Consider the following 103,212-nt stretch of genomic DNA (forward strand, 5'->3'; position numbering starts at 1 on the left):
CCTCATATCCAGTTTAATGTTTCTTATTGAAGCCTCTAATAAGTTTTACCCTGCATTTAGCTCCATCCCATAGTTTCACTTCTGTGTCCCTAGTGCTGACAAATAGCATAGACATAATAATTATTGTGATCAATTATGTTACTTTACGTCTATGACAAATGGTGCTTTCTGACGTTCGTCGTCCTACAAACAACGTGGCCGACACATATACTTTCCCTGTGAATATGTTTTTTTCTTTTAACTATTCAATTTAAAATATATAACACAGTCAATATAATTTGTGTTTTAAAACAACCATTATTTTTAAGAAAATGACTTGTATTTTTGTACTTTTCTAAATATTAGAGAGGTTTTATTTTCCCATGGTTTGTGATTTCGTGCGCAGGAGCGGAAGTGGACGGCATCCATTTTTTTTTTTTTTTTCCAGTTTTGTTTACTGTAGCTTCGGCGATAGCAGGGTGGGAGAGCTATGTTTAGGTTATCCAAAGACACAGTTAAATTGTCTTAATGTGTCTAAAGAAGTAATTTGAGGCACTCTCTTGACTTAAAAACCTTAAAAGTCTTACTGCAAGGTCGCTTCACGTCGAGGTATGTAAATACGACTTGCTGTATAACCAACAAAGTCCAGCAAAAAATTGAGACCGAAGAAGTGAACTTCTTCATACTGACTGGAGAGTCACAGGCTCGTAAACAGTGTTGTAGTTTATGTTCAGCCGTCTCTAGTTTTTCTTTTTAAGCGTTTGGAGATGTGTTGAGGTAGCGTTGGTTTTGTCTAACGGCCCAGATGATCGAGGTGGTGGCCTCCATGGCCCGGGGCCCCGTGTTCCTGGCCGGGGAGCTCCTGGAGTGCCTCATAACCTTCACTAACCCGATGTCTCACCTCTCCACCTCGGCCAGCAGGTACGATTTTTCTCCTGTGGGATTATACATACAGTACAGACCAAAAGTTTGGACACACCTTTCTAATTCAATGGGTTTTCTTAATTTTCATGACTATTTATAAGGCAAGAAATCCCACTTATTAACCTGACAGGGCACACCTATGAAGTGAAAACCATTTCAGGTGACTACCTCTTGAAGCTCATCAAGAAAATGCAGAGCGTGTGCAAAGCAGTAATCACAGCAAAAGGTTGCTACTTTGAAGAAACTAGAATATAAGGGCTATTTTCAGTTGTTTTACACTTTTTTGTTTAGTGCATATTTCCACATGTGTTATTCATAGTTTTGATGCCTTCAGTGTGAATCTACAAGGTCAATAGTCATGAAAATAAAGGAAACTCATTGAATTAAAAGGTGTGTCCAAACTTTTGGTCTGTACTGTATATATATATATATTTCAAATTATATGGCTTTATCACATGAATGTGTTGTTTATCTTGTATGATAGTGTATAGAAAATTGTCATCAGATGACCCGAGAGCAATCAGCTAAATAAAGCCAACAGAATTTATTTATAGAGCAATTTACGTGCAGTTGAATCTAAAAGTGCTTTGCAAAGTTTGGAAACAATGAAGCGTTCACGCACAAAGAAAAACACATGAACTAAGTGTATGTCATAAAAAAATATTTGATGTGTCTTTTTTTAATTGAAAGATTGCATAGAAATGTAAACGGAGAAAAGTAATTGCAGTTTTATTTGTAATGAGGTGAAAAACCAAAGACGGATTTTGAAGAAGGTAAAGATAAAGTTGACTATAAAACGTACATTATCCATAAGATAAATAAATAGAACTAATACCTGAAACGGCACTAATTCTAGGATTAAATCAAATACCGTAAAAAAAGGAAAGGGTGTGAAAAAGACACACAATAATTAAAGCTTCAAGATCTAAGAACTAAACAAAACCCTAATAAATGCAAGTCCACGTTTTTATTTTGCTTTTTACAATATCAACACTATATTTGTCCTCAGTTCTTCAGGACGCCTGTACCAAAGATGGGAGACTGTAATAACTAAAAGATTCCTCATAGTGAATTTTATTTTTAACTTCAGGTGCAAACAATCTACTTTGTAAAAGCAAATCACACAATAGTAGAAGTAGCACAGCAATAACATGTTTATCTTGGGACACAGTGGGGACAATGTGGAGGGAGGAAATCCCCGAAGCTCACTGTTGCAGAACTGCAGCACATTTTTTTCAAACTGCCAGTATGCTTCTCTAATGAAACATTAATTGATAATTGTCACATATTTATACAGAGGGGTGCTAATAATTGTGCTAAAGAATGCTAATGTTGATCTCAGTCAGTCAGCCTGCCCCGGCGTAACCATTGTCTCCTGTGTGGCAGCGAGATGTTGGCCTGGGCCAGCGCCCAGATCCACTGCCAGTTTCATGCCAGTGAGAACAGAGTGGCCCTGCCGGCGCAGGGCAACAAGCAGGACGTCCAGGCCGACAGCGACACCGTGCTGATTCCAAGCAGAGGTGAGCCCCACGACATCGGAGAGGGGCCGAAGGTCCAGATACATGTGTCCGATATCAGATCTGCAGCATATCTGGGCTGCTACCAGCGATTATTTTTAGGACTGATTATTCTATCAGTTTTTTTCCCCTGATGATTAACCAGATAAAAAAAGAGGCACGTTTTGCAGATTTTTCATTTACGTATTTTTTATGCAATGTTAGAAATTAAATTATTGTAGATAAGCAAATTTAATTCCCTTTTTATATAAGACAAAACTGTCGTTGCCTAAAATGCAATAAAAACGTTACTTAGTGTACTCTTGATCATTTGTTGTAAATAATGCAATTTCAGAAAAAAACTAAATATATTGTTTTTCTGCTTACAATGTAGGACTGACCTGGTGATTATTTTGGGGGATTTTCTTCCTTTTTTCAGAATTTGAACTTAGAGAAGCGAAAGCTATGCCATCTGAGTAGAACACAGCCACAAAGCTTTTTTAACTTAAATGTAAATATCTATAATTTTTGTACAGTTTTGACTAAATTAATGCTGGGTGAGTCTGTATACAATGAATCGATTACTAAGTTAGTCGACGGTTATTTTGGTAATTGATTCATCACGATTAGCCTGATTAATCGTTTCAGCCCTACAGCGTATTTATTTTTTTAAGTACGGATACCTCTGAAAGGGAATTTGGCAAAAACCTATTAGTAATAAATACATAAATTTAAATATTGGGTCCAAAGATAAGGATTTAGAATGTGCCACTAAGTCTTCATCTTTATTTTTTGCAGGAGAACGAGGGCAGTGTGTGCTGGACACACCTCCCAAAATACTGTTCTGTGACCTGCGCCTTGACCCCGGAGAAAGTAAAACGTGTACGTATTTTTACATGATTTCTGTGGGGGGGCTTTTATCCTTTCATCTTTTACATATCCACGTATACCTGTGATCACCTATACAGTAGCAATTTTCTTTTGTATGACTTAATCAGTCTCTGATAGCACCAGAATGCTTTCTGTTGTTGCTTTGAGGTTTATTGGTTGTTTTTGTACAGCTTTATGAATTTCCTTGCTAATTTAAATGTTGGGTGTAGAGAGGTTTCACATTTGAGCTTAGAATATTTTGGCGTTGACTGTTACTGGCTGGTCTAAAATGTAAAAATCTGGTCAGTGAACACATCATGCACAAGCACTGCAAGCTAGCAGTGCTGACAACAAATCGTAAGATTCTTGTTAGGTTCAAATGTCAACTCTAATTATTTTGTTCCTTTTCCAGAATATTAGTAAAACTCACTTGCGTCCTGTGACTCTGCCTGTGTTATTGTTCCTAAATAGTGATTGAATTTGGCTAAAATTTGTATTTGCCGCTAAGATGGGCTGGATATCCTTATCTCTGCATCTGTATCACATTCACAACAGTTTTATTTTGTTGGTTTTTATCTCTGCTTTCCACCACGCTACCTTCTCAGACTCCTACAGCGAACTGGTTCCCGTAGATGGACCTCCTAGTTTTCGCGGTCAGGCAGTGAAGTACGTCTACAAGCTGACCATCGGCTGTCAGCGAGTCAACTCTCCCATCAAGTTGCTCCGAGTTCCTTTCAGAGTCCTGGTTCTGCAGGGTGAGAGAGCTTTGGATCGCTTCCGGCTGCGTTTGCTTTCATTTTGTCCGACCCTCTGTTCTTGGATTTGTGAGGAAATTCAGTGGAGAATAAAAACGGATGAAGTTAGACTTTTTCTTATCTAACCCACAGGAATGCCAGAGCCTCCGTTTCCTCACGATGAAGAAGTTTCTCCCTCCAACCCGTTTCTGGAGGAAGAGGAAGCAAGCCGGCGAGATGCGACAGCTTTGGAGAGAGCGCTGGACATGCTGATGGTCACCACCTCCAGACGATGCCCTCGTGAGTTGTTTATCAGTTTATCTTTCTTCGTTTGTGTGTTTCTTTTTTTTTCTTTCTTCTCTTCTTTCTTTCTGTATTTATTTTTATTTTTCTTTGTTCTTTTATTTTTTTTCTCTCTTACTTTCTTCTCTTCTTTTTGTTTGTTTGTTTCCTCCTTTGTCTCTTTCTTTTTTCTTTGTTTTCTTTTTCTGTTTCTTTTCTTTTTTATTTCTTTTATAACTTCTTTATTTTCCTTTTATTTATTTATTTATCTTTCTTTGTTTTTTTCTGTTCTTTCATTATTTAAATTTTTATTTCTTTAATTTTTTTGTTTTTTGTATTTTATTTATTTTTCTCTATTTAATTTTTTTGTCCTTTGTGTTATTTATTTATTATTTCTTTCTCTTTTGTCTTTCTTTTTTTGTCCTTTTATTTAAGGGTACTGAGAAACAGAACCGTGCAGTGTCACTCTACAGATGCATACATATATATATTTACATAAACATTAATAGTGGATCAGATCAAAACAAAACTATCTTTTTTTGTACCTTTCCATTATTTGTACTTTACACACATTTCCTCTGCTCTTCGTCACACCCAGACATGTTTAATATCACCAACACGCGAGGGAAAGTGGCAAAGTTCTGCATCTTTAAGACCGTTTACAGACTGGGAGAGGACATCGTCGGCACCTTCAACTTCTCCGAGGGAGACATTCCCTGCCTGCAGGTGAGTTCACTGTGTAGTTGTAGCATTGCTTTCCAATATTTATTTTCTAAAACGCTTCGAATGTGTTTCCTAGTATTCGGTGAGCCTGCAAAGCGAGGAGGAGATTCAGCAGCAGTACCAGCGGCGACCCGGACAGGCCGTCAGCGTGACCGGACACGGCCGGCACCTGGAGTCCTGCCTCCACACCGCCTCCAGCCACTTCTCTCTGCCCATACCGCTCAACGTCACGCCGGGCTTCAGCACAGACATCGGTCAGTCGGAGGGTCACGTTCCAACGTCAAGTTGTTTAAAATGCTTTCGAAAATCCCTCTGAAAGTTTCAGACCATCAGAAATGTTCAAATTGATTTCAGTCGTAGTCATATTTTTATAAGCCTCCATTTAAAGAAAAGCTATACTCATAATGAGGAATTTATTTAACATAAATTAAAGGTTTTTAAAGTCGTTTTTCTGTCATAGAGGAAAGACTGTACCTTAAGTGATACGTAAAAATAATAATTGGGTGCACAAGTTTTAATTTGTTTTAGTTTTTTCTAGGAACAGGTTCTAATTCACACATACATGCTTGATGTTATACATATAACTTCAGATAATATTTAATTATTTGTACTTTATAAAGGTTGCAAACACTCTACAGATTTCTTGTAGTATTTGTTGCAAATGTAGCAGTTATATTAGTAGGGCATTTCTTTACCTCTTTTGTTGTGAGAAATTAATTTATCAAACATTTTACTGTAAAAGTTTTTAGACACCATCTTCATCGACTCTCCTTGCTCTCGCCCTTCAGTGACTCTGAGGTGGCGCCTGCACTTTGAATTCGTCACGGCCCGTGAGCCGATGGAACCGCCCACCGTTCTTCAGAACCAATCAGAGGTGACCGTCTGGGCGGGGGCGGAGCACGTCGACGTGGACACCTTCAGCTGGAACCTGCCCGTTAAAGTGCTGCCCACAAACCCAGCGCTGGCGTCCTACGTGTCCCAGTTCACTGGCACCAACAGCATCAACATCTGACCTCCAGAGCTGCACAGTTTTTAAGACTCGTGTGAGTGTGTGTGTGTGTGTTTTGTTTTTACAGGTAACTAATATTTGCACAGAGTTGCATATTTCCAGAAGAAATAAGCATCCCGAGTTGGTGGATTCAAATTGTATTGAAACAAACTGTATATGTCGCCTTTGTTTTTGGGCTTTTTAAAATTTTTAGAAAAATGCAACTTTTTCTTTTTGGTGTTTATTTATTTCTGAGTCTGCTTTATGCATGAACAGCTTTTATTTTTATTATTTGAAGCCAGCATTACTCATACAAGATGCTTTTCTCTGTACAAGTTCTTTTCTTTGAGCTCCTGTAAGAAGCACAAGGATATATTAAAAGTTTAACCTCAAATTTTCTTTCTTTATTTTAGACAAGAGTGTCATCTCCAGGTTAAATGAGTTACAGCAGAAAACAGGTGAACAGAAATACATAGAAAGTATGCATTCTTGCTTATATTTACATTACTACATTGTTTTGACAAAAGGTTTGTTTAGCAAAGAACATTAAATCAGTTAAACATGCAAACGTTTTACTGAATTTTTAAAGCACGGTTGATTATGGAAATAAAATAGATTCAAAAGAATGTAGAATATTTACTTTAATACTTGCAAGAAGATTACTGAGTAAGAAATGTCATACATAAACACAAAAGGCTGCTTTTCTGAATTTTTGTTTTGCAAAGACAGATTCTTAATACGGAAACAGGCCAAGACTCACAGACGGTGTTTAATATAGGTTCATTAAAACAAAAAAGGCATTTTCTGATATTCAGGTGCAGGTTAAGCTGCTGTTGGTCTCTGTGCGGATCCCCCCGTCGAGCTGCAGCTGCAGCGATCCGTGGCTGGGGTCCCTGTCCGTTTCGCCCGGGGTGCACGGCAGGCGGGGGTCAGCTGTCTGGACCAGAAACGCTTTGCAGGTCACTGGCTCCACCCTCACCTCACACCAGGCAGGGAAGTCCACCGGTCGATGCACCCTGCACAGTATTAGACACGGCCTTTGTGTACAGCTCAGGATTCCTTACGCTGCATGTTTTTAATGTGTGTGTTGTTCAAAAGTGCAGAAAAAATTGCTATAAACCACTACTGTACGCTCTAAATACAGTAGATATCCACCTGCTTGATAAAGCCTGTATTTGTTTGAAAAAAAATCTAGAACTTTTCATATGAGGATCGATTACTTCATGTATTCTAAACATCTAAAGCTGAATTCTAGGTCAGCAGTGTTTTGTTTCTAAATGAAAGATACGGCTCCCCACCCAGGGCACCATTACTAAGGAGTGGCAGCACAAGCACACAAAAAAGTATCATTTAAATGTTAGTTACTCTTGTGATGTCTAATTCTGCTTCTTTTTCATTTTCCACTAATGGGGAGTGTTAGACAACGTAAGAAAATACTGTGGCTTTGCACTGCAGACGGTTAAATGACATAGATGAAGCAGTGTGACTCACAGTTTATTATTTATAGTAAAAAGAAATATATAAATCAATTAATTAAAAAGTAAAAATGTAGACTGATCAAAGTTGCAATTAATTATTGTTCCCTTATCAACGATTTCTAAATTCATTAATTCTTTATTGTATTTGTAAAACACTAAACTACAAATACCTTTTCAGCATGAGGACAAAACAATGCTCTACATTTATACAGTATATATACTATACATATATATCATGATTTTTGTAAATTCAAATTACATATTAAACAACTATCTAATACAAATCATTGAGACAATGTGAAAGAACAATTTTTGATAATTTTGGTTACTTTTAGTTAAAAAAAAAAATATATATATATATATATATATATATATATATATATATATATATATATATATATATATATATACGTATATTTACACTCTTCAAACTAATTGTCATCCCTACTGATCATAAGTTTGCTCTTTGGATCATTTATCTTATGGTGATGACATGAGAAGGCCTCTTTACCATCACCCTAATCTTCAGGTTCATAGGTTCTCTGTCAGAGTTGAGTCTCTGCGCCGCTCCGTAGCATTAACAATAAACAGAAACGTGTTTTTGTAAGGAAAACATTACTGTAACGTACGTCTACCAGGGACCTGAGTACCTCCGCTGTTAAATATAGGCTGTGTGCATCTGGACACCGAGCGATTCTGGGTGTTTGTGTTACTCACGTCTCACAGCAACCGACTCCAACAGGGTGCAAACAGGTGCACTGCATGCAGGCGTTATCCATCCAGGTCTCCCCCAGGGCGTACCGCCTCCCCTCGAACTCGCACAGAGCTGGGACGACACATGGAAAACAGATTCAGATCGTTTTTAAAAAATAAAAAAGCATTCTTTTAGATGAAATAATGAGAGGATTTCTCACCTCTGGAGTTGAAGTGGCACTCAAGAGGCGCTGCGGAGCCACAGCCGGCCCAGAGCAGAAGAAACCCTGCGGCAGCGACCGTCCAGTTAACCACGGCGAGCTCCATCTTCATCTTCTCCCGATTCCTCGTCTCCTTATGTTCCCTCGCTTATACATCCGGAGGCTTTAAGTCCGTGCCGTGGAGGTGTGGTCGCCATGTGGCCCGTGGCCCTGGCTGTGGAAAGTGGCGCCATCCATCAGGAATGAGGAGGTCCTGTTGTTTGGAGTGGAGTGGGGGGGCCAGAGGGTGGACAGAAGTGAATCCTGTATCTTTTCATGGGTTTGGCACCGCAGAGATGCTCTCGCTGTGCTTCAGCAGGCATGAAAGTCAGAAAGTGATAGAAACAATGACACATCCATGTGGTGACTAAGCAATGGAGGGGCAGAGGAGAGGTGAGCTGGAGGACAATGAGAGAGAGGCCCAAGGAGGAGGAGATGCAGAGGGATTGGATGTATTTACTGTTATTCATCACTGGCAAAATCCTTTCCTAGTTTAGAACTGATCAGAAAGCCGAAGCTATTTCAAACAGTCTAAATGTTAGGCTATAGTCAGAAAACACATGCGAGGCAAAACAACGTCATGGCCACTCAATGCTAAAGGTCTTTAAACTGAGACTCCAGTAGATCTCTGGATGTGATCTACTGGAGATCAGACATTTTTTAAACATGTTCCTGAAACCTTAAAGTCTTCTTACAATCTAGAATAATAAAAATGGAAGATCTGGTGGAATGTAAAATGGCTCAAATTTTGTTGAAGACATCAAATAAACTGCTACCTGAGCACGTACAGAGCATGTTTTTGAAAGAGAAGGGAAGATCTAACTTACTCAGACTTAAGGATTTGTAGTGTACGCACAACAGGAAGGAGCTTTTGTAGTTCAATTCATGATGTAAAAAATTATGGAGCAAGTTAAATGAGGAGTTAAAATAAAGTCAAAATTTAATTCAATTTAAAACAAAATATAAGGAGGACATTTTTACAAGATATATGGGTGTGAGAGAGGGCTGCACAGTGAAACAGTAGGTAGCACTGTTGCCTTGTCCTGGGTTCGATTCCCGGCCTGGGGTCTTTCTGCACGGAGTTTGCATGTTCTCCCTGTGCATGGTGGGTTCTCTCCGGGTACTCCGGCTTCCTCCCACAGCCCAAAAACATGACTGTCAGGTTAATTGGTCTCTCTAAATTCTCCGTAGGTGTGAGTGTGTGTGTGCATAGTTGTGTGTCCCGTCTGTTTCTGTGTTGCCCTGCGACAGACTGGCAACATGTCCAGGGTGACCCCTGCCTCTCGCCCGGAACGTAGCTGGAGCAGCTAAAATGGACGGGTGGATGGATGGGTGAGAGAGAGCACTAATGTGTGTGTATATTGAGGCTAACACATACATGTATGAGTGTGTGGGTATGGATTGGACATAGGTAAACATATGTAATCCTAAACCTAGAAAAAATGGAAAATTAATTATCCTATGTCCTTTTTTTTATTTATTAATGACGGTCCATCTGAAAATATGGTATGAGTTTATGGGGTGGAAGTTCATAAGTTTCTTACTTCTTCCTACTCCATTGATACAAAAATATATGTCTTTTGCATTCCTTGTTTATGTGTGCTATTTTATACTGCTAGCATGTTCAAAATAAGTAAATAAATAAACCATTTTGAACCATTTATCTGCATGGTTTCCCAATAGAACATTGTCTGAACCATAACACCTAGACTACGAGCTTGTCTTCTTCCTACTGGGTATTTTTGACTCTTTCCCTTATTATCAACAAGGATCTCCACACTTACAGCTTCAAATAGAAGTTTGCAAACATTCCTCACAACCATGAATTTAATCTTCTATTGTGTTTTTAATGATTTAACCAATGGAAACTGAAATAAAGAAAGTCTATTTCTTTATTTCTTTATACGGTGCATCCATGCATGGATTTCTGCTCACTTGAATGTTGAATGGCTTACATTGGCGACATTGTTATGAAGACCTGTGTATCATCTGCGTTGCTATAGTAACCTACTGTATCTTGTTATTTAACAGCAACTATATAAAACGAAGTGCAACATCAAAATATTTGAAACTCATGATTAGGACGTTTCAGAAGTTTTTCTCAGTTTTCGGCATCAATTGATGCACTGTAAAAATTTAAATCAAAACCTGTTGTACTTTTATTGTTTACCACAAATATAAATATGTGCATTTCCAGCAGGGATTAAGCTATTAATCTCTTGTCTCAGTATCAAAACATAAGGGCTGCAAAACGTTTGTTAACAGATCTACTTAAACTTGGTACCAACTTTGTTTTTCACAGAAAACAAGTCAAGATGTCAGCAGTCGGCATGTTGTCATCTGACCTGATTTTACAGTGATCTGAAAAATGATTAGTTCCTCCACTCAAACTTGTTTACCATCTGTGGACAGAGTTCAAGATCAGAGGAAAAATCCACCCAGATCTTCCACAAGCGGCCCCGGGGCCTCGTAACCTTCCGTCTTCTCTGACACCTCCAACATTGCTGGACGGTGTTGACGAGTCCCTCCGATTATAGCCACGGGAATTTTTTCATCCGCTTGATCTCTTTGACTCAAAGTTCCCTCTTCCATTATGTACAAGTCTTATGGACCAGCCAGAGCTCTTTTTTTATTTCATCCAATAAAGCTGAAGAAGAATTTACACTCCTCATGTTCAAACGTGGGTGGTACTGGGCTCTTTGGAGATTGCGGGTCACTTCAAATGTGTCGACTCAGAGCTCACGCCCTGAATCGTCCAGTGTGCTGCAGTCTGCGATGAGAAGGGCGGATGTTTCGAAACTGAAGATGAGGATTTTCCTGTCCTGTCTTCACACTTCATGGACATGCACTTCATTGGAGACAATGGCATTTTAACTGGGGGGAAACTTTGAAAGTGCCCGTGTCTTTCATCATGACATAGTCTTTGGAATGAAAACTAGTTGCACTGATTGAACTTCATCCTGAAAAACTAGAAAAAAAACATTTTGCTCATCGTCTTTATTTAATGTTTACATATCTTCTATGCGGTAGAAAATGTTCTGCCATAAATATATTGCATCAGATGCATAGATTTGTATGCTTTTCTTGATTTTTTGCATTTTCTCCCCCCATTTTTGCCCAATAAAAGATAAATCAATACATCAAAGTCCAGGAAGTATCTATCCATTATATTTTATTTCAAGCTGTTGATTGTGTATTTTAAGATCTGGTCTTTGCAGATATTGTTTTGGGACATCGACCACCAGACAAAGACAGCCATATTTGCAGAATATGAGATAATCTGAGAAGTAACTGATAATGCAGCACGCGTAAGCCATTCACTTCACTTCCTTCTAATTTTCTGTGTGTTTTGATGATAATATTTACCTCGGATCATAAACATTTCCAACCTTTGCTGCAGTTTTTTCACTCTGTCCTTTTCATTTGGGTGGATTTCAGTTATATCTGTTGGATGTGACAATTTTGAATCATTGTTCTTTACAGGCAGCAATCTTTTAGCTCCTTTTGGCACCTTTTGTTTTAAAATAAAAAGACTTCTCTTTGTGATATCGTTTGATAAAATATGCTTAATTAACGTCCACAACAATGTTGACGTGTTTGTTTACATAAGTGCTAGGGCGGCATACGGGTCAGTCCTAGAAACCAAAACTGCTAATCCTGGACAATATTAAGCTTAGAAATGTATTGAGGACCATCTGACAAATGCATTACAATGATTACAATTTATATCTTGAATATTTATTAATGAGGAAATGTAATGACTGGACTTCCTGCCCTGGAAGAATTACATCGGGGTATCATGCTCTATGCCTAAGGTTCTGGATTTTGTACAGTTTTTGACACAGAAGTCTGAATTCAGTTATTTGTATGGGTGGGTGGGTGGGTGGGTGCTTTTTGCAGTACAATGTAAATGCTACATTGCCCCTGCAGGCTTGTATATCTTTGGAAAATGACATTAGGGGAGAAATGATTCAGATTATCCCATTGCATTATGATGTTTCCTCTCCACAGTATAATGGAAGTGAGTGGGGTGGTGACCCTGATAGGTTACTCAAACAGAGGGAATCCCTTTGGATCTCTACCCTTCAAACCTTTGCTCCAAAGGGACTGAAGCATGAGTTATTTCTGAATGTGATTATTCTTGTTGAATAAACCTTTTGACACCTAAAGAGAGATTAGCTTTAACATGAGTGCTAATGTCATGTTGCTTAGAAACATTTATAAGTTAAAATCCTCCTCTTTAAATGTGTCGCGTGGAAATACCTCCACTGGCCTAATATAATGTGGAAGTAACTCAAACCGCATCATGTCAGACCTTTTGAACTTAGGTGTTTACTGTCTTTTAGGGCTTTGGACAATAAAAGCTGAGACTGAAATGATAACGACCAACAAGGATATTTGCTGGGAAGATTTGAATGCCCTAAAATTAAAACTGACTGCCACTACTTTATCCATCACTCATTTAATAAATAGAAAATGTTTAGTTGTTGGTAAAAAAAAAAAAAAAAAAGATGTGAAAATTAACAGTATATGTTTTCAGATGAAACCATTTTTGTGCATGTTTATTTAAAAATTCCCTGTTATGTGAAATAGTATATTTCCATAGTGGATTCTGTAACATCAGATATTCTGGAACAGGATAAGTAAAAAGGGATTTCACAGTTGTTTTGAAAATTATAGTGTTACACTTTCAAAGTGTTACACTTTCAAAGGAATACATTGACACCTTTAACATGACCATACAGTTTCCAAGACTAATTTGAATGCACTTTTTCTTATCTTGTTCCAAATTACTTGAGCACGCAATACACTCGACTTTAAGAGTATATATATATATATATGATTAAGATATACCCATCACTTTTCATACACACACACACATATATATATATACAGTATATACAGTACAGACCAAAAGTTTGGACACACCTTCTAATTCAATGGGTTTTCTTTATTTTCATGACTATTTATAAGGCAATAAATCCCACTTATTAACCTGACAGGGCACACCTATGAAGTGAAAACCATTTCAGGTGACTACCTCTTGAAGCTCATCAAGAAAATGCAGAGTGTGTGCAAAGCAGTAATCACAGCAAAAGGTTGCCACTTTGAAGAAACTAGAATATAAGGGGTATTTTCAGTTGTTTTACAGTTTTTTGTTTAGTGCATATTTCCACATGTTATTCGTAGTTTTGATGCCTTCAGTGTGAATCTACAATGTCAATAGTCATGAAAATAAAGGAAACTCATTGAATTAAAAGGTGTGTCCAAACTTTTGGTCTGTACTGTATATATATATATATATATATATATATATATATATATATATATATATATATATATATATATATATATATATATATATATATATATATGAAAAGGTTTTATGTTTTTATGTCTGTGTGTTAAAGTATTGTAGATCCTTGATATATTTTTGTACACTGTACCTTTAACTATGAATGCTTGAAGCCCTGCTTCAGACCAAATAATCAACACAAGACTCAACGATGGCTTTCATGGACTTCCTCGTCTTGCCGTATCGACATTCTATTACTCTGGCCTGACTGGAAATTTCGGTTTCTGCTGTGTAGCTACTAAAAACCTAAAATCATGCCCGGTCAGACTGTAGCTATACTAGCGTCTTAGCAGTGACTAAAAACATTGATTTATATTTTTTAAACAGTTTACAGTCTGATAAAGCCTCCAGCTCCGTTGTCCGGCTTTTATCCGGTCTCTGCGGAGTGTTTCTGCGCCGAGCCGAGGCCTTGTTGTCGCAATAGTCTTCCACAAAAAAACAAAAAAAAAACGTCCGGGGATTTTAATGTTGAAGTCGTCCGGTTTGGGAGTAAAATTTAGTGTTTTTCCCCTCGGAAGATGGACACAGACAAGTTTAACTATGTCTACAGCTGTGACCTGGACATTAATGTTCAACTGAAGATGTAAGTTGGGCTGCTGAAGCCGTGTGTTTTGATGAATCTATGGAACTACTTTGTTCTTCGATCTGTGTGTTTGCGGTGTGGGTCGGTGCAGCGTATGACATTTTCCACAGTAGTGGGATTTTATAAGTCCCTTCGAGTGCTAATTTATTATTTAATAGGTGACAAGAAGAGATAAACTGTTTTAATTTGTGTTTTGGTCTTTCCATATCCTGTCAGGTCGTTGGTTTCTATTCATAGTGAACTGCAGTGTTTTGATTCGCTACATTTTTCTTTGTCGTGTCGGTCCTGTTTATGACGAGAATTAATAAAGTCTTACATAAAGTAACTAGCAAGCGAAAAGTATTGAAATTAATCCACTGGTACTGCCGTGACTCGGGGAGCATGTGCCTTCTCGTTCTCCTCAGAGGTAATTTGGTATCTTCATTGATACATTATGCTTATTTAACAGTAACACTCTGGTCATTTGTCCAGTTTTTCCTTTTCAGCTGGTCAAATGGTGAACAATTAGTTTTTTCTCTGCACATACCATGCATAAAAACGGAGAACTCCCACTTTCTTTCAGTCTATAAACGCACCAACAAACGAAATGTTTCTTGAGTTTGTGTGTGTGTGTGTTTTTTTTTTAAAGTTCAGTGAACTATTCTTCGCATTTACGGGAAAAATCTTAAATAGTCTCTTGCGGAATGCTTCATCTGGTTTTAATTTTTTGAAATAAAAGCAAATGCATGCACTCATATTCTGTTGCAAAGTAGCTCAAACTCTTGTTACAAGTTTTTAGATCTATGACTAAGTCCACTCTAACATATGAATATGCAACAGAGCTCAATCAGACGGCTGATTTATCTCCTCAGAAGTCAATTTCTAGAGGTGTTTGCATACCTGCATATTCTGCTATCGATTAGATAGTAATTCAATACAGATTCAGTACTGCCGATAATGATACTAATACGTATAACTCAAGTATGGTATTATCAAATTTCTGACCTTCAAGTGTTTTTTCTTTCGAATTATTTTGGTAAAATTTAAGACAGAATTTAGATAAAGTGCACTGGTGTCCACAAAATGCGTTAATAGCATCTTTACATCATGAACAGAAACAATATAAAAACTAATCAAATTTGGGTGCATTGTTTTCTCGATAAACAAAGTGCAAAAAATGATTGTTTGAGAGCAAATCAAAGCTAGATCTTTTTTATGGTAGAGCTGAGTAACTACTATACAAATTCAAGAGGGCATCTGAAACTAAAGTATTGATCTTATCGCTTGAGTATCAACCTCATACTGGCACCGTCTTGGTCTCGGAATCGACCACCTCTATCAGATTCTACAGAGTCCCGCTAACTCACCTAATATTTGAAATTAAATCATTCAGAAAATGTATTCGCACCAGTAGTCAACTTTATGCATTTTTGTTTTAGTCTGTGTTTCATCAGAAAACTAACAAAAGAAAAGGAAATAATCAGAGGCTTTTTAGCTGGGAAGAGGAATCATTAATCCTATTACTAGATTAACAATGAGTTTGCCTTTCTTCTTCTACTCTTCTCCAACAGCGGTAGTTTGGAAGGAAAGCGAGAGCAGAAGAGCTACAAGGCGCTGCTGGAGGACCCGATGCTGCGGTTTTCCGGTCTGTACCAGGAGAACTGCTCGGACCTCTACGTCACCTGCCAGGTGTTTGCAGAGGGGAAACCTCTCGCTCTGCCCGTCCGCACCTCGTACAAAGCCTTCAGCACACGGTGGAAGTAAGAACACAATCGGGGTTTTTTTCTTCTAGATCTTGATAGTAGTTTTCCTGTGATAACTACATTTTATCGACTTGTTTTTCTTTCCGATCCAGCTGGAATGAGTGGCTGCGGCTGCCGGTGAAGTACCCGGACCTTCCGCAGAGCGCCCAGGTCGCGCTCACTGTGTGGGACATATATGGGCCCGGCAGAGCCGTTCCTGTTGGGGGAACCACAGTCACCTTGTTTGGCAAATATGGGTGAGTCTTCTGAGCCACAGCTATGCTTTGGTTGGCTTCTGCTGAGATAAATTAATAAAAATGAAACAAAAAGAGCTACCAGTTACTTTTTGTTTTATGTGTGCATCAAAATTTGCACTTATAATTCTCTCCCTGTAACACCTCGTAACTTCTGCCGCTGCTGTTTGCTCTAGCATGTTCCGGCAGGGGATGCATGACCTTAAAGTTTGGCCAGGTGTGGAGGGGGACGGAGGGGAGCCCACCACCACACCAGGACGCACCAGCAGCAGCCTGTCAGAGGACCAGATGGGCAGATTAGCCAAGGTATGGACAGTAAACAAGGAGTAGGGATGATGGTGTGTATTATTTACAATGTGGCATGGCAGAGTCTGGAAGGCAAATGGGAAAGCGTGGGATGGGAAGTTGTTTCTAAAGCGTCATCTGTTCCAGGGTCCCGATCTGGAGGTACTCAGTGATGTGAGTACGAATGGAAGAGCTGCCAATGCACTGTGTGGTGTGTGTGTGTGTAAAGTGTGTGTATGAAAGCCTCGGTCAAAATATGTTTGTATACAAATCTCACCACATCTAGACTATAGAAAGGACCGTAAATGCAGCTGGTCTCTGTTTAGTTTGAAGTGTTCTGTGTGGGAAACTAAACACATTTTGTCCCAGGTTTTCGGTGTGAACACGTCTGTGTTCCTGAAAGCATCACACACACACGTTTGTTTCTAAGTTTTCTGCTGTTACTATACACTTATGTGTTGTAGGGGGTGTGTGCATGCATTTGATTTGTATGAAATCACTAAGGTTTACGTAATTACCTAGACTGGATCTAACCTTGGATTTCTAGTTTCCAAAAACTCACAAATTCCTGTTTATGGTAGGAATATAGTCGGGTAGGAACTGGATTCCTACCCGATCAACAAGTTGATCGGCCATAATTAGTGACCGACTGTTTGGAAATTCAAATATACAATCTTTTTTCAGACCATCGGATGCACCACATCGGTTCTTGTTCGGGTTAAAACCAAAACGCTCTTCGCTGTAGACGCTGTTATTGAATGACATAAAATATTTCAGTAGGTATGGGCAAATGCATTGTTTATTGTCACCAAGAAAGACTGATCAAAAACTGCTTGGGATTGTTGCTTTCTCTGTGTTACTGGTTTTAACAATGCCGCTTGTGCGAAAGCATCAAAAATTATAAATTTATCAGAAAATTATCGTGAGCAATACAATTACACTAGTTAATGCAACCGATGCACTCTAGTCGCCTAGTTGATAAATGTAAGTCTTATTTTTGAGGCCACATTTGTGTTTGTGGGGTTCTGACTGTGTGCAGATCGGCACCAGTAGGTCGTCGGAAATCGTTCACCACATTGTGATTTGGGTGTTTTTTGTTTTAATGTTTCGAGAGCAGCGAACTTAGTCTTATCTAAAGTATTTTGGCAGCTACCTTGGTTTAAGGTGCAAGCTTTAATTCCAGCTGCTGAACATGTCTGTGCAGAAATGTTGTTCTGGCTGCTGGCCTCGAGTTTGTGCATGATTGTTGGAGCTCACCAGCTGCTATCCTGCAAGCGGTTCCACTACAACAACAGCAAACAATCAATGTCTTTTAGCGTTTTAACGTCCTTTTCCCTCTTTCTCTGTGTCTTTGCTTCGCATCCCCATCCAGCTGACCAAGGCTCACCGGCAGGGCCACGTGGTGAAGGTGGACTGGCTGGACCGGCTGACCTTCAGAGAGATCGAGATGATCAATGAGGTGAGATGGTCTGGCCCAATTCTGTCTCCAAACTGAGGTTGTTTTTTTTTAGATATTCATGTAGGTAAAATTTGTACATTTTTATCCTTTGTGAGCAACACTGTAGAAAAAGAAAAGTTTTAAACCACTGCTAGTTTTGTCAACTTTTCTTCCGAGTAGTGTTCATCTGTATTTGTTGAGGAAAATTTATGAAAAATGTAAAAAATTTTCTGTGAACTTTTGCTGCTTTTCCGCTCAGTTTTTGGCCAGTCGTTTTACCGCTACTTAAAAATTAGGAAAGAAGTTGAAATTAATGGCTTTAAGAAAAAGGGGGCATATGTAGACAAAAGGCATACAGGTGAATTATCCTTCCTTTGATTGTCTGTATAGCAAGTGTAGTTTTATCTGTCACATTGAGCTCCTGCAGTCTGGAAAAGTATGTTTATATTATTGAATTAGATTCAGTTTCCAGGTCTGAGTAAGTATGAAAAATAAAAATAAGACCAGAGAAAAATAATTGTATTTCCAGATTTTTAAGACCATTGGATTGGAAAATTTTAACCACAAAAATTGGTATAATCGGGAGGAATATGTAGGAATATGTTGTATATTTGTTTTTTTTTTATATACAGATTTAGTAAAATAAGTGGGCAGAGTTTCTAAAGATCAGACTTAAAACAGTTTCTTTGCTAGGTTGTCTGTTATGTGCGAACACAATACTGGATCATCTCTTTAGCAAAGTATTCTTATTCAAGGTTTCCCCCAGAAAACTTACCAAGCCTGGTGGTTGGGTGTTAGAGCAGTCAGTCATCTAGCAGCCCGTTGTGTTTTTGAGTTAAAAAATGTTTAAAGTAGACAGGAAATTAGAAAATACCACTTGATAATTATGTATTTTTGGTAGATTAATATCTGAACACCAACTATAAGGTCTTAAAAAATGCAAACATTTTAGAAAGACTTAAATAAGCAATGCTAAGCCTGGTAGGGGCACAAGTAAAGCCTGGTGGCCCTCCAGGCTCATAATACATTGGGGGAAGCCCTGTTGTTGTTTTTTTGTGTCAGACTGATTTATAGTTATATGGCTTAACACAGACAGAAAAAAAAACATTTCTCTGAAAATGACTCTAACTGATCGGAAAATGAAAGAAAAATGTAAAGGACAATGTTTACGGACATTCAGAAAGCCTTGAGAAAACGTTGACTGTGATTAGTTTGAAAGATTACAGGAAGTTCTCATTTCTTGGGAACTAAAGGTGAAGAAAAGAGGGATGGCTCCTGCCTTGCACAGGTCTTTGAATTTATAGAAATAAATTTGTGTTTCTGCAGAGCGAGAAGCGCAGCTCGAACTTCATGTACCTCATGGTGGAGTTTCCTCGTGTCAAGACAAACGACAAGGAGTACAGCATCGTGTACTACGAGAAGGTTAGCTTCACCTTCTTAACATCCATCCAGGTGTAAACCGTACCTCACGCAGCATTGAGCTGTGCTTTGTTGTGCTGCTGAATCAGCTGATGGTCGCTTCTTCTCTGTACAGGATGGAGACGAAGCGTCGCCCGCTCTGACCAGCAGCGACATCGTCAAAGTCCCCGACCCGCACTTGGGGATGGTGAGATTAGATTTATGGAATCTCTGCAGATATCAATAAACTCTAAAAGATTTTAACAATAAATCTTGACTTTGCTGGGTCCTCCTCCTCTCAGGAGAACCTGGTGGAGAGCAAGCACCACAAACTGGCTCGCAGCCTTCGCAGCGGACCCTCGGACCACGACCTGAAGCCCAACGCCGCCACGCGGGATCAGCTCAACGTAAGAAAACAGCAGTTTTAATTTTTACGATTTTAGAAGGATGAAGCCCAACAGTAAGCGAATGTTTGGACGTCACCAACAGATCATCGTGAGCTACCCTCCAACCAAGCAGCTGAGCTCTGAAGAGCAGGACCTGGTATGGAAGTTCAGATACTACCTCACCACTCAGGAGAAGGTGGGGGCGTTTCTACTTCTTTCTAGTCATTCTGTCTTATAAACCTGTCACAATATGCAATAAATCAATTAATTGCTTGATAAATGATTTAATATGTTAAATATATATTAAAGAGATGCTTCTCTTTAATGTAATTGAAAATTTGTCATTTTGGGGGCGTGCCGTGGTGGCTTGGGGGTTAGCGCGACCCATATTTGGAGGCTTGAGTCCTCGAAGCGGCCGTTGCGGGTTCAACTCCCGGACCCGACGATATTTGCCGCATGTCTTCCCCCTCTCCTTCCCCATTTCCTGTCAGCCTACTGTCATATAAGGGACACTAGAGCCCACAAAAGACCCTCTGGAGGGGTTAAAAAAAAAAAAGAAAAGAACATTTGGCATTTTGAGAAACGCTGCAAACATTTGACACCCTGTACAAAGTAGTTGGTTTGCACTATCTGCCACTTTTGCCTGTTTTTCCTGTCAAAGCTGAATTATTAATATGTTTTTGATTATAGAGACTTTATAATCCATTTTAATTATTGTTGTTTGGTTTATATATTTTGAATATTAAAATGTTTTCCAGTTCCAGTGTTAAATGTTCTTTAGAAATTAAAGTTTTGTTTTTTTACTATGCCATTATTATTATTATTATAATAGTTGAAAATGGCCTCAAAATGACAATATCATCATTAATAGCAATCATTTCCGTGGCAATTTATCATCCAGCAGGCTTTGTTATCGTGACAGGCCTTTCTCCTTCTGGCAGCTGTTGTCTATAATTTACCACCTGCTCTCTTCCTCTTCCTCTGGCTTCAGGCTCTGGCAAAGTTCCTGAAATGTGTGAACTGGGATCTGCCCCAGGAGGCCAAGCAGGCCTTGGAGCTGCTGGGCAAGTGGAGGCCCATGGACGTGGAGGACTCCCTGGAGCTGCTGTCTTCCCATTTCACCAACCCCACAGTGAGGCGCTACGCTGTGGCACGCCTTCAACAGGCTGATGACGAGGTACCGCCAGATATCGGCGCCCACGGCACAAAACCCTGAATATAACTTACTGTAGGAGCATAATCTCCCACTGAAACATTATGGTACTCCAACCTTTATTTCAAGTAAATTGTCTCTGTTATTGGCACCTCTTCACCATCTCTAAAGTACAGAATATCTACTTACTACCTTTTTAAAGTCAGTCAGAGCATCTGGGGATTTGTAATTAGTAAAGCCTGACTTCCTGTTTCCCTCGGTAAATAAATCGCATGACACAGATCCCCATTTCTCTTAGTCACTCTTTGAAACCGAGACTATTTAAGTAGGCCAGATGTGTGTTAAAAATGGCCAGAAGAAAACAGCTTTTCACCTGAACTTGCTTGTATCCAAAAAGCTCTAAGTAGCTGAAGCTGTGACGAACAAGGCCTCACTTTGGCTTTATTTGCCTTATTTTGCCTTCGTTCACAGTGAGAAGGGGGATTTGGATTTGGGAGGTAAAAAAAGAAAGACAAATCTCCAAAGCTCACAAAGTGTCATCTTGATTTCACCTGGTCTTCATATAAACCAGCTATATCTCAGCTGTTTGTTTAGGAGTAATGCCAGACAAAAGCCCTTTACTTCCTAGATCAGAACCAGTCAGTTGAATGCAGTACAAAAACATTCTGATCATAATATAGTACAATCAAGCTAATGCTAATTGGGAAAAAGCTATTCTTTGAAAGTCCAGCAGATTGCACTCGGTAAATGATTTTGCATCCATTCCTCCTCCTGTCTGCGGACCTGCCCACTGAGGAGAGGAACCGCTCGATGTTAAAACGATAACGACCCGAAACATTTAGCCAAATCAGCCTGGAAATGGTTCCTGAGATACACAGTCAGGCATGCCTGCCCTTTGACCTTAACTCTATTGAAAACTTGAGCTGAAGAAGAAAGAAATCTTTTTAAGCATCTTTCTCAGGAAGGTCGGGGAGTCAGGTCATCCTTAAAGAGTCTTATAAGGTCTTAACTTTATCTAAAATGAAGGCCTTAAAATGTTTTCAATTCAATAAGAAAATGCAAGTTGGCCTTAAATACATTAATTGCAGGACTATTTGATGTGGGTTTTTTTTTTACTTGAGAGACATTTTTGTCAGATAATAGGGGTTGGATCTCTTTCTGTGACTTGAGATTGTTGAAGCTACCAGCAGCTAGCTGCTAATATACCCTCAGTAACTAGCTAGCTAGCTTTCTTACCTCTATACTGGTCTTAATTATAATGCAGTAAGTTCCCCCAGTCCTCACCTATATTTATAGTATTTTCAGCCTTAAATTTCATTCAAAGTGGCGTTAAAAATGTCTGTAAATAGTCTTAAATGTTACTTGCTACAGCCTGCAGTTACTCTGACGGTGCTGATCCTTGTCTGGCCCTCTCGTCCCTTCAGGACCTGTTGATGTACCTCCTCCAGCTGGTGCAGGCGCTCAAATACGAGAGCTTCAACGACATCCAGGGAGGCTTGGAGCCAGGCAGCAAGAGAGACAGCCAGGGACTTTCAGATGACTCCACGCTGGACAGGTCAGAGCAACATCAGCAGAGCCGCCCCCTGGCTGCATATCACATGCAAGCCGCAGCGACAGGCATGAGCTGAAGGGGGCTATTCTCTGGAATCGGGGGGTAGAAATGTCAGCAGGTGATCTAAATTTACCCCCAGATACGCCGATTTTCAACGTTTGATTATTTCTGTTTCAGGAGGCGTTGAAAATGCTTTGGCTGTTAGGCTTTCACTGGCAGCCACGCAGCTGAGGCTGCAGGCTCAAGCTGCTGGCTCAGCGCAGACATGCAGCGGCCACACTGACTTCAGTGTCATGTGATAAAATAGTCGTTAATATAATTTCTCCTTTAACTTCTATATTTACACTGCAAAAACACAATATCTTACTAAGTATTTTTGGTCCAGTTTCTAGTTAGTTTAGTCTTATTTCAAGTGTACTAACTTGCACATAAACTATCAGCAAGACATAGGAGCTTGTTTTAAGCCAATCATTTATTAATATTATTAATAAAACGTACTAGTTATAAGGGAAATAATCTGCCAATGAAACAAGACATCTTTCCCATATTATAAATTAAAATAATATGCTCCTCTGGCAGATTATTTCACTTATAAATAATTTTTTCATAAATATTAATGAATTTGTGACTTAACACAAGCTCATATATCATGCTAAAAAGTTACTTGTGAGTTAGTTTTGTCTCACTTAAGGTGAACTAAGATATTTGCACAATTGTCACGATAACAAATTTTACTGGACGATAAATTGTCCCAGAAATCTTTTCAATAAGTGATCATATTGGTGTTTTGAAACCATTTTCAAGTAATATATTGATGGTGGCACAACAACGCAAGTTTGTTTCTCAGAGACCAACAATCTTTAATTTGGTGAAGAACACTGGAAGGTATTTTAAATATTCAAAAATAAATACAACAGCAAAAAAACAATAAATAAAAGGCAAGTAAGAATCACTCACCACCGAAACCAATCATGCAAACATGATTGCCCTTCAAAAATAATCAGAATAGAAATGATTGAGCTAATTTAATTTGTCATGCTATTAACTGGTTTATTGTTTACTGCGACAGGCTTCGGTCTGATTTTGTGTTTTTGCGGCGCAGCTGGGATTTTATGTTTGCCGTTTCGTTTCTGTCTCAGTTCTCAGATCCTGTCGGTTCCGTCCGGATCGTCCTCCGCCCCCCAGCAGAAAGGCAAGGAAGGAGCGGACAGCGAGACTCTGGAGGTGATAAAACCGTCCCAAAGACAACCGAGGATCAAAGAAAACACCCAAAAATGACATTATAAATGATCACATGATCATAAATTTCCGTTTGTGCTTCATTTATTTATTTATCTATCTATTTAGCAAGACTTGTGCACCTTTCTCATATCGCGCGCCTGCAAGAACGCTACGCTCGCCAACTACTTGTACTGGTGAGCAACGATCACCCAGAACAACAGCAGCATTTCACTGGGACATGATGTTGTAAAATCGACTCCGTTTTTCTCCTCAGGTACGTGATTGTGGAGTGTGAGGATCAGGACACGAAGCAGAGGGATCCCAAAACTCACGAGATGTACCTGAACGTCATGAGGCGGTTCAGCCAGGCGCTGCTCAAGGTGAGTGTTTCCCTGAACAGATTTAAGCGTGACATGTTCGGCAGCAAACCAGCTGAGCTGTTTCTTCTTTTTCTTCTCTCCTCACCGCAGGGCGATAAGAGCGTGAGGGTGATGCGGTCGCTTTTGGCCGCCCAGCAGACCTTCGTGGACAGGCTGGTGCAGCTTATGAAGGCCGTCCAGAGGGAGAGCGGGAACCGCAAGAAGAAGGTAACAACAGCGTTGTTTTACTAGTAGATTACTCTGCCAGCTAATCGATTGATCCAGTTTTAAAAGAATGGTCACGCTCTGCTGATTTTTCTTTCAACAACTTGAGTCATTTTCATACGATATTAGAAATGCATTAAAATATGCGAATAAACTACTAGTTCACTTGAGGAGTTCTGGGTGGAACATATTTACAGTCAACGACTGCTTTTTTTTTTTTAATCTTTAGTGAAAAATGTGTATTTTTTGCACAGTTTTAGTTACTACTCTGTGTGTGTTCTTCCAGCAAATTGCCTCTTTTTGGGCCTGCATAATCCAATTAACGATGAATCGATTACTGTATTGGTTGACACTTATTTCAGTAATCGATTAATCCGATTAATTGCAGTTTAATGAAGCGCCATTACTCTTTCCGAATTCTCCGCAGACGGAGCGGCTGCAGGCTCTGCTGGCCGACAACGAGAAGGTCAACCTCTCGGACATCGAGCCGATTCCTCTTCCTCTGGAGCCTCAGATCAGGATCAGAGGGATCGTCCCGGAGACGGCAACGCTCTTTAAGGTTTTCCGTTACTTAAATCCTCCTCTGATCACGTGTCTATCTGCCTTCGAAAGCAGATGATTGTCTCTGCCGAAGGACAAGTTGAGATTTGAAAGAAACGCTCAGATGTTGCAAGTTTGCTTTCATGTCATATTGACATGAAAGGAGTTACACCCGTTAAGAAATACTGTCGACTTAAATGGAGGATCCATTTGTGTAGGACCAGGTTTGGGTGCAACAGATGAAGCTGGCTTTCTTTCTCTTACTGACGCACACACATCTCCTCCTGCACTTCAGCTTGTTTTCTAGTTTGCTTGATGAGCGGAAAGCCTCCACTCACTGTGCTGCTGTCTCATGCTAACTTTGCATTTCCTAAAATGCTCATATTATTTCACACTGAGAAATAAAAGAGTAAACAATAGACTCTTGATTGGTGATGCGTTGTCAAAAAATCTTTAAGAAACCAAGGACTCATGCTCCCAAGAACCTTTTCACATATTATCTTCTTTCAACAACAAATCTCAATGTGTTTTATTGAGCATGAATGGAAGGAAAGGAAACATATTTATTACATTTTTCTAAATGAGAATCTGAAAAGTGTGGCGTGCATTTTTATTAAACCAATTTTTCTCTGATATCCCAAATCCAGTTAAGTCCTCAAAATTTCCAGAGCTGTTTTTCAAAGAAGAATGGGCAAAAATGTGTAAATATGGTAGAAAGACACCCAAAAACAGCATATTGAGTCAGGTGCTCGCCACATTTTCAGATTTTTATTTGTGAAATGTACTAAAATGGTGCATTATCTTCCTTCCACTGTATAATCCTCCACTACAATATAAATACAAACATTTAAACTCTTTCAAGGATTTGGGTGTCTGGTGGAAGAACGATGCCCGCCGTGTTTTCAGACGGCGGCTTTGTTCAGATCCTGTCTGCAAGCTGCCTCACTCTGTCTGCAATTTGCCTCACTCTGTGTTCTGCCTCACTCTGTCTGCAATCTGTCTCACTCTGTCTGCAATCTGTCTCAGAGCGCTCTGATGCCGGCCAAGCTGATCTTCAAAACCGAGGACGGGGCCATGTACCCCGTTATCTTCAAACACGGAGACGACCTGAGACAGGACCAGCTCATCCTGCAGATCATCTCGCTCATGGACAAAGTAAGACCTGTTTGAAATGCTCTCTACGGTAGTTTGCTTTCAGTTAAAGTAGCTTGGAATGAGAACTGAAACCTTTAAGGCTGGGATTCTGAGATGTCACGCTCACATATACATGCATAGCACTTCTTGGCAAGCTGGTAATTCAATTTAACTAGCATTTCTTGAGGATTTGTTTGTGTTTTGTGTTCAGCTTTTAAGGAAGGAGAACTTGGACCTGAAACTGACTCCATATAAGGTTCTGGCCACCAGCACCAAACACGGTAAGCAGTCATTTCCTCTGGAGTTCAGACAAAACTTGCTTGTTGTTGTTGCAAAAGAGTTTGTATATCTGGTAGAGGAATATTAAATTATAGAGTTTATAATGGACTGTTCTGATACTGGATTTAATCTAAGACTGGGAGATAAATCAATTTTGCAGATCTGCAGATTACTCTATTTTTTTTTAAGATAAAATTTTTTGGAAAATTAGATCTTTTTTTTTTCCCCCCACCAATACAATGCAACCCATTTTTTAATTCAATTATTCTCTGGTTTTCATAGAGTGATGTCAGCATTCTGTTGTCTATTTGGACTTTGAATTCAGGTCAGCTCTGTCATGGAGTATTAGGGCAAGGCTACAATTTTTTTATTTTTACCAGAATAAAGCCGTAAATTTATGAGAACTCCAGCACAAAAAATAACAAATTAAAATGAGGAATGTTGAGCGTATTGTGAAGTTGGTATAAGTTTTACTATAAAAAAAATGCTTCATCTTCCAACACATCAGCATCAAATTACCATCAATATCAGGACTTTAAAATGATTGAACAAATGAATGTGTATTTCATAAAAGAACCACTATTGAAGCTTTTTTTTTTTCGATAAAATGACTTCTCGTAATAGATTTTCTGTCAATTTTGGAAAAGACAGTAAATTTTTTAAATACTAAAATCAGATCAGATACGGCAAAAAGAAAAAAGAATTGGAGATATTACTTTCAAAATGACCAAAGTCGCGCGTTATGGTTCCAGGTTACATGCAGTTCGTCCAGTCCGTTCCTGTTGCCGAGGTCTTGGCCACTGAGGGCAACATCCAGGTGAGCTGGTTTAACCGCAGCCGTATGCGAGGTATGAGTGAGAACAATGATCCGATCCGTTCTCATTGACGCAGAGCTTCTTCAGGAAGCACGCGCCGAGCGAAAAGGGCCCCTACGGCATCAGCTCTGAGGTGATGGACACCTACGTTAAGAGCTGCGGTGAGACCCTTGGCATGCTGCAGCTTTAGATAAAACAAATAACCAGCTGAACTCGGCAGCATACTGAACCAATGTCCCTCTGCTCCTCCAGCTGGTTACTGCGTCATCACATATATCCTGGGAGTTGGAGACAGACACCTGGACAACCTGCTGCTGACAAAAACTGGTGAGGGGGAAATTTGTCTGTGAAGCCACAATCCCAGGTTCAGGATCTTTTTTTCTTTTTAAATCAAGTTTATCCTCACTCTCGCTCTTCCAGGGAAGCTCTTCCACATAGACTTTGGCTACATCCTGGGTCGAGACCCCAAGCCGCTGCCGCCGCCCATGAAGCTGAGCAAAGAGATGGTGGAGGGCATGGGGGGGACGCAGAGCGAGCAGTACCAGGAGTTCAGGAAGCAGTGCTACACCGCCTTCCTCCACCTCAGGAGGTACTAAGACTTATCCCACTCTTGAGTGTCGGCAAAAACTAGACATTTCTTTCAACCGTCGGGCTTACTGTTGTGTTTGAGGGATTATTATATGCTAATGCATGTTAAAAGTGTTCACCGCGGAGATCGGATCAGTTTGTAAAATTCTTTCACTCATTTTCTCAGGTACTCCAACCTGATCCTGAATCTTTTTTCCCTCATGGTGGATGCCAATATTCCTGACATCGCTCTGGAGCCTGACAAGACCGTTAAAAAGGTGACAGAAACACTTATTCATGTTCTGTAAACCTTTACAAAAAATATAGATAACGAGTCAGGAGGATGAAAAGAAATGGGTACATGTAGTTTTTATTTTTCTTTATTTCACTATTTTTGGATGAACAGTCGTGATGGATTGACCGGTGGCTTTGGGATCTTGTTTTACAGCCTGAACCTGCTTGAAGCATCTCTGAAGCTTCTGTAACTTAAAAAAAAAACAACTAAAAAATTTGATTAAATTCCGACTTTGATCTCAGAATACTAATAACCAAACAGTCTTAGATATATGTCAATTATGTCATTATATGAAAATAACCACAACAAAGTAGGAATATTTGTTTTTGCACTTCATGCACACTGAAAGCCTGTCCCAAATTTACTTAGTGGATTTGAGTTTTATGGCTGGGGTTTGCCTGACGATGCATAAACAATTTAAACAATTGAAATTATTCTGAGAAGAAAAAAAAAAAACAGAATTCTGAGATTAAAGTCACAACGTTTTCCTTTTTTTAGTGGCTTTAGTTCTGTGTCGACACGGCTAACATTTTGAAGTGATTGTTACTGAACGACGAGGTTTCTGCACCTGGGCTTGTGGTCAACTTCTCACCACGTCGTGATAACTGTAACACTGACGTGCCGCCAGGTGCAGGATAAGTTCAGACTGGACCTGTCGGACGAGGAGGCGGTTCACTACATGCAGAGCCTGATTGATGAGAGCGTGGGAGCTTTGTTCGCTGCCGTGGTCGAGCAGATACACAAATTTGCACAGGTAAGCCCACTCTACAGCAGATGATCACCGTTTGTGCAGCTGAATGTTTTATTTTGCAGATAATGATCCAGAAAATTTCAGCTTTCTTGTAAATAAGACGAGAATGCAGCCCGACTCGACCTTCGTTTCTGTTCTTTCCAGTATTGGCGCAGATGAACAATGCAGACGACGGGCGACGTGAGGCTGACCTGGATGAAAGCTTTGCACCACAAATATGCGATCATGAAGCTCTGGCCCGCCTGTGTGCTCACGAAGAAGGCAAGAGGAAACCCGGAGACACTGCTGGGGGACAAAAAGGCCAAGAATGCACTGCCAACCTTTACTGAAAGACAACAAACCAAGGACATGTAAATCTTCTGTTTGCTCCTGTATATACGATGTACAATAATTACGGAATGAATGAAACGTGAGGCCAAATAAAGAGACTCTTGCTGCGACCGAGCGCGCCCGCGCCCGTGTTTTCACTCGGAGCTGGTGTATATTTTCCCGTCGGTGCGGCCCGAGCGGAGCTGCTGAGCAGCGTTTATGGTTCGTGACGCGTTTCTGCTGACCCGTCTCTGGACGGTCATGCTGTCGATGCTGGGGGTTGGAACAAGCTGAGCTCTGAGGTTTGGTGAGTCACTGACAGAGTGACTAAGCATTTCCTGTTAGAGAAGACCAGAACTCACTGCTTTATATCAGCTTGTGAACTTTTTTTCTCCACCTGACTGCTGTTTAACATAAAACATCCGTGACAAAATACAAAGGTGGGCGATATATTTAGATGCGCACCACTCCGGATTCTGGGAGATTTTAGTCACGTTACAGAAATCCATATATTTTTAGAGTCTAAAACTTGTGTCCATGAATACATGTTTGGATAAAAGTGCTGCACACATTTTTATTTGGACATTTGGAAAATCAAAAGCTGGTGTTGGAAAAACAGGTCAAATTTGAGCAGTTTGTAAAAAGATACACACAACTGAGGTTTTTTTTCTTCCCCCTTTTGAATCATGAACACCAAAGTTCATTTGTGACCTTGCTAAGTCTTCAATGTTCATTTGTTACACTCAGTATTTTCTCTGTTCATACGTAAAATGGCTCTCGGTGTCCATACTGAGAGGAGTCTGTGACTTTGTTTCTCTTCCCTTCTTGAACTTTTTTTAAATTGGGGTTGTTATATGTTGCTTTTTGAGATCTTTTAGACACTTCATGATGGAACAACGGATTCATTTTGGGTGATTTTCTGATCAAAATCTGTTTTTCCAAAACCATTTGTTTCAGGATTTTAGACAAAAAAGTAAAACACCTCCATTCTCAAAAAAGAAAAAAAGTTACATCTCAGCAGTTTGTGTTAGATCCAAATTGATCAAACTTGTTGTACGACTCTCAGCGGTGGTACTTGACTAGCGTTTCAAGCTACTCATACATTTCACTTTTAGCTAGAAAATGCCTGCGAAGCTAAATAACTGCAGAAAATGTTTCTGCTATAAACAGAAACCATCAGAAAGAAAATGCAGCTCATAACTCCTAATGAGACTAAACAGAACCCCAACCCTGTTCTGGTTGCCAGTTTGGAAAGCACCGGAACATGCTAACTGCTATTAGCAGCACTAGCTAACAGGTGTATCCGTTTGCATCGGACGAAAGGATCACGGTAACTACGAGAAGCGGTACAGTTTAATGTGTGAAAATGATTTTTCGAGAGAGCAAGATAGGAAAATAGTCAGTTTGTAACCACGGTTTTATATGTTATATAATATGATCCCCGTTTCAAAACAAATACAAACTATTCTTAACTGAAACTACCAAAAATGCCGCCATGCTAACGCTAATTAAAAGCACAACGAATCAACTTCCGTTCAAGTCGGGCGACTTTATTCCAAATCGCATACGTACATCCCCGCTTCTTGCCCGTTGAACGCGTCCCGGATCTCGGCTGTTGTGTGATCAGGTGTTGGTGAAACGAGCCAGCTCAACGTGCGATCATCCAGTCCTTCCCGCCGAGCGGATTAATAAAACCCGATCCCACTGGCTCTGTCCGCGGCGGCCTCCCAGGTCCGGGTGTTCAAACAGTTCTGGATGGCCAAACCCACAAAGAGCCTCAATGTTCTGGAAAGAATGCAACACGGAGATGACAAGACGCTCTTTGTTTTCACGCAGGGGGGGCAACAGTGAGTCAGACGTGTCTTTTTTTAAAACAATAAATGATGGGGAAAAGTCTGCGTTGTTGTCTCCCCGGCTGCTAAATGTAGTGGGGGGTGTTTTCAACATGTTCGTGCTTCTTGTTTTGAGACGATCGTGCTTTTGGACTTTAACTGGGTCTCAGCTCAGAGAAAAACCACAACCAGATTTAGATTCTTCACTGAGCTGTGATTATGTACACACACGGAGAAATTATTTTTGCCCCAGCAGCTAAGTTCCCCTATTGCGCCACCGCAAAATCACAAGAAACAGATAAATATACCGACGCAGCTCTGATTGATGACCGTGTTTGATATGTTATGGGTAAATAAATATTAAAATTAACATGAAAAAAATTTTGCCAGACGTATCTCATCAGTAAACTTTAATAGAAACTAAAAACACAAAATAGAGCAAAAGATCTCAAACTGGAACACATCATCACCTGAAACACCCGGTCAAAAAAAAAAAAAAAGAAGAAAAGAAAAACAAAATTCAAGAACGGCTGAGAATAAATCACCAGTCTGTTTCAGAGGCATTTAGAGATTTCTCCACGAATGGAGGAATTACATCAAACAGCAACATCCAAGAGTGCATTTTCTTTTGACTTTCCTCCTGTGTTTGAACTTATTATTTGTACATCTCTTTAAAAATTAATCTGCTTCTCACACCTGTTTTAAAATAGCTCTGGATTAGCGCTTGATTATTCTCTCTGGTTTAGATCATTCTTCGTGTTATAATGTTCTTTCGGAACTCCGTTTTGATAGAAAGTATAACGTTCACCAGTAATTTCTGCCAACGTAGCAAACATCTGTTTGGTCATAGGCAACATTTAACAAAAAAACATGGATTTAGGTGCTTTAAATATTGGAAACAAGCAAACAAATCTTAAGTCTGAACTAAAATAAAATCAGTGCAACGCTCATCTGGTTTATGTATGTGAAACGAGTCATTGTTGACCGTCTCAATTAAAACCGTTTCTGTTCATGGAGTTGTGTTTTAAATAGTCATGCGACTTCGACAGTAAAGTGAACCTAGAGTCTTGTCATTGAAACACATCAAGTAGTGAATTTACAGTCGTACTTTCTGGACCAGAACCGGGCCACAGCATTAAAGTCAACCAAATGGTTGAAGGCTTATGCTCTCCCAGACATTGACTTTGTTGTCCTTAGGCCACTTTGCAACTGATTTGGCAGTATTAGTAGTATGGGTCATTTTCTATTCTGAAAACCTACAAGTCACCAAGAAAGTCTTCATTTTGCATTTTCCAGTTCCACATTACTGGAAGAATAGGGCTATGAGATGTGGAGAAGCGAACACACCTCCAAATTGTGCATTGGCTGGTTCACCAAAGTGAAGAGTTTCTTCTTCTTCTTCTTCTTGAAAAAAGAGATTTACTCAGGAAGGCACTTTGTACCAAAACCTCCCTCATCTGCATCCTCTTATCTTTCTGATTAAAATCCTGAACCTGAGTGAAGTTGCTTTCCCACCTTCTTCAAATCTGACAAAATTTTGGTCAAAGGTTTGCGCAGCAAAAATTGTCGTTTGTGCTGCTGTCATTTTAAAGATATTAATAAATGTTCCCTGAAGTCACAAGAGGTCAACCATCCCCCTAACTTTCTTCAAGTCAGACAAAATTGGTGTCAATCAACTCAACTGCCTTTGTGCAGCGAAATGTTTTGTTTGTGCTGCTTCTGCTTTGAAGAAATTAGTGAGAGCTTCAAGGTCAACAGGTCAACCGTCCGACCCACGTCACCCAAATCTAACGAAATGGGTGTCAAATGTTTGTGCTACGTTTGTGCTGGGTTTGGTTCATTTGTGCCGCTATCGTTCTACAGATATTAATTTAAAAAGTTTCCAGAAGTCATCAGAGGTCATAATAGGTCAACCTCCGCTCCATGCTTACAATTACAAAATCAAACAACTCAGCTACGTTTGTGCAGCAAACATTTTCATTTGTGCTGCTTTTGCTTTTGAAGATGTCGATGACGACCTCTGGAAACTTTTTTTATTGATATCTTTAAAATGATAGCGGCACAAGCAAAGTTTTTACTGCTCAAATGTTTGACACCAGTTTTGTTGGATTTGAAGACGGTAAGAGGGTCGGGGGGCAACTTGACTCAGGTAAATCCTGGTTGTGTTTTCTCCTGAACCTCGTTTTTTTATAGGAAATTTCCACAGAAAAAGCAGCTGTGGAAAACATTTCTGGCAAAGTAGGGAGACCGGGAGATCACGAGGTGTTCCTAATCCAGGGTGAAACGAGCCTAATGAAACAATGCGAGGAAAACCGTTTTTAAAAGTCTCAGCGTTTCAGTTTTCATCTGACGTCTCCACACAGAAGTGGGACAAAGTGGGATTCCTTAAGCCAGAGTCAAAGCCTTTTTTCTGCCTCTGTCCTCCATTGTGACAACATGCCACACCTCTGCAGGGATCATGATGCACAAGTTGGCTTGAGCTTTTGTTTTCTACGCTCCAGTCGACTGAGCCGTGGTCATCTATTAGCTCCAGGTGAATGTCACAAGGGTCACAAGGTTCGACAGGGACACAGACGGGCGTAGCCAAAGACTCTGCGTCCTGAGAAGTTGCCTAAAGCAAGAAGAAAAGCTAAGAACACAATCGTTTGGTCACTGAACGCTGGGACGAGGTAGGAGGAAATCCTACCAGAGCCTTAGGTGGATTGTCGGGGGCCGGTCGGTCCCGTCTGGGTTTCCGCAGAAACACCATGAGAAACAACAGAAGGAACACAAAGGACAGACCAGTTCCAAGACATAGCATTGGCAGCGTCCCTGCAGACACAACAAACAACAAACAAAGCTGAAGGGTTAAAGACGCATTAAACATCAGCAGGAGATCAGTTGGGCTTTTTAGGTTCAACATCTGGTTCGATCAAACTGGTTCACCATGTGAGACCTTCTCTGACCTCTCAGTAAGAGAGAACAAAATGCATCTCCTTCTGAAGATCCAGGCAGTTTCAGTGATTTCCTGACCTGATCTGGAGCCAGTTTCCACACACCCTGGAGCGGATTTGGGGGAAGCAGCCATGGAGAAGGTCGGGAAGGAGAAGTTGGCCTCGACACAGTAGTTCTGACCCGGAGACAAACCCGAGAACTCAACGACGGAAACCACTTCCTGAGTCCAAACCGTGCGGCTCTGTTACACACAAACAGAAAACAGACATATGTCAAAAGTTGTGCAAGTTTTGAGACCTTTTGTATCGAATAAGAACGTATATGTTTTGTTTTTTTTAAACGAACTTAAAGTATACGTTGATTAATACGTTGTTTTTATGGTTTGAGAAGGTTTTGGATTTTCTAGATCAGAGGTGTCAAATTCATTTTCATTCATGTCAAGATCATGAATGTTCTCAAAGGGCCACCCGTGACAGAACGTATTGATTTTTTTTAATTTAATCAGTAACATCTATTGAGAATAATAATAATATAATCTTCATTTAACAAAAATATTTTTAAATTGGCACTTTAATAATTTGTCGCTAATGTCGGACCTGGTTGTCAGAGCGGTTGAGCTCATTGAACACGGTGACGGTGGTCCAGGGGTCTATCAGCGTGGAGATGGGACAGCACACGTCACGGGAGCACCTCCTGCTGGTAGCGCAGGGGAACTGCACCTTCACAGACAGGCTGTCGTTGGTCAAAGAGACGGAGACAGACGGAGGGCTGAAGGCTGCGGGTGGGAAAGCGAGAGAGCAGAAGTTATTACTGTTATTTTCAAATGGTTTACTTACACCTCTGTCAACAGGTGGGAAAATAAAAAATGTCATATTGTATTTTTGGCTCGAGTTACAACAGCAGAGATAACCACTGACTGAAGTCGCTGTAGTCAAACTTGTGTGGCTTAATCCAAACAATGGAGCTGGGGCTGAGGTGGACTCCGAGGCGAATCATGTTGTAGAGCTCAAAGCTTGAAAAGACCTGGGAGACGTCGCAGCTCCGGGAGGAGATCCAAACGCACCACGGGACGTCCTGCCAGGGATCCCTGCAGCGCAGAAACACAACAACTCAGATGCATAATAGCAGCTTTTCCTCTTCTGCTGCTCCCTCTGGCTTTGCTTTTTTCCAGGCTTTTTCAATAAGAAGAATGTAGGTCTCAAGAGTCAGCAGCTGAAATAGGGGTTTTATAAATATTATGCATATGGAGAATAAAACCCACCAATAAAAGTGAAATTATTGATAACTCTTCATATGATCAGATTTTAGCCAAGCCAAAAAAAAAAAAAAAAGTAGATATAAAATCTTTGTAGTGCTTGACGATAAATGACGGTAGGTAAGCTTTGCCACGTCAGCCAGAATAAAATCTAAATTTAACAGATTTGATAACTGGCAAAAGTATTAAGAACCCTCAAACATTTTCACATCTTGTCATGTCAAAATGATCTTTGACCAAAACAAAGTAGCACGTAACTCCAAAAGGAAACATACAGCAAACATGTAGAAGAATTTATCTTTGTCTCGTGTTAAGCTGGTCAAAGTTGATGGAAACATGCATACAGCAAATATTGAAGAAAACCTGACAGAGGCGCCAAAAGTTTTGAAACATACACCCGATCCCAGGTTATAGGTTTAGTATATTTAGAACAAATCATGCTAATGTGTTTAAATGGCCCAATCAAAGTTCACTCTAACTGAAAACTTGCGTAAGGGATTTGAAAATGTAGATTTAAAGACGCTCTCTGTGCAATCTGACTGAGTTTGAGTTATTCTGCAGAGGAGAATGAGCTCAAATGTCTGTCTGTAGACGTGAAAAGGCGGTTTATACATGTCCAATAAATGCACACCACACATTTAGAAAAAGAAAAAACACGTTGAACATCTTACAACAATGCACACAACATAAATACTAACTAGATTTGGAAGGCCTTTAATTCCCTTCTTGTGTTATTTACATTTTAAAAATCAGACCAGCACCACTGTTGGAGTTTAATACAAGTTTTGTACAATAAAACCATGTAGTCTACATATGAAGTGTTATTATGAGATTTTCTGTCAATATTTGAAATGTTTGGAATAACTACTACCAAGAGTAGATCTTTATGCAGAGTAACTGAGTCAGGAGTTGAATTTTTGGCCTCCCACACATCGGGGATTAGGACTTACCCCTGAGTCTTTGTCTGCACTGTGTAGGTGATATTAGGACTGGCATGGGGACAATCCCACCGCAGGAGGCAACCTAAGTCCAGCGATTCCACAGCGGTGTAGCAGACTAACCCAGTCGACCCTGAGAGATTCGCACGAAACCCAGACACAGAAATAGCCCAGTCACACAGGTGCTCATTGACCCTTTAAGACCAACTGTCACAACTTTAAACTGCACCAACATGCTGCACATGCAACAAAACATAACATAACTTGACAAAAATGCCAAAAAGGAACCACCGTTTAGCCTGGGCTGAAGGGGAAGCATTTTAACAAAGACGTTGAAGTCTAATCCGCACCTAAATTTCCACATTGTGCCTCGGAGTCACGCCCAGACATCTTCAGGACTCACCTGCGATGAGTTGGACAGTTATTACAGACAGCACAAATTCAAATCCACGCCGCGGGAAACGCCGTGACCTCATGGCCTCTGCGCCACCTCTGAACCGAGGAAAGTGAGGCTGCGACGAGCTGAGACCACGAGCAGCTTGGAGAACCGGAGGTTAGCGACGCCCTTTAAAACAGGACGGGCGAAGGAGATGATGAGCCATGGAGGAGGCAGGAGAAGCGGCTGTGGGAGAGACTGACGAGCGGGAAGGTGGAGGAGAGGGATAAGGATTCAATTAAAGGCGGGTTGATTTTGTAAGAGGACAGGCTGAGTGATCCACTTAGAGAGGAAGGTGAGAAAGGAAACCATGAATGAGAGCGCTACAACCCAAAGTCTGTTTGATATATCAGTGCTGTGAACAGCTAATTTATTTTCAATTTCTGGCTTGAATTATCTGTAATAGGAATCAATAAAAGAAAATAACTCGTTTTGTCATTTAAATGGAGCATTGAAATAATTTCATAAGTTTATGATGCAAATCACCAGCTTGATGTGCGTTTTGTGCATAAAATAAATTACGACTGTTTTCTCCTGTCACTTAAAGACCCTTTATAGTGTTTGCATTAAAAAAAGTAAACAATTTGGGGGTTTAAGAAACTTCATCTTTTATGACACTTTACTAAACCGTTTCAGTTTATTGCTTGGTTGTGAATCACTTCTGTCATATTTTATTGAAAAAACAAATAAACGTTACCTCTGAATGATATATTGATTGATCAAAGAAAACCTAATTGAATACTTCCAAATACATACAGGTTTTCTGATTTGTAAATTGCTTTAAGAAATAATGCTGGCATTAATTCTAATAAGATTTTTTCTAACATGCTCATTTCTTACATACAGAGAGCAGAACTGGGCTAAAATATTCATTGATCAATTCCTAGAGACAATTAAATCAAACTTTCATCCAGTGTCAATTTAAATAACACAACCAAGAGGACCAGACAAAAATGCTTGCTTATAAAAATATCTTAAGACAACCGTAAGATACCCACATTTAATGTTAAACCCAAAGCTTCTAGAAGTTTCCTCTTTTTTATACAAAACAATAAGTTTGTGTTCCCCCCCCCCCGACCAGAAACTCAATACACCAACGAGATGTTAATATAATATAATATATGGACGTCTTCCCCACTTTTAAAATATTTAGCTAATGTGTGAATGATTTAGTTATAAATTTAGTTGTAATTTGTCAAATAGTTCTTGGAAAAACAGACTAAATGCCAATATGCTGAATATTGCTAAAAATATATTAAAGTCAACTTATTCACCAAATATAGTACATTAAGCTAAAATAAGCTAATCTTTACTTTAACCTTTTTCAGTCAGATGGTGTTTTAAAACGTGTCACTAGCAGAAATCCAACTCAAAATTACATACATGTATTACATTTAAACAACAAAATTAATGGTAATTTTTTTTTTTACCAAGTTCTAAACTAGCAGAGAAAGATAAGAAATAAATTACATGCACGTAAATAAAACTTGGTAACAGCGCTATAAGCCATACATTTAAACAAGGTTAAAACGGTCACATTATGTTTGGTTTATTTTTTTGAGAAGGTATTTAGAAGATTAATCATAATATCAATATTTGTGGAAATAAGACGACCCTTTAAACGTGGAGTCATTGGAGAAGGTGACAGAAAACAGCTAAAACCTCAGTACAGTCTATCTTTTTATTCAATGCCATTTTAAATAATAAGAATCTGTGCATCTCTTAAGCAGGTCTTTGACCACTCATTCCCAAATATAATGATAAACAGTTTCCTTATCAACAGTAATACAGTTGAAGTGCTTAACCAGGCAACCAAAATGGCCAACAAAGATCAAACAACAACAACAAAAACAGTCTTAACATTGTACAGCACACTCATCCTCACACACACCCCCACACGCACACGCACACACACACGCCGTCATTCGCATACCAACAAACACTCCCCAGAAATGATCTGTACACCTCTTGATAATTAAATGCATGAAAACAAAACTGCTTGCTCATTCAGAAGCAGCGCCAAACATCAAAAATAATCATCATTGCAACAGTATTAATACTAAGCTTAACATTTCTCATTTCAGCATCATCAGTTTCATCCGGCATAATAGTCGTTCAGAGCTGTAAATTTACAGGATCTCGCTGCCACAAACTGGAGTGCTCACATGCTGACAAAGAGTCCAATCAGTCAAATCACAGGCTGACATCAGGTGTTGGGACGTCCTCGGTCCAGCAGAGGGCGCCCACCAGCAAAGTCTCACAGTGCTTCCTGGAGAGAGAGTCGTTTCTTTTAAGTCTGGACTGTATTTTAATTAACTCATGCAGACACACAAACGCCTGTGCAACAAAAAACAAAAAAGAAAACATGTGTCTGGAAAATAAGTATTGCTGCATTAAAATCTGTGCAAATTTTAAGAAGACCCGCTTGATTCCCAGGGAAGAGCTTTGCATTTGGTGTTGACAGTTCAGGATTTATGTTTGAGCTCCTGGCAGGGTCAGTCCTGGATCCAGGCTGGCGTTGGTGGTGTTGAGGGTGGGGGAGGGCGGGAGGCCCTTGGGTCCCGGACAGAGGAGCCCGCGTGACGCCGTGTGGTCCCCGTTCAAGTTCTTGTAGGGGTTTCGACGAGGCGGAGCTCTCAGACACACCGAAGGGAAACGGAGTCCGGCCAGACAGCAGCCGGGACAGGAGATGACCTCCTCCTGGTCCAAAGAGTGTCCGCTGCCGGAGCCGAAGGGGGACGAGCCGGCCGGGTCGGCGGGCGGGGAGTGGTAGCCATTGTTGTTGGCGGTGGGAGTGTCCGTGGAAGCGCCCCAGCCGAGCGGCCGGCTCACAATCACATTGTGGTTGTCCAGATTGGATAGGGGCGGCAGACTGGGAGGCCCGTTGGAGATGGCCGACCTCCAGCCGTTCGCCATGGAAGATGTGGAGGGATTAAAGGGAGTCGAGGAATGAGAGGGAGGAGGGGGCTTGGAGTAAAGGGGTGACGATATGTCCTGCGTGTCTGGCGAGACGGTGCAGTCCATGGGCTCCTCCTCCATGTCCTGCTCCTCTTGGTCCGCCAGATTCAGCGACATCGGTTCAATCGGAAGACCCGAATCACCCGTCAGAGAAATATCCGCCTCCCCTCCCAACAAACTGTCCTCCTCGCTCCCTCCGCCGTTCACATTGTTGACCTCAAACATCGACTCCTCCTCAGCCAGGACGGTGTTTGGCGCAGACACCATGTGCGGCGGAGGCGTACACGGCAACGAGTGGCACCGCCTGTGCCGCCGGGGCACGTCGACGACCTCGCCGCCGGGCGTGGGAACGTCGTCGCAGTCCGGCGGAGGCGGCAGGGTGAAGGTCAGGGAGATGACCGACTTGCTAGGCGTGTCAAAAAGCTTGATTTTTCCTCCTTTGAGGTCCTCCCGCTGCGAGAAGGGGTTCACCCGGGCGGAGGGCGCCAAGGCGACGCAGGGGAGAGCGTCCAGAGGGTGCAGCATGTCGGACTTGCTGCGAGAGAGACGCGGGTCTAGCGTGTCGCAGAGGGACGGCCTTCGCAGAGGCCCAACGGCTGGAGAAGATATTGTACAGAGAAAAAAGTCAGATTACATACAGGAAAACATCAGATTGTCACGTGGTGCCCAAACGACGTCTCACCTTTCACTGGAAGTTCGTCTCTCTGCTCTCTCTCAGCTCGTTTCTTCTTCTCCAGTTCGGCCACAATTTGGGAGAAAGACGGACGGAGTCTCGCTGCCATCTGAGAACAACACACAGATACAGACGATTAAGTATGACAACAAGCAGAGACTCTTCTCATTGTAGTCATATTCCCTAGTGTCGGTTTTCTTTCTTAAATAAAAGCAAATAGATCACATTAGTTTCATGTTTTTTTGTCCAAATACAACAATCCCATAAAACCATCCATGTCCAGAACTTGCATTTATATGAAAGTTACATCAAGTCCAGCTCCATCGCTTCCTTCAACTTCCCCTACAGTCATGGCAGAAGATATGCAGATATAATACAGACAGCAGGATGGGAAGCAGCCATCTTAGAGACGGAGCACATGTGTGTATCCAATGAGCGTTTCATACATTGCAGCAAGCGATGGCCAAATCCAGGAAGTAAGGTGGACAGTCTCCAACCATCTGCTGAAAGGCCTCAACGTCCAGGCCAAAGTCCTGAAGGAAAACACACACACAAAAAAAATATCATTCTAAATGGCTTTCTAAAAAGGTCCACTGTGGTTATCCTCCAATTTCTAATCATTTTCATTTCTGTCAGATAATGGCTTTAACCATCATACTGAGTGGAGAAATATTCTTATTATAGCCCCAAAGGAGTTGAAACAAAGTACTGAAACGCTTACAGCTGGAAATGTATGTAATTTCTGCAGCTGCGTATGAATAACAGGCTAACAAATACACCAGCTGTCCAGATACTGAGAAAAAGTCTTAATTTAAAGCTAATTTCTGCCATTTGTTCAGAGAGAACAGAAAACTGTCAATGTGATTTGCTACCACAAAAACTGAACTTCCTTGCATCACTACCAAAGCATTTGTCCATGACTGGTTATCAGGAAAGTAAAGCAATGTATGCATATCAATGTATGCAACAATAATTGAGAAATGTATTCAATTTTAAAAGCTGACAGTATTTGATGTTTTTGAATTGTGAAATTTCCCAGCGAGTGTAACGGATCGTGTGGTTTTGCTGTTTTTCCTGTTTAAACGCCATATTCAAAACCAAGTCCAAATATTTATGTGGTCAGAGACCGCACAAACTGTTGGGTCAAGCTGAGTTGATGCTGCACGGAGCACAAACACTCGCTTGAGTTTGAGGCCTGTATCAGTATTTGAATTCTCAGTCGAGATAGGAAAGCCAGCTTCCTGTTTGTCCAAGATAACAACCAGAGAAAAGATGACGAAATGATAAAGCCGTGACTTCGCTTAAAGCAGCTCCAGTCATTATGACACCACATTAAAATTCCTGCCGATCTCGGCGTCATCTGTGTTATGGACGCAGCCATGTTTGTGTTCGGGCTTCGACGTTTTTTTCCCCCCCCTCGTTCCTCATGAAGATTGGTCTGGTTCAAACAGGATGTGGATGCGATGCACGTCGTAGAGGGGTTAAGCAGCTCGGCTCCGCCGTGGAAAGCCGAATCTGTACCTCGGTGCGTGGCAGGATGTCTGGGTCGGCCTGAATCCTCGCGATGATCTCACACAAGATGATCCCGTACGCAAACACGTCCACCTGTAGCGACACCATGAAATGATTCATCGAGAAAAAATTAGGATAAAGAAACGATAACTATCCATTCCTCTAATTTTTTAGCAATACATTCTATTTTTTCTGCAGAGTTAGTTTTACAGATATGCAAATTGGTAGATTCATAGCAGGTAAGAGTAGATCTGCATTTAATATACATAAAAAGGGACACTGAAAATGTTTCCCACAATAAAACTTATCCAATTTTTATGAGATTTGCAACAATACAACCAAAGCCATGAAAAATATAATTTGAAAATCAAAATATATCCAGCCACCAAGGAGAGTCAGTGGGATCGTCATTATATTGTTGCACCAAATGGTTTTGTTTTTCTGTACAAATCTGCAGCTTCCTTCTGAGCTCTGGCACTTTGAAACGTCACTAAGACTTGATCATCAATATTTTAACTCTAAGGTTGAGTGGGAATTTCCACCAAGCTCTACAATTGCAAATGAGGAAATATTACAATTACATAACCTGTCTTTTTGCTCTCTCAACAATAAAATGATTATTTACACATTTATGGCTTTACCTCACTGCATAGTTTCATGGTTTATTCAACCAGCTTTTTTATTACACCCACAGTCGACACTGAACTCTGGGAACAATCTTCGGTTAAAGAGTGCAGGAGGCCCCTCATCTTCAGTACCTTTTCATTGTACACTTCTCCTCTGAGCACCTCTGGGGCCATCCAGTAGGGGGAGCCAACAACTGCCAAACGCTCCTGGACTTCCTCCTCACTGCGGAAAGAAGAAGAACGATGCTAAAACGGTAGCTTTCAGATGCTAACATTTAAACGGCCCGTGTAAATTCACTTCCAATGACATTTTTGGGTAAAAGCATCAATAATATAAAACTAAAATGTACAAAAAGGGCTTAAAATTGAGTCACAATAAACAACAGAAGCTTTAAACAAGGGAAAAGAAATACAAGCTAAGACCAAGTTGTGCTGAAATTAAAATTAAACGAATCAGAATGAAGCTTGAACTTCCAGAGTCCTTTTGATTAACCGAGCCTGGAGCTAAAAAAAAAGGTAAAGTTTTAACTTTTTAAATATTATGACTCGGTGCTTTTCTTCTCAGTTCGTGTTCAGTTGAAACTTGGATAACCTGTGGGATTTTCTAGCTCTTCTGATGCTAACTACTACTAGCAATACAAACGGATAACCTGCGTTAAAACACAAACTATTCTCAATAGTCTCGGTCCTGTTTTGTTTTGTCAGCCAAAAAGTTTTACATCCTGGTCTCATTTGACCAATAATACTTCAGAGGTTTGTGGTTTAAACTTATAAAAACGAACAAGTTTAGCTGGCGCTACAAATATAAGGCACAACGCAGGCAACAATTTACCTAGACTAAAAAAAACAACAACAATCATTATCTAGATGTCAATTTACTGCGTGTGGCAGCAACGTCTCCCACATTTGGACTAAAATGTATAATTAAGTGTCTGTATTTGTTTGTTACAAGAGACACTTCGGGTGTAAGCATTTTACCGTCTCCTGCGGGAAACGAGAGATAAAATTAGATATTTACTGTATTGACATTAAATTAAAAACAACCCTGCTGTAGGTCAGAGTTTGTTTGTTTTTTTTCATGCGCCGAATATGAAACATATTTTTCAGATTTGTTAACGAACATGTTTTAGACTTGCCTTTTAAACTGTACGACTTTAGTTTGCTGAAATGTTTTGGCAAGTGCGCCTCCATCAGAGCAAATATTGTAAATTAATGATGAGAAATGTAGAAAAGCCCGACAACTGTTCTAAAGACAACAATTTTAGTGTATGCAAACATTTCCTTCTAAAGGAAAACAAGAAAGAAAAAAAACGCACAAAACTATTGAATTTAATCAAATTGGACGTTGATTGATGTCTGTTGACCCTCTTCCCCCACATTCAAAATTAACATCCCAATTTGCAGGGACAAGCATAACACAGAATCTTCCATATCCTTTACAATGAACATCAAGACCAGAAGTAGATGAATCAACTCCAGAAGCCCCGGATTTGTTGAAAAGCATCAACTAGATTAAACTGCGGTACTCGTAAGGCAACGTAAGCAACAAATAAATAAATAAAACGCATAAAAACACTCAATCTGATTAGCACAGAGTCAAGGGAAGAGAGGTTTTCTGAGGTCACTGTTTGTGCGCTTGCCTGCGCTTCCCCTGCGTCTAAGAAACCACAGTATTTTCAGTTATGTTGAGATATTGTTGTGCAACTTTAGCAGAAAAAAAAAAGGAAGGAACTGAAGAATGTGCAAGAGGGACGATGTGATTGCACACACACACACACGCACGCCCACATGAGCACTCCCTCCTGCTGGCAGCTACTTCCTCTCCGTTTCTATTTCCATCTGCCACGGCGGGTTATGATGCAGCAGAAAATCCAAAACAAGAGCCGAGACGGTCACGGCTCCCGGTGTAAACACCATTTGGAGAAGTGGACTGGCACAAACAAGAACGCGCAGAAGACAGAAGGAAACCGGCTCGACCGACAAGTACGAGTTGGAGTAAAAACAAAAAGACACCAGAGGGACAGCGAGCGGAGCAGCGGGGGGGGACTGTAATAGTTTGACCATATTTGGAGCTTTTCCTAATCCCCCCCCCCTGGACAGACTCCTCAATCATCTCCGTTGCTTCCCTCATTCTTTCTCCACTCCATGCCGTTTTGCAGACAAACAACACAAACACGGCGTCCGCTCTGTTTATTGTGCAAACGTGTTTGAGTAAAAACGAAAAGCAAACACGACCTCGGGGGTGACAGACAGGCGCACAATCCACCAGCTGCCGTTAAAAAAAAATAAAAAAATGGAGGCACAAGTATGTAAAAGTAAACAGTGGCTGTCATTCAGGTGGAGAAAGAGAGAGAGATGTCGCATTTGGGAAATATCAGGCCTCGTTTTCAGCTTCCCTCCTGCTCACATTTTACTAGGTGATGCACACAGAAAGTATTTAAAGCGAGAAAGTTACGAGCGGGGCCCCCGGCCGCCCGACTGTGGCGCGCACTTGTGTAAACACAAACGGTGGCTCGGCCGAACCAGAGGGAGCGGAAGCAGAGCACACTGAGGAAGGCGAGTCAGGCTGCAGGGCGAGGCGTCTCCGACTCTGCAGAGCTAAAAAGGAGGAAAGGGCACAACTCTGCAGGCAGAAGCTTGAAAAAAATTCTCTCTAAATTATAAAATAATATCTGACTATTAAACATTGAACATCTAAGAATTTATTAAACTGATGTGTGCTTGTTCAAGAATTTACTGCTTTTTAAAAGTTTATTTATTTTTTTAAAATCAAAATTTGACTATCAAACCTTAAAACCATTAACATTTTGCACTGATTTCTGATTTTCCTTCCCCTGGTTCATGAACCCACCGCAGCCAAGACGTTCAGCTCTGTAGCAGCAGCTGCTCTGTTGGCCGAAGACTCAAAGTTGGATGAGAAACCTCCAATCTGGAGACGGTTTAAAGGTCAGTTTTCCCTTTTTTAGGGTCAAGAGCTTTACTGTTACAAGCTACAGTTTTCAGCTGAAGCAAAAAGAACACATTGTGCAATGTGATTAAGAGATGAATTTATACAAAAAAATCTTAAATATGCAAACTGAAAGGATGTATTTTTATTTTTTGTGGTAGAATGGGAGCACAATAAGTATTATTACAACTTTGATTATTTACAATCTAAGATGACGATCGTGGTGACTATCGTCACTGAGACTACGATAATGGTGGGGGAGCAATTATTAGGATGCCAAACGGAAAGGAGACGGCAACGAGGAAGATGAGAAAGACGAGGACCACTAGAACGTGGATTAATGACTTCAATGACGCAAGTGACGACTGCGTAGAGGAAAATAATAACCAAGATGAGAATTACTGTGAGAAAGACTAGATTGAGGACGACGACAGTACTGATTTTCTACCGGGCCGATCGGTGAACACAAGGTGAAGTTGTGAAGAATAGTCTGCGCCGTTTTAGCAATGGCAGTGGAGGAAGTGAACAACGCCGTTCAGTCCGTGTTGGCCAAGCTTCCAGATATTGAATTAACAATAACAGCCGCCTCGTTTGGATCGACGCTTCTCTCTTCGCACTGGAAGATGGTTGGGGTGACTGCGGCTCTGTTGGTAGAGCAGTCGTCTTGTAATCGGTAGGTTGTAGGTTCGATTTCAGGGCAAGGCACTTAACCCAAAGTTGCCTACCGATCTGCGCATCAATGCATAAATGTGAGTACCAATGGGTGAATGTGCAAAGTGGTAAAAATGATCAGAAAAGCGCTTTACAGTCCATTTACAATTTCATGGACAAATGTTAGCAATTGAGTAAAGTTTAAAACTTTCGATTTAGCAATGGCAGTGGAGGAACTTTTGAAGGAAAAAGATAAGGCTATGATAAATAAGGAGCAATGACAGCAATGTTGACCAGGGGTCAGGCATGAGGACTAAGCCAGGTAGGAAGATGAGAACTATGAAGACTATGAGGACTGGGACGTGGACAACAGCAATGTTTCCTCTTTGACAAAAAATTTAATTTCAGCATCACATACCCTAAAACTAACTCATGGATCTCCAATCACCATACATGTTTTTCTAAGTCTAGAACTGCAGCTTCTCGCGTCCATCATCACCACTTCTGCAGCTGCACAGCTTTACTTGCTCATCAGATCCAACTTTGGATTTAGTGCTTCCTTTCCGGGGCTTAAACGTAATCGTTTCTACATATGATCTCAGAAATATGCAAATGTGCCAGTCATTTTCTAAAACAGTGACTTTACACAAACCAGGGGAACACTTGCTCTCATTCCAACCCTTATGATTGCAGCCAAGAGATTTATTTCACAAGCAGCATTTTGAAAGGGTGACTTTTCTGAAACATTTTTTCCACATTGTGGTAATTCTGGTTCCTAAGAACAGAATCTGATCTCAAACCAATTCTGGAGCCATGAAGTCACCAAGAAGAAAAAAGCTAAACAAAATAAAACTTCTGTTTCTTGTCAAACAGTGCAGAACGACTATAAATTACACGCACCGCACAAATGTGATTAAATGCAGCTGCAAACACAGGAGCAGATAGCATGATGGGAGCAACAGAGCTAGTTGGGCGTCATCTGCAGTGACTCAGAGCTGTCAATATTTACTCCGTCTGTCCATTCTTTTATTTGAGAGAGCAAACGGGGGTCAGACCACAGTATTTGGAGGAGGCGACTGGTGTCTGCATACCATTAAGAACTAAATCTACTGTGATTAACGGTCCCATTTTTTGTGACTGTGTCTCATCTGAATGTGTCCCAAGGTTGGATGAGAGGGCAGGGGAGGAAAGAAAAAAAAGGAGAAGTTGAGTGAAAATATTTTCAGAAAGATACGGCATGACCGATATCCCACAAAGAATGAAGTGAAGGCATGTGATTTATTGAGACTTATCTAATCGCAGAAAGTTTATAGATGGTTACGTTTTTATTGACTGACCTGTAATCTGGGATTTTCTCTGCCAGGCCAAAGTCTCCCACCACAGCTGAGCACATGCCGCCCTCCAAGCGCACCAGACAGTTCTGCACACAGGAGGTCAGAGGTCACAATGGTTGCCATCTAACGCTTCACATCCAAAAACACAGACGGTATGATCACCTCAGTAGTGAGCCAAGATGAGGCATTCAATAGGTTTTAAGTTGCCGTAACAACAAATTTTAACTGCAATGTACTGAGCTCTTTACACGGCTAGCAAATGGAGCCTCATTGTGGGAGTGAAAATAAATTATTTATGGTTTACAATTTTACATAAAATGATGGTACTGCTAAATAAAAACCAGAAATGCTTCCTAAACACACAGTACACATTATAGTTTACATAAAAAGACTTATAACCTTTCAACAAAAATGACAATTTGTTTGACATAAAAAGAAATTTACAAAAAAAAAATCTGTAAAATGAATTTAAGTTTTATTTTGACCTCTTATCGAATCAACTACAGACGTAAGGTATTTAAAACTGAACGCTGTTCCTTTTAAAATATAATTTTCTTTAAATTTGTAGACTTAGCAGAAATCTGAAACTGCATCTAACAGGCTTTTCTCAGTAAATTCGCACAATCTGGAAGGATTATGCTAGGATTAAAAGTCACTTTGAGGCCAATTAGCCAATATTTCTAATTCTGAACTTTTCTGATCTGATTCCAGCATATTGTTGTCGCAAAGCTAGAGTTAGAGCAACGTGGTGTTATGGCAGACTTTGTTGCGTGGCAACAATACATGAGGAAAACCTTCACCTTCTGCAAAAATGTGTCTAGAATGTAAAAGAAAGTGCACATTTTCATTCAGTAACCTTGCAGGCAGTGTTGAGGCTAACCTTAGAGGTGAGGTCCCTGTGGAAGATGCCCTTGCTGTGCAGGTACTTGAGTCCGCGGGCGATGTCCAGAGCCAGGCTGAGCCGCGCGGCCCACGACAGATACACGTCACTGCCCAGCAGCTGCTCCAAGTTACCGCCATTAATGTACTGGACCACAGAAAGAGATAAAAAAACAACAAAAACATGTTCAGTTTAGATTTAATAACCCTTTGCTGAACCTCTGGTAATGAATAACCCTTACAAAAGGGAACGTGGGAGTACTACTACAAACAGATGACGATTTTGCGGATTTTCATTTCTTATCAGCTACTTACTTTAGTTTGGACAAATCACAATCATGTAGTTACAGCTTAATAAAAAATTCTGCTGCAAAAGTCTGAATTGCTGAGTTCGAACCTCATAATCTCTCTAAAGACTTGAACTAGGCCTCTGCAGTTGAATTTATAACACTGAAAGCTTATGAAAATAAAGTGTGTGAGCTGCAGCAGGAAATATAAAAACTTTCCACATCAGAACTTAGGAAATGAGTTGCAAATTGAATTTCCTCTTTTCTTGCCACCTCGTCTTCAAGTGTTTAGCTCACAATTCATTTAGCTCACTTCATTAATATAACAAAAAAAGGAACTAAAGATCAGGCCCTGTGTCGAAAACACGCAGCGACATGAAAACAAGCACGAGCGCAAGCGACGGGGGTGTGAATGCACCAGATCTCACTTTAAGTCTTCGTGTTGCTTCCCATTTGCTGCTGGGTAACCATGGTAACCACTGGTGAACCGATTACATGCAAAGGAACAGGTGACACAAGCCGCCTGACCTCTGCGTGTTTATTCAGGTGATTCTGTGTCCTTGGTCTGACAGGGACAGATGCTCCATGTTTACTCGACAGCAGCTTAAGTTAAGAAAGAAAAAAATGCAAAGTTGCTGCTTTTTTTTCTTCTTCTTCTTCTTTTCCTTATTTTGCAACAAAACCAGATCAGACCCAGAAAGAAGTGTGGTCATTCAAAGGTCCACAAATGGTCCCCATGCTGCACTTTGTGGAAAAATATGAAACTTGGGAGATGATGAATTCAAGCCAGAGGTGTTCAATCTTTCTCCACGAATATCCAGATGTCGAAATGTCAAAATCAAACTCCCCATTTTTCCACACTGCAAAGAGACCCTGTGTGTTGAAACAGGTTTTTGCTGGAAGTTTCTTTTCTTTTAGCTCCTCTGAAGTGGTGGGCCACTTTTTCCAAGACCAACACCAAACCGACTTCTCTGCGAATGCAACCGAGTTTGCCGTTTACACAAGAAGCCAGGAACCAGAGTTTTGGCTGAACATCCTGCTAACTGATGCAGGGAATAATCGACACTTCAGTCCGAGTACAAAAACAAGCTTAAACTTTCTCCTAATGCCAGTTTGATACAATAAAGAGCAATGGCCTGGCAATATGGGTGAGATTATCATCCTGCTTTTTAGGTAAATCATGGCGAATCCTAAACGAAACATTTCATCAGGACCTCACCTCTGTGAGAGCGTGCAGCTGTCCCTCATGGACACACACTCCTATAAACCTGCAGGGAAACATGGAAAACAATCAAAACCACACGTTTTTCAAGGACTAATTCAATCAACACTTAATAGAATATTTGTAAGTGACGCATTTGCAGGTATATAAACGTATGATGATCATCGTTTGAGTTACCTGAGTATGTTGGGGTGCGATAGTCTGTTCATGAGCTGGACCTCCCTGAGCATGTTGGCTCGGTTGCTGGCCAGGATGTTCATCTTCAGAGCCATCACCTGACCCGTTACGCGGTGCTGCACCTGGGATCACGGGACAAAACGGGACGATTTCAACCTCATCATGTCCAAATTTACAAAGAGAAATGTTGAAGCAGTCAGAAAAGGCGCTTTTGCTTCGTGCGAACCCGCTGTTCGCTAGATGGAACCCAACTGATCTTAAAAGAGTAAAAACACAGAAACAAAAACATTCCCAAACTCGTGCGTGTGGAAACTCTGTGCTGCTCGATTTCTGGAGGCCGGCCAGGAAACATTAGCAGGTCGGCCGAACCATCAGCTGCACTTTCTGGCCAAACCTGTCGTCATGGCGATGGCGCCGTCTGGTATGGCAACGTCGGAGACGCGACTTGCTTCCTCCTTCTCTCCCCCGCCCCGCACTCCCAGGCCATGCATTTGCTTGGCATGTATTTTGACTTCTAAAAGAAATTTATGCCAGAAGGATGTGACAGCTGAACTGTTTGGCACAGAGAGAAGAAGTCAGTGTTGCTGCTTCTTTTACCCCGAGACTAGAAGCGCAAGTAGAAATGAGGAGGAAAGCTGTGAGAGCAGCCCAACAGAGCCACATGCATTCGTGTAAACTCTTCACTGGCTGCATTTTACACTTCAGTTTCAGTGGAAAAGGTTTTCTGTTAACTAAAAAAAAAAAAATGAATTGTATCAAGAGAAGTTCAACGCGGAATGAACTGAGGGCCGACAGTACAGATGGTTTGATAGATTGGTGAAGAGAATAACCCAACACTCCAGCTGGTTACACAGAACCAGCTGGTTATTCATGCTGTGGAGTTTAGAGGAACTGGATGAACCAATGCATTAACTCAGAAAGAGTAGAGGGAGCTTTTTATTCATTAAATTTGATGAAATTAAATCTCTGCAAAATTGCAACGTCAAGATTTTTTCCCGGAGAGATAATTCCAGGAAGGAAAGTCTCCTTCACCTTAACAAAACAATACAACCTGTTAGCATGCGAAGCTACAAGGCCTCTACAGCCTGGAAACGTAACTTACACTCAAGTTGGTCTAAAATGAGTCAATTTATAATAAAGAAAAAAGTTGCAGGGAAGAACTTTTTTCCTCTGGTTGCCTTGCAGACTACAGAGACTGGATGGTAAAAGATTTGTTTTACAAAACAGGAAAATCAAGTCTTCCTCTTATTGCAAAATTTACTTAATTGAATTTATGGCACAACAATCCTCTCTGTGTTTACTGAATCATAACAGCCGTTTTAGCCTTGCTAAGCTAACAGGCTCGCTGTTCATTTTGGGGTTTTACATCTTCATACTTTTAAAGTGTTGGTTGTTTTCAGTGGTTGGTTTTGAGAACGGGTCGTTGCTGAAGTATAGAGGGATTCATCAGGGCAACAATTTCACGCTGAACCCACTGATTAAAGTTCTTTGAGATGAGAAAGTCCTGGAGCAACCCGTTTTATCCGGCTGTTTCTCCCTGCACCTGTTGCTGTTTACTGCTGGTCAGCTGGCTGAAAGAGTTGCTGTTGTTTGCATTTGCAACAGAATACATAACGTTTTTTTTTTTTTTTGCTCAAGTTCATTGTTCACGGAGAATGTCATACTGCTTCAGGTCTAATATGCCGGGGAGAAAATTTAAATTTGTAGTATTTACCTCCAAGATGGAGCTCAAAGTCATTCTGCTTGGATCAGGTGTCAAAAGTCAGATTTCACCAAAATAGTGGGTCCAAATGTGATCAGAACCAAAATAGATGTAAACGTAAATACTTTGGAAAAACAAATAACCAAAGAATACACCAGTAAATAATTGTCTTAATAGAAATAATCAATACCGCGGAGGATAAACCAATGGTTTCAGTACAGTGGAACAAAATGGTTGTTTATGGATATGAAATGGAAATTGTGAATTAGTCACTCGATCTGTTTGTGTCCACACAGCCACTACCGTTTCTGTTTTCCTGCCTCGTACAGCAGACTTGTTTGGACGCACGAGGGATTTCCAAACACCCTCGGAACCGCGCAGATGACAACATTCGGGTCGCATTTCGACACCGCGGCGGCTCCTGCAGAGATCCATAAATAATTAAAATTTAACAATGTGGTCTTGGAACCCTTCCACTCTCGGTCCAACGTACAGTCGCACCTCGACTCATTCAGCCCTGATGACTGACGTGACGAGCACAGAGGTCAGGGACCCACATGTGACCCCCCCAGCAGGACAGAGGATGTAAACAGTCTCACAAAAGGATAAATACCTGAGAGTCCAAGGATCCTTTCCAGGTCAAAGGTTAAACATCCTCAAGAAGTCCAACAAACTTTTATTTTAGCATTTGAACAAACTTGTAGCAAAATACTAAACTACTTCAAAAATAATGAGGTAAGGATACAAAAAAAAAAAAAAACTCAACTTGGGTTTTAATTTCAAGGAGAAACTAAATCTCTTCTGCGATGTTAGTTTGCTATAACAGAAGTCCGCCCTGCTGCTAATAACAAACCGTTATTTACATCAGAAATCAGGAGTTGTGACCTTAATGCTTGACTGTATACCAAATTTCCTCCATGCTAATAATAAAGCCAAAGGGGCACAGCAGGGTTTCGGATTGCGCCTTCATTAGCAAAGGAAGAGTGTGTAATGAAGGAGCGGCGGTGAATGAGGGTCAAAGAGCAGAGCCTCCGAGCCGTGACACTGGCCTAGATCTGAGTCCTGCATCAGTGTTCGCGCGCACGCACGCATATTCACACACGCAGGCCTGCACAAAAGAAAAGGACATCGTTTGTTCTGAGGACGACGACAAATCGCAGCCTTCCAAGTCAAGCTGCAGGATGTGCATGAACACACGCATGCAAATCACACTTGAGGGCAATGAAGCCGCCTTCTCTTCAGGTGGAAAATGAAGCAGGAACTGGAGCCAGTGTTGGACTAATTTCTGCACTGCACTTACAGAATGAATCACGTTTGTAGGGAGGTGGGTAAGACTGCAGTGTAAGTATTCCTCCTCCACCTTGAACTTTCACACGTTACAAGTGCAAACGTTTGTGTCTTGTAAACAGATGTGATAAACAGAACATTGAACTAGTATGAAGTGCAAATAGTATAGATTAAATGGCAATAGCTAAACAAAACAGACTGAGACTAAAATAAAATGGCATTAGATGCTAAATGCTATTTGCAACAGTTGTTAGAGATTCTGTAAAGCATCACAATATCAGTAAAGACCATGAAATTGGCTGGTTTTTGTGGTAGTAAGCCGTATGAAAACAGGAGGCTGCATCACTCCATTTATCTCAGTCACAGCTGGCGTGACTCCAGGCTCTGTACTGGGACCAGTACCAGAACAAAACTGTAAAAGTGTCATGTATTTGAAGTAAACCAGTCTTTGGACCATACGTTAAAGACTTTGAAACAAATAAATCTGGAGGGAAACTCAAACATATTCACACTCACAATTCAAATAGTATGATTTTTTTAAAAATACACATTTGTTTGAAAAGACAAAAGGCAGAAGTATAAACTTATTTAATCCTGCTGCCTTTTTCTTTTACTTCTTACATAAAAAATAAAACAATTTCTTTCACAACAGTGATAACATAGCTAAACAAACATACTGTACATCCAATCATTCATCCACAAAAAACTGAGAATCCTCCACTGAATAACCATTTAAAACAATTTTGTAAATTTTATTTTAAACCGTTACGTCTTTAAATTGTTTCAATCTTTACCTGTTCCAATTTTCTTGTTCCTGTTGGTTTACTAATGTTTTCTAACAAACCTTTGAATACTTCACAAACTGATTTATACTATAGTCTAAATGCACACAGGCGGACTACTTACTAACTACGCAACATCTGGAGGCAATTGGCTGCAATACATTTTATTTAGGGGTATTGGAGGAAACGGGGGTTGAATATGAATTCATGCTACATTGAAGGTGCCGTACCTGCAGCTCTGCAGCTAAAAATCCCGTTTGCCCTCTATTCCCTGCCCACATCTGTCTTCACACCTCCTTGTAGAAATACTTACATGCTCATCTATAATCCAGGGATTAACAACCCGCCACAATGTGACTCACCCTGCAGACTGGCTGCATCGCACACATGTGCCAAATGCTGAGGCAGCCTCATTCCACCCAGCTGTTTTGTTCCGACAGATTTTAGCCTCCAAACAAACAGGCTCTCGCTCGTCATCATTACAGCCCGACTCAACGTGGCGGTCAGTACCGGGCCTTTCAGACAGCAGCAAAACGAAAACACGGCGTTTGTGGCGTTTCTTCCACACGTCTCACTCCCAGCGCTTCAATGGTCACGGCCGCCGACTCGCCGCTGGAATGCCCACACTGGGATCATCCAGCGACGTAAAGCGATTACCCACACACCCATGCTTCACTCTCGCTCACAAACATGAGTTCAGACACACCCCTAAGCTCTCCACCAAAACACACTCTGCCTTGTAAAGTGCTGCCGTCAGCAGCACGAAAGGTCACGGGCGCCGCGCGCTCGTCAGCCAGCGGCCCCGCGAACAGAACAGACCCAAAACAAAGACGGGAGGAGAACGCTCACAAGAGGGATGCATTAAAGCTTTTATAGATGTGATTCTAATGGAGTTTTTGATGCTCAATTAGAGTCATAGTGAGAAATGTTTTTTTTCTGAACTAATGAGCTTCTTCCCGTGAAGTGCTCTCACTTCTGGTCAGCTGGAAATAGAGTTAAAACCTCTTTGCTGAAACGATGAGATGACTGATTCAATAAGACAGCAATTGAACTAGGAGGGGAAAAAAAAGTTTAAAACAGAAATACTGTAGGCAAATACATTGAAAATAATATTTAAAATGGTGACCAGTTTCTAGGATACTTCATCTCTTTAAATTGTTAAATGCAGAGAGAAAAAAGCGTAAAAATCTAAGATAAAAGTTCATTGCAAGAGGGTTTCTGCAAAGGATTAGGGGTTAACAATAATTGAAAAAAAAAAACATTCAAATTCATTTAAACAATGAAAAATCGACAAATTTAAATCATTTTCTAAATCCCTTACAGCCGTTTGCCCATTCATGCAGATTTTTAGCCAATCTGTGCAATAATTTTATTTCCTCGTGTAAAGGTACCCACACACTGTGCTCTCACCTTGCAGGGGAGACTGCAACCATCAGCATAAATAAGAAAACCATGTGTGCTGAGCACGTCGCATGCTTCGCTGGTGTCGCGGAGGGAAGAAAGTGTGGTTGAGTGTGACCAGAAAACCAGCTACACACACAGTTCAGTGACTTCGCCATTGGCAGAGGGTCAGCTCTGGAAACCTGGTGGCTTTCATGTTTTCTGCACCACTTCCCTTCCCAAACAGCAGCAGAAGTCGTACATCAGTCGATACACGACTGTAAAGTTTCAGCTGGAAAGCATTGTGGCGGTGAAGTAATGACGAACCTCCCTTACAGCCTGTGTGTAAAAAGTTTGTTAAAATTTGGAGAGACTCCGCCCACTCTGTAAATTTTAAGAAAATCACCCAATTCCCCGAACAGGTCGGCGACTCCGCCTGAAATTCTGCTTTCACTTTAAGCATGAAGCGGCACGTAAATGTGCCGGCGTGTTTTCATGCAGGCGAGCGAGACGACGAGGAAGTCGGAGAAATGGGGTTCCAGCAGCCAATCAGCAGGGAGCGCTGGCTCTGTTAGGGGTCAGAGGTCACATTGTGGTAGTGGACAACACACCCAAACGGCACAGTGAACGACTCCATCCTTCCTTATGGACGAAACATGGAGTCCAAGGCAACAGTTTGTTAAGTCAACAAAACTCAGCAGGTGGTAAAAATGTTAAAAACTTAGAATGGCTGAGAGTAATAATTCAAAACAGACATTTATCACTTTTCATAGTTTAGGTTAATCTAAAAACGACTAAAAATGTAAAAAAAAAAAAAAAAAAAAAAAAAAAAGTTTGATGCTAATGTGTTTTGTTGATCTTGTGATTACATTGTTTTACTTTTTCTTTTTAACGTCGCCTAATCATTTTAGCCGTTTTATTGTGTCTGATAAAGACTTTTCAAAACAACAAAGGCAGTCTGGTCACACACGTCATTATAAAGAGATGGGAACAATTACAAGAAGGCTTAAAGGGATGTGTCAACATGAACGCATGTGCCAACAGGTCTTAGCTCACCTTTTCAGTCATCGGTGGCTCATGCATTCCTGCTCGCACGCTGCCTGTAAATCACTTCTTGGCTGCTAGATTTTATTACCCATAATGCAACACAATTAAATAAACTATTTTTAAAAAGAAAACAAAGCTCACGATTCCTTGTCTTGTAGGTTCCTAGGGTGTTTAGTGAGTAAATGGGTACATCGATTACTGAAATAGTCAACTAATTTAGTAATTGATTAAGTGTCAACTATAGAATATAGACTAAAAAAAGGCAATTTGCTGAAAAGAACATATTCAAAGTGGTAATTAAGATAAAAATCTTACAAAACAAATGTATAGATTTTAAGATGACAATGAATTTACACAATTTATAAATTAATTTACAGCCAAACTCCTCAAGTGGGATAGTTTTAGTTTCATTCATTTCAGATTTACTAAAATATTACTATATTATTGCATTTTATGCAATATGTTTTTTAAAAAAGGAATTGATTTGTTTGTTTATGCATCTTTTAATGTATTTCTAATATTGTATAGAAAGGCTAAAGTGGTTAAATGAACAATCTGTACCATGTGCAATTTTTACAAAATCTGATTACTTGATGAATAGTCAATAGAATAATCGATTGTTAAAGTGATTGGTAGCTACAGCCCTGATCTTAAACAGCGTTCCAAACAGGACATTTTACGACGCCAACAGGTACAAAATGTTTAAAGTTTATTCCAAGATTACTGAACTGATTACAGCTTGAGCTGCAGATGCTACAGTATCACATGAGCTGAACTGCCAATTACCTCATGCAGTCATGCTTTATACATAGACTATTCCTTTTCCTTTAAAAACATTACAATTTTGACTTGACTGACTTCTAAATCTAAAAAGGTGATGAGATTTTACTTTGTGTCCCTCACACCAGTCTGAATTAATGTCTTTTTTTTTTTTTTTACGTTTCATAAATCAGATTCTAAAGCTAACGGGACAGAAAACAAACGAGCTCGGCTCCATCATAAACGCATTTCACCACACAGACGCCACCATGGGCCATTTGTTTCTCTCCTCACAGGGGAGTGGTCCTCCTTGAGGTTTAGCTAAAGACTGCAGCACTGCTAACAAGTGGGTGGGAGGAAACTCTCATTGTGAACCGACGTAAACAAACATCAACCATCTCTGGAGATAAAACTAGAAAAACACTGACGGAAAGGAAAACATGGGTGTTGGGCAATAGCTGCACAAACCATCTTACTCCCTGGTCCAGTAGAAATACATAAAAACATAAAGGTTCAAGTAAAGACAGGCACACGCTCTGGGCCCCTCAGTGCTTTCGTGTTTTGTGCAACAGTGCAGAACATAAACAAAGCCTGATGGCTGTGCAGCAAAGCAGGATCCAACCAACAGCAGCAAAAAGAGCGGGATAAGAAGACGAGCTAGCGCTAGGCTCAGGCTCTGATGTTCAAGTCTGCACAGGCTCTGCAACACCAACACCCAAAATGCAGCGCAGCCGCGTAAATCCCAAACGCTGGAAGCCGATCATGGAGCGCAGGAGACAGCCTCTGACGGATGGCGCTTTGTGCGCCGGCGACTTTGAGAATCAGCTTTTCCTAGTCGCTCCTTTGTTGCCGACGGATTCCTCCCAAGCTGAAATTCTTCCAACGAACTGGTCAAATCTCAACTTGTCCCGCTGGGTGATTTCCCGCACTCATTTCTAAAACAATCATTATCTCTATCGTTTCGGGGAGTGTCGCTGTGTTTGTGATTTAGTTTCCACAGACAAAAAGACAAAAAACAAAACAAAAAGCAGATGAATGAAATATTGATGCCTTGGGCAGCTCATCAACTGTCAGAAAATTATTACTTTCGTAGTTCCCATCATTCACTCAATCCGAGTTGCACAAATCCTAAAACAAAAACAAGGAAATTAAACCTAGTAGATCTGAAGCTGATAATGTCACATCTAATAAAGTCGATGGTTAATTTGTGGCATGTTGTGCAGCCGTATAACCGGGATCTGTAAACCCACAGAGGCGACGACACCAGAGATGTTTGGCGACCCGTTTCCTCCACATTATTGCGCCGTCACAAGCAGCTGACATGCAGACATTAAGGTTTTCAATCATGGTCACTGTGTTCTGTCGCACTAATCCCATCTTTATCCCTTTCCTCGTCTCCAGTTCATCATCAGATCATATTTTAGAAGAACTGAGCCACTGGTAAGGTTGTTTTTCCATCTCTGTTGCAGCCTGTCATTACAATAATGCTCTCTTCTGTGCTTTGCAGCCTCCAAAGATAACAAGCAGAGGCCCAACCCTGGGCCTCGCCGACGTTTTTCTATCATCATTATGAATTTGAAGCAAAAGCTGGGCGAAGAGCTCAGAAGAAACCGACTGAAGCCCCCTCAAAGAGTCTTCGCTTATGAGGTCCTGGATGTTCCATAAAAACCGTTACACTGAAAATGAATGGGGCTTTTTTGGCTCCCTTTTAATATGGGCTAATAAAACATGATCCGGGAAACAGCAAAATGCCCCGAGGCCTTTTATTTCAGCTATAATTATAACCCTGCACCAGGTTTCAGCTGATGTGCTGACAAATGCATATATTTGCTGCAATCGTAACATTGGACTAAAGAAAAAAGAAACCCACAAAACAATGTCTGAAGATATCTTGGCCTTTAATGAACTCTTGCAGCCATTTGCACGTACTTTCTATCAAGTAAGCTTTTTGGAATTGCAAAAATATGTGGGGTTTAAACGGCACTAAAAAAAGGAGAACTGAATTAGGGGCATTTTGACACTTAGAAAAACTTTTTTAAATAGGTTTGTGGTTGAGAAAACATTTGTGTGAAAGTCAGTTTTTAAAAAAAATAGCTTCTACAATTATGTAGCAGTTTATGTACAATAATTAAAATAGTAATGCAACGCCTTTTTCCTAAATGTAAACATGTTTTATGCATGGTCAACTCTGAAGGCAGTGTAATTTGTCTTTTTTTGTAAGATTTTGTGGCAGCAATGGGCTTTACATTGCTGCCACATTACATTTACATAAAAAAACCACAAAAAAAAACAGCCAAGCTGGGTGGTGATCAACGCATGCAGCAAAGGTCACAAGGTTGCGATGTTGGAGGGCCGCGCTGAGGATGAGCCTCGACCGCTAAGCCGCACGCCGCCCAATACGGCCATTTTTACAGATTTATGTCGGAATACATTCACAGAAAGAGAAAATATTGGTAAATTACAAACAGCTGGAACATTTATGTACCCAAACTCTGCCGCTGTCCAACCGCGACATTTTCTGTGCTCCTCCTGAGTGTTGCGCCAAAACTGCAGAGCAGTTACACACAAATACAAACTTTTGGTTTGTGTTTGTGTGTAAAAATGTTTATTCTTAATTTAGAAATGTGGAAAAGAAAAAAAAATCTACGTTTCGTGTAAAACCATCTTGTTAGCATCGTTTTACCACTGGACTAATGACTCAACAATACATCGTAGAGAGAGAGGAGCTCGTTTGTGACCATTTATACGTTAGCTTGAAGAAGCAGCTCTAGCTTGAACTCAAGTTGCATCAGTTTCACTATAAAGATAACATTTTGCACCTTTATCTAACAAATTAGCCAACTTGTGACGAACGTCTTCATTAGCGTTAGCTGCAATCAGGGACATTTTAAGGCAGCTAACGCTACTGCAGAGCTAACACACAGAAGCTAACACAGCTTTCTTTAAAAAGCTATTTTAAGCAAATACAACTCTATAGAGAGAAAAAGAGCGCATGTGAAAGCCCAGTGGTAACATCTGAAAGACTTTAACCCATGAGAAAACATTTAAAGAAAAAAGAAGTGATTTATGGTGGTCCAGTAAATTCTGCAAACAAGACCAAACTTAAATCCGTCAGGAGGTTTGTTACGCAACAGCTCCATCGACAGCAGGTGTTATCTCTGCATTAGCAAACATCTCGTCGATTATCAGGAGAAAGGGCTCCAACATGACGCGATAACACAGTAATCCAATTAGAAACTGATCCAAGTTGTTCCTCGTAAAACTCGCAGGCCTGTAAAACGGCGAACATGTAATCGTATCCTGCGAGTTTATCTGAACTGCTGACTGATGGCGAAAATTATTTCGGGCTGATGCGGCTTTATTGCTCTTGGAGCTCCGGGTTTCAGAGGCTGACGCAGAAATGAGAGGAGAAGCACTGGAACATTTTGGAGAATATTCAAAAACAGCACCTGAAGGATTTGTCTCCCTTCTCCTCCCCTACTTTTTAATGCCTCCACCCCGCCGCCTCCGTCCCCTCAGGTTGCACAATTGCACGCAGATGAGGTGAACAGCTGCCCGTCCGCCTGCAGCGATCCTCCATTGATCTGCACTCAGAACTGGAGCTCGACAGCAACACAAGGCGGGAGGCCAGGCTCTCTGTAACCAAGTGCAGAGCATCCATTTCAAAGCAGCCATCCTGCACATTAAGTGGAGCCTAAATTCATTTAAAACAACACCCATCTCAGACAGTTTGTTCTGCACAACACAGTCGAGCCCATTTTCTCCAAACTCAACCAGGATACAGCAGCAACCGTCCAGTCATGCGTGTCGGCAAACTTTTTTTTTTAAAGAAACAAAAAAAAAAGGTAACCGACAGCCGCGGTGACAATTTTGCATTTATATTGCGCTATCAAAGGGCAGCTAAGCGCCAACCTGACAAACCAGATGTAAACATGGTTGCATTTGCATGTTCATTAGAAATTCAAAGGCCACAGCGGAGGGAGCGGCCTCAGACGGAAAGGAGAACTGGGACAAGAAACCAAAAAGTCTGTTTAAAATGGAAGAATCAAGTTTCACCCATCCTTAGCAACCAATTCTGTGTGAAACGAGGTTTAAATATGGGCATAAATAAACAAACAAATACAAGAAGTTTGATATTAAAATAGGGAACAACAAGACAGTCCCATCTGACAACATATGATTTGGTACGACACACTCAGGAACAACTCATTTTAGAAAAACAGCTAAAGAAATCTCAAAATATTGAGCACCCATTCTCCACTTTCTCCTCCAGGGACTCTCCATCACCGTGCATTTTCTGTATAATTTTCAAAAGCATGCAGAGCACACTTTTGTATTAAACAAGATGCTGTGTCTCTAACGAAATCGCTTCTAAATATAGACATACTGACATACTTTTGTGCCAACGACACAATGGAACACTAACCAGTAAGACGATGGCAACCTGAGCAGAAAAATCACACAACACTTACATTTATCATGAAGATTAGAAACATTAAATGTGTCTAAAACATTAAATGTGTCTAAATCTTCTTGGGGAGCTGTTTAAACCATGGCCATTCAAAAATAATGCCAATTTACAAAAGGGAAGAGACAAATCCATCAACTATAACTCTGCAGCCCTGATTATTCGCGTCCATCACCAGATAATGCTGAACTTTAAACACAGGGAGATGCATGCACTGAGCCACGTGCAGTAAAAACCACGAGTCACCGTAATAGAAAATCAGCATGAGCAAACGCGTTGTGCAATAAAAACAACGGCGAAAACAGAGAAACAAGATAATGTGGCTTCCTTTTAAATTCATCAATAAGACTCTGCAAAGATAATCTTCCAGTCAACACCATGTTGATTTTTTCCCCTCATTACTTCGATGAACATTACAAGCTTATAAATGCTAAAATTTTATGGATTAACTGGTCAGACGAAGAAACTAGCGTTTATACACAAGAGGTTATTCCCACAGGATGATACTGCCACCATCCTGTTTGACCATGGCAGTAGCACTCATGGTGGGTGTTTTGAATGTAGGTGCGCATTTACGTCGAGATCCAGTTACTCACAGGTGAACACTTTACTAATATCACGTTAACTTCTGGTCACAATCAGGTCCACTTGGTTTTATTTTAGATCCAGTTAAAAGAGGCACGCCAATCTTTTCTGGTTTTTACATGCAAAATATTTTGAAAACTTTACTGACATTTCACAGTCAGGCACTGCTTTTTGTTGGCTTATCAAAGAAAACGTTAATGATATTAAAGTTTGCGGATCCATAGTGCCGAAATGTGAAAAAATAGCAACAAGTACAAGCGAGACTCTGAGCCTTAATGCTAAACAACCTGTTAGAACCCCATTCACAATGAAAATTTGAAATTAGGCGGGTCTTTTTTTATTCAGTCTGAACATATGTAGCATCAAAAGTTATTTAAAAATAATAAAATTTGGGAAAAAAAGTTAAAAGAATAGAAATATTATCTCATCTTAGAATAAACAAAGCTCCATTGTATTCAGATTACCTTAATTGTAATTGTTTTATCCCTAATAAATAGACATGTTTGCACATCATTTCAATGCAGGGTTTCCCTCAGTGTATTATAAGCCTGGCGGGCCACCAGACTAATCATTGCTTATTTATTTAAATCTTTTTAAAATGTTTGCATTTTTTAAGACTATATAGTTGGTGTTCAGGTATTCATTTTCTACTAACAGATTATTATCAGGTGATATTTTCAAATTTCTTGTCAACTTTAAACATTTTTTAACTCAGAAACACAACATGATGAATGACTGTTCTAGCGCCCAACCACCAGGCTTAGCAAGTTTCCTGGAGGAAACCCTGCAATGACATGTTGCTTTTGCATTTGAGAAGCTAAAATGTACATGGAACATGGCAATGAGAGCAGAGCCATCTGTTCAAGGATTTTATTGGCATCCGTTACATGAGTGCATTGCTCCATGTAATGTGCAATATGATTGTGATGTTATAGACATTGTCTAAAAGATTTATCTACTGAACATTACCAAAGACTATTTTCTAATACCAACTGCGTAAAAAAAAAAAAAAAAATCTAAGTTACGAATCATTTAAAAACCTTTAAAAATATTTTTTTCTCTACCTCTTCAAGTCTTGCAGACTTGACATGAATAAAAACTGGAGGCATTTCAAAAGCTTCATTTCTTTTAATCGCTTCTCAGGTGACCCAGCTCGCCCCTTCGTCAGCCGCCCTTTGTTAACGCGCCATTTTTAACGCCGTTATTAACGGGGCATTCCCGGCAATTAGGCTCCTATGGAAGTGAGCAGAAGCATGTCGAGCGGAGGACGCAGGCCGCTGGCCCGCACAGAGAGCGAGGCGTAGAGTTACAAACACACGCGCGCATGATCTACCTGCGCAGACCGTGTCACGTTACACACACACACACACACATAAAAAACCACCACAAATATCATCGTGTGACAACTGATGTATGATGAATGTTCAATGGGACGTTGTTCAGAAACAATTATTAACCACTGCTCCCCTTCTTACGCATGTTTGGTATTGAATGCAGTGGTTGCCATAGTTAACACTCGTTTCGCACGACGTGAAACCTCACGTTGGTCAATAACGATGACAGCAGGTCAATACCTCAGCCTGCCTGGTCAAACAGTCAAACACACGCATGACTTTAATTAGGCATGTGAGATTCCCACGGTAATTTGGGGTAAAAAAATAACAATAATAATAGTGTGGTTTCACTGTATTTACAATCTATGTATTTTAAATTAAAATGTACAATATAATCCAATTTTTTTTACATTTAAAAATAAATACAAAGCAATTTACCATTCTGCCGCTTGTACAACATTGACCGTTACAGTTTTACTCTGCATAGACTGAGTATATGCACATAATATGAAGTATAAAAAATATAAAAAGTTCATATTAGGTGGGCGGGTTCCCAATCTGGCTCAGTAATTATGCTTCTCATAGTTTACCAACTGTCTTAAATCAATATCACCTTCATAAGGCTGATGCTTCTTCAGTTTCCAAACCAGGACTGCCCGCAATTTTCATAACTCAAAATATTTCAAAACAACCAAATTTGTGTCTTTTGGGAAGGATGAAAAAAAAGCAACATGTTGGGGAGGGGCAGAACAGTGTTACGCCTGGTTTATTCCTGCTGTTATGCATCTCATATCAGAAGCACATGTGCACAGTGGTTGACGCATACCCATTTTTGTGATGTAGCATTTGCTACTTGTGCAGTCAGTTTGGCAGATACTGAATGGCATTTGACTCGAAGGCTTATGTCCATACAAACAGCATCTTTAGACAAAAATGTATTCTCTTGGCTCTTTTCCCTTTAGTCCCTACTGGGTTTCAGTGTCTACTGCTCTAGTCGAGTAGCACCCACCACTAGAGTACTACAAGGTACGAGTCAACCCAAGCGACTGGTTTGGGTCATTTTCTGTTACAATTGAGTGCCACTTCAGTGTGGGTGGGCTTGTTATAACGGCAACGTAAAGTAACGTGGTTTGCATGAGACACAAACAACATGACAATGGAGGAGAAGCAATGCTGCTCAGTCTGTTGTCAATCGTCAGATTCAAAGGAACAGAGCCAGAAAAGGTTGCAGGCAGCGAGACGAAACATTCTGGATAAATGTTTGAAAAGCCGTAGCGCGGTATCAAACCAAAAAGGTACGAGACGCATGATGTGTGAGGATCGACCAGCGGTGGCCAATGCTAGCTGGCTATAGTCATATACACAATAATCGAAGCGGTACAATAGTTTAATGGTTGATGTCAGGTGTTGTCAAAAGTATGGAAGCGTTTCAGATGGCTGTCCTGACATCCACAGTTTAAAACAGGAAGGTGGGTGAACGGCATACCCATCAAGTAAGGGTGTAAAAGTCAGAGACGGTATTCAAACCTAGTCCTCTTGACACATGTGGTGCATGAAGGTACAGTCGTGACTTTGGTTATACCACAAGTTTTTCAACTTTATCACATATGATAAAGTTGTATATAAATCTTCCAGCATGAATGCATTCCTTACCAACTCACACACCTTTCTTTGTGTGGTATGAGATGGATAATCTGTGAGAAAGAGTTCACAGATTATCTGTAAATATTTTACTGCCCCAAGTGCCAACTAGAAACAACCAATCAGAGCCAGGAGGCGGGTCTTAGCGCTGTCAATCACAATAGTGTGGAGCTGCTTAGCCCCGTGCTCTTTGCTACAGCTTTTCCTCCTATTAGCAGATCATGTTGTGAATGCTAAGACTAGTTAGCATAGCCACTGACGACAGCGGATAAAGGGTGTTCATCCATTAGCACATTTTAGCAGTGAGTACATGAGGTTGATTGACAGGAAGACCTTCCTTTTGGCTCTGATTGGTCGGAGCAGTGCATTTCTATATCTAATTTTTTTCAACCAGCTGACCGGCAGTGCGCAGCAACAAATACAGAAACAACTTTTACAGGTTTAAATGTAAATCGCTGGAAACAAACTGCTTTTAAACTGTTTTTCCAATTTTGGGGGGCACAAGCCAAATTATTCTTTAAAAGTTCCCTTTACAAGCATGCAAAAAACTTTTTTTTTTTTTCGATTAAAGAGGTAAACGTTGAGTGCATTATGTCTATAAAGCTGAGTTTTAATGAGGATGTGAGGCGAAACCCGCCCTGATTCTCAGGAAAAGGGTGCGCTCTCCTCTCGCTCACCTTGAACACCTCGGAGAAGAAGCCAGCCCCGATCTTCTCGCAGCTGAAGTCGTCCAGGCGGGCCAAGGTGGACACGGCGCTGCGCAGGGCCCGGTAGGAGGACGGTCGGATCCGGTTGGTTCCGTGGACGCTGTGCATGGGCGGCTCGGCGTCTCCCTCCTGCTCCTCCGGGTCGACCCTCTCCGTCTCCATCTCTGACGGAGGAGGTGTGACCGAGTGCGTGGTTTACAATCCAGCCCGACTTGTGTTTACATTTCCACAGCGAGCCAGCCGAGGGGCCGCGGCGTGCGCTCCCCCTCCGGCCCCGGGAGGAGGAATGGCGACGAGAAGCCCTGGAAACGCGCCGCCGCTGTGGTCAGCGACCGGTCCGACCGAATTCCTCTCCTCTCTGTCAAATTCCTGCAGCGTGTCCGCCTTCAGCGAGCGGCGCAGCTGCAGCGGTGCCTGCTGCTGAGCCAGTCCCTCATGCCGTGCAGCAGAGCAGGCCCTCCGCTGCTGCAGAAACTGCTGCTGCTGCTTCCTCTGTCGGGTTTCCTGCAGTGGAAAAGGTCGGGGCTCCCTCCCTGGTTCCACCAATTGAATGTCCAGCGTGCAACCGAGCCGCCTCGCTGGCGCTGCTGCAGCCTATTCGCGCTGAAGAAGGGGGCGGACACGCACGCACACACACACACCCACACACACACACACCACAAGAGGCGTTAATTCACTAAATCATGTAGTGATGCGAGCAAGCCGTCAGTAAAAACGCCAACCCATCCCTGCAGGGTGATGATCTACATCTCAATAGAGACTGGGCAAGAAAATCATTATAATAATAATAAAAGAGGTTTGCATGCAAATAAGCGCAACTCCAAAATTAAAGAGGAAGAAAGAAGCTGATAAGAGCAATATTATCCTTCCACTTATCATTAATATTATCCTTCCACTTATCATTGCTCGTACTTTCACCCTGCACCACTCAATCTGACTAATGGTTTTAAAAAGTCAATCACTTTACGTGGGGATTTCAACGTGTCTGCAGGCCACACGGAAAAACTGACACCCCTAAGCATGACTGCAGCTTGTAAATTATGGACGCCAGAGTGCAGCGGACTTCGAGGGCTCGTCTGTCACGCAGTCCACGCACGCCCTTCAGAGTCTATAATCCAAGCAGGGAAGGAAAAAAAAAAATTCGCTGACGCACGACCGCCCTGGCGCGGAGCGGAGACACGCGTGGCTGCCCGCAGAGGAAGAACCGACTTACCTGGCTGGCCTTCTTCTAGAGAAAAATATCCTCAGAGTCCGTCCGCCGAGTCCCGCCCGGTTCGGGCTTCTTGGTCCAGTTTCCAGCAGCTTCGCGTTACTAATTTATGTTGTCGCCGGAGCGCCTCCTGCACGCACGCAGGACGCGCTGGTTTCGTTTTACGTCCGCTCTCCGCCGCTCCGCCGCGTCGGCCCCTCTCCGTGTCGGCTTGACTGCTCCGTGGAAGCGGAGCGACGACTTTTGCTGCGTTTTAATGGAGGGCGGCGGGGCGGGGCGTGTCCACACGTGATCATCACAAAAAATGCACCTGTGGGGCCCGCGGGAGTATTAGCTGCAAACACTGTGCATCTGCTGGGTGACTTTAGCAAATAATATTTGAGAAAAGGAAAAAGAAAAAGAGAGAGATTAGTTGCACAGCTTTGAACAGGTTTTATTTAATATCCCTCCCACTTTAAAGCACAGCCAGCCGAAGTTATGTGCTGTAAATGCGGCTACTTCGAGCCCAAAGGACACTTGATATTGTACTAGTTGTAAACCGCTATTAAATATCTGGGGAACTGCAACTTGAAGACAACGTTGCTCTTGGTGTTGCTCACCTACCTTTAGCAGCTACATTGTATTTTCTCCGAAACTAATTGAGTTTTTTTTTTTTTTTTTTTTGAATGTGTCTTTTGGGGTGTTTGTCTTCCTGGAAAATCCTCCCTCAGTTTATCTTTGGATTCTTAAAAACAACGTGATCCGCCACATTTCGAGAGCTCAGCTTGAAATGTTAAACTCTGTTGGGTTATTCCAAATATTCTGCAGCTTCAAACTGTAAATTAGCTCCAGCTTGGTCTTCCTTCGGTACTGGAGTCTTGTGCAGTGGGTGTGAAGAGGTTTGAGTGAATTACTGTGTTCGTGGAAAATGTTTTCTACTGCTCTCCAAAACTTTCTGCAAATGCCACCTAACTCGTGAACAGTTCTTCTGAATATGTTTTTTTTTAACTATGCTATCACATGTCTTGCAAGAAGCGCTTGCTGGTGATTGGTTTATGGTAAAAATCCACAGATTTAATTGATTTTTATGTCTTTTAACTGTTTATTTATATCTTCAATAAATAATGTTTGTCGTTTTCCGCTTTACTACAGTTAGCTTCACTTATGGCCATATTTGTGTGGATTTCTTTACACATGTGAGCTACTTGGCATCTGCTGTGAATTTTATGTAAAAAAAAAAATACACAGTAATTCTCCCAGCTGTGTCTGCTGTATGAAAGACAGTGACCCCTCATGACCTTTTGACTGAAACTAAAAAAGAAAAAAACCCTGAACTTTCTCTTTAAGGAATCCGTCGTTGCTTTAATTGGATATTTCCATCCACTAACCCAGCATTTGTTCCGTTGCGCTTATTGTGAAATCTGAATTTAAAACACAGATAACTATCTAGAAGACCAGTGGTGAAAAACCTGTTGTAACAACACACTTCAAAAACATATTTTGCTTTAAAGAAGGAAAATAAAAGTGTTGCAATCTTCAAACAATACCCAAAGAGCTTTGAACCATCAAAGATTAAGAGAATATGTGCGTTTCATCATGTCCTGTTCAACAGATGAAAAGGCTCTGTGTGTGGCGTGGACGAAAGGAAAGACCTGAACTGAGCTGCTGTGATCTGTAACAAGTAGAGGAAATTCACTTCAGCTTCACTGATCTGCATCGCGCCGAATCCCTGTGAAACGTTCTCTAATGTTACTTTGCACTAAAACAAACAGATCCAGCTGAAATCCGATCACATTCAGCCTCTTATCTACATTCAGTCAATTAACATGAAGTCTATCTTGATCCAATCAATCGATCAATCAAATTTTATCTGTATAGCACATTTCAGCAGCAAGGCATTTCAAAGTGCTTTACATCATTACAAACACAGAAACACAATGCAACATAGAATCAACAATCAAAACACGACATTAATTAAAGTTCCATCAATAAATTTGTAATTGATTACGTTTCAAATACAATCCTAAACAGGTGGGTTTTTAGTCGAGATTTAAAGGAAGGCAGTATTTCAGCTGTTTTACAGTTTTCTGGAAATTTCTTCCAAATTTGTGGTGCATAGATGCTGAAAGCTGCTTCTCCTCGTTTGGTTCTGGTTCTGGGGACGCAGAGCAGAACCAGAACCGGAAGACCTGAGAGGTGTGGAAGGTTGATGCAACAACAGCAGATCTTTGATGTATGTGATGCTAAGCCATTCAGTGGTGCTTAGCCACTGACATTGTTAGTCACTGACATTGTTAGAGTCAGTGGCTAACATTATTGTTAACAATGTTAACATTGTTAACATTATAACATTATAACGATGTTATAATGTTAACATTATAACATCGTTAACATTATAACGATGTTATAATGTTAACATTATAACGATGTTATAATGTTAACAATGTTGCAATCAATGCAACTGAAGATAAAGGCATGAATGAGTTTCTCTAGATCTGGCTGAGACATTAGTCCAATTACTCTACAAATCATCGGCGCTCGCTTGGGTTGTTTTTAGACCCAGATGGAAGTGCAAAGAATGTGCAAAATGTGAATTTTGCATAAAGGTCTCCTTTAACAATGGTCAGACATTATGTTTCTAACAAGCAGGAAGTGATAAACAATTCAATATTTTTATTGAGTGGTTGTCCATACTACTAAATGTGACTGTAATCAGACTTCAGTATGAACACTTTACAACTCTAAATGTTGTGAATTAAGAAGCTCACAAAGCCATGACATCATAATCTTGTCTTTCCAAATTTGCTTAAAGTCACGCTAATCTCGCATTTCTTAATTTTGATGTTATCCAGCATGTAGATAATAATTTTGGTAATCTGAAACGAGGAAAGCATCGTTTAAGACTCAGGTCGGCTAGTAATTCAGTTGATCTCAGCTTTACTTACTTTCCCCCAAACACATCTCATCTCAAAGTACTTTTTGACACAAACACTCGACCAATTCATATTCAGTTGAAATCAATTAAAATCCTTCCAGATTTCCAATCACACCAATGCAATCGTAGTTACAATGCAGTTCAACAATCTGTTTACAACAAAAACCGAAAGGCTGCGTCAAATCAAATCAAGCTGTCGTTCTGGAGAAGCACAGGGGGATAGTGGAGAGGAAACACTTGTTCTCAACAGGGGAAAAACCTCCAGCAGAACCAGAAGCGAAGTGGCTGGTGTCTGGAGTTGTAGCTGAAAAGAACCAAGCGAACACTGACAACAAATGGCAACAAACACCTGCAGACAAAAACGAAATGAGAGGATGGTTCACATTCAGTCGTGAAGATTAATGTTCACAGCTCTCTGCAAATACAGTTCTTTCCACTTGGAGGTGATGGATGCCTCTGAGCCATAAAGAAAAGAAAGTTAAACAACGAGGCGCCGCCTAACGCCTCCCAGATAAATATTGCGAGTGTTTGACACATCGGGCTGGAGGAGTGCGACTCCCAGGACGAGGTTCATGTCGGTCACTGGGTGATCATGTTTACTGGATCTGTCCAGAAGCCACAGGAGGGGGAAAAAAACCTCCAGAGGTGACTGATAATAATCATTGCTATTTATTATTTAGAGGCGACGATCACTTATTCATCATGCGGCGTGTTGTGTGTGTTATGAGTTCAACCTGGGTCTCTCTGGCAGGATTATGAGCAAGAAGTCATGCATGGCGGAGACCTGGGCTGACCTGTCTGTGCTGCTTTGTCATGCATGACTGTAATGAAGAAAACATAACAAAGCTTTAAAAAAGCATTCATAACTCTTGATGTTTTAATATATTTTGTTGCATTTTAACCACAAACTTCAATAGATTTGGTTGGGACTGAGAAAGCTCTCAGGTCAAATGAAACCAGAATTCAACTTTTCGGCCCGAATACAAAATGGTGTTTTGTGTTTCGGCCTAAATCAGTGGTGGAAACCCGACCAAACATGGCGGCGGCAGCATCCAGCTGAGGGGAGGAAGATTTTCTGCAGCCGAAAGAGGAGAAGTTGGTCAAAGTTGATGGCAAAAATGGAAAAACGAAATCTATTAGAAGCTGCAAACATCTTAACACTTGGGTGGAGGCTGAAGCAGCGGCTTTGACAAAATGCATAGTGATGCGTTACAGTTGCCTAGTCAAAGTCCAGACGTAAATCCCATTGAGAATTTGTTCAAAGACTTGTCTTTTCTTTCGTTGGGGAACAATTTCAGTGTCGAAATGTACAAAACGGGTAGAGACACCTCCAAACATCTTGCATCTGAAAAATTCATGACCTATCTAAAGTATCGACTCATGCAAGCTGATTACAAAGGCTACTGACCTTTTCATATTTCCCTCCTCGTCACAATTATGCACATTTTTGGTTAGATCTGTCGCCTGGAGTTCCGGTGAAATACATTACAGTTTGTGACATTGATATGTTTGCAAGTTGCTGTTTTCATTCGGTCTTTGCCAACGTTTATCTTTGGGGCGTTTCCTTTCCTTTCTCTGATTGCTTTAACAGAAATCTAATGGAGCGGAGATGTTTTAAACGGAGCTGTGTCTCTTTAATCTCCTCCGCTTGAGTTCAGGTCCTCCAGGGTAAATTTTCCACCACCCACCATTACCTCTCAATAATCAGCTAAGCCTTCTTTGACGCTCAACAAAAGCCTTTCTACATCCTGGTAAACGAACTGGGAGTCCTGTCAATAAAACCGACCAAGGACCGGGGTCGATATATAATTTGTGTTCGTCATGGTTTGTGGGTCAAGGAAGCGACGACCAGCTAACTCAACTGGTAAAATGTTTGTTTGCAGACGGAAACAAATCCAGCAGAGAAGACTCTAATTAATGTGGAATGGATTTTTATTCAGCGAGGTGAATTGTGGTGATAAATGAGGCTCTGGCTCCTGCCTCGGCGACCCCCTGCTGGAAGAGCTGAAGAGGTCTTTCTATAGCAGGAGGATCAATAATCGCTGTCCTGCTGCTTCCACCTGAGCCACTCAGGTCGTCCTCATGGGAGAGATCAACCTCCAAAAGAGGAATACATTAAACACACAAGCTTTGCTTTCATTCTGCTCAACATTAACACTCCTACCGATAAATTAATCCCACTTCTTCTAGGCCGATAGCCCACTCTTGAAAGACGGTGCCCATTTCTGATTACGTTAAGATATTTTCGGGGTGGTTTTGCCGTGAAGTCGGAGTCGCTGAGCGTAAATAAAACATGCAACACTGATCTGACCTTCTGAAATGGCCAATTTTCACCTCAGCAGCCAGCTCCTCCTCTGATGGTACCCCCATCAAAGCTCAACTGGGGGTCCTAACGATCACACCCGGCCTTACAGCCTGCCAGGTGGGGGCAGGGAGTTGTAATAATTGGCTTCTTGCAGCACAGCAGCTGTTATTATGTGCCTGCACACAGGTCCCTGAAGCACAAGGCGACGGGGAGTGGAGGAGGGCTGCAAGGGTCACCAAACGGGCCACTGCACCCCCTCCAGCCCTCAACCCTCCTCAGTCTCTCTTTCCTCCTGAAACTCAATGAAATCTGGCGGTCAGAAAACAGAAACGGGTCACCTGTAAGGACAAATGTTTTCATTAAGCATTGACTGTAGGCAAAGAAAGAACATGTGCAATAAGTGGAGAATACACATGTGGCCGTTTATATTAAAGTGTTTCAAAAGGTGAGGAAAATAAAAGATTACACAAAATAACAAGAGAAACATGTTTTTTTTTTATACTTATCAGATAAGTAAAAGAAGAAAGTTAAACTAATTGATCCAATTAAATAAATACATTTATTGTCATGTTTTTGGGCTGTAGTTTCTTAAAAGATAAACATTAATATTATTATATTAATATACATTAATATTATTATTTATATTAGTCCTGAAGTAAAATGTTTAGTCTACCATACGTGCTCACAGGCAAAATTTTTAAAAAGGTTTTTGTTATATTTTTCAGAGAATATGAACGATGATACAAAAACTTTTCTTCCACTCTTGGTTAGTGCTCTGGTGAAGCCATTTATTGTCAAGGGTGAGAAATACATCATGTTTATCTTTTTAACGTCATAATGACAGTCTAAAGTTTACCAAGTTCAGTTCCTGATCCATCTCAACATCAGCTCGAAGTCTTTTGTTGTATTTGTGGATTAGATATTTTATTTTCTCAGATTTCTACCAGTTCTGGCAAAGAAAACCCCCAAATTCCTGTAGTTTTTTGGGTGGTTCCACATCAAGACGTCATTATTTTACTATCAGTGCTGATCTTGTAGTCAGAGCCTTTGATGTTCATACTCCCCCAAACCATCAATGATCCACCTCCATGTTTCACAGTAGAAATATTTCACTTTTTTTTTTTTTTTTATCATCAGATACTGACTCAAATTTAGCATTTACGGTTGAGGCCAGCCTTAAAACTTTTGAGTCTAGTTTTGAGTGCTGTGCTGTCTGTCGCACTGCAAATGGCTGTTTTGCGGCATCGTCATAGCAACAGATGTCTTTTGGCGAGTCATTCCCGGCAGCGTCTCGTCCTCGTGCATCTCAGAACAGCCACGCCGCATTTTTCCACAGAGTGTTATAGCTCGGCTGTGGCACACTGCGGGTTTTATTTGCATCTTTAACAATTTTCCTGTCAGTTGTGGTGCGAATGCTGGTCGGTTTCAAACAGAAACCATCACTTTCCACTTCTCAAATGGAGTTTGAACACTGCTGATGGGCAATTCCAATCACTTGGATGTCTTTTATTACATAAAACTGCAATTTGATAATCATTCCGCTTTCTCCACCTCTGTGAATGCAGCAACATTCATCAGCCAGAACCAGAAGGAAAACGCAGGAGTCTCACAAACTCACAGACTTTTTAGAAACGCATCAATTAAAAGCAAAGAGATCGCAGATGATAGCAATACGCAGGTTCATGTGTATCAACTTGTTGCTATGAGTGCAGGCCAAAACTGTATGTTATAAAAACCTTAGATCACGATAATTTTGGTTGTTTTTATTGTCATTATGACTTTAAAAAAAACAACACACAAACCCAACTGACTCACCATAAATATGGCACGACTATATACTTAATTATTTTTTGCTGTCTGCTAAACCTTCTCGCTGAAGCTTTTGTGTTTGTTTCTTTCAAATACTACATTTAAAGAAATGAAGGAAAAACTAAATTCATGGTTGTCTCTGGTAATCTGATCTATAATAAATAATATAATATTAGTTAAGTTGCAAAAAAAAAAAAAAGCAACTTCTATTACAATTATGTCGGTTAATTCAATTTAGCATTGGGTTAAAGACAGCTACATTAACCTTTAAACTCAGAAGTATCATAACGCCTTAAATCTATATTTTAGGATGTATTTGAAGACACTACTACAGGAAGAATCTGAGGATCCTGAATGACTTTCCTCCCCCAGGAGACCCACAAGTCAGACTGCTTGGGTCTCTGGGGGAAGACTAAAGATGCTGTAAAGTGGATGAAAGGGAAATTTAAGCTCCAAACAAACAGTAAAACTAAATTACGGCCCACTCAGAGGGAAGTAGGAGGCAGACGGGGTTTGGATGTTGAACTCATTAGGAAAATTAAATGTGCGGTTATTGCTGCACGTGGTAAGGTGATAGAAAAATCATCAGCCGTGTTATTATTTGCGCTGCGACATTTCAAACACTGCTGTTTGTGCTGCAGACGTCAAAGCGTCACAACATTGGGTGTACAGTGTCCATCAGCAGACAGACAGCAAGGCAGAAATCAATACAAAAGTGCCTGAAGTCATTCTGCTGTTGTTCACTGATCCTGTATCATTCTAACCTGAGGGCACGCATTCATAAAGCTTTCAATGATTCATGCAGGAGTGCATGCAGCACTCCGTGCAAACGCAGCGCGGCCTGAAACTAGAAGGAGTTGGAGTACAGCAGCGTTTTCTGTTGCAGCTCCAGGACATAAACCCTGCAGATGGAGTGTTTCCTCCATTTTCCCCTCTTGTCTCAACACGCTCGGCAGACGTGCGAGCCTCAGGTTTCGCCTTACAGGTGATCAGACTGTTTTTCTTCACTTGGCAGGGATCGGGATATGTTAGTGTTGTGTTTTGTTTTTTTTTTTAAAGACTGGGGCGTTCCCCTGTGACAGAGCATTTATGTTTTGGTTCTCTCAGCAACACTTGATTTTCCTTGTCGTCTATTTGCCCAAGTAAAGCCTCTCAGGGATGCATTGATGGGACAGAACAGTTGTAGGTCTGTGTGTGAGAGGTTGCAGCTCTTGAAGCGTGCCTCATATTTACAGTGTCTTGCAAAAGTATCTACGCCACTTGAACTTGTTCCCACTTTCTCACACAATACAACCAATGTACTTTAACATGCTTTTGTGGCAAACAAGTAATTGCGAAATGGAAGGAAAATTGCAAGTTTTTCTAAATGTTCAAGAAATAAAAAATGTGGTTTGCATTTGTTTTTAGCTATGCTGAGTCAACACTCCTTAGCACCAGTTTTTTTGGGGGGAATGTCCATCAGCTTAACACATATAGAGACTTTAAAATGTTCCCTTTCTTCTTTTCAAACGTTACAAAATATTGTTTCATGTAATCAATTTAATTGTACTTCTTTTGAGTTCTCTAACAGTCTTCATACAGTTTTGTAGCTTTCTCTTCTCGCTAGCTCTGACCAGATTCCTGTCCATCCTAAAGAAATGCATTCCAACACCATGATGCTGCCGCCACCATGTTTCACCATACGGATGGTGCGTTCAGGGTGATGTGCGCTTGTTACTTTACTGCCACATGCAGCACTCTGCATGTAGGACAAAAAGAATAAACTTGCTTTCATCCTATCTGTCTGATATGTGGAAACCTGCAGACAAGAATTGCTTTGTCCTTCTTTCAAAATTTTAACAATATTTCTGCTGTTCCTTAAGGGTCAAATTTGTGAAGTGCACAACAAATGCCTGTCCTGTCGACACATTATTGAATAAAATTCAATATTGTGCTGAATAAAAATCAGACAAAAGTAGATTAAAGTGTGGTTTTTAACGCAATAAAGCGCGGAAAGAGTCATTTCTAACATCTGCTTCTGAGGCGTCATTTCCAAACTACCATCGAAATGAAGTTCATTCAGAGAAATGAGCATCAATAAAAAACTCAACTGAAATGATTGCAGTCTTCTATTATTCACACAGTCAAGCAAAAAAAAAAAAAAAAAGAGAGGATGTTCTTTGTGTACACACCCTCTTCTCACTGCTGGAATCACAACAATTGAAGGAACAAAAAAAAAAAAAAAACTAAAATATTTTAATGCACATAAAGTCGCCAAAAAGTGTTACTCTATTACAAGAAATAGGGTCAGATATTTATAACTTAGTGAGCAGTCAGCATAAAGTTGAACATAATGTTTAATTGAAGTGAAATTAAATGAAATTAAATTACGTACGTTTAAGATTTATTCTTAAATTACCTAAATCTACTGAAAGCAAAATCTAGTATTGAGGCGGTTTCCGTTAGTAACAGAAAAATAAATTATTTTCTTATTGTACTGGACAGAGGAACAGAGTTAAGGTGTGACTCTCCCATGATTTCCCCCAAAGGCTTTTATTTTGGTAAATGTGACTCACAAAGCAAAAGAAAAAAAAAAGAAGCGTGTTGAGGTAAAATGAGCAGAATCAGCAGGTCTGTCCGAAAACAAAACACAGTATGGATTCTCCACTAAAACCAACCTGCAATGCAGCGGTTCGTCTTTGTCTCAGTAGTTTTCATTTCAGAGCCCAGAGCGGTTGAGGTTTTCTCTGCAGTGCTCCCCTCTAGCGGTCACGCATAGTTACTGCACCACAAAGCCATTTCCTTGAGACATCGAGTCCTACATGCGGACAGGTAAAAGTCACTGACACAACATTTCACTTCACAACGACATAACCTCACTCTGCTCATTTTAGTCGCTCTGTTTCGGCAGCCAGGTGCTTTAATTTAATGTTACATCGGATCATAAAGGCGCTGCTGATCGACTTATTGATCACTGCAAACGCGCATGTGCATTTGCAGAACGTAAAGGGATGAATACTCATAGTGCACAAATAGAACTTCACTTTTAAAAAAGTAGGTCCTATCGGATATTTACAAAAATGCACAATTGCACTTTAATTGAGAAGATATTTTAATCTTCTCAAGATTAAATTAAGCATGTTAGAATTGCGTATGTAGGTCAATAAATACAGGGCTTGTCAGAAAGAAAATAATGATTTTGCTGTTAAATGAATATGCGAAGACTTTTGCTGTTTTTCAGTAGTGATTATTTATATGGTTATATTGTTTTATTACCACTATTGTGCCTTTGTGAAAACAAAACACAATTTTAATCAAGCGTGGCATTTATATTGTCTGATACAAAAAAAATATAAGCAATTATTTATTAAAGAAAATCTAATACACCAACATACAGCTGTATTAAATTGAAATACCAAATAATAAAAAGCAAAAGCGTTTTCATTTGAACTTTTCCATTTGTTTGTGATTGAGGTTCAGGTAAGGAAAACCACTTGTATGCTACACATATTCCGGAATGGATTTTCAAAATACGATCGTCTTCATTCGTTGACTGTAACCACCTTTTTACGGTATTTTACAGCTCTCCTTCACTTACAGTAATATGTTTTCATTTGAATTAACATGTCTGTTGGTTAAAGCCAGAAAATTTCATTTCATAACTATGAAAATTTTTATACAAAAGAAAAAAACAAAAAACAAACAAAAAAAACAAAAAAAAAAAAAAAAAATATATATATATATATATATATATATATATATATATTTATTTATTTTTTTTATATATATACTGGTTTAACCAGTAACGAAAACGACTCATTTTGATCTTATTTTGAAATCTTCCCCCCTATATCCGGTTCGTTCCTCTAACCTCTCTAAGCTGCGCCATCTTGACCAGCAGGAACAGGTACTCTACATCAGGAGCGGCTCACCGCGGTCGAACAGCCGTTGACCTTCCGTCCTCCAACTCGCCGTGGAAACATGGCTCTGAGCCGCCTGGAAAAGGCTCAGGCGTGGCTCTTCAGGGCTGTCACGTCCTTCTTCTTCATGATTTTCCAGCTCCTCTCCAGCCCCGCTGCCTCCGCGAGGAAGTTGCCGCCCGTCAGCAACCCGCTGCTGCTCCAGTCAGCGACGCAGCTCGCTAAGAAGATCCGGAGGAAAGAGGTGTGCGCCCAACTTAGCCAGGCCGGACATCAGTTTATGTATCCCTCCGTCTTTACAGAAATGTTGCAAAGCTAGCATCAACCTGGCCTCATTTATATTTATCTTTCTTTATTACCTCAGGAATGAGCTCAACGGTTATAGAACCGTAACGTTTTACTGCAATTAAAGCGGCAGTGCTGCGACTTGAACAGGCGAAGTAGTTGAGGTGACACCACAGCACCTGTTGAATAACAACACACCTCTGCTACTGTTTGCTCAGTAGAAACAGACTCCTGTGTAATTCAACGATTCTGTTGAGTCACAAGAGAAATAGGATTAGTTTGTCTTCAATGACAAAGAGCATTGAGGTGTTGCTTTCTGTTGTTTGTAAACTACAGGTCATTTTTACACCCAGAGGCCAGGTAATACTGGTTGTAGGTCATCAAAACGGGGAAACAGGGAATATTACCCAGACGTTAGAGGGTTACATGTTTATAACCTAAATATTTGTAGCTCAAACTGCAACACTGAACTGTTTAAAAATATGATTTAAAAACTCAGAACTTTTTTTTTTCTCTTTACTTCCATCCATGTCCTGTTCCTTATGTGTCCTTGACTTCACACAAACTCTTCAATGGTCTAAATCAGGGGTCTCAAACTCCAGGCCTCGAGGGCCGCAGTCCTGCAGTTTTTAGATGTGCCACAGGTACAAAACACTGGAATGAAATGACTTAATTACCTCCTCCTTGTGTAGATCAGTTCTCCAGAGCCTTAATGGCCTAATTATTCTGTTCAGGTGTGGTGCAGCAGAGGCACATCTAAAAGTTGCAGGACTGCGGCCCTCGAGGACTGGAGTTTGAGACCCCTGGTCTAAATGTTGTGTATCTGCAGGTATCCAGTGTGGAGGTGGTGCAGGCTTACATCGACAGGATCCAGGAAGTTAACCCTTTTGTGAATGCTGTTGTAAAAGACAGGTGAGAAAGAAGCGCAATTATCAAACACTTTGTTGTTGTCTGCACTCCTGATGTTAGACTGAATATTGTGACTATAGGTGGGCGATATGAGCCTGGGATCTTATCGTGATATTTTGTGGTGCTATTGTGATAACAATAAAAAAAGTGATGATAAAAACGACTTATTTCTTCTCTTTTAGGTCTCTGTGTGGCTTTGACTGTATGGCACTGCATTCATAGTACCAAAAGCACAAATACTTTTCATAACATTTCTATTTAAAACTCTGACTTAAAAGAAGTGTGATTTATATCACTAACGTGCACACATTTAATAATTATTTTTGAATTTACTGATATTTGTCGATGTTCTTTTTAATCAAGCAGTGGGGAAGATGGTAAGAATAACGTTTCTGATGATGCTGCAAGGTTTCCCCCAGAAAAGTTGCAAAGCCTGGCGGTTGGGTGTTAGGGCGGTCATACATCACCTGTCATGTTTCTGAGTTAAAATTGTTTTAAAGTTGACAGGAAATTTGAAAACATCACTTGATATTCATGTGAAGATTGACACCTGAACACCATCTATAAAGTCTTAAAACATGCAAACATTTTAAAAAGACTTCAATAAATGAGTAATGCTTAGCCTGGTGGGGGCACAAGTAATAGGCTTATAATGCACTGAGGGAAACCCTGATGCTGTCAGTTTTTTTTTATTTTTATTGAACATCATTAATGGAAATTTATGGAGAACATGAAAATCAAAATTCTTATAAAAACATTTGCATGACGAATGCTAAACGATAGTTGTGACTCTCTGTGTCTTTTCCAGTTAAATAACTTTCGTTTTGTCATTTAATTAATGGTGCTACACATTTATTTCAAACATTTTTGTCACTTTACATCTGCAAACCTATGTAGGATATTAATGTAATTATCTCCATCAACTCTGAGCTGCTCATTCGCTCCCTTTTGAGGGAAAACATCACCACAGTATGATGCCGCCACCACCATGTTTCACCATGGGGATGGTGTGTTCAAGGGGTTGTGTATTTTGCCTGTAGAGGGACATTATTTACATATTGGACTAAAAAAGGAGCTGGGTACAAATTCAGGCCACACTTTTCAGATTTCTATTGGTTTAAAACAAACTCGTGTACACTATTTTTACGCTGGCCGCTCACTGAATTTCAACAATAATACATTGAAATTCTGGTCAGTCAAAAGGTTCCATGTATAATCAATAAAGCCAAACTTACCACCTTAACATGAATCACATGAAGACATTAGCTTGTTTCCCTTCAGGTTCGCGGCTGCCCTCCAGGAGGCGGCCCAGGTTGATAAGCTCATAGAGGAGGAGACGGGAGGAGAAGACGTTCTGGAGGACAGACTTCCTCTTCTGGGCGTCCCACTGTCCGTCAAGGAGTCCTACTCCCTGCAGGGTAAATGCTTCGCTTAACATCCACACCCACATTCCTGCGACATGATTCAGCTGCTTCTGACCAACCAGTCAGTGTTTTTTTTGTTTGCTTTTTGTTCCCTCCCACAGGCATGCCCTTATCCACAGGGTTGGTATCCAGACGGGGGGTCGTTGCCTCCGTCGACGCTCCCCCCGTGGCGCTGCTAAAGAGAGCCGGCGCCGTCCCTCTGGGCGTCACCAACACCAGCGAGCTGTGCATGTGGCTGGAGTCCCACAACCACCTGTACGGGATGACGTGCAACCCGTACGACCTGGAGAGGATAGCGGGAGGGAGCTCAGGTCCTTAAAAGAGAAGCTCGTTTCATCCTGTCGTCAGGTCGCCACTTCCTCTGCTCCCAGGAATGATTTCATCACATCCTCTGTCTTTGTGTCCTCAGGAGGGGAGGGCAGCATTCTGGGAGCAGCAGGAGCGGTCATCGGCGTGGGCTCAGACATCGGCGGCAGCATCCGCATCCCTTGTTTCTTCAATGGTGTATTCGGCCACAAAACCACTCCAGGTAAAAGAAGCTGCCTGATGCATTTTATATTCCTAAATCCTCCCTTTGTTTGGATTTCCAAATAAGAATGTGTGTAAAAAAAGACTCAAACCTGCTGGGATTTATCACCTGAATTAGCGACTGTGTCGCTCAAAGATGTATTGGAATTGACCGGTGCAGTTTTTTAGTACGTTTTACTAAAAAACTGTTTTACTTTTCATCTGTGGACTCATCTATCTTTGGATATAATGCAATAATAAAAAATTTAAAAATCTGATTTTAATAGATTTTTTTCTTACTTTTCTAAAGTAAAAAATACAAGTGATTGAAAATATTTTCAAAAAGTGACTTTTGTTTCAGTCATCCCTTCTATGAGTCGTATAATTGAGTTATTACGGCCAGGCTACGATAATTGTTGTTTAATTACAAGAATATAGTCATAATATTAGCAGAATAAAGACACAATTTTAACTACAAAAACATTGTTTCAACGAAGAAAAAGCTTAGAGTTATCAGGAGGTGGAGCTACCAGCTCAGTCAGTGTGGTTCCTTCTTTGAAATAGACTCAGTTGTTTGCACAATCGTTTCGAAGTTCCGCTACCGTAAAACCTGGACCCCTAACTTTTCTGATTTTCCTGCAAAGGCGGGAAATCTTTAGGCCTGAAAAGGGTGAAACGGTGTGTGCTTCTGGGGGAGCTCAGAGTTGTTGGTGGTGTGTTTCAGGTGTGGTGTCCTGTGAGAACCAGTACCCTCCCACCTCTGGCACACAGCACGAGTACCTCAGCTCTGGGCCCATGTGCCGCTACGCTGAAGACCTGCTGCCCTTGCTCAAGATCATGGCAGGACCCAACGCTCACAAGTAAGACATCTGCAACATCACTTAACTCTATTTTTTTTTTTTTTTTTTTAAACCTGTGTGTGTTAGTGTGAAACGTAAATGAGTATTAGGACGACATTTCTTCATGTACTGCTGCCTGTAACGTCACATAGGAAGAATTATGTTGGGCTAAATTCAACTGTGAGTCAGGATGTGACCCTAATCACAGTGTGGGGATGTGTCCTCACAGGGTATAAATTATAACATTTTATTACTGTGTGTATATTCAAGTTATTGCAGTCAGAAGTTAATGCATTTGGATAATTATTACAGGTATCAGCTTTCCTTATACAAACCCCACACACAGCTGCCTCTGCCTTGGATGTTTCTGTTCATTATCTCTTCAAATGTTGTGCAAACTGCTGCTGGCGTTAAACTCGTTTATCTTTCTGTTTTTCCACTGATTAGATAAGGTAGGAAGACCTGCAACACTTAGAGCTGGAGAGGAAAAAAGAACCGCTCTTAATGTTTGATACAGCTCTGGAAAAAATTAAGAGACCACTTTATTTGATCAGTTTCTCTGATTTTACTTTTTATAGGTTCATGTTTGGGTAAAGTGCACATTGTTCTTTTATTCTATGAACTGCTGACAACATGTCTTGGAAGTTTCAAGCAAAAAATAATGTGTTGTTATTTCAAAATAACGAAACAGATGCAGGGCTTTCAGAGCTCAAATAATGCAAAGAAAACAAGTTCAACAAAACTAATGTTTTCACTCAGGAAGAGTTCAGACATCAATATTTGGTGGAATAACCACAAGCTTTTCAATGGGGTTCAGTTCAGTGGGCTCTTGTTTTTTTTTTCCAGAGCTGAATGTTTTAGTCACACAGTGTCTTGCAAAAGTATCAACACCCTCTGAACTCGTTTCTGTCATTTTGTCATGTTACAATCACAAGTTTTTATATTTTTTTAATAGATGGGTTTCAGTGTTTGGGGGGGCGTAACAAAGTCTTACAAACAAAATTGCCATTTTGATTTATCATGCAATTGATTGATTATTCTGACAGGCTTATTGGTCTATTATATGAAACCCCAACAAAATAAATTTCTATGTTTGCATAAATGTGACAAAAGGTGTGAAAACTTTTGCCATGCACTCTATTCTTTCACATAAAAAAAAGCGAGAGTCACTCTTTTTACGGTGACTCAGCTCAACTTAGTTTAGCTCCTGAGCTAACAAGCAGACGCTCCCGGATCCTTGAGGTGTTACTCAATCAGTGGTTTTCTTTTTTTTTTTTTTTTGTTTTTTGTTTTTATCACCGCTCTAATCAGCTTGCATGTGTCCGATCAGGCTGTCCTTAAACGCAGATGTGGACCTGAAGAAGCTGCGGTTCTTCTCCATCCCTCACGACGGCGGCTCACTCTACACGTACCCCGTCAGCAAGGAGCTGCTGGACGCTCAGGAGAAGGTTGTGCGCAAAGACAAAAAAAACAAAATAAAACACCTACAGATAAGCAGCACACACACCAAAAGCCAGGGAAGTTTCTCTCTGATTTCTAGATGTGACGGTCTGCAGGTGGTGAAGCGTCTGGAGGCTGACCTCGGGGTCAAAGTGCAGGAGGTGTGCTTTCCTGAGCTGCGCTACGGCTTCCAGATCTGGGACACATACATGGGTCTGCCTGATGAAGAAGGCAAGGTATGAACATCTGATGGAGCAGGAGTCTTAAATTAAACTCACCAAACACTCCCAGCTGCTCTGATCGCATGGAAATCACTTTAAAATATTTCTGCTAAGTGGGACTCTTTAAAACAAGCTTGTAAAATGGATTCGTAGGATTTAATTGCTTTTTAAGCTTCACTAAACACTTAAACACTGAATTTAAAGAAGGATAAACGGTCGTGAATTTTATAGTAACCCAAAAAAATGACCTTTCACATGCTTCAGTGCCTGTTTTGATAGTTATAGTTAAAGACAATTTCTTATTTTTTTAATCTGACTTTTAGTTGTTGAGGTCTTCGTTCAAGTTCTTTTGTCCAGCTTAATACAAGCGTACTTTTTCCTGAACTGGTTTCTGAGTTAGTGAATCGGTAAGGAACGTTCTGCACTGCGCTGTGAGCCGGATCAATCCTTCAGTTCATGTTTACAGTGAAGAGAAGCGAGTCATAGAAATGTTTGGCTTATTTAAACTAATGTATAGATATAGATTGAACTTGTCAGTATGAAAGAGAAATAAACATAAGGACACATAAATACTTTGCGGATAGAGAGAAGGATAAAGTTTTTATGTAAATATAGAGAAACTTTCAGCGGCAGTAGAGTTTTAAGAGATGGAGCAAAAGAAAAAGAAAAGGAAATAGAATATGAAAATGTATTTTCCAACTTTTTCGTCCATCCATCTTTGTAAATGGAGAGTACTGGATGTGGAGATGAACAACGAGTAGCATTCCTGTTTACCTAAAACTGTTTTTAACTTTAGAATCAATTCTACATCAGTCCACCATGAGGATGTTTTGGGTTCAGCTGCCCGTGTATGAATTTGTCACAAATATCTTATGAAGGTTTATGTTTCAGAGCGTAAGAAAGCTGTGAGGGATTTAGCCCCAGCACCTATTGTAGTCTGCAGCCCAGAAATGTAGCTAATCTGTTTAGCTGCCGGCAGACTGCATACCACAGCTGAACCTCGACTCCTTTCAACATCGCCGCGTCGACCAAACGTCCTACACCAATCACCGCTTCAACCGAATCTCATCCTGCCATTTCAGTTTGACTTATTTAATGCAACTGAACGGAGTTGAGTCTTCACTATCCAAACGGATTTTCCTTCTCTGTGGAGTTCACAGTCCATCTGATAATCTGATAAAGTTATTGTCAAGTCCATACTTTAACTCATTTACAACTTCACTGTTTGCAGCACATAAGGCGGCATCTTATTGATTTCCTTTGTGAGTTTAAAGTGTGTGTTTTAAGAGCAACATTAAAATCTGCATGGGATTTTGAGGGATTCAATTATTGCTTTGGGTATTAAAAATAAAGAAAAAGTATTGTTTTATTCCAGCAGAGAAACCCTGTGATATTTAAAAGAAAGCAGTTGATTATTGTGAAACATATTGTTTTCAACGAGGGTTTTGTAGAACTCAAGAGCTAAGGAAATATAAAAGCAAACCTCCGCTATGATTTTGAAAACACGAGCAAATGTTTTCCTCCTCCAGCCTCCTCTGGCCTTTGCGGAGCTGATGGGGGAGCCGGGTCGACCGGCGTGGGCGTTCTGGGAGCTGCTGAAACGGATGGTGGGAAAATCCGAGCACACCATGCCTGCTATCTGTAAGAAGAGGACAGATAGAAGCCCTGGCACTCATTCACATCGCTGTTATCAAAGTTCATGAGAAATGTGTGCATTGTGCAATCGGTTATAGTCCTGGCCCTCTTCGAGAAGACCCACCTGTCCAAGCCATCGCCTTTCATCATCCAGCAGAAGGAGGCGCTGCAGAAGAAGATGGAAGAGCTGCTGGGCACCGACGGGGTGTTGCTTTACCCGCCTCACCCCCGAGTGGCACCCAAGCACCACCACCCGCTCTTCAGACCCTTTGACTTCACCTACACAGGTTGGTGATCAAGGCGATCCCTCAGAATCGACCAGGACCGATTTAAGGTTTGGTTGTAGCAGATAAAGCTAACGCTGCTGTCTCTGTGTTATCTTAAATACACGTCACCTGGGGTCTAAATGTGAGGAAATGTCTTGTTGTCTATTCAAAGTATGTGTCAGGCTTAATGTACAGCTGCTGTGTATTGAGTGTGTGTGTTGGGATTAAGGGTGTAAAGTTCAGCCGGTCAGGATAGGACAAATTACTTTTGCTCTGATGCTTTATTCTTCTTGTTTTTAAGGATCAAATGACAGTGAAGAGCTTAGAAGTTTAATTTAGAAAGAAATGATTATCGTCTGTATTAATCAGAAAGTTGGGCAGAATGTCCCCAGCAGCAAATGGTACTGAGTGAATCTTCATCAGTGCAGACTGAGCCTCTGCAGAGCTTAGCAGGAGATACTGTAATGTTATTATTGGGTCATTTAACACATATGTGGAATTAGGTTCGTCACAATAACAAATTTTGCTGGACAATAAATTGTCCCAGTAATTATTGTGATAAATGTTAATTTCGATTCCATTTTCAAGTAATGCATTGATAATGGCATAATAATGCGACCAATAAATGTTAATTTTTTAGAGAGCACTTAACACTGTAACTGGAATATTTTTAAAATATCTAAAATAGTTCACAACAACCAAAACCAATAGATAAAACAGAAAAAGCCCCCCACTTACAAACAAAACCATAAATAAAATGGATTATGTCTCTGTACACAAAATTGCCCTTCAAGAAATACTATGTGAATGGAAATAATCAAGCTCATGTTAATTTATCATTCGATTAATTGCTTATTGTGACAGGAATTCACAATAGTGGAGTCTATGTCTCAAAGTTGTAACTCATTTTATCAAAAAAAAGGACGACAGTCGTTTGATTAAATGGTACAACTGAGTCAAATACAATATAATTTCAAAATTTGCTTGAAAAACATAAATTTTTGTATTCTTACTTCAATGCTGTTTTTACAACAATAGTTTTTGTAAGAAAATCACTTATTTTTGTGCTCCTCATGTGAATTTTTTAACACCATTCCACTTCTCGTAAAAAAACTGCATCCAAGAACGTCTTACTGAATTCTAAGGTTTGAGTGCTGGTGCAAACTATTGAATACTTGCACAATGCTCAGTAGTAATTAGCAGCCAATCAGATCCAGATATTCCTATAAACATTGACCACTCCTTTCTACACAAAGACAATAAAGTCACAGTTTACAGCTGCAGGTCACTTCCTGATAGGTAAATGTTGCAACGAGCTTTGCATGCTTAAAGTTTGGGTGAAGTTCAAAGCTGTTAATGTCATCAGGAAAACTCTGTAAGGATCTGGCCACTTTTTTTCCATTTAAAACACGTAACCCATTCATCGTTATGTCTGACTGTCCATCCCCAGGTATCCTGAACATCCTCGGGCTGCCGGTTACCCAGTGTCCTCTGGGGCTTGGCGAGGAGGGTCTTCCTCTGGGCGTGCAGGTCGTGGCCGGGAAGCTGCAGGACCACCTAACCCTGGCTGTGGCCCTCTACCTGGAGAAGACCTTCGGAGGATGGAGGGACCCCGGAGCGAAGTGAAGCCCCTCCGCCGACAGACTGACGGTGCGTTGATGTGAGAGCTGCCGTCTCCTGGTTCTGCCTCGTCGCCCTGCTGCAGCAAGCGACCGACAGAGAACCCGAAGCAAGTTTGGTACTAATAAGGAAAAACTCGTTTCAGTTTGATTTTTTTATCTCGGAAGCATCGGATCATTCACATTTTCACGGGGGACAGGGGCTTTAGTCACATCTGGCTTGTTTTATAAGAGCAGCTTGTACGGTTGATGCTCCTAAATCCTCATTCTGGAGTCTAAACAGCTTAGACATAAAATTCAATTCTATCGAAACAGTAAATTTATTATTGACCAAAGTGCATTATAGAGATTAAACTGGAGGGTCTAATGAACCAGAGAAATGAAATGTTGATGTAAGTTGGTGAAGGTGTGAGGCTAATTGTTAAATGTTAACATGAGAAACTAAAAAAAAACAAAACACTTTCATGACATCAGCAGTAGAGGCGATGAAAGCAGAGAAATAACAGCACAATCTTCATCAGATGAGAAAGTTTCTCGTTTTAGTGAATTAAAACTAGAGGATTTTCTCTCTTCACTTTACAGGTTTTATAAGAAGGTTTGACTGAAATACCTTAAATCTGCTGCTTATTCTGATTCCCTACCCACAAATACTCAAGGTACCACTTCATGCTGACGTTTACAACACAGGGATAAAAAGTCCTTGGATCACTAAGTGTCAGCACTAATGCCACACTAACGTTGGGTTTCCTGGCTGAACGAAGTTTTAAAAACAAAAATTACATCTACAAGTTTGACTTGATTGTGGGTTTCCTCTAATTTACATAATTACACATACAGGCTCAAATATATTGGCAGATGTGCATAATAATCTTTCATTGAGAGAAACGATATGCTTTCTGTAGCATCAACAAGCTCCTGATATAATTCTGCTGGGATATTTGATCCCAAAATGGATGCATGCTCATTTTAACTGCTTGCTTTCCTGGTACCGATCCAGCTTTTAAGCATTGATTATAACATAAGGTTGAAATAATTCCAGAAGTTTGATGTTTGTTCGGTATTGAATCCCCAATTTTATCTGCTTTCTTTAAACCCTTTACTTGTTGACCTGATGAGAAGTTGGTGTATGTATATTTTTGAGCCTGTATGGAGATTTTTGTACTTATCTGGATTTTTGGAAAAGCCACAGTAAATTAAAACAATTATTTTTGCAGTTCTTTTGTTTTTCAATCGCCCTGAAAAACAAGCACAGCCCTAAAAAAAACCCATAAATTATATTAATGTTCATAATGAGTGCCCATAAACTTCCTACTGGAATTGTAAGTAATAATGAGCCTTAATATGATCCTGACTGTGGTCTACGGTCACTAAACTGTAATTAAAACCAGATTTTGACTCACACCTGCTGATATTTAACTCTTAACAATTGTTTACACTCTGATGTGTAAACAGCCTTTAGAGCAGTGGTTCTTAACCTTTTTTGAGGTACCGAACCCACCAGTTTCATATGTGCATTCATTAACTTCTTTAGTGATAAATAATTTTTTTTTTTCAAATTCAAGACATAGGTTTTTTTTTACCCCTCCAAGGGGTCTTTTGTGGGCTCTAGTGTCCCTTATATGAAAGTAGGCTGACAGGAAAGGGGGTGGGGGGGGGAGACATGTGGCAAATGTCGCCGGGTCCGGGAATCGAACCCGCGACAGCTGCGTCGAGGACTCAAGGCCTCCAAACATAGGTTGCGCTATCCCCCACGCCACCACAGCACGCCCAGGCATGTGTTTTTTTACTGGTGCACAAAATGAGCCGTGCATGAACGTCACCTTGCTCAAAGAACAAAACCAACACAATGCATGAACTCACAACAAATTACGGTATTACTTTATTCTGGCCCCCAAAAAATATTTCAGCCCCATAAAAGAATTTCAACCCCCCAAAATATTTTTTTACTATTTTTACTAATTAAAAATAAATTTGGATTTTTTTGAAGAATTTAAAAAATTTTTAATAACTTAATTTTTTTATTTTATTTTAAATTTAGTTTGTTTTTTGTCGTTTTGAATCCACAAAATACTTTTTTGGGGCCAGAATAAAGTATTGCAAAAATGACATACCTGCAAATCAGTGTGACTTCTGCTGCTGTTTTTGGGAGACCAGTTCAGAGAGGCGTGGTTTCACCTTGGCAAGTGCATCTTCAGAGCAAAGTCTGTTCATTTTCTTCCTTTTTTGCTTGACATATTTAGTATGGATTAAAATATTAAGAAAGAAACCACGCGACGTACAACTATGACAGCCGCTGATACTGCGCGCACTAAATTCCCCGCAGCACTGATTGGCCGAGCAATGTAACATGATCCTCTGCAGCAAGTGATGGCCAAGCGGGGCGTGTCATCACGACTTTACACAAGTGTGTCTTTACCTCCGCGGCTCCACCGAACCCCTAGGGTTCGATAGAACCCAGGTTAAGAACCACTGCTTTAGAGTGAGAAGGAAGCTGTGGCTGACTGCAACCAGTTCAAGCATCGACATCATCACACCACCTCACACCAAATCATGTTTTAAAAGTGAAGCCTGTTTAGATTTTGTAGCAAATTTTGAGGCACAATTTCCCGTTTCAGACCAAGTTCTAGGTGAGTGGAAACACTGTTGGAGTGTTAAGCTGTAGCACTGTGCAGACTTTGCTTTTCACCACCACTGTGTTAATAAATCTTCCACTAATTTATATATAAATCTAAATAAAGCTCAAGTACAAACAGTTGATGGTTTCTGTGACTGGAGTTGTGTGACTTTAGATGTAATGTAAATCCATCCTTTTCTTCTTGAACCACCACAGCCGACTGCTTTAAAATAAGAGTTCTTCTTTTGATCATAATTCAAAACTATGAATCAGAACTGGAACAGATCGGTAAACAAAAGCTTTGCTTTTCGGTTTCGCTCCTTCATTTAACTTGATCTGATTGCTTGTAAATAAAACAGCAAGATGCTTCAACTTCTCAGTTTACCCAGATCCAGAAAAATACACACTTATGTAGGAAACCCTCCATAAGGAAGCGCCTCTTAAAGGTCGACACTCCTCTGTTAAAGCCTCAAGGTTTGTGGTGCAAAAGAAACGAGACCATGATAAATTATTTAAAACTTGTTACACCTTTAATGTGACATGAATACAGTACAGTTCAACCCAAAAAAATCAAATCAAATGGAAGGAATAATATTTCAGAAGCTGGCTGCATACATTTCTACTTTTAATAATTTCTTGAAGCACCTGTTAAATCAGTTTCAGCATCCCACATCTGGTCTCGCTAATCCAAAGGTCTAAATCAAAATAAAATCTGAAGGTTTTGGAAGTCATTTTAATTTCATTCACTTAATGAATAAAGTTAAAATGACTTCCACAACGGCACCATCATGAGCTCCAGCTAAACTGTATTTATGGTTCATTACATATGAACTCAAGCAGGTGCTTCAGCAAAACTTCAGTTTTAAAGTTGTACCTATTAATGCAACCAATGGATTAAAGTTTTTTATTTCACTCTTGTTTGCTAATTGACTTGTACAGAATAGATGTCACATTATGTGTAAAAACTTTAAAACGAAATGTCAGTTTACGTTTTAACACCGCGGAGAGCCGCTGACATAATTCAGGTTAGAACCAGGTCAAACAAATAAAACTCATTTTGACAACTTGGACTGAATCGAAGGATAAGTAATGATGAAAGATACTCTCAACATGGAGTCTGTTGTATCTTTATTTTCTTCCCTTCCTTTGAAAAAGGCTGAAAAATAATTAACACCAACCAGAAGGCTCCTAACAACTTGACGGCATTGAGAGGAATTACCCGCCTGTGGTTTGTTTTTTTCTTTTTTGCGTCGCCTGCAATGAGAACAACGTCTCGATTTAGTGAACAACATTCAATCTTGAAGGGCCGAAGCTGAAATTTTTTATTTTTTTTTAATACAGAATACAGACAGCTTTTGCCTCGGCGCTCAAAGGTGCCAGCCGTAACGTCACCCGTCCTGAACCCGCATCGTTCAACAACTGGAGCGGACTTAAAAACGAACAGTAAAAGAGGGAAAGGAGGGAGTGAGGGAAGAAAAAAGGAAGCTCTCCATTTTGGTAAAAGGGAGGATTCTTTCTCTCCTTGACAACCTGTGCGAGCTTGATTTGGCCCAAATGTTTGTGTACATAAACGTGTTTTTTTTTTTGTGTGTGTGTGTGAATTTTGGGGTGTGGGTTTTTGTGCGTGTTGGGTCCCTTCAGGAAGTGTTGGTGATGGGTTTGTATTTCTTGAGGCGGGTCCACTGTCCTGTCGAATAGTTCATTTCGAAGACCGTGTCGACCAGCATGGTCGTGCTGCCGGTGCCGTCAGCTTTGGGCAGAACCTCCGTGTGCTCGCTCAGCTTGATCTGGATGATGTCCCCCTGCTCCGGGCACGGGTTCTCTGTACGGGGATCCAGACAGAAAACGGGTTACATTTAGCCCCGAACAGGAAGTACAAAAGCTCAGGAAGGAAATTATGATTCAAGACTGATGCAGTTATGGCGCGAGGCTCATCTTCAAAAGTCTCTGCAATATTTGATGTGAAGCAATCAATCAAGTTGATTATCACACTGAAAACAGAAAATAAGGCTTTTAAAGTCAATTGTGACTTTAAAAGATTTGTTGTTTTTCTTAATATCTTTTCAAGTTAAAGAAATGCAAACAAAATGTTGCAAAAGTGTTTCAACCTTTTGAACTCCATCATTTATCAAGTTACAACTATGAACTTCAATGCCTGTTGAACTCTGACAGACTGACACATATGAGTACCAGAAAATACCAGAATGCCCTCACATCGTTAAGTCTTAAATTCAATAATAATTTAAAAAAGAACTTAAGCTGGCCTTAAATTTTGTCATGACTGTTTAATCTTGTATAGCTTTATCTTTTCCCCTCACAAGACTTTCTGTCAGGCAAAAATTATGAGTCGCACGCAGACGTCTTCATTGAGTTCTGCGAGGCTGTCGAGGCTACCGTAAGCTAGCTGCTAAAATACCCTTGCTAGCTAACTGTTTTGTATCTGTCTTCGCCAATGGCTCACTTTCATTGTCAACCCGTATGGTGAATACTGTGCAAAAAAAAGTGCTTGGCACTACGAGGGTTAAAGCTGTAGAGAGCCCTGTACAGTTTAAGTCTGTAAGCTTTTGTTGTGATACAGGTCGTACATTTGATTCATAATGGTCTTAAAAATTTGATGCAACCTGCAGAAACCCTGAATGTGTCAGATTCTATTCGGACCGCATAGGAACCTGATCCAATCTGACTGAACTTGAGCCATCATGTAAAGAAGAATGGGCAAAAATTTAAGAGTAGCAAAAAGTGGCTCTACAGAGTGTTGACTATCCCAAAGCAACACACAAAGGTTTGTGATTGTAATGTGACAAAGGTAAAGGGAAGTGAATATCTTTGCAAAAGGGCTTTGTAGATATCCATTTTTGTGCCTTAGTAGGGATCACCATGATGGAAAGATCAGTTTAAAACCTGGTTTCTGTCAGAGCCAGACAGGTGGAACTAGTCTTCTCTTACCTCTGGATCCAGCCATGAACCCCAGAATGAGAGCCTTCTCTGGCCTGGTGACCTTGTTTGCGGTCTTGAACATCTCCTGAGCGGCGTACATCTGGTCTCTCTGAGGAGCGGAAACAACAGAGAGTCAGCAACATGTCTTCCTAAATCATTCTGACTCTAAACCTTCCAGGTTTTTCCCCCTCTTCATACCGTAAGTGAGAGGTTCTTTTTGGGTTGGGGTTGCGCTGGCGTAGGTGCTGGTGTCGGTGTAGGAGTCTGAGGGATGGTGGGGGGCTGGGTGGGAGTCTCCGGCTGGCTGGCGGTGGCAGCCGCTGGCGGCCCGTTGTTGGCCGGCGTGGAGGTGGGCGTGCTGGGGGACGTGGGAGTGGCGGGGTTGGCCGTGGAGCCGGCGTTGTACATGGGCGTCCGCTGCTTGTACTGGCTGGGTAAGGTGGAGCCGGCGCCGGCCGCTGCTGTGGTGGACTCCTCTGGCTGGCGAGCTGCCTGCAGCATGTCCCGTCCAGAACCACCAGCGTTGGCTATGGAAGGGATTGGAAGATGTTTTCGTTACAAATCACTCCACACAGGGAGAGAGCCGAGCTGCTTCACCAACCTGGCTGCGCCTCGGAGCTGGGAATGTAAGAGGAGGAGGGAACCATGCTGGGTGTAGCCGGCAGGTAGCTGGTAGAGGGCAGGGGATTCTCGTTTAGCGCCCCAAGTTTCTGAAAACCAGAACAGAAGATTTGAAACAATCATTCTAGAGAAGTAAAAGCTGACAAAGACAGACATGGATGTGTTATGCGATAGAAACCGGATCCATGCGTGGAATACCTGAGCAGAGACGAGGCCAGCAGCGTAATCTGGAGTGGTGTTCTCCACCACCGACTCTTCTTTGGCTGCTTTTTCTCCGGCTTCTGGTTCTGTAGTCAGGAAAATACATCATCCAGTCACCAACACATGAAGAAATCTGCAGCCTGCATCGAATATAGAGGGGAAACATGTGAAGATGCTCACCTAAAGTCTTTCTTCTCCTCTTCGCCTCTCTTCCAGCTCCAACCATGTCCAACTCTGAAATATCTAAAAGCTAAAAAGAAAAAAAAACTTTATTTATTGATTTTTTTTTTACAGAGTAAACCAGAATCATTTTACACCAGAGTAAAAGTGACTGAAAGTAATCAACGTTCAGTGCTGAGAAACAGTTTGTCTTTAAATGTCTAAACTGCTTGTGTCAGTTTAGACATTTAAACTGACACAAGCAGTTTAGACAATAACTTTTATAAAGCAGAATTGCCACAATAAATTTAACTAAGTGATAAATTGCCTCAGTAATTACATCTATAAATGATAATACTGTCATTTTGAGACCATTTTCAACTAATGGCTAAACAATGCAAGTTTGTCCTCTCAAAGACTTAACTTTATTTTAAATATCCAAAATAAACAACCAAAACAATAAATGCAAAGAAAAGTATTTTCTGTAAACTAAATTGTCCTTCAAAAAATATTTTTCATCAGATCAAGTTCATTTTTATCTATCATTAATTGATTAATTACTGAGACAGGTTTACTATAAAGTGCTTCTGGTGACAAAAAAGCAAGAACTGGAGGAACCCGAAGGCGTGCGAATACGTTTTTGCAGCATCTGCGTCGTCATGATGCAGAAATCAGATCAGGAGGTACCAACCTTGACCCCTCTCTCCTTCCGTAGAGGAGTCCGTGGGGAGGCGATGGGTGTGCGGTTACTGGGAGGGCTGAATAAACTGGGAGCAGTGGGGCTGCGGAACGGGGCCTTGGGAATTCCTTTGAGAGGAGCTGTGACGCAAACAGAAAGGCTTTAGTAACTAAAATGTTAAAAACAGAAATTGAAACGGTTGACACAAACTGAAGTTAGTGATTTCATGACCACAAACTCACTTGTCGTATCAATCTTTTTGACCAGTCCTCTCCCTTTGGCGTGAAAAGGCACTCCGGCTGTCTTCTTCAGCTGCTGCGCCGTTTCTGTTGCTGCAAGAGAAACTGAACTTGTCAAGATATTCCCGTGTCGCTGCTACAGACGTTTTCACAATGAGCCAAAGATCCGATTTTATTCCTAGTCAGATTTGGGGAGATCCTGGTTGGCGTACATTTCTGAAGCAGTTCTGCTCTCAGCGTTGCACTCTTTGGCTTCCTCTTGAGCTGGAAATGTTTGACGGGGGGAGTGAGCGGTCCTACTAGAGTGGTCAGCGCGTTCTTGTTCAGGTACTGGCATTCCAGAGGGAGCATGGCGGACGCCTCGCACTCGCCCACTGAAGAGAGAGAGGTTTGTGTTTGTGACTGCTGACAGGAGCAAATGGGTTCATCCGTTTGATTAAAGCCGTTTAGGTCAAACAAAAAAGCAAACGGTTCCCCAACCTTTCTCCCTGAGTTCACCGAGAATGTCCTGCACATTCGGATTCTGCTCCTCCAAGTCCAGGTTGAGAGAGCCGGTCTCCGGGAAGGACTTGAGGATATCGGCCACCATCAGCACCCAGGGCTCTGAATCCACCGTGGCCAGCTGGATTATCTCAGACAGAGCCTCCTTCATCTGCTGGGACAGGAGGGAGCGGTCAGAGACTGACCGTTTACCACAGCTAGGGCTCAATTCAAATTCATTTAGAATGAATTTGATGAGAGCTGTGTGGATATTGATCGTTTCAGCAGAAACTATACAGCTGCTGCATTCAAAGAGAAGGAAACTATAATAATAAGTCACTACTGATGGCAACTTTGTCAGTATTTTAATTTTATGGTTTTTTTAAATATACTGGTCTACTTGTTCTGGTGTGCAGAAAATAAAGTTTAGAAGATGACAAAGAACAAGCAAACATGGAGGGAGGAGTAACAAATGGATGCTTCAGTCGTCATCAAAGATGCTAAAAGATAAAGAATGGTTTTTAGTGTGTAGTTGATTGATTGTTCCTTTCACAAGTGATACTGCTCTGTTACAGAACTGTGCACAATACTCAATACTTCTTTATATTCTTCCTCAGAGAAACTGAAACTTCTGGAAAAAACTGATCAAGAACTCAATCGATATTTGCATTGAGACTTAAAAACTCTTAAGCTTGAGGAATGAGAGATTGTTGTACATTTCTTTTGGCAACGTATATATTTTAATTGCAATCAACAGGTAGTCTGCCTCGTCATGATTTCCGCATCATGACGACGCAGCGATATTTGAATCAATAAAAAAAAAATCTTAACAGTTTAAAACATTAAATTATGTTTTAACACAAACAAGGTGATTTCCAAAAAGCAAGCTGATTAAAATATGAAACCCTACAAACAATGCTATTTCAATCAAAATCATGTGAATTCTTGTCATTATTACAATGATCTACAATTTCATTTAAACAATTAATATTCGTATTCATTTATTTAACTTATTGATCAAATTATTTACTTTTTTATTTTCAAATATATTATAAAACCTCATAATACTATTTTAATGATTACTTTCAACTTTGTGACCTTTAGCATCGTTTCTTGCTCGTCTCAAACTGCAGCCCCAACCAGACTTGGCATCTACAAATGAGGCATAAAGAAACAAAGTAAAAGCAGGTTCTGGTTCGGGGCTCCTGCGTGTCTAACAAGATGACCGAAAGCTGCATTCTGCGCAGCTGAAAGCTGATATGTCGGACCGGGAGTTGGTACCGCCCTCCAGCGCAGCCAGATCCTGCGTCTGCCCCTCATCCACCACAATGTCTGCAGGAAGCCGCCAGGCTAACGTTGCCCGCGTGAGCTGCAGAGTTTCTGCGGAGAAAACCCACACTTTCTGCGTAGCTAGTTTCGTCACGGAGCAGCCCGCCGTTCGCGTTGTATTAATATTACACGTAAACGTTGGTAGAAGCGCCTCGGCTAGTAGCAGAAAGTATCAGCCTGCTGCTTCCAAAGTTAGCTCGACCTGTTAGCGGTTAACGACAACAGTTTTAGCTTTAGCTTTCAATTAGAAAACAAACTCATCCGCCGCTTTGTGATTTAGTTCAGCTATCTGCGGCCAGCTCCTCTCCCGGATAGAAACGGGTTTCACCTGCGCCTCCCACTTCTGCGCTGTCGAGAGCAACTTAACCGAAGCTCCGCGACCCACCTCGTCAACGGTCCGCCTGGGAAGATGCAGCATCCCGAGCAGCAGTTTGAGCTTCACCGGCGGCGACAGGCTCGAGAAACACAACCGTATGTTGTCGATTACTGACACGGTGAGGAGGGAGGCGATGCTCGGAGGCGTCCACAGCTCGTCCGTGGATCCTAGTTTGTTGTGAAGCCACAGGCCGGTGTCGCTGTCCTTCATCGACGCCATCTTGGAAAAAGAAGCGTTTTGAGTTCGGGCATTTTAACAGGCTACCTAAGAAAAACAGCAGTCAGGACCCCGCCCACACCAGTCCGGGCGACGTATATAAACATTGAACTATGAAAATTACGGAAGGAAAGCAGGAGTTTATCCCTGCTGTGAAAAGTGTCGTCTGTCTTTACAATTGCGTCTTTTTCTTTGTGTAAAAGATCAGTTTTAATTGGTGTTTTGAATTCTACACTTGCATAACTTAGTTCAACAAAAATATTGAGACAAGGGGGCGAAATACAAATGTATACTGCACACTGCGTGCAGGCAAGTTTTAGTTTGGGCCATATCTTCATTTTTATGCATATTTTAATACTCTTAAGCTGTATAAACTTGAACGCTTATTGAAAATAAACATATCAGCTGATGTGTATTTGTTTAACGATGGAAGGCGGGGCCTGAGGAGATCAACACCCTATATCAGGGGTGTCGAACTCCAGTCCTCAAGGGCCGGTGTCCTGCAACTTTTAGATGTGCCTCTGCTGCACCACACCTGAATAGAATAATTAGGTCATTAAGGCTCTGGAGAACTGATCTACACAAGGAGGAGGTAATTAAGCAATTTCATTCCAGTGTTTTGTACCTGTGGCACATCTAAAAACTGCAGGACAGCGGCCCTCGAGGACTGGAGTTTGACACCTGTGCCCTATATCAAGGTGTGCATAATTATTAGGCAGCTTCTTTTTCTCAGGAAAAATGGGCCATAAAAGAGATTTAAGTGACTGGAAAGTCCAAAATTGTAACTCGCAGGGATGCAGCGCTCTTGAAATTGCTAAGATATTGTGGTGTGATCACAGAATCATCAAACGCTTTGCTGCAAATAGTCAATACGGTCACAAGGAACGTGTTGAGAAAAAAAGACGTAAATTAACTGCCAAAGATTTGAGAAGAATCAAACGTGAAGCTGCCAAAAACCCATTATCTTCCAGTGGCATCATATCCCAGAACGGCAACCTACCTGGAGAGCCTGGTAGTAAAAGATGTTCAGAGCTCAGAGACATGGCCAAGGTAAGGAAGATTGGGCCAAGACGGATTTTTCAAAGGTTTTATGGACTGATGACATGAGAGTGACTCTTGATGGACCAGATGGATGGACCCATTGCTGGATCAGCAATGGGCACAGAGCTCCACTTCGCATCAGACACCAGCAAGGTGGAGGCAGGGTACTGGTATGGGCAGGTATTACAAAAGGTGAGCTAGTTGGACCTTTTTGGGTTGAAGATGGACTCAAAATTAACTCCCAAAACCTGCTGCCAGTTTTTAGAAGACACTCTTTTCAGGAAAAAGTCTGGAAAGAAGACTATGATTTTTATGCAGGACAATGCTTCATCTTATGCATCAAAGTACTTCACTATGTGGCTAGCCAGTAAAGGCCTTAAAGATGAAAGAATAATATAGTTGATCGTCAACAGATCAAGAAACTGACAGACTCCATGAATGGAAGTTCACGGAGTCTGAAAATAATGGTGGCTATATTGGTTATTTTTTTTAAATGTCAGAAATGTTTGTCAATTTAGAGTTGTATGCCCATTATTCTCACTTTAACGGACGACAATAAACAAGTGAGATGGGAACATTTTCAGTTTGAATACAGTTGCATAACAATTCTGCACACTAATAGTTACCCAATAATTGTGCACACATAGATGTCGTCCTAAAAAAGCCCAAATCTCACTTTAACTTTCTTATATATTCAGGTTTGAGAGGTGGATTGACCCAGAGCGCTGTAACTGTTCAACAATAAAATTAATCCTCAAAACTTCCACCTGAGTAATAATTATATACATTTTTGATATTTTTTGTAAATATTTAAAGGAAATATATCAATGAATAGTTTTCTTTATACTTCACATATATTTGTGATTTTGTGTCGGTTTATAACAAAATACCAATATATATTTATATAGCACCTTTCAAGATATAAATCACAAAGTGTTTTAGAACAAGGCACAAAAGCAAAACTCAAATTTTATCTACAATTTATATATTTAAATTTAGATATAATTTGTTATAATTATATATATATAGTATACAATATTATGATATATGAATTATATATCTAATTTTTATTTGTATATAATTAATATATAGGAATACGTAGAATTTCACAAATGTATAATTTGATACATTTCATACTTATTTTTTTTTCTATTTGCTCAAGGCTTTATTTTGAAAGCTGCCACCGGAAGTTTTAACTCTGTTCTGCAAAAGCTGTGTTCAGGTATCCTTCGGCGCATGCGCACTTCGCTGATCTATAGAAACCATTACTCGGTGGGCATTTTCAGGCTGATCTGGTTTTAAAAAGCATCCTCGGCTCATTGAAGGTAATTAAATATAAAAACTACGGAATAAGCCGCAATAATTCTGTATGTAGCGCATTTATAAAGGCGGTGTTCTGCGAACTGACGTGTAAATTTGACCAACAAAGCCCGTAATATTTTTGTAATCTGATTTACTGGCGGCCTTTTTTATTACGCTCTACGTAGTTTTTTCATCTGAAATATATATATATTTTTTTTTTCTTCCACCCTCCAATCTATAAATAACAGGAGACTGACCGGACCATCGCCATGGCGTCCAGTGGATCATATGTGCAGGTAACGCTGGTTCTGCTGGCGGTCCAGCTCGTCTGTGTCGGAGCCGCTGAGGCGGATCAGGAGACGGGGACCGTGATCCCTGCCGAAAGTAGGTGGATTAAAAAAAAAAAAAAAAATCTGAAAGAGGTGGAAATATGTCTGCCTTCGTGATGTTTGTTTTTCATCCGCTAATGATTCCGCATCCCACAGGGAGCACAGAGTGGAAATTATGGGTCATTCTTTGTAATGAATGCGATCATTTATCATAAAAATAAGACCGAAGATGACAACAAAAAAAAAAAAAACATGCAATGCTTGTAGCTCCGCGTGAAGATGGAGACTGAATTTAAGACAAAGGCTCAACACTTTTGGTAATAACTAGCCAATATTTTCAAACCAGTTTTATTCAGTACAATTTTAAATTTGTGTCCATTTCCCGTTAAATTTGCCTCCTGTTGCAGTTTATTAAAAGATCACTGCCTTGTCTCATATTGGACCTGTTGACCTTCTTCTGCACTAACATTACTTACACCTGCTGATATAAATGAAAAATACAAATTAAAAAAGCTAAACTTGTTACATTTCTTAACACTTTGTGCTTGCAGGTCGTCCATGCGTTGACTGCCATGCCTTCGAGTTCATGCAGAGGGCGCTGCAAGATCTGAAGAAGACGGCTTTTAACCTTGATGCCAGGGTCAGGGAAACTTTTCTTCTGCTCAGACCATTAGAGCATGAACATCATCTTTTTGTAAATCTTTTTGCTTGACCTTGTGGGTGTTGTAAGTGGAGCGCTTGGCTGAATTCCTACATTAAGCTTTAAATTTTAACAATTTCAAAATTGTCTGAAGAGTTTATAGGGTCAGTTTATCAATCAAAATAATAATAACTGCAGTGAAAAACTTTTTTCATTTTAAAGATTTCTCCTGCTTTTGCTCGTCAAGCTGATTTTAATATCAGAACGCCATTTTTAAAGTACAAATTGAATACACTTTGGTTCACTGCTTTTTGAGACCCTTTAAACCTGCTTCATGTTGTCAGACGGGTTCTAAGTGATTACTTGATTTTACCTGTCAGTCCTGGGTGTTGACAGATTTGACCAAAACTGCATCTGATCCCAGTTAATTATCACAAGGAAGGCAATTATATTTTCACAACAGGCTGATTGGGTATTTTTTTTTCTCTCTCTTAATAAATGAAATCATTATTTAAAAGTGGCTTTTTGCGTCCGCTCAGATGATCCGAAACGTTTACGCTTGACTAAAAAGAAAGCAGGAAAAATCTGGGAAAAGGGCAAAGACTTTTTCACAAGACCGAAGGCCAGTGGGTGTGCTTCATGTTAGTTACAAAAGAGTTAATACTGATCTTTAAAATAAATGAATTAGGCATTATTACACAGGTACAACCAGTGGAGCTGCTGTCACTTTTCAGTGAAGCTAATCTGGGTTGCTCACATCACATCTCTCTTTCCCAAAAAAATTATCCTGGAAAAACAAACATTTAAAGCTTTGCGACTCAGCTTGTTAGAATATATTTAATGCAGCAAATACTGAAACTAGCTGACATATTAAGTAACCAAAAAGCCCAACTGAATGATCATTCTTCCCTCTTGAATTTAATAAGTCCAACCTGACCTTCTGCATCTTATACATTTACCATATCATTTATCTTTTACTGAGACAAATTTCTTATCATGATAATAATTTGGATTTATCGTTCTCACGGTAAATTAAAATGAATTATGCTTAAAAAATAAAGAACCGTATTACAAATGCATGTTTTTCAAGAGCTGTATTTGTGGTTGTGGGGCTATAATTGTCGTGCCACGCAGTCACAGCCATACAGTTAATTAAAAAAGAAGCAATAAATATATCTTATTGTCACTTTTGTTATCACAACTATACCACAAAATATCGTGATTAAACTTATAAAGTCCGCCCCTACTGTTACAGCTCCAGTCAGAAAATATCCATTGTTCTTGGCTTTTTAATATCGCATCTTTGCAGATTAATAATCATTCCACCCTGGGAAAAAAAAAAAAGAAATAATACAATCACATTACTAAAATGTCCAAATTAGGATGAAGACTAATCCAGATAATGAGTGTATGGAAACGTCTCACCAGAACTGTTTTCCTTTGGGCAGTAACCACTCCAAACAATCGTAATATGGCATCTCATGGATTTCGCCTGAAGGCAAATGGGATATCTGACGTCTCTCACACTGGATTGCTTCCCGTTGCAGACGGAGACTCTGGTGCTGCGGGCCGAGCGGAGGGCTCTGTGCAACTGCATGGCCACCACCACGCTGCGCTGAGCCTCGCCCGCTCCGACACGCTGACAACGATCCGTCTCAGACCTCTACACATGTACAGAAACTCCCATCTGAACTTCTCTGAACGACAGGCACTTTATATGATTTGTTTTCATCACATTTGGGTGCAGCTCTGATTTCCACCACAGGGGGCGTCATTGTTGTTGTTTTTTTTAATCTTATTTAAGACGCTGGTCGATGTTTGCGAATCCCCTCATCTCTGAATTGTCCTCATCGTCCTCGTCGAAGCATAAACACGTTTTTCTACTTTCTAGTAACTGACTGTAAAACGTAGACACAGTAGGATGCATCTGTATATGATTGTGCTGTATGAGGTCACTGTTTACACTTTGAACTGTAGCATCAGAGTTTATTTAACTGCTCACAATAACAGCAGTTTGACACAGTAATTTAAGATAATAAGAATAATCTGACTGTCATTTAAATAATTGTAATTAGCTGACTCAAGAGCCTGTGGGAGCGGATGGGTAACTTACAAAGGAAAGTTCTGTTTCCTCCACGGTCAGCTGTGGAGACGTTTTTGTTTCTGTGAAAATACTTTTAGGAAGAACACTCGTAGGTCTTGGTTTAGCACAGCACTGTAGCATGAATTTATAGCACTTTCGTTTCACGTGGCAAAGGCTGGTGTGTGCAAATGGTGTGAAGGCGCTTGCCGTACGTCTGCGGAGCTCGGCCCGATTATCGGGGCGTCTGCAGGAAAAGTGATGAGGCGGGCGGGATCGGATGAGCTGCGGCATCAGCAGGGAGGGGAAGAGGGGATGAAGAGAACTGCAGCAGGGAACAGAAAATCGTCTTACCGTTTCATTAACAATGTAGTTTGCAAGTCACGAGAGGCTCCACTTACAGTGTTAATGTTGTACCTATAAATAAAATCACCAAACAACCGTCTTTGCTCCCTTTTTTTTTTTTTCTTGTGGGAGGCGGGGGCTGACCTGTAATAAAAGAGAGAAAATATAGATTTGTGACTGCTTTAACGAATGAACGCAACAATTTATTTTAGTGCCACTGGAAAAGGAAACAGCTGTGGTGCAGCAAATGCTTAAAACCAACAAAAAATATGATCATGTAGTGAAATAAACCAAAAGCTTTTTGCTTGTCATCAAGTATTTCCTGCCGTAAGCATCACCAAATTCACATCCATCTTTACACAGGTGCATTTTAATGTATTGGAATAAAAGTCAATTCAATTATAACACTCATAGAGTCATCACACACAGAATGATGCATTTTAAGACTTTATTCCCGTTAACCTAATTAATCATGACAAACCCAAAATGTTTCTCCGAAGGGTTGAATATTCTACACTATCGACACAAAATGTGGTCTCAGAAAAAAGTTGCGGTCTACTCAGACAGTCGCTGACACCTTCAAGAATCAGAGTGCTGTTCTCAAGCATTTCAGTAGAAAGTTGAGTGGAAGGAAAAAGGTACAAGCAATATAAATAACTGCAGCTTTGAGAGGACTGAAGGAAAGCCTATTCAACGGGCGGACATGTTTGTATGGGAACATAGTTTCATATCCAGGATTAACTTCTTCTCGACCAGAAGACGTTACAATCACTAAAGAAGAGGACATAGATTCGCTCACACTGGGTTTTACTTAGGGGTGTTGGGGTAGAGATGGTTGACTGTCACACATTTCTGATTTTTATTTGTAAAAAGAAATGATGAAACCCTGAACGCCTTTACTTGAGCCTCACAATTATGACCCACTTCATGTCAGTAGCACA

The 103,212-nt window shown here is 40.7% G+C and overlaps 8 protein-coding genes and 2 long non-coding RNA genes across 13 annotated transcripts; 4 read left to right on the forward strand and 6 right to left on the reverse strand.

Annotated features, from left to right (window-relative positions):
• Positions 1-422: 422 nt before the first annotated feature.
• On the forward strand, positions 423-6,390 carry rgp1 (GP1 homolog, RAB6A GEF complex partner 1). Of its 2 annotated transcripts, XM_032584363.1 has the most exons (9): positions 423-588; positions 777-900; positions 2,290-2,423; positions 3,198-3,281; positions 3,875-4,024; positions 4,157-4,303; positions 4,884-5,011; positions 5,085-5,262; positions 5,797-6,390. In XM_032584363.1, exons 2-9 carry the CDS (start codon positions 785-787, stop codon positions 6,018-6,020), a joined length of 1,161 nt encoding a protein of 386 aa, XP_032440254.1. In that variant the 5' UTR covers positions 423-588; positions 777-784; the 3' UTR covers positions 6,021-6,390. The 2 variants fall into 2 exon arrangements, with proteins under 2 accessions (XP_032440254.1, XP_032440253.1); XM_032584362.1 differs by having other exon boundaries at positions 423-900.
• On the reverse strand, positions 6,372-9,543 carry msmp1 (microseminoprotein, prostate associated 1). Its single transcript, XM_032584367.1, is given in 4 exon segments — positions 6,372-7,012; positions 8,192-8,300; positions 8,389-8,505; positions 8,508-9,543. Coding segments are annotated over 4 exon segments (468 nt in total). The 5' UTR covers positions 8,545-9,543; the 3' UTR covers positions 6,372-6,807.
• Positions 9,544-13,947: 4,404 nt separating this feature from the next.
• Positions 13,948-29,183, forward strand: pik3c3 (phosphatidylinositol 3-kinase, catalytic subunit type 3). Its single transcript, XM_032583636.1, has 25 exons — positions 13,948-14,366; positions 15,917-16,105; positions 16,201-16,344; positions 16,518-16,647; positions 17,999-18,085; positions 19,391-19,486; positions 19,599-19,670; positions 19,765-19,869; positions 19,952-20,044; positions 20,840-21,025; positions 22,426-22,556; positions 23,693-23,777; positions 23,901-23,968; positions 24,049-24,154; positions 24,245-24,361; positions 24,786-24,917; positions 25,925-26,053; positions 26,244-26,313; positions 27,064-27,128; positions 27,203-27,287; positions 27,379-27,453; positions 27,547-27,715; positions 27,881-27,971; positions 28,617-28,742; positions 28,884-29,183. Exons 1-25 carry the CDS (start codon positions 14,302-14,304, stop codon positions 28,896-28,898), a joined length of 2,631 nt encoding a protein of 876 aa, XP_032439527.1. The 5' UTR covers positions 13,948-14,301; the 3' UTR covers positions 28,899-29,183.
• Positions 29,184-29,722: 539 nt separating this feature from the next.
• On the reverse strand, positions 29,723-35,070 carry LOC116733008 (uncharacterized). Its single transcript, XM_032583638.1, has 4 exons — positions 34,411-35,070; positions 33,893-34,055; positions 33,567-33,691; positions 29,723-33,491 (listed from the first exon to the last, which is right to left on the reverse strand). Exons 1-4 carry the CDS (start codon positions 34,684-34,686, stop codon positions 33,216-33,218), a joined length of 840 nt encoding a protein of 279 aa, XP_032439529.1. The 5' UTR covers positions 34,687-35,070; the 3' UTR covers positions 29,723-33,215.
• A 3,040-nt stretch (positions 35,071-38,110) lies between these two features.
• Positions 38,111-66,859, reverse strand: tesk1b (testis associated actin remodelling kinase 1b). 2 transcript variants are annotated; one of them, XM_032583395.1, is made up of 11 exons: positions 66,615-66,859; positions 65,372-65,995; positions 49,710-49,831; positions 49,530-49,578; positions 48,025-48,171; positions 47,148-47,230; positions 42,345-42,435; positions 41,596-41,679; positions 40,521-40,607; positions 40,084-40,183; positions 38,111-39,997 (listed from the first exon to the last, which is right to left on the reverse strand). In XM_032583395.1, the coding sequence occupies exons 2-11, from the start codon at positions 65,561-65,563 to the stop codon at positions 38,916-38,918; spliced, it is 2,037 nt and encodes a 678-aa protein (XP_032439286.1). In that variant the 5' UTR covers positions 65,564-65,995; positions 66,615-66,859; the 3' UTR covers positions 38,111-38,915. The 2 variants fall into 2 exon arrangements, with proteins under 2 accessions (XP_032439286.1, XP_032439285.1); XM_032583394.1 differs by having other exon boundaries at positions 65,372-66,004.
• Positions 42,784-47,141, reverse strand: LOC116732853 (uncharacterized). The gene is made up of 2 exons (XR_004341897.1): positions 45,459-47,141; positions 42,784-45,134 (listed from the first exon to the last, which is right to left on the reverse strand). It is a non-coding gene; the product is annotated as an uncharacterized LOC116732853 (long non-coding RNA).
• Positions 66,860-77,490: 10,631 nt separating the features above from the next.
• On the forward strand, positions 77,491-88,084 carry faah2b (fatty acid amide hydrolase 2b). The gene is made up of 11 exons (XM_032584052.1): positions 77,491-77,782; positions 78,653-78,735; positions 80,014-80,150; positions 80,258-80,467; positions 80,566-80,685; positions 81,388-81,523; positions 82,833-82,950; positions 83,059-83,178; positions 84,693-84,804; positions 84,897-85,085; positions 86,515-88,084. The coding sequence occupies exons 1-11, from the start codon at positions 77,600-77,602 to the stop codon at positions 86,688-86,690; spliced, it is 1,584 nt and encodes a 527-aa protein (XP_032439943.1). The 5' UTR covers positions 77,491-77,599; the 3' UTR covers positions 86,691-88,084.
• Positions 88,085-90,220: 2,136 nt separating this feature from the next.
• nelfa (negative elongation factor complex member A) lies at positions 90,221-96,652 on the reverse strand. The gene is made up of 11 exons (XM_032583545.1): positions 96,328-96,652; positions 94,614-94,785; positions 94,346-94,507; positions 94,137-94,226; positions 93,907-94,034; positions 93,237-93,306; positions 93,054-93,142; positions 92,836-92,944; positions 92,433-92,761; positions 92,244-92,343; positions 90,221-91,119 (listed from the first exon to the last, which is right to left on the reverse strand). The coding sequence occupies exons 1-11, from the start codon at positions 96,535-96,537 to the stop codon at positions 90,935-90,937; spliced, it is 1,644 nt and encodes a 547-aa protein (XP_032439436.1). The 5' UTR covers positions 96,538-96,652; the 3' UTR covers positions 90,221-90,934.
• Positions 96,653-98,727: 2,075 nt separating this feature from the next.
• nicol1 (NELL2 interacting cell ontogeny regulator 1) lies at positions 98,728-102,367 on the forward strand. 2 transcript variants are annotated; one of them, XM_032583548.1, is made up of 4 exons: positions 98,728-98,900; positions 99,126-99,261; positions 99,758-99,846; positions 101,394-102,367. In XM_032583548.1, exons 2-4 carry the CDS (start codon positions 99,147-99,149, stop codon positions 101,463-101,465), a joined length of 276 nt encoding a protein of 91 aa, XP_032439439.1. In that variant the 5' UTR covers positions 98,728-98,900; positions 99,126-99,146; the 3' UTR covers positions 101,466-102,367. The 2 variants fall into 2 exon arrangements, with proteins under 2 accessions (XP_032439439.1, XP_032439438.1); XM_032583547.1 differs by having other exon boundaries at positions 98,729-98,900; positions 99,120-99,261.
• Positions 100,670-101,421, reverse strand: LOC116732937 (uncharacterized). The gene is made up of 2 exons (XR_004341911.1): positions 101,272-101,421; positions 100,670-101,173 (listed from the first exon to the last, which is right to left on the reverse strand). It is a non-coding gene; the product is annotated as an uncharacterized LOC116732937 (long non-coding RNA).
• Positions 102,368-103,212: the final 845 nt, after the last annotated feature.

The sequence above is a fragment of the Xiphophorus hellerii genome, chromosome 14 (assembly GCF_003331165.1).
Source record: "Xiphophorus hellerii strain 12219 chromosome 14, Xiphophorus_hellerii-4.1, whole genome shotgun sequence".
NCBI lineage: Eukaryota > Metazoa > Chordata > Actinopteri > Cyprinodontiformes > Poeciliidae > Xiphophorus > Xiphophorus hellerii.

What these genes read in the sequence shown, in the direction of transcription:
- rgp1 (XM_032584362.1), top strand. Translation starts at nt 785, where the DNA reads ATGATCGAGGTGGTGGCCTCCATGGCCCGGGGCCCCGTGTTCCTGGCC. An exon ending in CACCTCCAGACGATGCCCTC is followed by an intron (nt 4,304 to 4,883) that starts GTGAGTTGTTTA and finishes CGTCACACCCAG; the next exon opens with ACATGTTTAATATCACCAAC. An exon ending in GAGACATTCCCTGCCTGCAG is followed by an intron (nt 5,012 to 5,084) that starts GTGAGTTCACTG and finishes TGTGTTTCCTAG; the next exon opens with TATTCGGTGAGCCTGCAAAG.
- pik3c3 (XM_032583636.1), top strand. Translation starts at nt 14,302, where the DNA reads ATGGACACAGACAAGTTTAACTATGTCTACAGCTGTGACCTGGACATT. An exon ending in GCCTTCAGCACACGGTGGAA is followed by an intron (nt 16,106 to 16,200) that starts GTAAGAACACAA and finishes TTTCCGATCCAG; the next exon opens with CTGGAATGAGTGGCTGCGGC. An exon ending in TTCAACAGGCTGATGACGAG is followed by an intron (nt 21,026 to 22,425) that starts GTACCGCCAGAT and finishes TCGTCCCTTCAG; the next exon opens with GACCTGTTGATGTACCTCCT.
- LOC116733008 (XM_032583638.1), bottom strand. Translation starts at nt 34,686, where the DNA reads ATGACATTTTTTATTTTCCCACCTGTTGACAGAGGTGTAAGTAAACCA. An exon ending in TCAACCGCTCTGACAACCAG is followed by an intron (nt 34,056 to 34,410) that starts GTCCGACATTAG and finishes TGTGTGTAACAG; the next exon opens with AGCCGCACGGTTTGGACTCA. An exon ending in ACAATCCACCTAAGGCTCTG is followed by an intron (nt 33,492 to 33,566) that starts GTAGGATTTCCT and finishes TTCTTGCTTTAG; the next exon opens with GCAACTTCTCAGGACGCAGA.
- tesk1b (XM_032583395.1), bottom strand. Translation starts at nt 65,563, where the DNA reads ATGGAGACGGAGAGGGTCGACCCGGAGGAGCAGGAGGGAGACGCCGAG. An exon ending in ACAGGGACCTCACCTCTAAG is followed by an intron (nt 47,231 to 48,024) that starts GTTAGCCTCAAC and finishes TCCTGTGTGCAG; the next exon opens with AACTGTCTGGTGCGCTTGGA. An exon ending in AGACGAACTTCCAGTGAAAG is followed by an intron (nt 39,998 to 40,083) that starts GTGAGACGTCGT and finishes TATCTTCTCCAG; the next exon opens with CCGTTGGGCCTCTGCGAAGG.
- faah2b (XM_032584052.1), top strand. Translation starts at nt 77,600, where the DNA reads ATGGCTCTGAGCCGCCTGGAAAAGGCTCAGGCGTGGCTCTTCAGGGCT. An exon ending in GGAGTCCTACTCCCTGCAGG is followed by an intron (nt 80,151 to 80,257) that starts GTAAATGCTTCG and finishes TCCCTCCCACAG; the next exon opens with GCATGCCCTTATCCACAGGG. An exon ending in GCAGGACCCAACGCTCACAA is followed by an intron (nt 81,524 to 82,832) that starts GTAAGACATCTG and finishes GTGTCCGATCAG; the next exon opens with GCTGTCCTTAAACGCAGATG.
- nelfa (XM_032583545.1), bottom strand. Translation starts at nt 96,537, where the DNA reads ATGGCGTCGATGAAGGACAGCGACACCGGCCTGTGGCTTCACAACAAA. An exon ending in AGCAGAACTGCTTCAGAAAT is followed by an intron (nt 94,227 to 94,345) that starts GTACGCCAACCA and finishes TTTCTCTTGCAG; the next exon opens with CAACAGAAACGGCGCAGCAG. An exon ending in GTTCATGGCTGGATCCAGAG is followed by an intron (nt 91,120 to 92,243) that starts GTAAGAGAAGAC and finishes ATCCCCGTACAG; the next exon opens with AGAACCCGTGCCCGGAGCAG.
- nicol1 (XM_032583548.1), top strand. Translation starts at nt 99,147, where the DNA reads ATGGCGTCCAGTGGATCATATGTGCAGGTAACGCTGGTTCTGCTGGCG. An exon ending in GACCGTGATCCCTGCCGAAA is followed by an intron (nt 99,262 to 99,757) that starts GTAGGTGGATTA and finishes TTGTGCTTGCAG; the next exon opens with GTCGTCCATGCGTTGACTGC. An exon ending in CTTTTAACCTTGATGCCAGG is followed by an intron (nt 99,847 to 101,393) that starts GTCAGGGAAACT and finishes TTCCCGTTGCAG; the next exon opens with ACGGAGACTCTGGTGCTGCG.